Source organism: Callospermophilus lateralis, chromosome 18 (assembly GCF_048772815.1).
Source record: "Callospermophilus lateralis isolate mCalLat2 chromosome 18, mCalLat2.hap1, whole genome shotgun sequence".
Taxonomy (NCBI): Eukaryota; Metazoa; Chordata; class Mammalia; order Rodentia; family Sciuridae; genus Callospermophilus; species Callospermophilus lateralis.
The window spans coordinates 16,787,716-16,913,913 of record NC_135322.1 but is presented as its reverse complement, the minus strand read 5'-3'; the positions used below and the strand labels follow the sequence as shown (position 1 = coordinate 16,913,913).

Below are 126,198 nucleotides of genomic sequence, written 5' to 3'. Positions count from 1 at the left end.
GCCCTTTTTCTCTGCTTTCCCTATATGTGTATTCCACATTTTAAGGTGTTCTCTCTTTTTACAGATTTAAGAAAGAAGCTATTTTATTAGAAACTTGTTTCTGGAATTTGGTAGCTAACCACTGATAATGGCATAGAGAATGATTTAGTCATGCAAAGCAATGATGATATGATGTCCTGTTTGGCACAAGAGTCTTTCCTGCCCAGGATTTTTTTTTTTTGGGGGGGGTACCAGGGATTAAATTCAGAAGTACTTGACCACTGAGCCACATCCCCAACCCTATTTGGTATCAGAGACAGGGTCTCACTGAGTTGCTTAGCACCTCGCTGAGGCTGGCTTTGAACTTGCAATTGTCCTATTTCAGCCTCTGGAGCCACTGGGATTATAGGGATGAGCCACCAGGACCCGCTTCTCCCCATGTTATTTTTGTTTAATGGTTCCTTAAACAGTCATCTAGTGGGCTTGTAGCTGTGCACTACTTAGAGTTTCTGATTCAGTTAATTTGGTGATGGGAACTAACAAATCCCCAAGGGATTCTAATGCTGTTGTATTAGGGACCACACTTTGAAAGGATCCAATGTAGTCATTTTATCTTTAGTACAGATGTAGTACACATCCAATCATACCCATTTTATATCTAGAAAAAAATTAACTGGGTGTAGTGGTACATGCGTTTAATCCCCATGTTTATCCAGTTCTGCTTGACTGGCTAAGGACAGTATGTGCTTGGTCACATATGGTTGGAATTCAAATGCATCCAAAATTGTGAGCCTGGCTGGGCGCATGGAATACTCCTGCATGGGTGGGGAAAGTCTGACCCTGAAGAGGAATGGAAGCCCGAGGTGGAGAATATCAAGGTCCAGGCCGCCAACAGCAATTTAGACCCGGTCTAAAAAAGGGCTCAGTGGTGTAGCTCAGTGGTAAAGCCCAGGGTTCCATCCTAGTATCCGCTCCCCCACCTAGTATTCGCTCCCCCACAAATTCACATTTACATAGTGCAATTGTTAACATTAAAGCAAGTCCTGTCTAGTTCAGTGTAATAGATAAGTGAGAAATCTTATTTTTTATTTTTTTTTAATGTGATGCTGAGGATCAAACCCAGTGCCTCACACATGGTATGCAAACACTCACTGACCCACAACCCCAGCCCCAAGAAATTATCTTGCTGGCAAATACTTGCCTGATCATTTCATACAAAATGTACATAATATCAAAACACAGTCCTGGTGGCCAGCTTCAGAGACCCTGTTTCCCCCAAAGAGGGGACGGGGTTGGAGATGTGGCTCAGTGGTTAAGCAACCCTGTATTAATATAAAAATAAAAAGGACTGGATGTAGTTCAAAGGCAGAGCACTGCTGAGCTTAATTCTCAGAACCTGGTGTGAGGGGGCAAGGCAGACATTAAGGAAAAGATGGGGAGGTAGCTATTGTAATAGGAAGAAGGTGATTGGGGTTGTCGCTTAGTGGTAAAGTGCTGGCCTAGCACGTGCTGGGCCCTTGGTTTGATCTTTAGCACCACATAGAAATGAATGAATGGATATTGTATCCAACTACAACAAAAAAATAAATATTAAATAAAATAGCCAGAAAAAAGCCACACGTCAAAAAATGCAAAATTGAATAATAGAAAAAAATTAGATTGGGGGCTGGGCTTGTGGCTCAGTGGTAGAGCGCTTGTCTAGCACGTGCGAGGCCCTGGGTTTGATCTTCAGCACCACACAAAAAATAAGTAAAATAAAGGTATGTGTCCAACTACAACTAAAAAATATTTTAAAAATTAGATTTTACTAATTTAGATGTAAATGGGCTCAACTTAAAATAGACTGTAAGGCAAATGTTTAAAATTAGAGGCTAAATTAATTTAGAGACGTAAAATTTCAGTTCACCAGTGAGGGAGATACAGAAGGGCTTGTGCAGCCAGGGCAAGATGGCAAGTAAGGAGGTCGGGGGCACGTCCAGAACAAAGGAACTTGGAGAGGATCTTCTGATGAGGTCAACTTCCTGTTTGATGAAAGTGCTCCTGGACACAAGCGGCAAACCAGACACACACTTCTGTACTTGCGCTACTAAGCAGGGGCTCTATTTTGGAAAAAAAAAACCAGACTCCTATACACGGGGCACCAATCAATAAAGAGTAGTATGTGGACTGAGGAGGAGCCAAATTCCAGAGACCATAGAAAGAAGAAGTCAAAACACCGAGTTCCCGGGCTGGGGATGTGGCTCAAGCGATAGCGCGCTCGCCTGGCATGCCTGGGGCCCAGGTTCGATCCTCAGCACCACATACAAAGATGTTGTGTCCACCAAAAAAATAAATATTAAAAAATTCTCTCTCTGCCTCTCTCCCTCTTAAAAAAAAAAAAAACCGAGTTCCCAGCTCTGGGGCCCCTTTTCTTCCAAGAAGTCTCTCATTTTTGCAACACACCTACTTCTTCCTTACTATCTCTATATCCTGTTCTTCAATTCTTTGCTGAACTTAGGCAACTAACCCAGCGTCCCTAGACAGTAACACCAGGAGCATATCATGATTTCAATGTTATCTGTTCCTGAATAATATATAGCCTGAGGATATTCATTAAGCAAAAAACTGTGAGAATCACAAGGAGAAGTTGACAAATTCAAACATATACGCCCTACCAGGAACAAAGTCAATTTAAGACTGACTTAGGGTCATTTCTTCTACTTTAGAATCTTCACTGCCTAAAAAAATGGGGATGGAATTCCTTAGGAAGGATAAAAGCTGGCCCACAGATTGTGTTATGACCTTGATCTGCCTCTTCTTACTCCGGAATCTGTTTTTTCACCCATCAGTTACGGATAACCATCCAGGGCTGGCCAACAGTTCCAGGGGAAGGGGTCTGGGTCATGCATTCTACAGTCAAGCTTGGCCACTCTTCTGCGTGGGTGGCCCGTCTTGAACTACATTTCCCAGAATCCTTCTTGTCTCAATGCTACTAAACGCCGGAAGTCCATGCTTCGGGTATCCCTGGTGTCGGTGACCTCAGGGTCCCTTAGGTACACCAGATGAGACTACCTCGGGTTGCTTGGTCTGGATCTACGACCCACCATGCCTCTGTCCGGGATTCCTCTGTCCCCAAGGCTGTTCTCAGCCCCAGTACCTTCGCCCCCGAGAACCTGGGCAGGCTGCGACCTCGCGGCTTCTGAAATACCCCATCCACGGTGGTAGTTCCCCACGTGTAGTTTGGGTCTGGAGGGGTCCGCTGAGACAGAACCCAACTGAACAGACCGGGAGAGGCAAGAAGGAACTGAGTACCGGACTGAGGCGGTAATCTCTCGGGCTTCAGGTGACAGAGCCAGCGCAGGGCGACAACTGTGTGCATGCTCGCCACTAGTTGTCTATGTTGCGTTGCGTGTGATTTTGCCTGGAGGATTACGTTTGGCCGTTTGCAACTATGTGCACGGGTTTATGTGACTGTGTCTCTTGCCTATGCTATTCACTCTGTATATGTGGAGAAGGTCGTCTGTATTGTCCAGGTTGTGAGTGTGATGATCCGACTGTGGGAATGTGATTGTGATTGCCTGTGCTGTCCATTTGCGTTGGTGGAAAGGGGGAGTGGAGATATAGCGATCTTCGTTTTTGTGCATCGGGAATTTACATTGACTATTATAGTGTGATAGTAGTGCTTTTGTGAAACTTTGAGACTCTTTTGAGTGTTGTGTGGATTGGGTAGGAATTTAGCTGTTAACCAGTTGTCGTGGAAAGGAGGGTGTTTTCATTTCAGTGTCCCTGGAATATAAAGTGGTGAATTTGTGGCTGTGTAGTGCTACTGTTGGGTGACCACGAGTGGTATTTACCAATTGTCCATCAATGGAGGACTTTTAACTGTGAAATGGGTGGGTGTTAGAGGATCCTGTGTGATGGTGTTTTCATGGATCTTGGAGTAAGACTGTGAGAACTTATGTGCATGTGATCATTGTCAATGTTGACTGTAGCAGTGTAACTGGTGAGGAATGGGTACAGATTGTGTGTTTCTGGAAATGATGTGTCCTCCAGTTTCCCCTTCTATAGGTCTGTTTTCACAATATTGCTTCCACACCCTCAGGGGAGGAGGTCCTCTACAGTTCTCTTGGAGTCTTCTCCAATACCCTGTTAGGAACTGACATGAATTGGGCATCATGGGAGTGATATGTACCTTGAAGCAAATTTGAATACTAGGGTTTCTAAGGAGTTTGTTATCCTCTGGTCTCTGTTGATCTCAGTACTGTCTCTTTATCATGCCAAAGAAATGATACTCATAGAAATGAGTATCAGTCAGGGATTTGAGTTGCAAGTAAACATTTCAGGTAGAGTCACCAAGCCTTATACCAGGTCTTAGTATGAAAATTACAAAGTTGGAAGTTGCCCCCAGTTTCCCTCCTGTAGTAGGAGGAGACCCCTTGCATTTTCTGAATTGCCCCATTTTGGGCCCTACTATAGGGCTCAAGATGGGGCAATTTGCTTCATTTTCCCTCTGCCTGTAACAAGTAGTCACAGGAGGAAAGAGACTAACTTTTTTTTTTTTTATTAGTTTGGGCCACAAGAAAGGACCCAGGTTTTGTGATTTTTAAAAATTATTTATTTTTAAGTTTTATTTTACATTTATGTGGTGCTGAGGATCGAACCCAGTGCCTCCTGCATGCTAGGCGAGCACTCTACCACTGAGCCACAACCCCAGCCCAGGTTTTGTGATTTCTTTCTTCTGTCCCTCTCAAAGGTGCCTGAGGATGTGTGGAAAGAAACTGTAATTTATAAACTGAGACGTGAGTGGCTGTTTGCTTTCTTTCCTGAATGCGCCTTCTTATTTTCAGAGCATGAGTGTCTTTGGTTTTCCTTTTCCTAAGCATTCTCAACAAACTCAAGAGATAGCCAGGCACAGTGGTGCATGCCTATAATCCAGCAATTCAGGAGGTGAGGCAGGAGGACCATAAGTTCAAATCTAGCCTTAGCAATTTAGCAAGGCCTTAAGCAACTTAGTGAGACCTGGTTTCAAAATTAAAAAAAAAAAATCCAAGAAATAGAGTTGCATGGCTGAGGTTGTGGCTCAGTGGTAGAGCGCTAGCCTAGCACTTGTGAGGTACTGGGTTCAATTCTCAGCACAGCATAAAAATAAATACAATAAAGGTATTGTGACCAACTACAACTAAAAAATCATTAAAAACAGAAATAGAGTTGCATTATATTCCATTTCCCAAATTAAATATTTGTAAGACCTCTTATCTGACATTTCATATAGATTCTGTCCAAAATAGAGATTTTGCAAAATATTTTTAAAGATTCAATCCATAGAAAGAACAATTAAAATAATGAATCAGTAGAGAGTGGAACTTACATTTATTGAGTGCTGTTTTATGTATACAGTATTAGTGATTCTATAAATTATACTTCCTGATATTTGTGTGTTCATAGAACAATCTTGATATGAAATGCTTCTAAATCCAAGGAGGATTTGTCTCCAGTCCATGAGTTATTCAAGAATAGGAAGGCATTTCCTGCTTCAGGCACACTGACTTTCTGGCTGGTCACCTCCTTGGTTTATAGCATGATCCTATTTTCTCTTTGTATCTCCTAAGAGTAAAGATGTTGTTCTGCATAATCACAGTACTGCAGTCACCCCTAAAATGATTACTAGTAATATCCTTATACTAGTAATATCAGTGACCAGATTTTCCTGATTGTACCAAAATATCTTATAGCTTTTTTTAAAAAAACAAAACAAAACAAAAACAGGATTCACGGGCTGGGGCTGAACGGTAGAGCGCTTGCCTAGCGGGTACAAGGCCCTGGGTTTGATCCTCAGCACCACTATAAATAAATTTAAATAAATAAATAAATAAAGCAAAGGTATTAAAAAGAAACAGGATTCACATAATCTTCCTATTTTGTATTTAGTGATTATATCTGAATCCCTTTGAATCTAGAAGTATCCCATCACCTTTTATTTCTTTCATGACATTGGGGTCTTGAAAAGTCTAAGTCAGCTTTCATATAGGATGTTCTACGTCCTAGATTTGTATAATTCTTTCCTCATGGTATCATTGAACTTATCCCTCTTTATCCTTGTATTCCCTGTAAATTGAAATTAGGTGTAGATACTGAATTATATTCACACTGAACATTTTTGACAAAAATGCTTTAGAAATAATTTTGTGTGTTATTTTGCATTATATCAGGAGACAGTGTTAGGTTATTCCACTCTTTTTTTGTGGGGGTGAATGGGTACCGGGGATTGAACTCAGGGGTACTCGACCACTAAGCCACATTCCCCGGTCCTATTTTGTATTTTACTTAGAGACAGAGTCTAACTGACTTACTTAGTGCCTTGCCTTTGCTGAGGATGGTTTTGAACTTGCGATCCTCCTGTCTCAGCCTCCCTAGCTGCTAGGATTACAGGCCTGTGCCACTGAGCCTCGAATTATTCCACTCTTAGTGATGCTAAGTTTGATCAATTCAAAGATGCATTAATGAGATGTCAGTTACACTGAAAACTGTAAATTGCAAGAAGAGGCATTGTAAAATCCTTAGAAACTGACTGTACCAGAAATTTTATTTTTTATTTTTTCTAGTATTGGGGATTGAACTCAGGGCCAATCAACCACAGAGCTACATCCTCAGTCCTTTTTATTTTTTAGACAGGGTCTCTTGCTAAATTGCCGCAAGCTAGCCTGGAACTTAAGGTCCTCCTGCCTCAGCCTCTTTAGTTGCTGGGATTATGATATACACCATTATGCCTCACAGATGATCTATTTTTGAGAAGAAATAGGTGCCACTGAAAATTTTGCTTTCAAAATTTTGGTACTATCTCCATGGTTGCAAGACATAAAACATTATAGGACTTGTGCTATGTTGTAATGCACTGCATTGGACATCGACATTAGTTCAGTTCTTTTTTTTTTTTTTTTTGGTACCAGGAGCACTTAATCACTGAACCACATCCCCACCCCTTTTTATTTTGAGACAGAGTCTCACTAAGTTGCTTAAGGCTTAAGTTACTGAGGCTGGCCTTGAACTTGCGATCCTTCTGCCTCAGCCTCCTGAGCTTTTGGAATTACAAGTGTGTGCCACCATGCCTGGCTTGGTTCAGTTCTTTAGCACTCTCTTAGTAATTAAAACCACTAACAAGATAATGTCACATAGCAAATATAATCACCTTTACAGAAAATTTCCTATTGATAATATTCATGAGAATTGAAATCTCAGCAAACACAACCATAGCATATACTACATAATTTGGGGGTTTTGAGGAATTTTAATAGTGGAAAAAGAGTTGCAAATGCATGCTAAAATCTACCACTTAAAACTGGAGATATTTAAAAGCACTGTAATGAGAAAATTTCATGGCATGTGAAAGTCAATAAATTACTGAGAATGATTTTTAAAAATATTTTATTAGTTGTTTTGTGGATACCATACCTTTATTTTGTTTTTTTTTTATGTGATGCTAAGGTTCAACCCAGTGTCTCACACGTGTTAGGCTAGCGTTCTACCACTGAGCCACATGCTAGCCCCACTGAGAATGATTTATTTTGAGGGGAGAGTAACAAGGATTGAACTCAGGGCACTCAACCACTGAGCCACACCCCCAGCCCTACTTTGTATTTTATTTAGAGACGGGGTCTCACTAAGTTGCTTAGTGCCTTACTTTTTGCTGAGGCTGGCTTTGAACTCTTGATCCTTCTCTCTCAGCCTCCCGAGCCACGGGATTACATACCACTGCACCTGGCTGAGAATGATTAAAAATATAATAATATATATATATATATATATATATATATATATATGTAAAAGCTAGAAAACTTAAAATATATAAAATATATTTTTGTTGGACCTTTATTTTATTATTTATATGTGGTACTGAGACTCAAACCCAGTGCCTCACACATGTTGGACAAGCACTCTTCTACTGACCTACAACCCCAGCCCACTGAATGATTTATTCAGATCATTTGTGTTCATTTAAAAGGTGAAATGAAAAACCAGAGTTTCAGATTTTCTTTTTGTTTGAAGTGAAGACATGGGTGTTTGAGCCAATTAAATGCAAAGCTGAGTCTGCTAGTGAATTTAAGTGTAAGGAAGATTGTAAATATTAGTCTGAAAATGTGGAATGGCTGATCTCTGGGGATCAAAACCAACTATAACCCAAAATGTGGTCTGAAATGGCAAAACATTTGTTTTTCCAACATCTTATCTCTAGCTCTTAGATTTAGATCTAAAATCATACAAAACTAATAGTCTCCTTCACATTTCTATTTTTTGTCAGAATCACAAACTTAACATGTCCAAAACAATTTTTTATATTTATTTTTTAGTTGTAGTTGGACACAATACTTTTATTTATTTATATGTGGTGCTGAGGATCGAACCCAGGGCCTCACATGTGCTAGGCGAGCACTCTTCCGTTGAGCTACAACCCCAGCACCCAAAACAATTCTTGATTTCACACCTCTTCCCAAATACTTCTGAATGACAAAACCACCTGGTAAGTAGCTCAAACCAAAACCCTGGGTGTGTGTGTGTGTGTGTGTGATCATTGATAGCTACTTTTTTTCTATCATCCTCTACATTAGCAAGTCTTCTTTTTACCCCCAAATGTATCTCAAACCTGTCCATTTGGCTTATCCTGTATCTCTGTTATGTTTCCAGTGTAAAGAACTGTCATTCCTATCTTTGATTACTACATAGCCCACCTATTTATTTGATTTCACTCATGCTCCACCCAATCTACTTTTCACAAATTGAAGTTTGTGGTTTAAGTCCCATCAGTATATTTCTATTATGCAGAAAAATAGATCCCCAATTTTTTGCCTCCGTGGCCTACGAACCTTATATGATTAGGGAAATGCCTAATCTGCATCCTAAATCCGAGCCAATTTCTCCCTCACCAATTAAGCTCTAGTCACACTAGGCTTCTGTTCATGACACAGTCCAAGATTTATCTTATTTCAAGTTCTTCAGTGTTACAATCCTTCTGCTTGGAATAGTCTTCCACCTTGCTGGTTTCTTACCCTCCAAACTTTAATGTTATTCTCATTCCCTTTCCCAACAATTATACCTCAAGTATCCCCACTGCCCAGTTGCTATTTATCATCTCTTTCTTTCATATTATTTATCACAATATGAAATCACTTCATTTTTTCCTCTTTAATTTTTTAACCCTTTGTCTCTGACTAGAATATAAACCTAGGCAACAGCCTATCAATTTACTGTTCATAAGCACCTTTATAGAGGAGCAAAGACAGCTGGGGGGCAGTGGCGCATGCCTGTAATCCTAGTGCCTCAGGAGGCTGAGGCAGGAGGATCCTGAGTTCAAAGCCAGCTTCAGCAAGGCATTAAGCAACTCAGTGAGACCCTGTCTCTAAATAAAATACAAAATAGGGGTAGGGATGTGGCTCAGTGGTTGAGTGCCCCTGAATTCAATCTCCAGTATCCCCCCTACCGCCCCCCCTCCCCCACACAAAAGGATCAAAGACAGGCAGTAAACTGTAAACTTCAGCTTCCAACTATTAGTATCAGCGTCTCTGTGCTTCAGGAGTTTTCCATAGCTGTGAAAGAACTGCCCTGCCTATGAAGGAGCAGCAGTGAAAAGGAATTAATATTCCCTGTGGGCTGGTATATAAATAACCTATGAGAAATGTAGGAATAATTCTGAGACACCCTTAGTCCAGAAAATCTAATCAGAATTATGGGGGGAAAACCTGCAAGGTAAGATTGAAGCTAAGATAAATGGGTTGGCATGTTACTCAGTGGTTTAATAGAAGACCTAGAAAGCAGTTTATTTATTTAAAACATTGCAGTAAAAACCTAAATTTTGGGCTGGAGTTGTGGCTCAGTAGTAGAGTGCTTGCCTAGGTTCGATTCTCAGACCACGTATAAATGAATAAATACAGGTCCAATGACAACTAAAAAAAGTTTAAAATAAAAGCCCCCTGGGGCTGGGATTGTGGCTCAGGGGTGGTGTGTTCACCTAGCATGTGCGAGGCCCTGGGTTTGATCCTCAGGACCATATAAAAATAAATAAAATAAAGGTATTGTGTCCAACTACAACTAAAAAATAAATATTAAAAAAAAAATAGGGCTGGGGATGTGGCTCAAGTGGTAGCGCACTCGCCTGGCATGCGTGCGGCCTGGGTTCGATCCTAGCACCACGTACAAACAAAGATGCTGTGTTCGCCAAGTACTAAAAAATAAATATTAAAAAAATTATCTCTCTCTCCCTTCACTCTTTCTTTAAAAAAAAAAAATAATAAAAGCCCCTAAATTTCTAAAGCCTTTACTATTGAAATTAAAATGAAGAAATCAAGAAAGTAATACCTCGAAGTTGGTCTCTCAGCCAGTGTGGTGGCATGTGCCTATAATCCTTGCAGTTTGGGAGGCTGAGGCAAGAGGATTGCAAGTTCAATGCCAGCCTCAGCAATTTAGTGAAGCCCTAAGCAACTCAGTGAAACCATGACTCCAAATAATTTTTTTTTTTTTTTTTTTTTTTTTAGAGAGAGAGAAATTTTTTTTAAATATTTATTTTTTAGTTTTTGGCGGATACAACATCTTTGTATGTGGTGCTGAGGATCGAACCCAGACTGCACGCATGCCAGGTGAGGGCGCTACCGCTTGAGCCACATCCCCAGCCCTAAATAAAATTTTTAAACAAAGGACTGGGGATGTGGCTCAGTAGTTAAGGGCCACTGGGTTCAATGCCTGGTACCCAAAAAAAAAAAAAAAAAAAAAGACAGAAAAGTAGGTCTCTTCTAATTGAATTCTCTCCATAAAGACCCTGCTTGTATCATTATAATGACAGGATAATTATGAATGTGTGAGTTCAACCAATCGGTTGGAAAACAATGCTGGAAATCATGAGAAAATAGATGATACATACTACAGCAGGACACACTAAAACAGCAAGTTAAAACTATTTTTATTATATTGCCATTTCATGTTTAAATAATTTTATAGTAAACAGAAGTTTTCAGATGTATTTTCTAATTAGGAAAAATAAAAACCTTAGTATCTGCTTGGAAACGGAGAGCACTGTTAGGTTATTTTAAAATATAATATAAATCCACTTTTTTTTTAAAGCTGTAACAAACTTTACAAACACTAAAAAATAGCAAGATAAGCACATGTATTACAACTTTTGGGAAGTACCTAATATTTTATGTTTCTTTGTAGTTTTGAAATAACATGTGGATATTTAGTTGTGGAGCCAAAAATCTCTTTCAATCATTATCTATTTTATTCCATTCTTCTTCCTCATCCACAAATGCAAGCACCCACCATGAATCTGTCAAATTTTTATATTTTTTAATACATATACATGTACTTCTAACCTAGTATACAATATTAATGTTGTTTTCATTCAAATTAAATACATCATTATATTATGTGCATCATCTGCCCCTTGATTTATTTTCATTCAACATCATGTTTTTGAGATCTTCCTCTATTAATATAGATATAATTTGTTGTAGCAAATTGTTCTAGCGTGTAAGAAGTTTCCTTTAGCATTTCCTTAATGATAGGCATTTCTGGCTTCAAGAAATCATACTGCAAAGAACATCTTGTTATATTTCTAGCTGTATATCAGAATTTTTCTAAGGCATGATGATAAAAAAGGAAACTATGTTGGATTTATTTTAAGGTAACTTCTTTATCCAAGACTTTTAAGTCATTTTCCTGAGGTTTTAGATTTTGCTTTCCAAATAAAAGTGTTTAATGTTTTGTTTGATCTTCTTTTTTGCTTTTTTGGTGATATGGGAATTGAACCCAAGGCCTTGCACATGCTAGGACAGCACTCTACCATTAAAGTACATCCCTGGCCCTCCCTTTTAAAAAAAATTCTATTTTTGAGACAGAGTTTCACTTGATCCTCCTGCCTCAGCTTCTTGAGTAGATGAGATTATAGGTACGCACCACTGTGCTCAGTCCATCTTTGATTTTTTTCAAATGTAGGTTATACTGCAAGAATTTCTATTTCTCTGTAGGGAGCATCAATTACTATATAAAACACTTGTTTAGTTTGGTCATAATTCTTTTTTTTTTAGAGAGAGAGAATTTTAATATTTATTTTTAGTTTTTGGCGGACACAACATCTTTGTATGTGGTGCTGAGGATCAAACCAGGGCAGCACGCATGCCAGGCGAGCGTGCTACCTCTTGAGCCACATCTCTAGCCCTGGTCATAATTCTTCATGATTAGATATCTAGTTTTTATATTCCATTCCACTAATCTAATGCCAATTAATGCATAATAGAGGTATTTTTTTAGTTGTCAATGGACTTTATTTATTTATATGTGGTTCTGAAAATTGAACCCAGTGCCTCACACATACTAGGCAAGCACTCTACCACTGCGCCAACCCCAGCCTACATAATAGAAGTTAAATAATCCTAGTTGTATATTCAGATATTTTTGAGACAGGAGTCTATATTGCCTAGTCTAGCATTAAAAAATCTTACATTTGTAGGATTTCTGTCCAGAATGAGCAATATGATGTACTGCTTCTGGTTGAAGCAGTACATATTAAATTTCTCCTGTCTTAACCTCCTCAGCTGCTGAGATTATAGATATGTATGACTGCACTTAGCCAGCTCTATATCCAATAATAATATTATCTGCTCAGCAATAAAAGAGAATAAAATCATGGTATTTGCAGGTAAATGGATGGTGTTGGAGAAGATAATGCTAAGTGAAGTTAGCCAATTCTCAGAAAACAAATGCCGAATGTTTTCTCTATGGAGGCTGACTCATAGTGGAGTAGGGAGGGGGAGCATGGGAGGAATAGATGAATTCTAGGTAGGGAAGAGGGTGGGAGGGAAAGGGAGGAGGCAGGGGATTAGCAAGGATGGTGGAATGTAATGGACATCATTATCCAAAGTACATGTATGAAGACACGAATTGGGGGTCAACCTACTTTATATACAAAGATATGAAAAATTGTGGTATATGTGTGTAATAAGAACTGTAATGCAAAAAACACCCAAAGTACATGTATGAAGACATGAATTGGTGTGAACATACTTTATATACAAAGATATGAAAAACTGTGCTCTATATGTGTAATAAGAATTGTAATGCATTCTGCTGTAGTGTAGTTAAAAAAATCAATAAAAATAATGTTATCTGAAAATATTTATTGTTTTCCAATCCATTTATCTCTTCATTTATGGCATTGGCTTTTCTTCTCATCTATGGCATAATCCTAATTCTCTAGGATTATGCTACTGTGTAATGGTGCATTTCTGATTTCAAGATTCTACACCATGATGTTTACTGAAAAATCCTGCTGAACACAGGTTTTTCATTATATTAATTTTCTCATAAGAATGTTCTGTTGTCTGGGGCTGGGGATGTGGCTCAAGCGGTAGCGCGCTCGCCTGGCATGCGTGCGGCCTGGGTTCGATCCTCAGCACCACATACAAACAAAGATGTTGTGTCCGCCGAAAACTAAGAAAAATAAACATTAAAATTCTCTCTCCCTCTCTCTCTCTTTAAAAAAAAAAAAAAAAAAGAATGTTCTGTTGTCTTAAGACTTCTGCTTAAAGGCTTTTGTACCTTCCTAATGTTTTGCCCAAGAATGAACTATCTAATGTTCAGGAGTTCTAAATTCCTTTTTTTTTTTTTTTAAATGTGTTTTCTGGTGTTTAAAGAAGCTTGACTTCTGAATAAATGTTTTCTCACAGTCATTACATTCAAATAGTTTCTAGTATGAATTTCATGATGGGTAAGAAGGTTTTCCTTTTGGCTGAATTATTTTCCACATTCCTTAACATTTTTAGGATCTCTGTCCAGAATGAGTAATAATGATGTACTGCTGCTGACTGAAGCAGAGCATATTTCAGCTGTACTCAAGGAATTTATATTACCTTGAATAAATATGAACTTTCTGATAACTAATATGGTATGACTCTTGGCTGAATGCTTTCCCACATTCTCTACACTAATAAGGCTTCTCACCTTTATGTGTTCTGTCATGTGAAGCGAGAGTTCAGAACTGAGAGAAAGTCCCACACTGATTACATCCATAGGGTTTCTCACCTGTATGGCTTCTCATATGCACAATAAGAGACGAACTTTGAGAGAAGGCTTTTCAACATTCCTTATATTCATAAGGCTTATCACTTGTATGGATTCTCACATGTACAATAAGTGAGGTGATTTGAGAGAAGAATTTTCCATATTTGTTACATTTAAAGGGCTTCTCTCCAGTATGAAAGGTATGATGTTCTATGAGGTACTGCTTCTGGGTAAAGGCTGTTCCACATTCATTACATTTAAAGGGCTTCTCTTCAATGTGAATTTTCTCATGTTTTGTGAGATTTGATTTGTTGATGAAGGTTTTCCCACATCATTTACATTTATGGCATTTTTCTCCCATATGTGTTTTCTGGCGTTTAAAGAAGCTTGACTTCTGAATAAATGTTTTCTCACAGTCATTACATTCAAATAGTTTCTTTCTAGTATGAATTTCATGAATGGTAAGAAGGTTTTCCTTTTGGCTGAATTATTTTCCACATTCCTTACATTTGTAGGATCTCTGTCCAGAATGAGTAATAATGATGTACTGCTGCTGGCTGAAGCAGAGCATATTTCAGCTTCTGGTTGAAAGCTTTTCCACATTTATTACACTCAAAGGGTTTTTGCCTTACATCGATTTTTTTTCATGGTTAATGCTATTTGATTTGTGACTAAAGGCTTTCCCACATTTCTTACATGCACAATATATCTTTCCAATATCAATTTTCTGGGAAGTTTGACACCTGAATGAAAGCTTTTTCACAATCAAAAGGTTTAAATTTATTCAAGTTCCATGAAGTTTTGCTTTTGGTAAAAGAATTTTCCAAATCTGTTACATTCATTGGATTTCTCCACAGGTAGAATTTGCTTATGCTCAATTAGTTTGAATAACTGGATGAAGGTTTTTTCAATATTCTTTAGATGTACAGGGTTCCTCTGCTGTAAAACAGGTATGCGACAACTGACAAAGTTCATAGGCTTTCTCTCCACTGTGCATTCTCAGGTATTTGATGAGATTTAATTCTGAATTCCTTTTTATATGAATTTCATTTAACAGGGCTATTATAAATAGGATGAGCTGTAAATCTACTTATATTCATAGCACAGATTCCTTCATAATACATTAATTCTGTAATATTTCTCTTTCCAAGTAAGTCACATTGATACAAGACTTGTCTTATAAAAACAGTATGTGAATTTTAGAGTACATCTTTCCAATTTACTCATATTCACTACCTTTTTCTTTGGTCAGTATTTTCTTGGAGATAGATCCATCTTGACCTATAAGTCTTTCAGTTGCCTCTCTCTCTGCTTTTTAACTTCCAAAATTTCTTCTAAAACAGGGTACAAAGAATAATCATTAAAAAGTTAATATGTGAAATTTGTTTAATCAGTTTAGCATATAGTAAATATGTGAAAAATTATTACTATAATCATCATCTATTACATTTTTCCACTATTATATTATTAATAAAGTTTCATTGGCAGGGTAGAATCTTTAGCTTCAGTTCAAACAAATCTACCAAAATGAAAGAAGTCCCAAGTGCTAACACTACTCTCTCCTAATTTTGAGAAGGAAATTTACAGAGGAACTTTGCACAGAATAATAACATTTGACTAGTATGTATACCTTTGAGTGCTATAAAAAAAGATTTAATTTATTCTAATTACTTTATTCTTTCATGGTATTGGGGATTAAACCAAGGGCCTCACACATGGTAGGTAGCAGTCTACCACTGAGCTGCATTCCCATTTTTTTACTATTTATTTTTCAGTTTTCGGTGGACACAACATCTTTATTTTATTTTATGTGGTGCTGAGGATCGAACCCAGCAACCTGCGCATGCCAGGCGATAGTGTTACTGCCACATCCCCAGCCCCCCATCCCATTTTTTAAAAAAAATTTATTTTGAGTCCGGCTGATAAGCTGGCTCACATGGTTCACTATAAAAGCCCTATCTATATATGTATCTCAACATAATATCTACATGTCATATGTTTTTATATAGAGAGAGCTATCATATATATAGATAGATTATAATCACATTTTTAGTACATAACTAATAAACATACTGCTACTAATCAACAGATATTTAGGGGAAACTATAATGTGAAAGGCAGATGAAAACCTCTAAAGAAATGGAAATAATGTTAGGAACACACATTAAACCAAAACAAAACACTCAACAATAGCACATAAGTATTATAGCAAGGAAGCAGCAGATATGATAAGAACTGCTACTGGAAATGAAAAATAAGATACATATTTAAGAAAAAGATTTTTTGGAGACAGGGTCTAGCTATGTTGTCCAGGTTGGTTTTGAATTCCTGGGCTCAAGCCATCCTCCTACCTCAGCCTCCTAAATAGCGGGGACTACAGGGACATGCTTGTAACTGGCTTACTTTAAAGTTAAGGCCTGTCTTGGTGTGCATGCCTATAATACAAGCTTCTTGGGAGGCTAAGGCAGGTGGATCACAAATTAGAGAACAGCCAGGGCAATTTAGTAAAACCCTAGCTTAAAAAAAAAAAAAAAAAGATAAAAAATGAGGAAACTAGCAGAGAAAATGAGGAATGTTAACATCCAGCTGAAAGGAGTTCCAGAAAAAAAGGGGAGAAAAGTGAATGGGAGAAAAATTCAGTGAACAATATGAGATTTCAAGAGAAATACAATTCATGGTTCTTCAAAATAAAGGGATCCAATGAGCACCCTGTACAAAAAGGATTAAAAAGACCCACACCAAAACATACCTCTATTAAATTTTAGAAAAATAGATCTGAAGTGATGATCCTACATGCTTCCAGGGAGAAAGAACAACAAAATATCCATCAAATTGTCATGGCAAGCTTGAAGACAATAATACAGAATTCTCTGAAAATTCTATTGGAAAACTCTATCTAACCTAAAATTCCAAAACTAGATAAACAATCATCCAAAGAGTTAGAATAGACATTTCAGACTTGTAAAGGTTCCCAAATTTTACCTCAAATTAACCTATCTTTTGCGATTGTTTTTTGTGATGTTAGGGGTTGAACCCAGGGCCTGATGCAAGTTAGGCAAGTGCTCTACCATTGAGTCAATTTCCCACTCCCTAAATTAACATATCTTAAGGTGCTACAGGAGGATCCCCCCCACTCCCCCCAAAAAACTAAACAAAGGGGGGAAAAAGCTACAGAAACCAATGATCCAAGATAAGAAATAGTTAAAGGAAATTCCCAAGATGATCAGGTGCCAGTTATGTATTTATCATCTTTCAGTCCCTCTAGAACTTTATGTTAGAATTCTGTAATGCTAGGACTGGGAGTCTACAAACATCATTTCTCAGGCTCTTTATTTATTTACTGATGAACTTAACATACTCATTTATTAACTCCATAGTGGAGAAGACTCACAGAAGCCTTACTTTAAGAAATATTAACATCACTAGTAATGGAACACATTGATATGTGTCTCCTGAGAGGAAAAAGAACATCACTTATGTGATGTTTCTCATTAAATGTATAAACCCAAGTTGAAGAATGTTATACAAAATGAATATACTTTGGACATTCCAGAATCATGAACAGGTGAAGCCCCGAGTGGTGGCTCAGGCCTGTAATCCCTGCTACTAGGGAAGCTGAGGCAGGAGGATGGCAAATTCAAGACCAGCCTCAGCAACTTGGTCAGACCCTAAGCAACTTAGCAAGACTCTATCAAAATAAAAGCTCTAAAGGACTGGAGATGTAGTTCAGTGGTAAAGAAAAGACTAAGGTGGTATATTTAAACCTACATAATTTAAGTAATTCAGTGACTATACAGAGAAGACTATGTGCCTGTACTTGGGGTCTTTAACAAGACAAAACCAAGCATCTCATGACATTCTGAAATCTTGCTTTAAAAGGTAGGTTGCTTTTGCATTCTAATCCATAATAAATTTGCCTGTTTTAACATAAAAGTCAGTTTATGTAGTTTATCAGATAACAGTTATTTTTTTTCCTTTTTATTATCAATGTACAAATGCCTAACTTGAGGTAGATTTTTATCTGAGGTAAAGATACAATCCCGGTGTCAGAAACAGACGACTCACATTCACACCCAATCACCGTCTTCGGACTCCTCAACCCTGCCTTGCTTCTCACCTGAGCGCGTGCGCTTGTACGTACCTACGTACACACACACACACACACACACACACAGACACACACCACACCCAAAACACACACACACACCACACACCCAAAACACACACACCACACACCCAAAACACACACACACACACACACACACCCCACACACCCAAAACACACACACACACCACACACCCAAAACACACACACACACACACACCACACACCCAAAACACACACACACACACACACCACACACCCAAAACACACACACACACCACACACCCAAAACACACACACCACACACCCAAAACACACACACACACACACACACCACACACCCAAAACACACACACACACCACACACCCAAAACACACACACCACACACCCAAAACACACACACACACACACACACCACACACCCAAAACACACACACACACACACACCACACACCCAAAACACACACACACACCACACACCCAAAACACACACACCACACACCCAAAACACACACACACACACACACACCACACACCCAAAACACACACACACACACACACACACACACACCCAAAACCTTGAATCCTGCCCAGTCGCTTCCTCAACCCTATCAGGACGGGACTGCCGGGTCTCAGTTCACCCTGACCCTCAGCGCTGGGCAAACCGAGGCCTGGACTCACGGACGGACGAAGAGAAACCCGTCAGGCCGGCTTTCGACCCCTTCTGCATTCTGCGGGCGAGCCAGCACCTCCGGACGTCTCTTCGGGCGCTGCCACTGAGGTTACTTTGGCCGAGAATAGGCTCCGGGCGCAGAGGGATCACGCGACTCTCCTTCCCGCGGCGCTGGCTGTGTCTGCGGCCGGGGACTACAGTCCCAGAGGCCCTGAGGCTCGGAGCTGCGTCCGCCGCGAGCCGGCGTTGGTCGTCCTGCGGTCGTTGGATGGTCACCGCGCAACACGACGAGGAGCTCCCGTGCGCGCGGGTGGGCGGGCGCGCTCCAATTCTGATCCGCTTGGCGCCGGAGCCCCGTGGTTTTGTTTGGTGCGGAGACGCGGTAAATGAGAGCAAGCCCAGCTTCCGTCCTGAGAGGACTAGGGAGGCCTGCGGTAGGGCTCTGGACTACATTTCCCAGAGGCCCCCAGGTCGACAACAGGTACTGCTGGGCTTCAGGCACCTCTTCGAGGCTTGGCGGGAGCGTTGTCTCTGCTGTCTGCTGTTGAACGGCATTTGGAATCCAGTGAACTTGGCCAGTTTGTACGCGACCGGAACTAGGGAAAGCCTAGGGTGAGGAGTCTGGCTCGGGTCCCTTCGTGTTTGGAGCGAGCTGAAGAGAGGAGAAAGAGAGGAGAGATTATGATTGTTACTGTGTCTTTGTGGTGTGTGATTGGGACTTGTGTGGTGAAGATTCTGGGTTCCCAGAATGGGTATGTGATTGTGACTGCCTGACTGAGTTGCATTGTGCATGGGAATGTGCTGAGCTGGTGACTCTGTGGTTGGAACTGTGTAATTTTATGACTGTTTTCAACACCATGTGTGCAGGTGTTGGAAGGTCTGAGACTTTGGTGGGGTCCAAGTGGATGGGGTCAGTAGGTGGAGTCAAGATGCTATCCTTTAACAAGTTGGTTACCAGAAGGTGATTGTATAAAGCTTATAATCTGGATCTCTAATATTCACGAACTGGAAGGAAGTGGAGAACTAGTCAAGGTGACTTAGCCCTTCTTTTGGGTAATAGAAAGTTACATCTATGTTTAAAATGAATGGCGATGGAACAAAAAATGATAATAATTCACTAAACAAACTTAAAAAGTATTGTCTATCATGGATTAAAAATGTAGAGAATGCAAGATTGGAACTTCATCCAAAGAAGGAGCCAGAAACAAATATCTAGCAATGTGAATGTCCAAAGTACTTTTAAAAATAGGAGTGTTTTGTTTTCATGTTAAATTGCAGAGATGTGGTATTAGACTCTCGATTACTCTCCTAGACCTTGAGATGAATTATACTAATACAAAATCGTAGGAAATAGTCTTCAGTAAATACAGGAAAAATAAAATTAAAAGCCTGTGGTAACCTGGACTTACTGCCTTTCCAGACTCTATCTGTATTTTTTTTTCTCACAGACATCATATATTATTGCATCTAATTAATTGTCATTTGAAGTTTAGTATGTTGAATCCTGCCTAACAATTCTGGTATTTGCTGTCCACCTGCTCTATTTGATCACCTTATCTTTCCTCCCTGTAACTACCTATGGTTTATTTTCTTGTTTGCAGGATTTTGATGAACTATTCTAAAATTTCTTACTAAGCGCAAGGGTGGGGGGAAGCTCCAGAGAGTGAGGAGAAAAGTGATGTGCCTGTGCATAAGTGAATAAGGGAAAGTTGGAAAGGGGAACTTGGAGGTGGGAAGCCTTGTGTGTAAAAGCTCAGTTACTCCATGTCCAGGCCACGGTCATCTCTCACATGTTGTTCCAATAGCCCCCTTACTCATCCGCTTGTTCCTTCAATGCACCACTAAAGTTTCTTCTTAGGGGTTGGGAGTGTGACTCAGTGGTAGAACACTTACCTGGCATGTGTGATGTTCTGGGTTCTGTCCCCAGCATTGCAGGGGCTGGGTGGGGGAGTTTCTTAATACAGCAGCCAGCCTAATCCTTCTAAAATAAGTTAGTTTATGTCACTCCTTAAAACTTTCTGTGGCTTCCCTTCACACTCAGAATGAAAACCAATCTCCACAGTGGTCTGTCTCTGTTACTGCTCTGATTGCGTTTAGCATTTTTTCTTAATTTTGCCTCTCTGCATTTGAGATAGCTGATTCCCTTGCATGGAATTTTCTCACTCCTGATATCTACATGACTTAATCTTTTGCTTCCTTCAAGGCTTTCCTCACATGTTACTAAACTGGAAAATCCTTCCCTGTGAACATCTCAACAAGTGCACAGTTCCTATCCCCCTTGCTCTATTTTATTTTTCTTCAAAGTTCTTATCCTCAATTTACCTATTTATATCTGTTTCCTCCAATCTACATCAAAATTGAAATTTTATTTCAATGGTAATCCACTATGGTCCTTGATGGATAGGAAATTTGGCTATGTTCATTTTACCAGTGGTGTGACAGGCTAGGCCTTGCTATGTTAACAATGAGCAAATATCAATATTTTAAGACAGAAAGTTTTTCATTCACATTATCCACCATGCGACCAGCTCACTGGTTTCATTAAAGAGGTTCTTGGCATAAAAGTTAGCTAGTGAGATCAAAATAAAACACACAGACTCAATTACCTTTTTCTATGACCAGGTCCGAGACGGCTCTCACCTCTCTGGCTCACACCTCGAACCATCCGGTAGGGCAGCAAGGATTACTCAGGGCTAGCAGGAGAGAGAGAGGCAGAGCACGCCAGGAAGTGGCTTTTTATTGGGGAACAAGAAATTCAGGGGAGAATTCCATCCAATGAAGGTTGTGGGGGGCAGCACTCCAAGGTCAGGGTCAGTGATTGGCCGCAGGGTCAGTGGTCAGTCACACCCCCACACGGACAGGCTCTCGCACCAGGAGAGGGTGGGGATAGCTCTGACACAGTTTAGCCAGAGCGCCTCACACCCAATCCAGGAGTTGCCCAATCACGTGTGAGAATGGCTTCCCACAACATTACATATCTGTCACGGAGCTTTGTATTTATCTTCCTCTCTATTTGTGTAGCTAGATATTCAAAGCCTTGGAGTCTTTGGTATGGATTAGGTGATCCCTTTTTAATTTAATTGTTTGAAATAAGAGACTGGAAAAGTCAAGAGATTTCATGTCTTGAACTTGGTGCATGCATCTGGATGCCTGTATGTAGATTCTAGATGTGTACAGGCATTCTAGCTTGAGGTCTTTGTTTTTAATTTAGGTTGTAGCTGGAGAAATGCTGCTTTAGGAAACTCTTTTTTTTTTTTTTTTTTTTTTTTTTAAGAGAGAGAGATGAGAGAGGGAGAGAGAGAATTTTTTAATATTTATTTATTTTAGTTTTCGGCGGACACAACATCTTTGTTTGTATGTGGTGCTGAGGATCGAACCTGGGCAGCACGCATGCCAGGCCAGCGCGCTACTGCTTGAGCCACATCCCCAGCCCCTGCTTTAGGAAACTCTTGGCATACTTGCAAAGGGAGAACTATATGGGGTCATGTTATTGTACCCACCTGCAGTCCAGATTAACATTTTGAGATTAGGGTAACAACCTGCCTGAATTCCTCCTGCAAAGGTTTCTGGGCCCCTCTCAGCATTGGAGCTAATCTACTCAGAATCCATTCCATCTTGCTCTTCTTAAGTTCCCACATACTTAGGGAAGCCTGGGATTTTTTTCCCATCTGTGTGTGTGTGTGTGTGTGTGTGTGTGTGTGTGTGTGTGTGTTGGAGGAAGGAAAAGTAAGGGTAGACGGCATAGTAAGGATATTGGAAGGAGAGTGTAGAATTATTTGGGTATTTCTGGGAGCTTTTAAATTTTTCCTCTTTCCCCCACAGTTGCTTTTTGAGGATGCTGTACTTTTCCAGGAGTGGAATCTAGGGAAACATAATTTAGGTTCTGAGGTATGTGTTAAAAGCTATACTCCAGGTGAACTGATATATCTTCCTTGAAATATAGTGGGATCCTCCCCCTTATTTGAATGAACATTTGTTTTCTTTATCTAGAAATTTCCTTGCTCAAGTTGCCTATGAAACCATCCCAGATATTCTCATTCTGTCAGGGAATGAATGATTGTGCCCAGCAGTACGGTCTTGCCCCCTATTTTCCCACTCTTTGACAGTGTTTCAGTGTGTGCAGTGTTTCATGATGGAGCCTAAATGCATTCCCTTCAGGAAAACAGTTGAGCCTCCCAGTTTAGCCTTGGAGTTTAATTAATTAGTAATGATTTAATGATTGTTGATTGGGGTAAGTACTCTCCACAAACATGTTTATTTTTCTTAATTTTTGACTTCCCTTTATAAGAAAACATATGGAGGGTTTTTTTTTGTTGTGTTGTTGTTTTTTTTTTTTTGGTTATTGTTGTTTTGTTTTCTTGTACCAGAGATTGACCTCAGGGTTACTCAACCACTAAGCCACATCCCCAGCCTATTTTGTTTTTTATTTAGAGACAGGGTCTCACTGAGTTGCTTAGGGCCTAACTTACTGAGGCTGGCTTTGAACTTGAGATTCTCCTGTCTCAACTTCCCAAGCCTCAGGGATTACAGGCATGCTTGTACTTGGTATGAAGTGTTTGATACTATAAAAGAATAATGGAATGTTTATGTATGTAGCACTGAAATAATAAGCATTGGAAAAGTTTCTTTTGTGCCCTGCTATCCCCCTAAAAGAATATCCTCTACTCAGTGGCTCAGGAGGCTGAACCAGGATTGAGAGTTCAAAGCCAGCCTTAGCAATTTAGCAAGGCATTAAGGAACTCGGTGAGACCCTGTGTCTAAATAAAATACAAAAAAGGGCTGGGGATGTGGCTCAGTGGTTGAGTGCCCCTGAGTTCAATCCCTGGTACCAAAAATAAATAAATAAATAACCTCTAAAGACAGTTTTATACTCATCATTTTGTTGCTTTTGTCTTTATATCTTTAAGAGGATATTATCAGGTTTCTGTATTTTGACCTTTCAAGAAGATTATCCAGATAAGTTTTTTAGCACTGTAGACTCTTAAAGTTGTAAAGGAACTCAGAACTCTTGTTCAATCTAAGTATCCAAAATAATGGAATAGTTATGATTTGCATTCCTAAGATGAAATACAGTTTTCAAGAACTTGCTTTGTAAAGAAAACTGCCTATGATTTTGTCTAATAATGAAGATCCTTAGTATTTAGTATATATTTTAATTATGCCAATCTCCTCTTATGTGCTATAGAAGTGTTGTTTTTATTTTTGTAGATTTTTTTTCAAAGATTATGTCTTTCTTTAATGGAAAAAAAGGGAAGAAAAGAACACATAAATATTAAATGTTTGATAAATAATGGTTTGTATATTGGATATATCCATTGTAAAATTCTTTCAGCTTTGCTGTATGTTTGAAATTTTTATAATAAAAGTGGAAAGTGGGCTGAGGATGTGGCTCAAGTGGTAGCGCGCTCACCTGGCATGCACAGGGCGCTAGGTTCGATCCTCAGCACCATATAAAAATAAAAAAAATAAAAAAGATGTTGTGTTCACTGAAAACTAAAAAAAGAAATAAAAAAATTCTCTCTCTAAAAAAAAAAAGTGGAAAGTTATGGATGATTGTTAAAAGAAAAGAAAAGTAATTTGCCATACTAGAACTTGCTGTGTATCTTTCTACCCTTTTAATTTATTGGGGAAATAACAAATAAATATGTTTTATTCATGCCTAGTCCTAGCCATGGGATAGGAGAATGTCCCATTGTGTGAAGGTGAATCGTCTTTAGCTACAAGATAATTCATGAGCATGGAGGTACTTTGTTCTAGTCATGTTCATTTTACTTTCTCTATCTCTGCCATCTACTCTGCTCTATCTCATTTGTTCAATATATCTTCTCCATCCCTCAGTGTCCTTCTCCATCTTTTTCATATTAAAAACATTTGTTTGAATCTCACCAGTACTATATGGGTTTGTCAATTCAGGAATTGGTAATGTTCAGGGACCTGAGACTGTAGACTTCTCTCAGGAAAAGTAGGAATGCCTCGCCCCTGGTTAGAGGGATTTATGTAGAGATGCACTGATAGACAACTCCACCAACCTAGTCTTACTTGATAAGGATATCAATTCCCAAATAAGTTATGGATTTTGGGTGTGTCTTTCAATTGTCTGGGTGGGTGTATGCCTTCCTAGGGAATTGTTTTCTGCTTTGGAGATAAGGAAACAGGCAGGCTGCCCATTGAGATCCCTTTATCTTCTCCATACTTCAGACCTTCATACTTTCTTCTTGTCTTTTCTGTAGTTGCTGTTTCCTTGAGGATCAAGGCCTAGGTTTGAATTCAGAAACAAGCAGGAATATATCTTTTTTCTTGTAAACAGGACTCTGTACTCCTAAGCCTGATGTGATTTCCCTGTTGGAGCAAGGGAAAGAATCATGATGGTCTTAAGGGGCATTATGGGAGGATGGCACCCAGATAAGTAAGGATTCTGAACAGGTAGGCAGGCAGTGCATTTAAGAATCAGCTGAAAAAAAGAATAGGCTGGTCAGGGAGGCAGAACCTCAATGGTGTTTACTGAGGCATCTTCCTCAGGGGCCCATTCAAGGGTGTGTGGAAGCATGCTGTTCATTTTGTTATTCTTCATATCATATATATATATGTGTGTATGTGTGTGTGTGTGTGTGTGTGTGTGTGTGTGTGTATGTGTATGTATACATATATATGTGCACAAAAACCACTCTTGTTTGAAATATTTTGTAATAAGAAATACTTTCTTGCCCAGTTTATGTGAGGCAACTTCCAGCACCATAAAAACAAAACGAAACAACTTTCAGACCATTAGTGAAACTAATATAGAAATGGGTTGGCCAGTTAGGATGTTGTGTTAATAATTTAGACATAATGATAGTTTAGACCTGGGTCAGAAAACTGTATATGGCCTGTGGGCCAGTCATCTGTTTTTGTAAATGAAGTTTTTAGGAACATAGCTAAACTCTTGCTTAAATATTGCCTGTGGCATCAGAGACAAATCCTCTGAAAGAGAAACTAGGAAAACTACCCCATTTACAATAGCCTCAAAAATAATAAAATACTTGGGAAAGAGGTAAAAGAAACTCTACAATGAAAACTACAGAATGCTAAAGAAAGAAATTAAACAAGATCTTAGATGATAGAAAGATCCCCCTTATTGTTGGAAAGGCAGAATTAGTATTGTCAAAATGACCATACTACCAAAAGTATTATACACATTTAATGTGATTCCAATAATAATCCCAATGACATTCCTCATAGAAATCAAAAAGGAAATAATGAAATCATCTGGAAAAATAAGAAACCCAGAATAGCTAAAGTAATTCTTAGCAAGAAGAGTGAAGCAGGTGGCATCATGATATATATGTGTGTGTATACATATATATGTGCACAAAACACTCTTGTTTGAAATATTTTGTAATAAAAATTACAGGAGTGTTTTTTTGTGCACATATATATGTATACACACACATATATATCCAGTATAGTTCCAGACCTTAAACTATACTGTAGAGCAATAGTAACAAAAACGCATGGTATTGGCACCAAAACAGACTTGTAGACCAATGGTAAAGAATAGAGGATACAGAGACAAACCCACATAAATACAGTTATCTCATTAGACAAAGGTGCCAAAAACATATATTGAAGAAAGGATAGCCTCTTCAACAAATGGTGCTGGGAAAACTGGAAATCCATATGCAACAAAATGAAATTAAGCCCGTATCTCTCACCATGCACAAAACTCAACTCAAATTGGAATAGGACCTAGGAATTAAACCAGAGACCCTGCGCCTACTAGAAGAAAAAGTAGGCCCAAATCTTCATCGTGTTGGATTAGGCCCCGACTTCCTTAAGACTCCTATAGTGCAAGAAATAAAATCAAGAATCAATAAATGGGATGGATTTAAACTAAAAAGCATCTTTTCAGCAAAAGAAACAATCAGTGAGGTGAATAGAGAGCCTACAGAATGGGAGCAAATTTTTCCATGTGCACATCAGATAGAGCACTATTTTCTAGGATATATAAAGAACTAAAAAAAATCAACACCAAATTAAAAAAAACATCAATAATTGGGCCAAGGAACTGAATAAGACACTTCACAGAAGAGGATATACAATTAATCAACAAATATATGAAAAAATGTTTAACATCTCTAGCAATTAGAGAAATGCAAATCAAAACTAAGAATTCATCTCACTCCAATCAGAATGGCAGTTATTAAGAATACAAACAATAAGTGTTGACAAGGATGTTGGGAGAAAGGCACACTCATACATTGCTGGGGGGACTGCAGATTGGTTCAATCAGTATGGAAAGCAGTATGGAGATTCCTTGGAAAACTTGAAATGGAACCACCATTTCTCCCAGCTATCCTACTCCTTGGTTTATAGCCAAAGGACTTTTGCATACTATAGTAACACAGCCACATCAATGGTTATAGCAGCACATTTCACAATAACTAAATTGTGGAACCAACCTAGATGCCCTTCAGTAGATGAATGGATAAAGAAACTGTGGAATTTATATCATATATATATGAAATATTACTCAGCAGTAAAAGAGAATAAAATCATGGCATTTGCAGGTAAATGGATGGAGTTGGAGATTATTATGATAAGTGAAGTAAGCCAATCCCAATAAAACAAATGTCGAATGTTTTCTCTGATATGAGGATGTTGATCCTTAATGGGGATGACAGGGGGAGCATGGGAGTAATGGAGGAACTTTAGATAGGGCAAAGGGGAGGGAAGGGAAAGAAGAGGCAAGGGGGTAGAAAAGACAGTGGAACGAGATGGACATCATTACTTCAAGTACCCATATGAAGACACAAATGGTGTGATTCTACTTTGTGTACAACTAGAGACATGAAAAATTGTGCTCTATATGTGTACTATGAATTGAAATGCATTCTGCTTTGTCATATGTAACAAATTAGAATAATAAATAAATTTTAAAAATATTGTCTGTGGGTGCTTTTGGGCAACAGTGGCCAAATTGTGTAGTTGCAATGGAGCCTATATAGTTTACAAACCTAAAATATTTCCTATTTACTATTGGCCCTTTAACAAAAATTTACCAGGCTGGGTATGTAGCTCATTGGTAGAATGCTTGCCTAGTACATATAAGGCCATAGGTTTGATCCCCAGCACCATTTTAAAAAAGAGAAAAGTTTGCCAATACCTATTTATTAACAGAAGAAATATTGGAAAATGATTAGATTCAGGATATTTTAGATTAGATTGGAAAATGATTAGATACAGGATATTTTAAAAATGTTGAGGGCTGGGGTTGTGGCTCAGAGGTAGAACACTTGCCTACCACGTGTGAGGCCCTGGGTTTGATCCTCAGCACCATTAAAATAAATAAATAAAATAAAGGTATTGTGCCCAAGTATAACTAAAAAAATAAATATTTTTAAAAAATATTGAGCCAGTAGGATCAATGGCAGTTCAATATGTGAGCCTCCAGTATGGTGGAGAGGTTGGAGCTGGGATTCATTGGCATATAGTTTAAAAAGCAGTAGGACTGATGAGTAATTTGGTAAGTAAATGAAATACTGAGAGGAGAAAGAAGGCCAAGGACTATGCTGTGAAGCTGACTTCCAGTTAGAGGTCAGAAAAGGAGGGTGGTACATTGGGTTGACCAACAACCTTATTTGCCCAAGAGTGGAGTTTTTTGGACACAAGACTTTTCCGTGCTAACCAGAATAGACTGAGGCAAACGAAGGTATTTTTGGTCACCGTAATTTTTTTTCTTTTTAAGTTCCTATGGGCACTTAATACTGAGCTACATATCTAGCCCCTTTTAAAATATTTTTTATTTTGAGACAGGGTTTCAAAAGTTGCTTAGGTTCTTGCTTAGGCTGGCTTTGAATTTGCAGTCCTCATCCTCCTGTGTCACTGGGATTGTAGTGATGCACCACCTTGCCCAGCCCCAGATGGTATTTAAAAGGTAACTGAGAAAGACTGGTAAGGTTGGCAAGTCAACTGTCAAATATTGTTAGCAGAATGGTAACTGACCACTAGATTTAATAAAAGAGGGTTGGGTCATATTAGAATGAATGATTTTTTTCCAGTGGAGTTATAAAAGCAAAGTGGAAAAATTCTGAGAAATTTTACTTTTTGGGAATCTTCCTGTTCCCCCATCAAACAAAGCAAACCACCCAAATAGGAGAGCAACTAAGAGAACAAAATATAAATCCACAGATAACATCTATATCAAAACTGGGGCTGGGGTTGGTGTTGTGGCTCAGTGGTGGAGTGCTTGCCTAGCATGTGTGGGGCACTGAGTTCTATCCTCAGCACCACATAAAAAAGTAAAATAAAGGTATTATATCCATCTATAACTAAGAAAAAATATACATATATAAAAACTAACGGGTTGGGGATGTAGCTCAGTTGGTAGAGTGCTTACTTCGCACGCACAAGGCCCTGGGTTCAATTCCCAGCACCACCAAAAAACAAAAACAAAAAACTGAGTGGCAAATTATCCCTCAATACCCTGTACGAAGGTTATGTACTAATAACAGTGTCAAGATACATGAAACAAAAATAACAGAAATGAAGGTAGAAACAGATTAACCCAATGTTAGTTGAAGACTTCAACATCCTTTTCTCAGTAATTGATAAAACTAATGGATGAAAAAATCAGCAAGTAAATGGAAGAACTAACTAACACCATCATGTGACTGGATATAACTGACTTTTACAGTACAATCTGCCTAACAATATTAGAATCCTAACTTTTTTCAAGTGTATATGGAACATTCTTCAAGATAGATCATATCTTGGATCATAAAGCAAATCTTAAAAATGTAAAGAATTATAATAATACATTATATGTTCTTTGACCATAATGGGATTAAATTAGAAATCAGTAACAGAAGGATAAGATTAAAGCCTCCAAACATACAGAAGTTAAACAATACACTTCTGAAAAATGCATGAGTCAAGGAAAAAGATTTGACAGCAAAAGACTTGGACACTTCATCAGAGGATGGAAAATAAACATCAGTAGCTATTGGGGAAACGTAAATTAAAATCATGATAAAATACCATTAAAAAGCCTATAGAAAGTACCTATAGAATGGCTAAAATAAAATTCTGCCAGTACCAAGTAATGGCAAGGATATTGAACTACTGGAACTCACACATTGCAAAACAGTACAGCCACTTTAGTAGAGTTTTAAAATTTCTTTTGAATTTAAATACTCCGGGAAAAAAAATCTCAGAACAGCCTGTACATGGACACCTGTAGCAGCTCTGTTCAGGATTGTCCCAAACTGAAAACAACCCAGATGTTCTTGTGCAAGTGAATGGTACATCCATTCAATGGGATGTTATTCAGCAATAACAATAACAATTTTATTGCTGTTATTCAGCAATAAAAAGGAATAAGTTATCAACACCTGAAGTGCCTTGCACACAAGCAAGTCATGTCTACAAATGGATCTGAAGAGCATTATGCTGAGGGAAATCAAATCTTTAAAGATTACATATTATATAATGCCATTTATATTACAGTCTAAAAATGAAAAAAATTGAAATGATGGAGAAAATATTGTGTTTACCAGGGATTAGGAATAAGGAAAGGGAGTGACTATAAAGGGATAGCATGAAGGAGTTTTTGGGTGATGGAACTACTCTAAATAATTGTGGTTGTATGAATCTCTACATGGATCAAAATTCATACCATGGCATTGGAAAGCTTCATGTGTTATAGGAGGGATACTTAGGATTGAACCCAGGGGCATTCTACCAGTGAGCTACATCCCCAGACTCTAAAAAAATTTTTTTTTTTAAATTTTGAGACAAGGTGTCAGTAAATTCTCAGAGTGATCTTGACCTTGTGTTTTCTGCTTCAGCCTTTCATATGGCTATGATTACAGGAATGCCCCAATGATATTAGGCAGATTCCTGATAATTTTAAGTTAAACCAATAGAAAAAAAGATTATCATTGGATTTTATACAGGTTAAAGAGAATGAGGAATAAAATGACATTCCTATAACTAATGAACAGCACACAAGCAAGTCATAACTACAAATCAGGTCATAATGTTTCAGAATAACTAAAGGCCAGGCAAAGTGGCAGTATATTATAGCAAAATAGGAAGAAAAAGAGCAAGAGGACAACAGGTATTGTCAAATATGTTAGGATAAAGATAATGATTAGAGAAAAAATTCTGAATTTGACTAAATGTAAAAAGATACATTCCAAAATAGAGAATTGATAAGATACATAAGAAGATTGTGTGTGTGTATATATATGTATGTATGTATATATGTATGTATATATATATATATATATATGTATGCATGCACATTCAACTGTTTATATATTGTAAATAAGAATGAGAGAACTGAGGCCAAACACTGATTATTACCAAAATATACTGCTATGTATCTATAACAGAAATGTTGTATCTTTTTTTTTAAAGAGAGAGAGAGAGAGAATTTTTAATATTTATTTTTTAGTTTTCGGCGGACACAATATCTTTATTTGTATGTGGCACTGAGGATCGAATCCGGGCCACATGCATGCCAGGTGAGCGTGCTACCGCTTGAGCCACATCCCCAGCCCATGTTGTATCTTTTTTAAGCCTTAAAAATTAAACTATGGGTGATGGAAAGAAAGAGGCTGTCCTCCTTTGGCTATATTTTATAGATTCACGATGAGCTATAAAAATATCTTATGTAATTACAAGACAAAATTAAATTTAGGAATATCCCTAAAACCAAAAGAGAAATGCAGTGATTCAATCCAAATGTATATCCAGTGGTTTATGTATCCTTAAATTTATAAGAAATAACAGAAAACCCCCTAACTATTTTATCATATTAGTGGCAGCAGTGCTATATTCTTATTCTGAGAATGTTGTGCATTAGTGTGGGATAAAAGAAATGAGCAACTTAGTTGGGTTCTTTTGGTATCTGAGACTTAGCTGTATTTTATCTTTCATTATATATTTTACAGATTAAAAGAGATTTAAAGATATCATTTAGTCTCATATATAGGACTCATCTGGATCTAAATTTAAATAAATGGAAAAATACATATTTATAATTATGCAATGGGGGAAACAGAAGGCTAACTGGTATTTGATTTTAAGTAATTACTGTTAATATTTATATGTGATTTTTAAAATATCTTCATTTTATTTATTTATTTTCATTTGGTGCTGAGGCTCGAACCCAGTGCCTCATATGTATGAGACAAGTGCTCTGCCACTGAGCCACAATCCCAGCCCCTTTAGATGTGATTATTATTATACTTCTGCAAAAATTTCTTCATGCTGAAATATTTACAGATGAAATAATATGCTGCCTGGAATTTGCTTCAGAATAATCTGTGGAGTTGGCTACTGTGAGTGGATGTTTACTAGGGATTAGGAATAATAAGATTTTCCTTAAATTGATAAATTGTTGAAGCTAACTGAGTGTTACAGTGAGGTTTTTCCTACTTTCTTGAGGTTTTCTATGATAAACTATTTTAAGGTTAAAAAAATTACGAAGTTAGACAATGTATAAATGGCAAGGTAAGATAACTGTTTTTAACATTACATAACCCTTATATTATGCTTCTAACCTATTATAATGCTTGGTGAAGAATGGGCATTTAATTTTCTAGGAAGTACACACCTGCCACGTGACCAGCACTCGAGCTTCATGAAAGAGGTTCAAAGCATAAAAATTAACTAGTGAGTTTTAAAATTAAAGAGATATATTCTCATTACCTTTAATGCCCATCTCTGGAGACAGCTTCTCCTAGGTCCCGCCTCCAGCCACCTAATGCGGTGGCAAGGTTAACACAAAAGGATAGAGAAAGAGAGAGAGAGAACACACCAGGGAGTGAGCTTTTATTGGGGAACAAAAAATTCAAGGGAAAATTCCATCCAATGAAGGTCGAGGGGAGTAGCATTCCAAGATCAGGGTCAGTGATTGGTCTTGGGGTCAGTGGCCAGGCACACCTCCACATGGACAAGCCCTCAAACCTGGGACAGGGTGGGGAAGGCTCTGACACGGTTGTCTAAGTGCCTCTCACCCAGCCAGGGAGGTAACTCAAATCACGTGCGAGAATGGCTTCCCACATACACATATAGTGATCTTAGAGTGGGCATGAGAAACAAAATAGATTGTATATCAAAAGGAAGGTTGAATATTATTACAAATTCTCGAAAAGGCACCTCACTACAGTGGGGGGAAAGATAATTATGACTTTATATAAATGGCAGTAAGCATTGATAGAGGTATACGGATGGATGGTTAGGTATCTCTAAATTTTTTTCATGTGCTTTATTTAGTAATTTAGCTTTAGTTCAATCTATCTTTAGTTTTGAATTTTTTTCTTTTATTTTTTTTCATCTCTAAGCGGTGAAGTAAAGAGCACACATTATCTTGTTAGTGATGTGGGAAAAATGTATCCAGCAACACATGGTCAGAACTATTATGTAATGTGAACACAAGTGATTACAATAAATCTTTTTACTATTTTACTTATTTTATTTTATGGTTTTGGGTTGAACCCAGGTTCACTTAACCACTGAACCACACCCCCCCTTTTTATTTTTCATTTTGAGACAGTACCTCACTAAGTTGCTTAGGTCCTTGATTAATTGCTAAGGCTGGCTTTGAAATTGTGATCCTCCTTGTTAAGCAAGATGTTAATTACTCTGTGTTCAGTGAAAAAACCATTTTTCTTTTTTTGTGTGTGGTGCTGGAAATTAAACCCAGGGCCTCATGCATGCTACGCAAATGCTGATCTAAATCATTGTTCTTGCCCTTTAAGAGCTTTAACAGTTAAGAAAATAAAAGGTTGCATATGAATAAATAAATGATTGCATGATTTTCATTTTACATATGTATAATTTTTTTTTGGTACTAGGAATTGAACTCAGAGGTGATTCACCATTGAGTTACATTCTCAGTCCTTTTTATTTTTTATTTTAAGACAAAAGTTTTGCTTAATTGCTGAGGGTCTTGGTGAGTTGCTGAGGCTGGCCTTGAACTTGTGATCCTTGTGCCTTAGCCTCTCTGTTGTGGGGATTGCAGTTGTATGCAAATATTCCTGGAGATTGTGTGATTATTTTTGGGGGGGTGGAGTGGGGTAGGGGGTTGAACTCAGGGGCACTTGACCACTGAGCCACATCCCAAGCCCTATATTGTATTTTATTTAGAGACAGGGTTTCTCTGAGTTGCCTAGCACCTCATTTTTGCTGAGGCTGGCTTTGAAGTCAAGAGCCTCCTGCACAGCTTCCCAAGCCACTGGAATTACAGGCATGCACCACTGAACCTGGCTTGATTGTGTGATATTTAAATCCAGAAAATTGCAATGAAAGAGAGAAAATACTTAGAGAATGAAGGGGTGAACTTAGATAGGGTTTGTCTAGCCCAGGCTTTCTGAGGAAATAACTTTTCACCTGAACTTATGAGATAAAACCAGCCATGCAAAAAACCTGGTGTAGAGAATTTCTAGCAAATTGAACAGTTGATAGAAAACTTTGAAAAAGGTAAAAGACTTGGCTTATTTCAGATGCTTGAAGAATATTTGGTCTATAATGAACAGTAGAGAAAGCAAGGCAAGAAAATGTTGGATAAATCTTTTTTTTTTTTAAAGAGAGAGAATTTTTTTATTATTTATTTTTTAGTTTTTGGTGGACATAACATCTTTATTTTATTTTTATTTTATTTGAGGATTGAACCCAGTGCCCCACGCATTCCAGGTGAGCACGCTACCGTTTGAGCCACATCCCCAGCCCCTGGATAAGACTTTGACTGAGATATGCTAAAAGAAAGGTTATGGACAATCTCATAAATTATGGTAATGCATTTGGATTTTATTCTAAGTGCATAGAGTAACTAAATAGTCTGGTATTGCACATGACTCCTGCTAGAACACCATATTGGTGATTTCTTTAGGAGACTCATTAGATACTGACATAGGACAAATTATTTGCTATTGTACTTATTTCTGCATTAGTCTTTGACAATCTTGTAGAACATTTATCGTTGTTGAGTCTACCCTCAGGTGGCTTCCCATCACTCCTTACAGCAGTAGGCAGGGCGAACTATTTATCCATTGTCCCCTCACTCCTTCTTCCTTATTGATATCGCCCCAATTTTAATTGGGATGTTGATGTTCCCTACTAGAGGACATTTCCTCACCTCTCTGGAGCTTCTCAAGTATATCTACATGACAGTATGGCCAGTGAGAGGGAAACTGTCATGCTATGTGTGACTTCCAGGAAGATTCCTCAAAGTGAACTCTTTGCCCTGGTCACCACCTGATCCGCTCCTGAAAGAAGGACATGAAAGCCAGAACTCCTTAGGCCATGAGGTAACCTCTGGAATAGAAGCTTCATAATAAGTGTGGTAGAATAGAAGGAGTGGGGTCTCTGATGCTCAGAGAGACAACAGCCCACTTTCAGGATTCTCACGTGCAGGAAGAACATGCCCTTGTATTTTAAGCTGTGCATGTCAGGAGAGTTTCTGTTGTCTGTAGCCATTTCTAACCTCTTGCATGCCCTGACCCTGTGCCTGGCCCTCTAGCAAACTCTGTATGGGGATCACTTTATATTCCTTGAGCATATTTCATGGAGTCTGGACTCTTATTAGCAAGTTTTATATATGAGACCTCAACATGGGAAGTCTTCTGCCCAAGGTCATTCAACCAGATAGGGCAATGTTCTGACCTCTAAGTCAGTGATTCTCAGTTCTGGCTGCACATCAGAATTTCCCAGAGCTTTAGATAAATGTCCAGGCCATGCTAAAATTAGTTACTTGGAAGTGTGAAGAATAGGAAAATATATGCCTAGTCTCCGAGAAGATCCCCTAAGATACTTACAAAGGGGGAAAAAAGAGGCTTTGCAGTGAAGTTGGGCAGACACCCCCTTAACCTAGAGCTCTGACCTGACACATGACTAAACCAGTCAGGATCACTCTGGGTGAACTGGGCTGGCACGAAATAATCACACAGAGAAATACCTTTGGGTTCTGTGATGGCTCCTCTGACCGAGCTCCCGCAAAGGAGGCAAGACAGGCAAGAAAAATGAAGAGCATGCCTTGAACCTGGTTTTATTGGGAAGAAGCCATTCAAATGAGGCAAGGGGTAGGATTACAAAGGAACAGGTGAGTGTAACTCAACCCCACTGGGTGACATCTACTCCTGGAGCCACACCTCATTGTCTGAGTGGAGGTAAAGCCCAAGCTATTGCAGGACACAATAATTGTTCAGTACCTCTTGATCAGGACTTAAGGGCATGTATTTCTAGAGCGGCTCCTGACAGAGCTCCATATGACCACCAGTCCTGGGTGACAGGATGCTCTAAGAACACAGCTCTCTTGTACAATTGTTCCTGTCAAATATGTAGGACCTGAGTCTACCTATGAGGAAACATTGGAAAAACAGATGAAAGTCATAGAACAGTCTTGAAATGCATCCTCATATGTGTATGGAAAGAGATATTTCACACAGATGAAGAAAATATTGTCTTTTCAACACAATTTTTCAAGACAAACCACGGAGGTCACAAAGAAGTGGCACAATTTTTAAGTACTGAAAGGGAAAACTTTCAATCCCAAATCCTATATCCAGCAAGAATATTCTTCCAGAATGAAGGAGACCAACACTATTTATTAGGGAAATGCAAATCAAAATCACAATTACCACTTTACTCCTATAAAAATGGCCTTAATCAAAATCTGCCATATGTGGTGGTGTATATCTGTAATCCCAGTGACTCAGGATACCAAGGCAAGAGGATTGCAAGTTCAAGGCCATTCTTAGCAACACAGTGAGACCCTATGTCATAAACAAACAAAACCAGAAAATAAGCGATGGCAAGGATGTGGAAATTTGAAACTTTGTGCATTGTGACTAAGGATCTAAGAAGCTGCTGTGGGAAATAGTATGGAGATTACTAAATAAATCAAATGTGATCACCATATGATGCAGCTCCAGATAATATTATAAGACATCATTTCACAAATCTTCAAATCATTTAACAGAGGACATCTTAAAACTTAAAACTAGCTGGGCACTGTGCCACATGCCTGTTATCCAAGCAACTTGGGAGGCTGAGGCAGGCAGGAGGATCTCAAGTTCAAAGCCAGCCTCAGCAACCTAGTAAAACCCTGTCTCAAAACAGAAAATTTTAAAAACAGTCTGGGAATCTAACTCAGTGGTTAAGGGCCCCTGGATTTAATCCCTGGTACGAAAACAACAAAAAGCAAAAAACGACAAAATAAAACCAAACAAAAAGACCATAAAAACTTAAAACTATGGACATATGAGCTGGGATCATAGCTCAGTGGTAGGGCACGTGCCTAGCATGTGTGAGGCACTGGGTTTTATTCTTTGCACTGCATATAAATAAATAAATGTCTATCAACAATTAAAAATATTTTAAAAAACTATGCATAAAATGGAGGCATGTTCAATGATTGCTATAGAAATGTTTTTACAACTTGTTTATATAACCTATCCTGGGTGTTCTCTTAGAGAAGAAAACATCCTTGGTCATCTCTGAGCTCACAGTCCATTAGTACACCACACTTTCTAGTTCTTCACATTAAAGATCTATAAAATATGAATATATGTGTACTATGTATAAAAATAAAATGGAGGGGCTGGGGCTTTAGCTCAGTAGTGGAGTACTTGCCTAGCACATGTGAGGCACTGGGTTTGATCCTCAGCACTGTAATATGAAATAAAGCCATTCTTGTCCATCTACAACTACAAAAAAAATAATTAAAATAAAATGGACAAGGGTAAGGATAGAAAGGTAGATGGACATGATCAATGTACCATGTATACATGTATGGAAACATAACTGTAAACCCCATTAATTACAGTTAATGTTATAATAAAAATAAAATGGACATATGATACAATGTTCTACTGTAAAGAGAACATGGTTATTTCATGATATAATCAGTGAGTGCGGAGGCAGGGTGGTACATACAAGGATGCCATGAATACTTTTATATTTCTGTGGCAGCTTGAAATGTTTGGGAAAGCAGAAACAAGGGTGAGCAGACTATCCAAGAGAATGAAACTCAATATTCCCAAGACCCTTGGTGGACTGAGGGTAGAATATTCAGTTAGACCATCCTCTCCATTTGCTACTCACTAGGAAACCAAGGCGGGCTTGCATCACTGCTTGAGAGGACAATTCTTTGGTTAGTTACCATTGTTAGCATATAACAGTATTTATTAACCTACAAACAGACTTACTTCAGATGAGATAATCCCTAGGTCCTCATGGGTCAGAACAGAAGTTCTATAACCTTACCTACCTGTTCCAGTTATTTCACTCTGTTTATCCTGAATGTATTCTAAACCAACCAAACAAAAAGCAAAGAAACTAAGCATAAATATTATTATTCAAGGTTAAATTTCATGAAGTTCGGTTCAGACAAGGCATGGTATATTTTACTATTATGCCCCTTTCAAGTTTAATTTTTTTTTATAATATCCTTTCATTCATCACTCAATTCTTTTTTTGCTCTGAAAGTATCTGCAAGTTCAGGACAGACAAGTATGATTACATATCAACTGGCAATTGCCGTCCCTTTCTACAGTCCAGAGGGCTACTTAATGTTTTCAGCATCAGATGCTTGAACCATGAACTGTTTTCCTGGTTACTCAATATGTTCACAATGAGCAAAAAGGCTTTTAAAATTTTCTGAATTTTATTAGACTTCATATAATAAATGCTAGATATAAAAAATTCATCCCAATAAGGATCTAACATGGTTCAAATTGCTGTTAAGCTTAACATGCTCATGGATAAGATGGTATAAATATTAACTGTCTTAGCATATTTCTGATACTCAAATATAAACACCTTTCCAGGATCTGGGGTTGTTGCTCAGTGGTACAGAGCTTGCCTAGCATGCGCAAGACCCTGGGTTCGATCCTCAACACTCCATAAAAATTCAACACCCCATAAAAATAAACAAACAAAATAAAGGTATTGTGTCTAACCAAAAAATAAATATTAAAAAAATAAAGATTATTTTATATGAAAAATATTTTTCCTAATTCTCTCTACTGTAATTACTAAACTCTCAAATTTTACTCATGTGTTTCTCTTCTCAACATCCCTTTCTCTTGTGTGAATTCTTAAGCTAGGGCTAAAGTGTTCCTAAAATCATGACACATACAGTATTCACCTGTAACTTGAATTGTTTTGTTTTGTGTAAGGGTTGAACAACAGATAAAGGCCTTTCTACAATTACTGCATTCACACAGATAAAACACCCTCTCACAAGTATTAAATCATAAGGTTTCCCTTTAGCAAGAATTCCCCAGTTTGAATAACTGCTAAAGACCTTTCTACATTGACTGTTGAGAATGGTCTGAAATGTTTAGCAATATCTCCCTTAACTGAAAAGACTTAAGATATTCTCCTGGACAGAAAAATTCCAGTCTCAGGTACAAAATCAACAGAAATACATGAATATACACCAAAGACATAAACAAGAATATTTATGGCAATATTTTATTATAACAGAAAATTATAAAAATACAAATATCCATCAACAGGATAAATAACAGTATATTATTAAAATGATATAGTATACAAAATAAAAAAGAACATACTACTACCACATGGAATATTATACAGATCTTTAAAATGTTCAGGGAAACAAAGAAGGACATGAATTCATGATGTCTAAGTAAAACATATATAAATAAAGTTTGAAAGCATGCATAAACTAGTTTAATGAGGTTATAAGCCAGGGAACTGGTAATCATTTTTTTTTTTTGTAGAAGTGGTAATATTTGGGGAAGTAAAAACTACTTTTTATTACATAGACTGCAAAAATAATTAGAATTCATATTTTTAAAAAATTATGGTGATCAGTTCTGATACCATTTTGTAATTTGCATCTACATGTACTATATTTTTAAATAACATGTACTATATTTTTAAATAACTAATAACAATGATCATACCCATTTCATATGCTAGTAAACAGTAGTTTTGTGGTGTGGAACTTTAAAAACTTTGTGATTAAAATTACATCAACATGTTTAAGCATGCTTTTGTTTTTAAAACTAAAGGTTTACATTAACTTGGAAAGACTTCACAAAAAAACCTCTTTATTTATTGCATTTCCATGTTTTCTCCCTTATGTGTTCTCTGATGGACAATGAGGCTCCTCCTATAACTGAAGGACTTACCACACTCATTACAAACATAGGGTTTCTCGCCTGTGTGAGTTCTTTGATGTACAATAAGATTCGTCTTCTGGCGGAAGTACTTTCCACATTCATTACATTTATATGGTTTTTCTCCCGTGTGAGTTCTTTGATGATGAATGAGATAAGACTTCCTGCTAAAGGCTTTCCCGCACTGAGGACATTCATAGGATTTCTGCCCTGTGTGTATTTTTTGATGTACAGTCAGAGTTGCTTTCTGGCGAAAGGATTTCCCACATTCATTACAAATATAGGGTTTCTCTCCTGTATGAATTCTCTGGTGTAGATTGAGATTTGTCTTCTGACTGAATGATTTCCCACATTCATTACATTCATATGGTTTTTCTCCTGTGTGAGTTCTATGATGATCAATGAGGTATGATTTCATTCTAAAGGCTTTCCCACAGTGAGGACATTCATAAGATTTCTCCCCTGTATGTGTTCTTTGATGTGCTACTAGGGTTGTCTTCTGGCGGAAAGACTTTCCACATTCATTACAAATATAGGGTTTCTCCTCATTGTGAGTTTTCTCATGAAGAGCAAGGGTTGTCTTCTGAGAGAAGGATTTCCCACATTCATTACAAATATAGGGTTTCTCTCCTGTGTGAGTTCTCTGATGTACAGTAAGGTTTGCCTTCTGGTGAAAAGACTTTCCACATTCTTTACAAATATAAGGTTTCTCCCCCGTATGAATTCTCTGATGTAGAGAGAGTGTTACCTTCTGGCGGAAGGACTTTCCACAGTCATTACACTTATATGGTTTCTCTCCTGTGTGAGTTCTCTGATGACGAATGAGGTGTGACTTCAATCTGAAGGCGTTTCTACATTGTGGACATTCATATGACTTCTCCCCTGTATGTGTTCTCTGATGATCAGTGAGTGCTGTCTTTAGGCGGAAGGACTTACCACACTCATTACAAACAAAGGGTTTCTCTCCTGTGTGAGTTCTCTGATGATCAATAAGATAGGACTTCCTTCTGAATGCATTCCCACACTGATGGCATTGATAGGGTTTTTCCTCTGTGTGAATACCCTGATGCAGAATCAATACTGACTTCCTGCAGAAGGATTTCCCACATTGAGTACATGTATGTTTTTTTTCAATATTGTTTGCTCTTCTCTTTTTATTATATACATGTAGGGTTTCCCCTCTGTATACTCTATTATGTGTGATCAAGCCTCCCTTTTTAAGGAATGATTTCTCACACTCATTGTATCCAAATGACTGTGCTGGAGTTACCATCTTCTGATACTGCATAAGCACATCATTATGACGGAAGGTCCTGTCACTTTCATTATGGGATTTTACTTCATGAGGAGCTGTTTCTTGCTTATTATTAAGGAGTGATCTCCCAAATCCATTGTACTCATTAATTCTCTTTCTTGCAGGACTTAGGTTACTGATGATTAATCCTGAAACATTTTCCAAAATCTTCCCATGAGTGTCATAGTCAGGAGGTAGAATTTTTGAATCAACAGGTTTTTTGATTAGATTAAATGTCTTTTCATATATACTGTTCTCCTTGACAAGTCTTTTGTGGTTAATGCACACAACTGATCTAGAATACTTATCTTGGTGTTCCTTGAATTTGATTAAAATGTCTTCAGCTTTCCAGTTTTCTTCTAAAAAAAAATTAATAACAACTTGTGAATCTTAACACAGTTGCTAGGGAAAGAGTCTACTGGGGTCTAATGTATTAGGAAATGAGATAGTAGAAAAAACCCAGGACAAATTATTCTCTGCCTGGGGATGGGAAGAAAAGAGAAGAAACATAGAATCTAAATAACTTCAGTGTGGGAAATAATGGAAAAAAAAATGAGCAATGAACACTATTATTACCTTTTACATCCTACAGAACTTCATAGACAAAGTAAAACAGAATGGTGGAAAGAGGGATTGAAAGAAAAATAGATTCACAGACAATTAAGTAAATCTACAAAAGGCATTATACTTTAAGCAAGATGGATAAAGTATTGGTAGAAATGTTTGTTCAGGGAAAATATTAAGAGAAGGATTATTTTTGCAGGACACAGATCACCTATACTTTAATACAGGCAATTAATGAAATAACTCTTGAACACCTAACATGTAATATAATCCAGTAAAGAAGATTACAAAAGAAAATCATTTATTTGGGAGAAAAGAATTTTTAAGTGTAAACCATATACAATCAGACTTTAAATTATATAATATTCATGAATTGTGTATGTGTATTTTTTTTATTTTTGGTACCGGTAATTGAACTCAGGGACACTCAACTGCTGAGCCACATCCCCAGTCCTATTTTGTATTTTATTTACAAATAGGGTCTCACTGAGTTGCTTAGTGTCTCGCTGAGTTGCTGAGGCTGGCTTTGAACTTGCAATCCTCCTGTCTCAGCCTTTCCAGATGCTGGGATTACAGGCGTGCGCCACTGTGCCTGGCTGTGCATGTGTACTTTAGTAAGTAGGTAGCAGAGGAATTCAGATAAGAGGAAGGCAGGTATGATGTGAAGTAATGAAGGAATAGTCAGTCTATGGAAAAAGAACATAACATTTGGAAGGGAGAATATACAACACAATAAAAAGTACCTATGTGATGACAAATCCTTCATTTATGGAAAAACCTCAGAGCCCAGATTAAATGGAAACTGATTTTGTGTGTGTGTGTTGCTAGGGTTTGAACTCGGGGCACTCAATCCCTGAGCTACAATCCCCAGCTCTTTTTATTTTTGTTTTGAAACAAGGTCTCACTAAGTTGCTAAGGGCCTTACTAAGTTTGCTGAGGCTGGCTTTGAATTTGCAATCATCCTGCCTCAGCCTCCTGAGCTCCTGGGATTATAGGCTGGAAACTGATTTTTAATCTTGGGCTTTATAAAGATTAGCAAGAATTCTGCAAGAAAGAAAAGCTGAAAAGTCTATATGAAGGCTTACTGAGGTAGTTTAAATAGATGGGAATTTTCTATTTTAACAAGTAATGGTATATCTTGTTAAGAGAGTAACAATATAAATTGAATGAATGAGACAAATGTTATAACAAAGGCAACATATTTAATAATACTGAAGAGATGAAACATGGGTTTTCATTTTGCACATCAGTGAGAAATAAGAGTATAAGAGAATGTATGTCACAGGCTGATAAATAATTGTGAACAGATCCAGAAGAAATGATGACAGAGACAGAAGACTTGGGCTGATATCATGGCAGGAATAAAGTAACTAAGAAATGATGGGAAAGAATTTAAGAGCTGAGATGTTTAATTTATAACATGTTGTAACAAAACAGGTGAGAAGACACTATAATACTTTGGAAGGAGAAACATGCTGAGTAGCAGATGTCAGTGCCAGGTACAGAAAATGAACAGCTGAAGTTCTGAGAAAGGAAGGGGTTGTCATGATTTAAAGACAGATCCCTTAAAGATAAATTTGAGAATGAAGACTAAGAATACAGTATTCTTTTAAACGTGTGTGACTCTTACATGTCAGGCACTGTTAGGGAGGACAGACATACTGGTGAAGAAAAGAGACCAAGTTATAAAATAATCACTCAAGAAATTAGGATAAGAATGAGTTAGTGTTGTTTACCCAAACCAAGGGTTGACTTTAGGAATGATGATCAGTCATATAAAATGAACCACAAAGGTTTAATGGAGAACAACTGTAACTAAGGAAAGCCGGAGCTGAGGCAAGTGAGTTTTAAAATTAACAGATCTGTAATGAGAATGGGAACTAAGGCTTAGTGCAGGAAAGAAACCTGAGGTATTATGAAGCGGGGGCGGGGGGAATGGTAAAGTAACTAAGACAACTTGAAAGAATTTTCTTAACGGATAGATTTATTTATTTATTTATGTACTGGGATTTGAACCCAAGAATGCTAAATCAGTGAGCCACATCCATAGCCCTTTTTATTTTGAGGCAGGGTCTTGCTAAGTTGCTCAGGGCCTCGCTATGTTACTAAGGCTGGCCTTGAACTTGCAATTCTCTTGCTCAGGGCCTCACTATGTTACTAAGGCTGGCCTTGAACTTGAAATCCTCTTGCCTCAGCTTCCCAAACTCAGTGGGATTACAGTTATGCACCACCACACCCATCTCAAAGAACAGATTTAAGATTGCCTGAAAGAAATCTATCAAAATGGCAAGGACTGAAAATACTAGAAAGACAGACTTTTAAGAACAAGAAGAAAAAAAGTTTTCAGTACACTTTAAGTAGTGGCAAATATCTTTGGTAATACCAAGCAAATCAGGAAAAACCTATTTCGAAAGAGTCTGTTTTTTTTGTTTTTGGTGGTTGTTGTTGGTTGTGTTTTTGAGATGAGTCTCACTATGTTGCCTGGGCTAAGCCTCAAACTCCTGGGTTCAAGTGATTCTTCTGCCTCAGGTTCCCATGCAGCTGGGACCACAGGAATGCAGTGCTAAGCTCAGCTCAGAAATCAGTTTTAAGTTTTGTAGGCATAAAGGTCATTTTGAAAGTTAGGAGTATCTTTTTAAAACTTCCTAAGACATTCCAAAAGTACTCCCAACACCTTATTCCTTTAAAATTTACTTTCCACTTTTCATCTGCTTACCTAAGCAGGCATGACCTGCAAATGATATCCAGGGCTCTTCTCCTCGTTCTAATTTGAGGATCACATCAGGTTTGGTGATGTCACATCCTAATAAAGGAAAAGAAAACTTACGTTGGTTAAGCTTCAATAATTTTGAAAAATAAAGGTATATGTTCAGAATTTCAAATTAAGATTCTCATTTGTGTAACAGTAAACTGAGAACCTTGTAACAGGCAAGGGAAGACACAATCATCCTTTCAGTGAACCAAAAGGAATTTATTACCTCTTTTCCTTGAAATTCAAGATTACACGCTTTATGTATTTTGAGATGAAATGTATGCTACAAACAGCTTCAAACAGAGTTTTTCTTACCCACAGAGATGAGATGGCAATAGTTTTCCAACATCACATCCATGTATAGAGTCTTCTGAGCAGAATCTAGGTGTTGCCACTCCTCCTGACTGAAATCCACAGTCACATCTTTGAATGACACTGATTCCTATAATGGTTTGAAATTGTGATCACAACAGATTACTGAAGCCTCCTTGGTCATTGTTTTTGTGGTATTCATATGAAAACTTGTAAAGAAAGACTATCATTTTTCTTGTTTTGTGATTTACATTGTAAGGAAACAGAACCCACTGAACTTATAAATGCATTGTAAAAACAATTACTGTTAAGCCAGTTTATATCCAAAACCTGTACTGGTTTATTGGGAGACCAAAACAAACAAACCATTGTTGCTACTCAAGAGAAATTATAGCATCAAACAAAGAAAATTTTGTGACTAGGGACTGAAACAGAGTGAACTATAAATGCACATATTTATATGTATTTATAAATATGTTGAAATGAACCCTACTAATAACAAAAGTATTTTTTTTTTAAAAAGAATGTATGTGTGAACATGAACCTGCAAGGTGTTACAGATACAGCATAGAAGTATATGTAATATACAACGTATCACAAAAGTAGAACTACTTTTCAGGTTTTACCAAGGAAAAATTTTCCCCCTTAAGGATGAATGTTTTATGCAGGAAGAACATGGTTCTAAGATACATATGGAACTTTCATTATTCAACAATAAAAAAGAGTAAACTGCTCAGGAAAACACTCTCAGATAGCAGTTATACAATCTGGACACAAATGTAATAAGCAACTAAAGGTCATAAGCAACTAAAGCAAAGCACAGGAAAACCACAAAAGCAGGCAGAAATTGGACAGCATATCCTTGAAGGATAGCAACAACAATGATAGGAGCTGTTAATTTTTTGACCTTTTCCTTGAGAATGCCCAAGACCCTGTAGCTCTCCAGGCAGAAAAGCACCGCTTAGTTCCTCCATGATGACAGGACAGAATACAGGGCTGGCCAATGAGCTGGAAATTTAATTCTGCAAGTGGGAGAGCTCTAGAAAGGATGAGACTCAATAACTGAGTATAAACTCTTCTAAATCCCTTGGCTAATAGTTAAATTCTGTATATGTTGGAGATATCAGAGTGCTTAGCAAAAATCAAAGAGAAAAAAACAGAAACGAATCTTGAAAATCAGAAGTGTACCTAGTATATTTTAAGACTTCTGCTTTTTTGACTTGCAGTATTCCACAACTTGAATAGATGACAGATCAAGCAGAAGAAAACTGGAGTTTTATTGGATTGAGGTATCAGAGCTTAGGATTAACAAAGCAAAAAGGATAGGGATGAAACCCGAGAAGCCAGAGCACTGCAGAAAGTTAGTCCCATAATGTAAGTATACCTCCCTAACTCCTTGAATGAGAGCTAAAGCATACGAACCCAAAAGAGATCCTCAAAACCAGGGTAAAAAGCAGAAGTAGAAGCTTAAAAACCAGGAGGACTGGCTGGGGTTGTGGCTCAGTGGTAGAACGCTTGCCTTGCATGCGTAAGGCACTGGGTTCAATCCTCAGCACCACATTAAAAAATAAATAAAACAAAAGATTGTGTCCATCTACAACTAAAAAACAACAACAATAACAACAACAACAACAACAACAAAAAAAAAAAACAGGAGGATATATCAGTCATTTCACATTGAGGGGAGGATATAGTTTGACTCCAAGCAAGTTAATTGCCTACCAGAAAACAAAGAAACAAACCAATAGTCCTCAGAAGAACTAATAGATATAATAGGATTCAGATTACTGTATTATTCTGATGTTCAATTTTCTAGCAACAATTACTAGACATGCAAATAAAAAAAAAAAAAGAGTTGGAAAACATGGCCTATATTGAGCAAAATGATAATCATAGAAACAATTTCCTGAACTTCAAAACGGCTGTTATAAATGTGTTCAATGAGAAAATGAGAGGAATCCAAAATACAAACTATAAACAGAGCAACAAATGAAAAGTCTAGAGCTGTTGAAAATAGCTTTGTAAATAAATCAACAGAAATAAGCAATCCAAATAAAAAGAAAAAAAGATATGGAATAACAGAATTGCAAAGATCTGGAGGTCAATTTCAAAGTAATCCAACACAGATGGAATTGGAGTCTCAGGGGAGAGAAAAAGAAAAAGCATTCAAAAATTATTGGGGAAATACAAGACATACAAATATAGTAAAAATCTTTAACTTATATATTTAAAATGCTTAATGAAACAAAAGAATAAACAGCGGTGAAAATCATACTTCCAGATCCTATCAAATTTTAGCAATGAAAATCATACTTCCAGATCCTATCAAATTACTAAAAGCAAAGCTAAAATTAATCCATAATTCAATGTTCAGCAAATCTATTAAAAATGAAGGCAATATAAAGATATTTTCAGAGAAAACCTGAGAGAATTCATCACTTGCAGGTCTGCAACATCAAAATTACTAATAAAAGAATTTCTTTAGTGTGGGAGACCAACCTTGCACGTAACTGGGTCACACTCCCCATCTGGGTGCTGAGGCGCTCAATCACAGAAATGTGGCAGAGCTTTCCCCACCCTTCTTGGGTTCGAGGGTCAGTGTCTTGTGCATGGATGTGTCTTGTTACAGCCTCATGGTGAAGCTATGCTCACCTGTTCCTTTGTAATATAACCCCTTGCCCTGTTTAGGATAGAATCTTCCATGGAAGTGCCTTGTGTGTGTGTCCCCTTCTCTTACTGTGCCCTTGGGTGTGGCCTACCCAGATGTCAGTCAACCTGCGGACAGTGGACATCATGAAGACAGACTCAGCCCCCTGAAACCTGACCCCTTGCCTCATTTGAATAGCTTCTTCTCAATAAAAGGGGTCAGCACTGTGCTCTCTCTCTCTCTTCCTGCGGACCCTTAAGGTCAGAGGAGCCGCGAGGAGCCGTCACAGTGACCCCAAAGTAAAAGGTATTTGTGTCTCTTGTGTGGTTATTTTGCGCAGCCCAGTCAGCCCAGTTCAACTGGAGTAAACCCTGAGCCTTTTAGTCATGAGAACAGAAATCCGGCACTTTAGGTTGAAGGTAAGAGCACTGGTTAATTATGATGAGAAATGTTGTATATAAAAGACTACCCTTTTCCATTATTTTAGCATGCAAACAGCCACAGACAATATTGTTTCCTTTCTGTCCCCTCCCCTTCCCTCCCTTCCTTTTCTTCCTTCCTATTTTTACTTTGAGACTGGGTTTTGCTAAGTTGCTGAGGCTGGCCTTGAACTTGTAATCATCCTGCTTCAGTCTTCAGAGTAGTTTACAGGCAATTGCCACCACACTCAACTTTGATAATGTTATATTTCCATCAAACTTACTTATAGATGCTGAAATTTGAATTTTATGGTATTTTTGAATGTTGGAAATATTTTTCTTTTGAATTTTTCCAAACATAAAAACTATTCTTAAGGTTTGGGCATGCAGCTCAGTGGTAGAATATTTGTCAATCATGTGTAAGGCCTTGGTTTAATACCCAGTACAGCCAAAAACAAAAAAACAAGCAAAAAGCAAACAAACAAAAAAGAAGAAATAAAAAAAAAAAATCTCAGGCAGCTGTTTCATTTGTGGGATGTAGACCCTTTTAAACTAAACATTTGATTATCATGTATTACAAACATAAATATCACATACATGGCATATAAACCAAAAATGTGAGTCAGTAAATAAAACTGAAATGTTGCAAGATTGATGTATTTTATCTTAAATAACTTAATATTAACTTAAGTAAACCTTAATAAGTTAAAGATTGCATATTGCAATGTTAAAGTAACCATAAAAAATGCAGCTATAACTAAAGTGCCAATAAATGACTTAAAATTAATTACAACAATGGATTTGATACAAAATACAACAGGATGTAGGAATAGATCACCAAAAGCCGATTAGAAGGAACTACATGCATATTACTAAGTGAAAGAAGCCAATTCGAAAAGGTTACCTAACATATGATTCCAATGCTAAGACTTTCCAGAAAAGGCAAATTTTTGGAGTGGTTGCCAGGGGACAGAAAGGAGAAAGGATAAATATTTCTTTATTTTTTAATTTTTTCTGCAGTACTGGGGATTGAACCCAGAGCTCCTACATACCAGGTACACCCCAACCCAAGATGAATATTTTATTTTAGAAAATTAACATATATATGAATTAAATATTACAGTGAACTTCCTAAATCCTCAAAAGGCATTTTATAATATTGTATACTAACTCTACAATACAACAGTAAAAATGAAAACAAATAGGAATCAATGTATAATTCCTTAATGATTGATATAAAATGATTCTACACAGAGTCAATCTTCTTCCAAAGGTAAGTTAAGGAAATTTAAGCCTAAATTTTTTATCTTTCCACATTTTTTTTTTTTAGTGGTGCACTATATATAGTTGTACATGATGATGGGATTTGTTGCTGTATATTCATACATGCACACAATATAACAATGTGATTTGGCCAATATCACTACCCAGCTCTCCCCCTCCCCAACTGCCATCTCTTTCTAGTGATCTCCCTTTGATTTTCATGGGATTTTCCCCCACCTACCTTTCTTTTCCTTTTTCCTCTCTAGCTTCCACATATGAGAGAAAACATACAACCCTTGACCTTCTATTTAGCTTATTTCACTTAACATAATAGTCTTTAGTTCCATCCATTTTCCTTATGGCTAAATAAAACTCCATTTGTGTATATATACCACATTTTCTTTATGGAAACCTAGACTTGTTCCATAGTTTGGCTATTGTGAACTGTGCTGGTATAAACATGAGTGTTCATGTAGCACTACAGTATGTGACTTTAATTCTTTAGGATAAATACTGAGGAGTGATATAGCTGGGTCCTATGATGATTCCATGTCTAGTCTTTTAAAGATCCTTCATATTGTTTTCCAACAGTGTAAAAGTATTCCTTGAATAAAAGTATTCAATGAATAGCCAGGCATGGTGGCACATACTTATAATCCCAGCTACTTGGGAAGCTGAGGCAGGAGGTTCACAAGCTTGAGCCCAGTCTCAGCAATTTAGTGAGACTCTGCCTAAAAAGAAAAAATATAAAGGGCTGGGGATATAGCTCAATGGGGATGTGGTTCAGCAGTAGTGTGTCCCTAGGTTCATTGCCTAGTACCACCAAAAAAAAAAATCATTGAATGTTATAGAAATATTAGAAAAAAAAAAAAAAAAAACAGATGTAGGAAACTTGGACAAAATTCAGCACCATTCATGATTAATAAGGGAGAAGCTCATACAGCACTTGCCTATCATGCAGAAGGCCCCGGGATTCAATTCCCAGCAGTACAAAAAGAAACAAACACAAAAATAAAAATAAATGTGTATGCATGTGCCTCCCCCACACCAATTGAAAAAAAAAAAAAACCCTATAGAATTACTATCACTACTTAAAGTAGTGCCTGAATAAAGACTGAATACTTTTCACCTATGTCAGACACAAGGCAAAAATGTCTGTTCTTGGGCTGGGGTTGTAGCCCAGTGGTACAGTGCTTGCCTAGTACTTGTGAGGTACTTGGTTTGATCCTCAGCACTACATAAAAAAAATAAAATGAATAAAACAAAGGCATTGTGTTCATCTATGACTAAAAATATTTTTTAAAAAGTTTGTTCTTCCAACTTCTATTCAACATTGTACTGAAAGTTCTAGACAACATAATAAGGCAAGAAAGAAATTTAAAAATTACTAGAATAAGTGGATTTAGAATGGTTGCAGGTCAATATATCCACCCCACAAATTAATAGCATTTCATATACTAGCAATAATAAAATAGAAAGTTGAAATAAAAATGAATATCATTGATACTAACATTTATTTATTTTTTTTAAAGAGAAAGAGAGAGAGAGAATTTTTTAATATTTATATTTTTTAGTTCTCGGCGGACACAACATCTTTGTTTGTATGTGGTGCTGAGGATCGAACCCTGGCTGCACGCATGCCAGGCGAGCACGCTACCGCTTGAGCCACATCCCCAGCACAATATTAACATTTAAAAAAGAAATATCTAAGGAGTAATATAAAAAATTTGCAAGACTGATACACTGAAAACAACAAATAATTACTGAGATAATTTTTTCCCCGTTCTCTCCTTCCTTGCTTTTTTGTGCCAGGGATGGAATCCAGGGCCTTTTGCATTCATGTTAGGCAACTGTTCTACCACTGAGCCATATTCCCTGCTACTCAAGAGAATTTAAATATGATCTAAATAGAAGAGATGTAGATCATATAAATGAATTAGAAAACTGTATTATCATTAATGATTATTTGTTCTTGAATTTAAACTATTGAACATTTTAATATTTTCCTCTCTCTAAATGTGTTAAGCATAAAATGGGAAGTTATTGGTACGAGTTTGCCTATTTATTGCCTGTTCTGGAAATAGTGGTGACAGTTATACAACAGTGCTAATATAATGAAAGGGACCAAATTACCTACTTAAAAATAATTAAAATGTAAATGTTTTATATATTTTACAACACTAAGAAGTTAAATGAAAAAGCACAATAAATAAAAAGATGTGCAAGCAAGCACTGTGAGGGGCACTTGGGGAACTGAAAAAGCAACAAAGATGTTAAATGGGAAATGAGAGAGACACCCAAATAAAAATGGCATCATTGGGGAAAGAGGGAACTATGGTATAAGAACAGGATTTGCCATGAATAGGAGACATTTGCAATAGGAGACATTTAAATCATATCAGCTATATTAGCAGGTGGGTAGAGGCTGGGGCCATAAGCAGTTTGGAAAAACATAAATGACAGGATGGGCAGGGATGATAATAAGATAACTCAAACACGTGCATGAAGTATCTGTGGAACATGCAGGTGTTGTGTAGTTGGATGACGGATATAAAGTTTGGATTCTCAGGATAGAAGTGTAAAACTTATTTAAGCTTCATTAAAATAATATGGTTCATTATGAATTGGGAACAATAAACAAAAGAGAAATAAATTAACATATAATCTGGAGAATATCAGTATTTAAGAAAGGTCAAGACATAAAGGCAAATTCTCTGAATGAAACAGGAAAGGTTAGTGTCTTTGAAACCAAAAGCAGAATAGTTTAAGAGTTATACACCTAGTTCAGTTGATGGTCTATGCATTTACACTTATTTCTTTCTATATTTTCAAATACAAAATTAGAAGAAATTTTAAAATAGGAATAAATCTATAACATCAGTATTCTAGAAATGGTGTTATTAGAAGGCCATATGTTTTTCCTTCTGTATTAAAGGATTTACAAGATAAACAAGATTCTCAGTTCTTTGTACAAGTTGCCAATCATCTCTATCCTCAAAGCCTCAGGACATGACTTCTTGCCACTTACTGATACCACTCTATTAATTTTAAATCCATCTTTACTCAGATCTGTGAATGTGACAAAGGTTTTATCTACTTTTTAAAGTCTATATAAGGGGATGGGGCTTTAGCTCAGTGGTAGAGCGCTTTCTTTGCACAAGTAAGGCACTGGGTTCGATCCTCATCACCACATAAAAATAATACATAAAGATATTGTGTTCATCTACAACTAAAAAAATTAAAATCTATATTCTCATTAATTCAAGGAAATGCATTTCTGTCTCTGTATATTTTCTGGGAGAAGATTGAGAAAGGAGGAAATGGGGGCCATGTTTTCTAAGAGAGAAGCCTGGTGGGTCAATTTAAGACAAGAAATATCTTTTGAAATAACAATAACAAAAGTTTCAGAAAGGAACCATCACCTCACCTGAGCCATGATTTTGAGATCTGCAAGAGAAGACCAGTCTTTCCTTTGCACTCCTCTTTAGAAAACGGACAATTTCTAAAACAGCAAAGCTAAGTCAGGGGGAAAAAAAAAGCCACATGAGACTACACATGCCTAACAGTTCTCTATACTTACAAATCAATTAAAACTGTTTCCATTTTTGGGCCCTTGACCACTCTGCACATCCAACATAAATATAAGGAAGAGAATGGTAACTTAGAAATCTTTCTGCCTCAGTCTCAGAGATTATTCCAAAGATGGTGAGTGAAACAAAATTCTGAGTCCTTCATTCTAAAATAGGATTTTCTAAAGCTGCTGATGGTAAGGTTTGATACCATTATTAACTTGTACCTCAAGAGTCTGGAGAAGCTGGGAGGTATGTGTCTTTAAGAGATTAAATTATGGGCTGGGGATATGGCTCAAGTAGTATCGCGCTCGCCTGGCATGCGTGAGGCACTGGGTTCGATCCTCAGCACCACTTAAAAATAAAATAAAGATATTGTGTCCACCTAAAGCTAAAAAATAAATATTAAAAAAGAGATTAAATTATTTTTAGAATACTTTTCTAGGGGAAAAAAAGTGGGTGTTCCCCTTCATAACAAACAAGGGTCTCCCACATTCTGATGCCATTAGAAACCAAAGTGGTGAGAGAATTCTTGGCAAAATGTGCATGTTTCCAGGTTTTGTAAGGGCAAATAACTGAGATGGATAATTCAGAATTTAGCATTAGATAAGGACTATACGGATGGAGGCTGCCTGGGTTGTCCTGGATCCTATGCAAGAGGATTAACTAGATAAACAGGATCTACCAGAGCAGGTGGGCCACTGCATGTCCAAAGGAAGCACCAAGGGAGCAGCTGGAGAAGAGGCTGTGCCGATGACAGACAACTGTATCTGGAGGTTTTCAGAAGCAGGATCTCTCAAAAGGTAAAAGATGACTTACGCTAAATTATAGTAGTATCAGTCATGTTGGCTTCATCTTGTCTCTGATTTTTTTCTTTCCCAGGTCCCAGTCCATTGGAGCTGGAGTCTATTCACCTACAGGGAATAAAGCAGAGACAAAATAGAGGTTCGGGAATTAGAGAATAAAACCTGATCTTGAACCCTTTCACACTGCACACCACTTCCATCAAGTGGAAGAAAGTTTTTGCTTTTGAAACAAGTTTGAAGTTTGATTTTTAGTTCATTTAGCTAAGTGACTATTGTGAGATTGATCTTGTGTGTAGATGTTTGACAGATTTTATTTTTTATTAAGAATATCTAAAGTAATTCTTGAACCTTCCAGGAATTCATAGGAAAGGAAAACAAAATTCAGCCAAATAGAATTTTTGAGAGTGACAGTTATGGGAAAAAAGTTTTTTGTTCTGTTTTGTTTTTTTAAAGAGTGTGTTTCCAATGATAGAACACCATTTGTCACCTGTCAATAGGGGGTTTCCTAATATACTATCCTATCTGAAACTTATTTTATCTCCTCTCCATTTTTAAAAACCTCTACTTATTTTACTTGTCTAATTGCCAGTGTTTAAAAAAATAAGCAAAACAGCCAATATTCGGAGAATCTAAACAATGCATAACTAGTCAGTACCCGGTTTCTCAAGCACTCCATCTTAGTCACACAATAAGCCACATTCATAGTCACCGTGGGTTCTGTACACAAAATACTTCAGAAATCAGACATATTACCCACTGCACACTCATCATCTCCTAGGCCTCCCCCTGTCATGTGCGGTCTCAGAGCCATAACATACTTCTATACAAAGTAACAAAATTTCGCTCACAATCTCTTCACTGTCTCCTCTGCAAAGTAACAATTTGAAACACAATCGACTCGCACCTAATTTAAAACTTAGACACGCAGAGACCCTATCACTTTCATAAATAATCGGTTGCATATCACGCATTGTAACACACCCTCCTCGTCCCTTGCCCACAAGAATAGGCACCAAAAAAAAAAAAAAAAAAAAAAAAAAAAAAAAACACAAACTGAATGCCAGTTGTGTGCCAAGCTGCATTCCAGGCGTTGGGACTTCCTAGTGGAGAAGGGAGGAATTAAAAAAAAAAAAAAAAAAAAGGCAGACAGAAATCTGCCCCCGCAGAGCTCACACCAGCCTCGGGCTACCGGTTCCCCTCCTGTCTTCTCTGGGGCCTGGACTCTCGCTTTCCTCCTCGGTCTCCTCAGTCCAGGTCCCTCTTCCCTCCTTCCTCTCCCCACCCGAGCTCCCACCTCCCTTCTCGGCCCGCCAAACGGTCCCCATCATCACCCGCCCCCTCGGCACCCACAGAACCCAAGAGCCTCACCTTCGGCCACTGGCCAAGAGTCTGCGCCTGCGTATTGCTGGGCGCTGTTTCCCAGCGGTCTCGCAGCGCGTTCCTCTGGGCCTCAGACTAAGCGCGCCTTCTCGACATCCGGGCTTTTTCAGCCTTGAACTACATTTCCCACAGACCTTCGGGGCCGCTTTCAAACTTTAATCGCAGGCTCCTCTTCGGAGTCTAATAGTTGCCTGGCATAGAGTGGTGACCTGGTCTAGGTGAAGGAGACTCTCGGGTTGAGAAGCCCGGAGCTCCCTGGGTGCGAAGAGATATGCCCCTGGAGTTCATGCCTGTGTACCAGGTTGTGTATGCGTTTCCGAAAGGAGGGTAGTGGAATGAGGGGTTGACGGGTGCGTGATTGTGCTCCTGTCTATCTGCTCAGACGAGGACCTTTTGGGTGACTGTTTTTAGCTATAATGTGGGGTGTGTGACACTGGGATTTAAGACCATCCATCATATGACAGAGCTGCTGTGACCTACTGTGATAGTGACTGACAACTTCTTTTCTGCAGTTCTAGGTTTAATTTTTGGACAAAGGAATTTGTTGAAGGAAGATGTCTGAGTTGATGTTTGTGCCAGTGAAAAATAGGAGTCATATATTTGAGTGGTAGAATACAGGTTGCAAACACAAATCTCTTTTTGGAATGAAACTTTTAAGGTTGGAAGTGTATCTTAGGCAGAGTTTTATCAAGACATGATGAAGAGAGCCTAGGAATAGGATTCCTTCTGAGGATCTCCCTTGTTCTACTGAGGACAAGTTTCATGTTTTAGAACTACACCATTCCAGGAGCTCTCTCCCCAGGAAACTGGTGTAAATTTAGAGAGCGTTTCCAGTTCAGGATACCAGTGGCATTGGCCTTTCCTTTGGATACTAAGAGGTGTTTGCAGTACTCCAACATCTCTCTTTCATCTGCATGTGTGTAGAAGACAATGGGAGTTTGTGTAATGGTGAAGAATCTCTTCAAATATAGCTAGTCTGGGCGTTCCTTACCTTTCCTTTTGCTTTCCCCTCTTCCCTTGAAGTTCTCTAAGAGCTCCGAAGAAAGAGAAACATTACCAAAGATATCTGGTAGAAGTGACACTATGAGACTTCAGAAACAATGCCTCAGGAGGTCTTGCAGCTTTTGCCCTTGTCTTCTTCCTGCCCTGAATCCCACTACTGTGAGGCCAAGAACAGCTTGAAAATAAGTGATCATTTGCAAAGTGAGGTCCATTTGACAGCAACAACTGCCCAATATCCCAGGGAGGCCATCTTGGACCATCCAGCCTCCTCCAAGCCAACGACTGCTATCACATGAGTAAGATCAGCAGAACCACTAAGGCATGCCACACCCATACTGCCAACCCCCAGAATAATGAGGTCATTGTTTTAAACCACAATCTTCAGATGTGGTTACATAGCAATAGATAATGGAAACAGGTGCTTAACTTTCCAGACTTTTTTCTCTTACTTACATTGATAGAATTGTATTATTCAACATGTTTTGTAAAGTGATTTCTCTACTGATGTTATATCTTGAAAATATTCCATATCCTTAACTTTTTTCCAGAATTTCACATTTTAGTATTTTACGACATGGAGATCTGGTAATTTATTTAACCAATAGCTTTCCTGAGAAACTTCTTGCTGACTCTCAAATCTTGTCCATCTTTACATTCCCTTCCAGGTCCTTATGGGCCATGAGCACCTGGGTCATTTCAGGAGGATGCAGACTCAGGAATGTGGTATAGACTTCTCTTAGGTGAAATATGAGTCACTTCATTCGTAGGAATTTGTTCAAGGTATGATTACAGGACCTATATATTTCACTTTAGCTGGGTCTCCTTGATTGCAGTGTCTCTTTTCCCCTTTCTAATTCAAATTCTGTATTACTTTCTTCACTGTGACTCGTTAAGGAAACTTAAGAGTGAGTGCATAGCTAATTTTCTGATGGATTAATTTAAGATTCCTAGAACTGGAATTTCTAAAGTGTTATTTCTAAGGTGTCATCATTGCCATCTATTAGAATATTTTCTCAACTTCCTTTCTGCCTGGTGATTAAGGGAATGGTATCAGTTTTTGCATAGCCATATCAGGCCTAAATTCCATTTGTTCTCCTTATTAGTACTAACAATAAGGTTTCTCTAAGGCTTATTATTACTTCATTAATTATCTATTTTCAAGCCATCTATTTTCCTTGTTGGGGCAAGACTGGTGGAGAGGTTGGTTAATAGGATAAATGAAAGCAACTCATAAAAGGAATCCACTGTGTATAAAATGTTAGGTTTCTAGATTTAGGATCATTAAGATAGTATTTGATTTGTTACTCCAAAATGTCTCTGAAGAAAGTTTGGGCCTTTGAAGCAGAATTCAAACTGCTTCAATACTATACTCCATGTTTCATGTACATATCTCCTTTTATTGCTTTTTCTGCTTTCAAGGAGCAGCAACATTTCTTATTGTAAAATGAGAAAATTTAGAGAGTGCAGAAAAGCTTAAAATAAGGTTCACCTGGAAACAGTGTCTTTGAAGATTTTTGTGTGTGTGTGTGAAATTACTTACCTGTTTCTCTGTGATGAGCACCTGGAGGTAGGCATATAGGATTTTTTTTTTGTCACAACAGTGTACTTTAAGCATTTGCAACTTTCCCGTTTTCTGTTTGTTTTTGTGTTGCTGGGGATTGAATCCATGGTCTTATGCATGCCAGGCAAACACTTACCAACTAAGCTATAGCCCCAGACCAACTTTCCCATTTTTAATAAGAGTTTTATATAACAGAGAGCACAAATCTTAAAATCATAGCTTGATGATTTTTTAAAGAATTTGACCTTTATTTTATTTATTATTTATTTTTTATGTGATGCTGAGAATCAAACCAGTGCCTCACAGGTGCCAGGCAAGTGCTCTACCACTGAGTTACAACCCCAACCGCTGCTTGATGTTTTTTTTTTTTTTTAAATAAATCTATTCAATCAATATTAGATAAAGACATAGAAATAAAGGGTCCTTCCTGACTCTTAACAATCAATACACCTCAAAGTTAACTATTTCTTTGAACTCCATCAAAATAGTTTAGTTTTGTCTGGTTTTGAACTCCATATGAATAGGGCACTTAGGTTGTTTCCACTTTGGGGCTTTTATGAGTAAAATCATAGTCATTCTAGTGGATATGAAGTGCTACCCTATAGATTTATTTTGCCTTTCCTTTATAACTAATGAGGCCCTAAACATCAATTTGAATGGATTGGAAAAATTGCAGTTTGAGTCCAAAGGCAGTCTGTTGACACAATTTTTCCTGCCCAGGAGAGGTTAGTCTTTGTTTCATTAAGGACTTCAATTGACTGAATGAGGCCTACCTACAATATGGAAGGTAATCTGCATTATACCATGTCCATCAATTTAAATGTTAATCTCATCCAAAAAAATGCCACTACAGAAACATCTAGAATGATGTTTGACTAATATCTGAGCAACGTGGCCCAGCCAAGTCGATATACAACATTAACCACCACAAATCCTTTTTTATGAACTTGCCACCCATAATTATCTTCCAAAACCATACTTAATCCCTGAATACAGAAAGTAATGAAGTCATAAGCAAGGTCACATTTCTGCTTAATGTAATAAAATTATCCTGTATACAACCAAAAATTTACTAACCACTTTCCCAGAAGAGAATGTAAAGTCTGGGTGATATTTACCTTTCATTTTGATATCCAGGAACTTAAAAATGTAAAGTTAATATTTAAATATTATGATACAAAGTCAATAATACATCTTATGTTACATGGTAAAGTGATGAGAAGAAAAATAAAGCTTTGTTGTACACACACATATTCATAACAAAATAAGAAAGAAATAATCATGACAATTACAGTTCCTGTTTCCATAACTGGTTACCCGGTTGCAGCAGGCCTTTATAACTACCATCATTGCCCATTATTTCCTTTCCCCTCAGCTAGTTATGATTCTTTTTTTTTTTAAGAGAGTGGGAGAGGGAGAGGGAGAGAGAGAGAGAGAGAGAGAGAGAGAGAGAGAGAGAATTTTTTAATATTTATTTTTTAGTTCTTGGTGGACACAACATCTTTGTTTGTATGTGGTGCTGAGGATCGAACCCAGGCAGCACCCACACCAGGCGAGCGCGCTATCGCTTGAGCCACATCTCCAGCCCCTAGTTATGATTCTTTATGTGGCACAGTGACCTCAACCTTCATTCTTGGTATATATGGTAGCTCTGGTAGCTTTTCAATGTAAAGAACTCAAATCCATATTCATAATGTCTATTTCAGTAAGAAAATGATGCTGCTTCTCTATAATGAGAGTAGTCCATGTATTTGTATTTGTCACTAGGGAATGGTGCCATCTTAAGGATTCAATTTTTATCTCTGCTGCTTCATACTAAGCACTCAAAAGCAGTGGCTGTAGCCAGGTGGGCCTTGCTGATACTGATTAGCCTAGCATAACTTTTATCATTGCCATCATGGTCAATTTGTTCATGAGAAAAGTGGATGGTGGAAGGGGGTGGCTGGGGAAGAGGCTGGCTGGTATCTACACTATAGGTCATCCTCTTGATTATTAAATCCTTTTCTGCTGAGGTCACAATTTGTGTTCATTCTCATAAGACACAAATATCTTTGTATTTTTCACCCACTCAGAGATCTATACCTCTCCCTCAGACTACCTTGTCACATTTTCCAATCATGTTCCTTCCAAGTCCCTGACCACCTAGCCAAAGCACTGGGCACAGTGCCTGAATCTGGATGTAATCTTATATCTGGCCATTTCTTCTTCAAAGAAAAACCACCATCCAGGTACACTGCTTGAAGAACTGGCCACAGGAAGGATTTTCCTTTACCACTATTCTTCAGGGATGTCCCAGAAAGGGATTATAATGTTGTAACTCTCTACTTTGAGAAGGTACCTGCCTATAGAGTAAAAACAGCCAAAAATGGGCCAAAGTCTTCTCTTCCCCTGTTAACTGATTATAAAAAATCATGAGGCCATGGGTATAAGCTAGGAAAGAGAAAGTAATGTTGCAGGAGTGGGGACCATGGGTATTCTGGCAAATTCTTCATGTAACTTCCTTCTGTCTTCAATTCCTACTCAGATCTGATCACATATATACCACTTCTGTTTATTGGTAGAATGCTGCTAACTATAGGGGTGAGTCAGAAAACACTCAGTTCATAATGAGCAATGCAGTTTGCATAATAACTTGGTCCATGGTTAATTAATGTTTAGCAGTAGGCCAAAGCTATTTCTCAAAAGGAAAGTAGTTTCCTAGAGGATGAAAGGGCTTTGCTCCAAAATCCTAAGGATCTGTGCTATGATTGCTCCGAGTACCTATTAAAGACTCCAAATAGCATTCCTATCTGCCACTGATGGATCACACAGCCCGGGTGGCAGAGCAGCTTGCACAGCAGATTGGATCTGTTGCAAAGCTTTCATTTGTTCTGGGCCCTATTCGAAACTTACAGCTTTTCTGTTATATGCACTTGTATGAATGCTTTGCTTGTCATAACTTTGAATAGATAACAGTGTATCTATTCCAAAGGAGGTACTTATATACCCAATACACAAATACAGAAACAGGAATAGAAAGGTTATAAAACTGCCTAAGTTCCTAAAACCAGAGAATTGACAGGTTGTTTGATGTGATCTCTTTCATACCAATCCTCGATATTGGCAGTTTTGTATGGTTATGGATCGTGTACTTAAAAATGTCAAATATTTCAACTGTAGAACTAAAATGTTTCATATTTCAACTAAATTTATAACTTTCTAAAAAAATCAGCTTATGATGGATGTAGGAGACCAACCTTGCACGTGACTGGGTTACACTCCCCATCTGGGTGCTGAGGCGCTCAATCACAGAAATGTGGCAGAGCTTTCCCCACCCTTCTTGGGTTCGAGGGTCGGCATCTCGTGCATGGGTGTGTCTTGCTACAGCCCCATGGGTGAAGCTATGCTCTCCTGTTCCTTTGTAATATAACCCCTTGCCCTGTTTAGGATAGAATCTTCCATGGAAGTGCCTTGTGTGTGTCCCCTTCTCTTACTGTGCCCTTGGGTGTGGCCTACCCAGGTGTCAGTCAACCTGCTGACAGTGGACATCATGAAGATAGACTCAGCCCCTGAAACCTGACCCCTTGCCTCAGTTGAATAGCTTCTCCTCAATAAAAGGGATCAGCACGTGCACTCGCTGGATCTCTTCCTGCAGACCCTTAAGGTCAGAGGAGCCATCACTGCAACCCCAAAGAAAAAGGTATTTGTGTCTCGTCGTGGTTATTTTGTGCAGCCCAGGTAGCCCAATTCAACTGGAGTGACCCCTGAGACTTTTATTCTTGAGAACAGAAACCCAGAAGATGGGACTTCATTTTTTTTAAAACTAATTATTGTATTTAACTCACTGCACCACCCTTTGACAGTATGTCTTCTACATTTCAATATTCTAATTTTTACCATATAAGGAAATGGGCAATGTAAAGAATGTTTGATTTTAATACTGGAAACACATGAACAGTACATAAATGCATAAAATCCACGTCCCAAAAAGACAGTTTAGTCTCTTAAGAAATAAAATAAAAGAATGTATTGATGTACTAATTAAATCCAAAGAAGCCTACTTGGCATTATGCCTCATTTTTGGTTGTAGAAGGGCCAGATGCAATAACATATCTTCTCCTTAGAACTGATATCTCAACATGCCCCATACTACAGGACCCCTAGAAATATCATTAAAACAGAAATCCCCTGAATTCTTGTCAGATTTATTTGTCAGTGCATATCACTTGCACTGTTTTGCAAGTGTCTTACCAATAAAGTCTATAGTAGTTGCTACTTCTTGTTCACCAGGTCCAATGAGCATAATGTCATCAATATAATGGATGTACACAGCAAGCACCAGAGGATACGTTAATGTCCTCTAGCTCTACAACAGCTGCAATTAGAGTTACTGATTATGCTTATGATAAACTACTGTTACTCTGAATGATCCATCTGCTTTCCAAACAAGCCAAATAAGCAAGTTGAATTAGGGGATATGATGGAAGTCACTACCCTTACATCTTGAAATGATGATGCTAATTTCTGCAATCCCTCCAGGATTGAGAGGATGATATTGCTTTTACTTTACTATTCTGCTGGGTTTCTGTTCTCGCGACTAAAAGGCTCAGGGGTCACTCTAGTTAAACTGGGCTAACTGGGCTGCATGAAATAACCACACAAGAGACACAAATACCTTTTTCTTTGGGGTTGCTGTGACGGCTCCTCTGACCTTAAGGGTCCGCAGAAAGAGAGAGAGCGAGAGCACGCGCTGACCCCTTTTATTGAGGAGAAGTTATTCAAATGAGGCAAGGGGTCAGGTTTCAGGGGCTGAGTCTATCTTCATGATGTCCACTGTCAGCAGGTTGACTGACACCTGGGTAGGCTACACCCAAGGGCACAGTAAGAGGAGGGGACACACACAAGGCACTTCCATGGAAGATTCTATCCTAAACAGGGCAAGGGGTTATATTACAAAGGAACAGGTGAGCATAGCTTCACCCATGGGGCTGTAGCAAGACACACCCATTTCTGTTGACTGAGTGCCTCAGCACCCAGCTGGGGAGTGTAACTCAGTCACCCATAAGGTTGGCCTCCCACACTATTCTTCTAGGTAAAGGTAGTTTCACATATCTTTCACTTGGCCTTTGCCCTATACTCCTGAGAATCAATGTAGGGATTCTGCCAGTTACCAAGTGTATCTATTCTAATTATGTATTCTGGCACTGGGGAAATAACCACAAAATGGGTTTGGAGGCCCACAGAGCTCAATGAGACAGACCATATCCTTTTTTTTTTTTTAAGAGAGAGAGAGAGAGAGAGGGAGAATTTTAATATTTATTCTACCATGCGGCCAGCGCAATGGTTTCATTAATGAGGTTCTTGGCATAAAAGTTAGCTAGTGAGATCGAAATAAACACACAGACTCAGTTACCTTTTTCTATGACCAGGTCCGAGACGGCTCCCCTCTCTGGTTCCCTCCTCTAACCGCCAGGCAGGGCAGCAAGGATTACTCAGGGCTAGCAGGAGAGAGAGAGCGAGCACGCCAGGGAGTAGCCTTTTATTGGGGAGCAAGAAACTCAGGGGAGAATTCCATCCAATGAAGGGTGAAGGGGGGCCGCACTCCAAGGTCAGGGTCAGTGATTGGGCCTCCGGGGTCAGTGGTCAGTTACACCCCCACACGGATAGGTTCTCTCAACAGGAGAGGGCCGGGAAAGCTCTGACACAGCCAGAGCACCTCAGACCCTAACCGGGAGTCACCCAGTCACGCGTGAGAATGGCTCCCGACATATTCCCCCTTTCTTTTCGCAAAAATGAGGCGGCGGTTCACTCTCCGGAGTTTTTGCATTTTTGTTCTGAAGACTCGCCATCCTACAATTACAACGCAATAGAGAATTAGCAGCAAAGAGAGTAATCCAATAATGTACCAGGCCGAGTGTTTAAGAATATTTCCAGGGTTGAATCCATTTAACTCCTTTAATATTTGGTTAGCCAAAGAAGAAGGATCTGAAAAATCAGCTCTATTATTTTGAATGTCTTGGATATGGTGATGAAGTTCCAGAATATCCAAGCTATTATTACTATTTTGCCAAATACCTAACAAATGGTTTTTAACCTTCTCCCAATCCCAGAGAGAAGCATTGTACTTGGCAGCTGTAACACACATACTTATAATTAGCATGGCATTTAAGCCTTTCTTTAAATTTTAAGGCTGAAAGTTCATTATTTATGTCAATAACAGTTGCCTCTAAGGCGTTTAATTTAGTTTCAATCTTTTCATCAATATTTACTTGATTACGCAGAGCCTTGGAAGTATTTTGAGCTAAATTATTAAGAAATTTTGCATGCTGAATATTCTGAGACAATGTCAGAGACGCAGAGACAGTTGATGCAATAAAAGAGACTAGCGCCAAAACACCAACAATTATAACTCCAATAGCACGTTTAGGTCTTGCCAGCTGGGCATGAATTTGCTGTAAGACTTGTAAACCAGATCAGCATACCATGGCTCTGAAATATTAGCAGGTAATAAAACGAAAGAGGGCTGATGAAGTATCAGCACTCCTTTTCCTCCATTATACCTAGTAATACAATTGGTTAGGTTACATTTTTTTACAAGTAACAATATATCTGTCATCTATCCATTTAACTTTTACATTTCCAATAATTAAAACATAAGGAGATTGGACACAAGCTCATAAGCCATAGCAAGATCCCTCTTTACAGTTCTTGCCAATAAATCTTGGTAAGGGTTTGTCTGTAAAATGTAAGAATTCTGAGGCAGCAATTAAACGCCAAATATCTTTTTGAACACCACCTTTACTATAAGTCAAAATATTACTAACAAATCCTGCAGGTGTCATAGCAGAATTTCTTCGTAATTGACTCTTATCAATTTTTGGAGACCAGTCTAAAATATACCCACTATCTTTAGACACCTTATGTTGTACAGGAAAGGGATTTATACAATCCATCCATTTAGGAAAGGTGCCAATCTCAATTGTAGAACTATTTGGACAGTGGTGTATCTGTGGAGGCTTTGCAGAAATGACTGGCTTATTATGGGAAAGTCCCATCTTAATTACTGATCTAGTATTAGGTTTTAAATCTCCATAAATAGAATTATTTGTCAGTCTAGGTCTACCAATCGCTGTCTTTTCTTCGAATGATACTTTCAGACAGCCAGCATGTTTATCGTGGGACCAACACAAGGGTAATTGGGCACTATAGCCAGAATAATTAAATCTAGTCACATGATTGGGAGTAATATGAGTATCTGTAAATCCTCCCATCATGAATGAGTCATTAGTAAATACTGGAATAGATTCTCCAGTCCACACAGCTGGGTGTACCAGGGGTGGATCTGGGAAATATGTCCAGTAAGTATCTACTTGATCCCCCTTTACCTGACAGCCCAGTAGGGCAATTACTGTTGTTACCATCATCACTGGGGTCCTGTTTTCTCCTAGGTCTCGAAGTATTTAGGAAGCCTGGGTTGTTAGCTTCTTTACGTCTTTCCATGAAATCAGCTTTTCGGCTGGGTCAATCTGGTCTTTCTTCATCCTTTTCCGATATCTCCTCCTTCTGGATGGGGGCTCCTCTGGGTCGATCCTCAGTCGCTTGAATCTGGGTTCTATCTCTTCCATGTCTGATAGCACATTTAGGCACCCAAATAGGACGAGAAGAATTTTCTGGGAAAATACAAGCATGCCCTCTGCCCCATATAAGCACCGGGTCTGGGCCCTTCCACTGAGCGGTCTGTAAATCTTTCCACAAAACTCTGCCTAAAGGGCCTGTTACTGAGGGAGACATTTGTCTCTCAGCAGCAGTGTGACCTTCTGCGTCACAGTTTAAAAAATTTAAAACAAACAAGGCATGATTAAGGCTATTTTGGGGAGTCATAAGCCTATCCCCCCTTTTTAATTTTTGTAATTGAAGTTTAATAGATAAATGAGCTCGTTCTACAATGGCTTGACCTTGGGGGTTAGAAGGAATTCCTGTTTTATGATTAATTTTAAACTCTTGACGAAATTGTTGAAAAGAAGAGCTCACATAAGCTGGAGCATTATCTGTTTTAATCTGCATAGGACATCCTAAAACAGAAAAAGCTGCTAGGCAATGAGAAATTACATTTTGAGAATTTTTCTTAGTACGTGCTGTGGCAAAAATAAATCTAGAATAAGTGTCCACTATGACATGCACATAACACTGCTTACCAAATTGAGGAATATGAGTTACGTCCATTTGTCAGATTTGATTTGGTTTTAATCCACGGGGATTTACCCCTGGTGGCAGAAATGGAGTGTGAATAACACACTTAGGGCATTGGCTTACAATCTGACCAGCTTGTTCTCTAGTAATATGAAATTTTTTACGTAAGCTAGAAGCATTTTGATGATGTAAGGAATGGGAAGCTAGTGCACAGTCATATGAAGACATTTGTTGACAAAAAGCTACGAATCTGTCAATTTTGTTATTACCTGAGGCTAAAGGTCCTGGAAGATTAGTATGAGCTCGTATATGTCCTATGAAACATGGATATTTCCACATTAGCACTGCCTTTTGTAAATTATGAAATAATTCAAATAACTCTTGTGATGAAGTATACCCAATAACTGAAGTTTCAATATTTTTAGTAACTTCGACTGCATATAAGCTGTCAGAATAAATATTAATAGGCTCATTTGCAAAGTAAGTTAAGGCACAAATCAGAGCTTGAAGCTCTGCTCTTTGGGCAGAAGTATAAGAAGTTTGTATTACCTCTGTGTGAACACGACTATAAAAATCCTGCTTTACCTGAACTTGATCCATCAGTGAACACTGATAAGGCTTCATCTATAGGATGGGCACATACAATCTTTGGAAAAATAAGTGACGTTAATGATGCAAATTGTATAATCTTATCATGAGGATAGTGACTATCTATCTGGCCAGGAAAATCAGCAAAAGCGATTTGCCATGGGCTAGAAGTTTGAAAAAGCCAATTAATCTGTTGAACAAAAAATGGAATAATTATGATATCAGGTTCAGATCCAATTAATTGTAAAATCCTAGTTCTACCCTTAATTACTAATTGAGCTATAGAATCATGAAAAGGAATTAATGTTTTTTGAGGGGAGTGGGATAAATAAATCCACTCAATAACTCCTAATTTTTGCCATATGGCTCCTGTTGGTGAATGTTTAGTTGGAAATATTAATAAATACACCATTTCCTTAGGATCAACTCTAGTAAGCTGTGCATTTTTAATTGCATTTTCAACTTTCCTTAAAGCTGTTTTAGCCTCTAAAGTTAGCTGACGTGGAGAGGTTGGAGAAGGATTTCCTTGTAATATCTGAAATAAAGGACTTAACTCAGAAGTAGTTGGTTTTAAGGATGGCCTCAGCCAATTAATATCTCCTAATAGCTTTTGAAAATCATTAAGGGTATGTAACTCCTTAATTTTTATCTGAAGATTTTGAGGACGGATTGTACGTCCTTGAATTATCTGACCTAGATATTGAAAAGGAGACACTTTTTGAATTTTTTGAGGAGCTATGCATAAACCCATTGCTGTAAGCAAAGTCTCTAACTGAGTAAAGATTTCTGAAAGTACCTTGGGATTAGCATGAGCCAATAATATATCATCCATTAAATGAATAATATATGCATCAGGAAAGCTACTTCTTATGGGATCTATCGCCTGGTCTACGTATTTTTGGCACAGAGTAGGACTATTACGCATTCCCTGTGGAGTACTTTCCAGCAATATCTTTTAACAGGTTCCTTAAAATTAATTGTTGGGACAGTGAAAGCAAATCTCTCACAATCTCCAGGATGTAACCTTATAGAGAAAAAGCAGTCTTTTAAATCTATTACCATCAAGCTATAATCTAAAGGGATGGCTGTGGGAGAGGGAAGTCCTGGCTGTAAGGATCCCATAGGCTGAATTGCATGATTTATTGCCCTTAAATCCTGCAGCAATCTCCAATTTCCTGACTTTTTCTTAATAACAAAAATAGGTGTGTTCCAAGGACTAAGCGTTGGTTCTATATGACCAGCCTGAAGTTGTTCCTCAACTAGCCTATGAATTATTTTAAGCTTTTCCCCTGAGATGGGCCACTGAGAAATCCATATAGGCTCCTCTGTGAGCCAGGTGATTTTTTCAGCTGTCTTAGGGATCGGGGAAGTACTCAGGGCCCCTAATAAAAATTTTGGCTTGGAGCATTTACTAATCTTTGTCGTGGAGACTGGTTTGTAAACAGATACTCTTCCTGAAGGGTCTCCTTATCATCTCCAGGAAAATACCTCTGACTAACTTCCTCAACTGATCTCATAGAGTTAGGAGTAACTAATAATAATCCCATTTTGGTTAAAATATCTCTCCCCCATAGATTAGCTGGTAAAGGTTCTGTGCTGTCGCCATTTTGAAATTGGGCTTTTAAGTCACGTGGCTGAGAAGAACTCTGAGCCCCTCTAGGAACCTCTTCCAGATTTTCCTCTCCAGGAAGATTGTCTACCTCCCTTGGAGGGCTCTCTAGGACCTCGGCGGTATCTCCTCTCTGATGTTGCTCTCTATAATCTCCCTGCGGAGTAGCCTGATTTTGCAAGTTTAAATTTACATTTTTAACTTTGGGCCTGGCCCCTAGCGCCTTCGTTTTTTAAACGACTTAAGGGAAAGGAAATGAACTTAGCCTCAGGCGGATTTTCCATTTGAATAGACTTGATAGCCCGTGGAATGCCTTTTAGCAGGTCTTCAGGGGGCCACAAATTCTGGCCCATATATTCAAAAAGACAAACTTCCAAAGCCGTCCAGGTTCTCTGAATATTATCTATGCCTCTAGGTAATTCATTAGAAAGACAGACCTTTTGTAACTTTCTTCCTAATTTCTCCCACGTAAGTAAATTTGGAGATTCTTGTTCACAAAACCAAGGACAATATTTACCTACAATCTCTAAGAATTGTAATAACTGAGCTTTTTTTTTTATCTGTTTTCCTTTCTGATTAATTATACTGTCTAAAATAGTTACATTTCCTTATAGGTAGAAGTTGAATTTTTTATTTTAATTAATTTAACGTCTCTTTCCTTCAATATCTTAAGGTACTTTTGTGACCCAAATTGTCACCACTTCCTTTATCTTTTATTTTTTTCTTTATCTTTATAGCGCGCGCACTCCCACTCAATCTAGCTAATCTAGAATGCCCCCCTCTTGGGCGCCAATTCTACCATGCGGCCAGCGCAATGGTTTCATTAATGAGGTTCTTGGCATAAAAGTTAGCTAGTGAGATCGAAATAAACACACAGACTCAGTTATCTTTTTCTATGACCAGGTCCGAGACGGCTCCCCTCTCTGGTTCCCTCCTCTAACCGCCAGGCAGGGCAGCAAGGATTACTCAGGGCTAGCAGGAGAGAGAGAGCGAGCACGCCAGGGAGTAGCCTTTTATTGGGGAGCAAGAAACTCAGGGGAGAATTCCATCCAATGAAGGGTGAAGGGGGGGCCGCACTCCAAGGTCAGGGTCAGTGATTGGGCCTCCGGGGTCAGTGGTCAGTTACACCCCCACACGGATAGGTTCTCTCAACAGGAGAGGGCTGGGAAAGCTCTGACACAGCCAGAGCACCTCAGACCCTGACCGGGAGTCACCCAGTCACGTGTGAGAATGGCTCCCGACAATTTATTTTTTAGTTTTTGGTGGACACAACATCTTTGTTTGTATGTGGTGCTGACGATGGAATCCCGGCTGCACGCATGCCAGTTTAGTGCGCTACCGCTTGAACCACATCCCCAGCCCCTCTTTTTTTTTAATATTTATTTTTTAGTTTTAGTTGGACACAATACTTTTATTTATTTTTATGTGGTGCTGAGGATCAAACCCAGGTCCTCATACGTTCTAGGCAAGCACTCTACCGCTGAGCCACAACCCCAGCCCAACAGACTAGATCTTAAACTTTATTTATCACCTAACCTCCATGAGCCCCTAGTCTGGCTGGTAGACCACAGTAATGTTTTGGGTCTCCTGGAATTAGTGCCAATTCAGAGCCAGTGTTCAGTAATCCCTAAAAGATCTTATCATTAAAGGAGACTGACTTTCTGGTATGTGTGTGTGGTTCTGGAGATGAACTAGGACTTATCACTTACCAGTTAGCTACATTCCTTGCCCTTACTTTGTTTTATAATTCAAATTAGGATTTTGTTCACTTGATCCAGAATTTTTGCACCTACAAATGGTGTAAGACTTTAGTAGATGTTCCATATACTTAATTTCCGCCAAAGAGTAACAACCATACTCCCAGTTACTCTGTAACTGAGATTTAACTTGAAATCTTTCATGGTCTGTTTGCATTCTTCACCACAATAAATTATTGTTCCATATTTTTAAAATGTTTTAAATTTAAATTATATTTCAAATTTCCCTCCAAAATCCAATGCTTCAGGAAGCTTTACTCCCCCCCCCCTCGTTATGGGGATTGAAAACAGGACCTTATACATGTTAGGCAAGTGCTCTGCCACTGAGTTACATCCCTAGCACCCTATTATCTTTTAGCAGTAAAGAAAGTGAGGCCCATAGTACGTACCAACCTATCCTCAATCTCAAAACACTCATTGCAATCTCTTAAAAGCTGTTACATCCAGATAGTCTCACTGTCATTCATCCAGACTTTAACTCATAGAAGAAACATTCAAACACATCCAGTAACATCAACATTCACATGATGGCCCACTCAATCATAATCATTTAAAACACATTAATATGAAGGCCATATTAATGTTATATGTTATACAATTCATCTAAATAATTGGGTACATTCACAAACCACTTCACATACCTCCTATTTCACTCAAGTGTTGTCTTTCCCAAGGATTTGCCTTTCCTGCCTTTCTCAGTTCCTAACATACAGAACTCTCAAATCTAAAGCTCAGGACAAGACCTCCCTGCCTCAGAGATGGGTGATTTATCCATCTCAGTTCCTCTGGTCCCAGTCTGTTCCCTCTTTCCCCAGGGTCCGAATTCCTCTTACACAAGCAGCAGCCAAATCCATCCATTAGTTATACATGGACAAAGTCACTATGTTAGTGGCACATTCCCCACAGAAATGATTTAAATGGCCTTTCACATTCAAGCCGCGTCGCAGAGGAACATAACCACGGTACCAGTGGCGAGCTCGCCGCATGGACCCACGCAGGCAGACAGCACGACCACTCTCAAATCATCTCGAAACCGGTCCACATTACAAATCCCGGGCACAACACCCCGAGTCAGGGTCACGCCCACCCTCTGCGTCTCACCTCCCGGCACGCGCACGAGCGGACCCACAACAAAACACACCCCCCCTCCGTAACCTCACAAAAGGGGCCGTGTCCCTCCTCACCAGCTAACAATTCTTTTAAGCCACTGCACAAGTCCATTTTGAGTGGGTATAGTTAGCCACCATGCCAGTTCCTAAACCCGTCCTCAGAGGACTCGGAAAGTCCGGAATCTAGACACCAACCGCCAGTGTTGGCAACATGCCAGCCCTGAGTGAAACTGCGCATGCGCAGCCCCAAGTCTGAGCGCCCCGGATCTCTGCCTCGAACTCAGTTTCCCAGAAGACTCCACTGCCCAAACGTACTTCCGGTAGGAGCTTGGTGGAGTCGCCCGGATTCGGTGGGCTAGTGAGGACCTTTGGGGACTGGTCCGGGAGTCAGGTGTGGGCGTGAGGCCTTTCCTAGAATCTGAATCCCAACTTGGGCGGGAGCGCACCCTGAGGATGCCGGAGGTGAGGAATTCTGGCTTCTGGGCACCCTGGAAAAGAAGTGTCTGTAGGTTTAGGACCCTGAGTGCAGGAACAGCCCTAGCAGGGGTGGGTTGTGTTGAGAGCACTTAGGCAGTCTAGGGTTTGTCGTTGGCCTCTGTGTGTGGCTATTTTCTCTGACAACATTGAGGGCATGATTGTACTTTTGTGACAGTATGATTGTGTGTGACCATTTGTGTAAGTGGAGTTTGTATGACTGTGACCATGATTGTGGGTGCTGTTTGTGTCCCTTTACTTACATGTAATAAAAGTACGTTTATATAAACTGTTAGACATGGTCTCAGGGATACATTCAAGTAGTCAACGCACACAGCACAAAGCCTAAATCACGTTGTCCACCCCACATTTATTTATCATATAGCTTCAGAAAAAGTAATTATGTGCTTTTTGAAATTATTATTCAAAGATTATGCCACATCCCCATTGTTTTGAAATTCTTTATTACAAAATACTTGGAGGGGACTGGAGGGTGTAGCTCAGTGGTAGAGTGCTTGCCTAGCAAATCTTTTTGTATCAAAAGACATACTTAAGATTTTCCAGGGTGCTTCCCAGTGTGTTTTTTCTTTCATTCTTATAGTGCATCAAACTAAAGACTCAAGGATTATTTTGCTCTGGAAATTTTTGTTCTGTTTATTTTTTGTTTTCCATCTGTGTTTTAGTCTCTTTTAAAAATGCTTGTTATTTGGTCTTTTGGGTCTATTTCCTTGATCTTTTCTCTTTTTAAAAATGTCTTGCCTTTTATTTTTTCCTCTTAATACAGTGTGAATGTGCTAGTTCAGTGCTCAATTTTGAGCAGCTGGGTGAAGACCATTTCATTTTAGTGTTAGGAAACTAGTTTGGCCTAACTAAATTCCTCTGCTAAAGAGACCAGGTTGTTTTTCTTGAGTCCAGTCTACTGTGGTTGTGTCCCCCTCATGATTTTTAGTGAAGATGGGATTTGTCCAAATTTCTTCTAATCATTTTATTGATGTGTTTATGGTGTAAGGATACTTGAAGGGGGAATAAAATTATCATTTTGGGTGCTCAAAGGCTTAATCTCCTGTCTTTTCTATCCTGTCATCCAGAAACACATTCTTTGGACTGAATTTCTTCTACAGTGGAACCAAGAAGAGGATTAATTAATACATTCAATTCTAAAATAAGCCATGGCCGATGTAAGATTATGATTTCAAGTTTCTAATTGAAGTAATTTTTTTCTTATAAGACACATGAATATTTGCATTCTTTTTCCTAATATTATTACTGTACTCAGAATTATACAGTAACTTACTAGTGAATAAGTTATGGTACCAGAAGTTCATGCCCTTCCTTTTTTGCTCCTTTCCTCTCCAACCAGTTTTCAAATACTCATTGAATAAATCATTCCTTGTTTCTCATATGTTCAGTCTTCTATCAGGAATAAGGTGAGAATAGAAAATAGTATTCTTTTGAGGAAATTGTTGAGAATTGAGTGATTAATTGAGCATGGAATTGTAAACTTAGTAAGAAGTAGAAGAAGAAATATGAGCTGGGTATGTGAAGTGGGAAGATGATCAGAGAGAAGATCACTTGATATTTTGGAGATATTGTGGTTATTGATAACAATAGGGTCTAGAGTAGTAATGACGAGTGATTGAAGTAGAGTAGGAGGCAAGATCATGGAAGTAGAAGAATTTAGGGGCTGAGGAGGCCATCATGTTAGAAAGATTCTGTATGTGGATATTTGAAATTACTGAAAATTAAGGTTAGTAGTATTGGTAGTAATGACAGTAAGCCAAAAGCTAAAATTCCTGAGTGGGGGGGGTGCCAGGTATGGTGGCACAAGCCTGTAGTCCTGCTGCTTGGAAGACTGAGATGAGAGAATTGTTTGAGCCCATCAGTTTAAGACCATCCTGGGCATCATAACAAAATCATGTCTCAAAAGTGTCGGGGACAGTTCCTGTGGCCAAGGGCTGTCCCCTGCCCAAGGAAATATGGGGCTTGGTTTTGGGCCAAATCAGCCGCCTTTGGCGTAAACAAGTTTGTGCCTGTACCAGGAAGTCCACCCCATTGGCCGGTAGAAACCACAAGAGCTCGGGCCCAGTAAATGCTTCCTGTCTTCCCTATTATGTGTCCACAAGGTTGAGATGTGACCTTCTCTGTGATTGGCTCCTATGTCCTATATATACTACGCACTTTCTTGGTACCGGGTTCCTCTTGTTGCGCCTTCAATAAAACCTGTCACAGTTCCGCCGGGTCCTTGTCTTTCTTTTGTTCGATTCTGCTGGTCGGAGTCGGCAAGTGGTGCCGAAACCCGGGAACCTCTCGCACAAGAGTGAAACGAAAAAAGTCCACGGAAGGCGGCAATTCAAGTTCGCATCTCAGCGGCGATCAGAGAAAGTTCACGGCGAATCGACAATCAAAAGCTCGCGGAAGTGCGACGAATCGAAAGTACGCGGTAAGCGTTGGAGCATATCTATGTGTCCGTGTTCAAGTCTAATTTGTGGTTGTGTATTGCGTGTATTTTGTTTCTGTTTCTTGTTTATTTGTGTTTTGTGGGTTATCAAGTATATTTAGCTAGTAACCATGGGATCAGAAATATCGAGGCAGAGAATGGAAACTCCTCTGAGAGTATTGCTGAAGGCTAATGGTACACCATTAAAAGCCGGTACCGCTCGCAAATTCCTTAAGACAGTAGAACAATGCACCCCCTGGTTTTTAGATGAAGGAATCTTCAATATTCCCCAGTGGCAACATCTTGGGGAAAGTTTAAAAAAGGCAGACACACAAAAGGCATTGCCTGCCGGCACCCTGGCGATATGGAGTCTTGTACAAACTTGCTTAAATTCAGAAACTTTACAAAATCATACAGCTATTAAGGAAGGGGACAAAATCTTAGAAGAAACTAAGGAAAAACGGTCTCAAGCCTCCTTAGGAGGTAATAAAGAGAGTGATAGTGAAATATCCGGAGACGAACTAGAAGAAGTGGTCCGGCAAATGGAGGATTGTAATGTTAATAAGGCTCAGCCCTCTGCCCCACCTCTGACACCGCCTCCTTGCGGAGGACGGGAAGTTCCTGAATGCTGTCTCGAGAGTAGTAAAAGATGAACTGATTTTCATAATCTAGCGGCAACATTCCCCGTTCTCCAAGACCAAAATAATGCAAGATACCATCAACAGCTGGATTTCAAATTAGTTAAGCAACTTAAAGAGGCCACTAGTCAATATGGGCCTCAAGCTCCATTTACCTTGGCCATGGTTGAATCCATGGGAAGTCAGTATTATGCACCAGATGATTGGGTCTCTATAACTAGGGCAGTCCTATCTGGAGGACAATATTTATTATGGAAAGCAGCATGGCATGAAATCTGTACAGACATTGCAAGACGTAATGCCAGGGCAGGGAACCCTCATTGGAATGTAGATATGATGACTGGTCAGGGTCAATATGCAGGAGTTGCTAATCAAGTGGGCTATGATCCTGCCGTTTATTTACAGATTGGTTCTGCCTCAGTTAAAGCCTGGAAGGCAGTACCTGGACCGGGTGATGTTCAGGGACATTTATCTAAAATAATGCAGGGGCCTAATGAGCCATATTCAGATTTTGTGGACCACCTCATTAAAACGGCTAGTAGAGTTTTTGGAGACATTGAGGCAGCCATGCCCCTTGTGACACAATTGGCATATGAACAAGCAAACAAATACTGTCAAGAAGCTATTCGACCCTGGAAAAACAAGAGAGATTTATCTACTTATATAAAATTATGTAGAGATGTTAATGATGTGGCAATACAAGGACAGGTATTAGCCAATGCCATTGTACAAGGATTACAAAAGAGTAGAACAAACACTGGTGCTCCAGGCACCTGTTTTCATTGTAAGCAACCTGGACACATAAAAAGAAACTGCCCTATGTTACAAAATCAACCTCAAACATTACTGAGACCAAAACCTAGCCTCTGTCCTCGATGCAAAAAAGGAAATCATTGGGCTAATGAGTGTAGATCTGTAGTTGATGTCTATGGACAACCCATTCTACCCAGACAACAACAGTCAAAAAACAGGCAGAGGGGCCCATCACCTCGGGGCCCTCAAATGTACGGGGTGATTCAACAGGTCCCACGCACTTATTGGCCCCCTACGAGCCAAGGGACAATTCCTGTGAGCAACGAGACATCAGAGCCACAGCTCGACTCGTTTTGACTCCAGAAATGGGAACACAGCCAGTAGAGACAGACTTTATAGGGCCTCTATCAAAGGATAGTCAAGGATTAATATGGACATCCTAATATGGCACACAAGGGCATCATAGTCTATCCTCTGCTAGTTGAAGCAAGTGCAGGTCCCCTAAAGGTTCTTTTATCTTCTCCACGTGGAGTTGTCATCATATCCCCAGGAGATGTTATAGCTTCCCTTGCCTTAATTCCTAAAATTAATAAGTTTAAAAACAAGCTGTGGGCCTTTTTCAATATTGACATGCAACAACGGCCCATGTATCCTATTATGATTAATGGACAAAAATTTTTTGGGTTACTTTATACAGGCGCAGATAGATCCATTATCAGACAAGTAGACTGGCCAAAATCCTGGCCTCTTCAAAAGGCTTCTCAGATTCTAAGAGGATTGGGAACAACTGAAAATCCTGATTGTAGCGCCGCTACCCTTTCATGGTCCGATGAAGAGGGACATTCGGGAGTTATTCAGCCATATGTCCTCCCTATTCCAGTTAATCTTTGGGGACGGGACATCTTGACTCAAATGGATGTAACCTTAACTACCTAAAGATATTATTCACCCCAAGCAAGACAGATTATGAGTCAACAAGATTATACATCAGGAGGATTAGGAAATAAAGGACAAGGACGACAACAGCCGGTTCCTTTTCCTATAGTAGGCCACAATGGCATGGGAGGACCAGGCCTGGGTTTTTCCTAGGGGCCACTGATGTTCCAAATTACTCTCCTATTAAAATTACTTGGAATAAAAATATACCAATGTGGGTCTCTCAGTGGCCCCTATCTCAGGAAAAATTAAAAGCAGCCCACAAATTGGTTCAAGAACAGTTAGATGCAGGTCATATTAAACCCTCTACTTCTCCCTGGAATACGCCTATATTTGTGATCAAAAAGAAGTCAGGTAAATGGAGGTTACTTCATGATCTTAGAAAAGTCAATGATTGTATGGAACCCATGGGCCCAGTTCAAATGGGCTTGCCAGTCGTATCAGCACTACCAAAAAATTGGGAAACTATTATCATAGATATTAAAGATTGTTTCTTTTCTATTCCTCTACATCCTACAGATACAAAGTACTTTGCATTTTCCGTTCCCTCTCAGAACAATTCACGACCCTCCTTACGATATGAATGGACTGTTTTACCTCAGGGAATGGCTAACAGCCCCACGTTATGCCAACTTTTTGTTCATGCAGCATTGGAGCCTTTTAAAAATAAATTTCCAGATATTCTGATTTACCATTATATGGATGATATCCTGCTGTGCCACCAAGATAAATTATTACTGACTGCATCGTTGGCTAAACTTCAAAGCATCTTAAAAAACTGGGGTCTATATATAGCCCCAGAAAAGATTCAGGTTGACTCTGTACAGACGTATTTAGGCACTAAATTGTCTTCCCAGGTTGTACGTCCTTTAAAGATTACCCTAAGAATTGACCATTTGACAACTCTTAATGATTTTCAAAAACTGTTGGGAGACATAAATTGGATTCGGCCTTACTGCAAAATACCTGACATAACAATTAAACCTCTTTATGACATTCTTAAAGGAGATCCAGCTCTTGATTCTCCTAGATCATTGTCACCAGAGGCTAGAGAAGCTCTGTTAAAGGTTACTGAGGCCTTACAGATGGCTCAAGTGGACAAAATAGACTATAGTAAGCCCCTTTTATTCTGTGTTCTACCTGATAAAGCCATCCCTTCTGGAGTATTTTGGCAAACTGGTCCCATTGCCTGGATTTACTTAGCACATTCTCCAGGTAAAGTTATACCTTACTACCCTACCTTAGTAGCCGATGTCATACTAAAAGCTTTAAAATTTTCCTTGTCTGCTTTTGGAAAACAACCTGATATTATCGTTACCCCGTATACTACTGAACAAATAGAAATATTGATTAATACCATTGATAGTTGGGCCATTCTTAGAGTTGCTACCAATGCTTTGTTAGACAATCACTATCCTAAAAATCCATTATATCTTTCTTCCAAAACCATCCTGTCATTTTCCCCCATGTCACCCATTCTGTACCTCTTTCTGGGGCTCTAACCGTATGCACAGATGGTTCGCATGGAGGCATTGGCACTATTGCAACCATGACAAACACAAAAGCTTTTGTTTTCCCTCCAGGTTCTGCTCAACATATAGAATTATATGCAGTTTTACAAACTTTTAAAATTTATGAAAATGACCCATTCAGCCTTCTATCTGACAGTTATTATGTAGTCAATGCCGTCCAAAGGCTTGAATGCGCTGGCATTATATCCTCCAAATCCACTATCACCAATATTCTTCAAACTCTCCAAACTGTCATTTGGGCTCGCACCCAACCTTTCTTTATTGGACATATTAGAGCGCATACTAATCTGCCAGGTCCTCTCAATTTTCTCAATCGTAGAGCTGATCTCGCTACTAAAGATGTCATTATTCTGTCTGCTGTTGAACAGGCGCAACATTTTCATTCCAAGTTTCATGTTAACTCCCACACTCTAAAGACAAAATTTCATATTACTAAAGATCAAGCCAGAAATATTGTTGTCAATTGTAAAAATTGTGTTACTTTCCTACCACAACGCAACCTAGGTGTTAATCCCCGTGGTGTGCTCCCTAATTGCATCTGGCAAATGGATGTCACTCATTACCCCCCATTTGGTCGAATGGCATACATCCACGTGTCCATTGATACTTACTCTAATGTGATTTTTGCCTCCTGCCATACTGGATAAAAGGCTAATGATGTTATATCCCATTGTTTACAAGCGTTTGCTGCATGGGGCCCCCCTAAAACCTTTAAAACTGATAATGGCCCCGCCTACACCTCTAATAGTTTCAAGCAGTTCCTTGCCTGTTTTAATATCACTCACGTCACTGGCATTCCATATAATCCTCAAGGTCAAGGAATTATTGAAAGAGCCCATCAAACCTTAAAGACCATTTTACAAAAACAAATAGGGGGAATAGGGGAGTCCTTCTGCTCCCCTAAAGACCTTCTCTCTATTGCTTTATTTACCCTAAATTTTTTAAATTTAGACAAACATGGACACTCGGCTGCCGAACAGCATGCCTCCCCTGATCTTACAAAGCGCCCTCAAGTGATGTGGAAAGATGTTCTAACTGGCAAATGATTCGGCCCGGATCCAGTTTTAGTGTGGAACCGAGGCGCTGTTTGTGTTTTTCCCCAGGACCAACAATCACCGATCTGGATACCAGAAAGACTGACTCGCAAATTTCACCATGATACCTCCCAAGAAGTTAACGCTCCCGATGTTCCTGATGCTCGCAAAGATGACTCTGCTTTGGACTCACCCTCTTCCGATAAGTCCTAATTTAGCTCAACCAAAAAACAAATCTCCTTCAAGAACAAGTGGACATATTGGCTGATGTCTTAGTCTTCAGCTACATTCACTCCTACCCAGGGTCTTGTGTCACTAGCTCCAAATTTGTAAACCTTTCCCAAACTGCCAGTCTTTCCAAAGAATAATCCACATACCTTTGTAAAACTTGGTCTACACAGTTAAAAGATCTTACCCAACAACTTCGGTTAAAAATTGTTAACGTTAATAATACTCGAGTCCAAGTGCTTTCTGCTGCTTAAATGTGGGATTTTTTCATTTGGCCAATCCTGGTTTAGCTTTATCGCCATGGGAAGATTTATATGCTTAGGATTTCTAGGCATTCTTCGCTGCTTGCCACTTACATCAACAAAACCAGCGTCATCGCCAGGCCATGGTGCAGGCCTTTCTTGAGGCTGGCACTTCCCCACAGGCTTGGCTACTGATGCTGGATGGGTAGCCAGAGACGGGTAAGACTGGTGGGCTCGCTTGTCAACCTAAGACAAGGCAACAGACCAACGCACCATGCTGCCTGTTGTACCAACGACGGGTAAAGCTTGTGAGCGCCACTGGCAACCTAAGACAGGCACCATCCCGTAGCTCCTGTTTTTTCTTTTAAAAGAAAGAAGGGGGAGCTGTCGGGGACAGTTCCTGTGGCCAAGGACTGTCCCCTGCCCAAGGAAATATGGGGCTTGGTTTTGGGCCAAATCAGCCGCCTTTGGCGTAAACAAGTTTGTGCCTGTACCAGGAAGTCCACCCCATTGGCTGGTAGAAACCACAAGAGCTCGGGCCCAGTAAATGCTTCCTGTCTTCCCTATTATGTGTCCACAAGGTTGAGATGTGACCTTCTCTGTGATTGGCTCCTATGTCCTATATATACTACGCACTTTCTTGGTACCGGGTTCCTCTTGTTGCGCCTTCAATAAAACCTGTCACAGTTCCGCCGGGTCCTTGTCTTTCTTTTGTTCGACTCTGCTGGTCAGAGTCGGCAAAAAGCAAGAAAAAAATTAATTAAAAATAAAATTCCTGAGGAGCAAAAGCCTGAATGTCAAGAAATCACTGTAACAGAATAAGATAATATAATCTGAAGAATTGATTACATTAGTTTTTAGAAGAGGAGTGATGGTTGTCTGACACCAGCAATGAATAACAAGGAAGATAATGGTATAAAGTTTGTGGGAGGAGGGAAAAAAAAGTCACAACTTGAGATGTCCTCAGGGGAAGTAGAATCCACAGGGAAAGAACAGATAATAGGTCACTCTACTGGGAAATCTATGCTTTTTCAAATTTGGGGTCTCCCAGTTAGATATTGTGGGAACTTGTTTTCTGTGACCTCACTGGATGGAAAGACTTTTTGTTTTGTGAGGTTTTAGGATTAGATGGAGACATGATTGACGTTTGCATAGAAAGAATAAAGATCTTGCCAAAAGAAAGGTGAATACTTAATTACAAACTCCAGTTTTAGATGAACAGGATATATTAGACTCATCCATGAATCTGGAACATTCTATATCAATATTCTCTAACTTAGAGACAGAATATAGAGGACAGGGAGAGGTGGTAGTTGATGACAGTTAAGAGGTGATAGTTGATGACAGTTACTACTACACCATGGTAACTGGTATAGTTACAAATGAATATGTATAGCTGCTGTGGTGGTGCACTACTGTAATTCCAGCATCTCAAAAGCTGAGCCAGGAGGATTACAAATTCAAGGCCAGCCAGGAGAATTTAGTGAGCTGTCTCAAAATAAAAAGGGTGGGGATGTATCTCAAGGGTAAAGCAGTCCTGGGTCCTATCCCCAGGAAAAATTAAAAACAAAAATCTTGTATATGTGCCTTAAGAAAGACTTTATAGAGTTGAACATGATATGGTAATCCCATTGACTCACATGGTAATCCCCGTGACTCAGGAGGCTGAGGCAAGAGTATCACAACAATTTAGCAAGCCCTAGCAATTTAGGGAGACTCTGTCTCAAAATAAAAATAAAAAGGGATTGGGATGTGGCTCAGTGGATAAGAATCTCTGGGCTGAAGCCCCAATACTGAAAAGAAAAAGCTTTAAAAACTTTGCCCATTCAGAGTTTCAAGTTTAAGAGAATGATGAAATCTCTTAATTAGAAGATCAAATGTTTTATCATCAGTTTTTAAAAAGTCAGTTACTATTGCTGCATTAACAAAGCAGCCTGATGGGAGCAAATCTTTACCCTCAAACATCAGATAGAGGACTAATCTCTAGGGTATATAAAGAACTCAAAAAGCTAAGCACCAAAATAAACAACCCAATCAATAAATGACCAGGGACCTGAACACACATTCTTCAGAAGATGATAAACAATCAATTAACGTATATATGAAAAAATATTCAACATCTCTAGCAATTAGAGAAATACAAACCAAAACTACTCTAAGATTTCATCTCACTCCAGTCAGAATGGCAGCTATTATGAAGACAAACAACAATAAGTGTTGGCAAGGATGTGGGGGAAAAAGCACACTCATACACTGCTGTGGGACTGCAAATGGTGCAGCCAATATGGAAAGTAGTATGGAAATTTCTTGGAAAATTGGGAATGGAACCACTATTTGACCCAGCTATCCCTCTCCTCGGTCTACACCCAAAGGACTTAGAAACAGCATACTACCGGGACACAGCCACATCAATGTTTATAGCAGCACAATTCACAATAGCTAAACTGTGGAACCAACCCAGATGCCCTTCAGTAGATAAATGGATAAAAAAATGTGGCATATATACACAATGGAATATTACTCAGCAATAAAAGAGAATAAAATCATGGCGTTTGCAGGTAAATGGATGGAGTTAGAGAAGATAATGCTAAGTGAAGTTAGCCAATCCTAAAGAAACAATGCCGAATGTTTTCTCTGACATAAAGAGGCTGATTCATAGTGGGGTAGGTAGGGGGTGCATGGGAGGAATAGATGATAGGGCAGAGGGGTGGGAGGGGAAGGGAGGGGGCAGGGGGTTAGAAATGATGGTGGAATGTGATGGACATTATTATCCAAAGTACATGTATGAAGAAACGAATTGGTGTGATATACTTTGTATACAATCAGAAATATGAAAAATTGTGTTCTATATGTGTAATAAGAATTGTAATGCATTCCACTGTCATATATAAATAAAAAATTAATTTAAAAAACAAAGCAGTCCCAAATTTAATATATGAAAACCACAAGTTATAGTTTGGCTAGACATCTACAGTCTGGGCAGGGCTTGGTAGGGATTGCTTCTCTCTGTTCTTGTGGTATCAGCTGAGGTAGCTTGATTGGGAGCTGAACTGACCCACTTTCAAGATGACTCCTTTACATGGCTTGCAAGCTGTTTCTGGCTGTTGCTTTGATGGCTTTAGTTCCTTTCTCTATGAGTTATTCCATGGGCTGCTTACGCTTCCTAGAAACCTAGTAGCTGGATTTCAAGAACAAGCATTCCAAGAAAGTAAGGCAGAAATATGAGCCATTTTTGAGATCTAGCCTCAGAAGTCATGTAGTTCTTTTGCCATACTTTATAGTTAAATTACAAATGTCCTCTCAGCCTAAGAGAAGGGAGCAATGATCTCCACACCATTTGGGAGGAAACAAATTCAGGTTGCATTGAAGAAGAGCATAATGGTAAGAGATACTATCGTGTCCATCTTTGGGAAGTATAGCCTGCATCAGATGTTTACTAAAGCAATTGTGTGAAAAATAAAAATGTCTATGACATAATAGTCATAATGATGAAGGAATATCTTCAAACTTATTTTTTTCCCCTAAGATGGAAATTTTTGTAAAACATTCTAAGAAAAATAAAAAAATTTTCTTTTCTTTTTCTTTTTCTTTTTTTTTTTTTGTGCTGGAGATTGAAACAGGGGCACTTTACCCAATCCTAACCACTCCCCCCACCTTTTTTTTTTTATTTTGAGAGAGGGTCTCACCAACTTGCTGAGATAGTCTCAAACTTAAGATCCTCCCATCTCAACCCCCCAGATTGCTGGGATTAGAGATATGCACCACTGTACCTCGAAGTTTTCAGCTATTTAATTGGGAACCTCTATGTATTCTTAATTTCTAGATGATTAACAAGAGTTTCCCACAGCATGCAAGAAAATGTATCTGCAGAAACTGAATTGTTTAAGAACATATAGGGGGCTGGGGTTGTAGCTCAGTGGTAGAGAACTTGCCTAGCCTATGTAAGGCCCTGGATTCAATCCTCAGCACCACATAAAAATAAATGACGCCGGGGATATGGCTCAGTGGTAGAACGCTTGCCTTGCATATGTGAGGCACTGAATTTGACCCTCAGCATCACATATAAATACATAAAGTTACTGTGTTCATATACAACTAAAATTTTTTTAAACAAACAAATAAATAAAGGTATTGTATTCATCTGCTACAACAACAATAACAACAAAGAAATATAAGCATTCTGCTTTAGTCACACTAAATTCCTTTTTGATCAATTTCAAAGACTTAATTTATACACTGTTTTTCCTTTCCTCCAGTGCCTTCTTTTAGTATCTATCTTTGCTTTTTAAAAATGTTTCTTATAATATCATAAAATAGTGCTTTGATGTATTACTTTAGGGGTTGGTGTTGTTCAGAGATGTGAGACGTCTCTCAAGAAGAATGGGAATGCCTGAACCCTGAACAGAGGAATTTGTACAAAGATGTGATGCTGGAGAACTACAACAACTTGGTTTCACTTGGTAAAGTTACGTAACAGATAAGAATGTCTCTGTCAACTCATTGAGAATAATTTCTTAGAATGTCTGCTCTCTCCCCTGTGAATTTTAGGGATAGTTTTCAGTTAACTAGATAAAAATTTCCTTTGGGTAGAAATGAACACAATTAGATTCCCTGTTAGCACAATCAATTTCTCTATCCTCACTTGTTCTGGTCCTTTCTTATAGTAATTTTTTCCCTTGATGACTAATGGATAGAATTAAAATGCTGCATTGTTAAAGCATAACATTGTTAAAGAAGCCAGGCTTTGTCTTTTATTTTCACTGTGCTATACCTGCCAGTGCACAGCATAGAACACTAACCACATGGATACCAAATGTGAAGCTGTTTGGCTTTTCCAATTAATGTAGTGGTAGGCTGGGTCAGTAAAAGTCATTTACTATTTATAGCTCAAATGGACACTATCTTATTTTCTACACTATCTTATTTTCAAATGCACTTTCTTTTACATAATTTGCCTTTGGAAGTTACATTCTAAGAACTTCACATTTAATGTTAAAAAAATCTGAAAAAAATATATCAGGAAACTTTTTTCTCATAGCAAAATAAGAAGACAAAAAGGTTATATAAATTTTAGTATTTCTTTGTTTTGTTTCTTATAATCTTGAACTTAACTGAATGTGACATAATTTATCCTTTAATTTTTCTTCTACAGACCTGTGATTTATTTTTATGTAAATCAACTCTGAGTCACTGTGTTTAGGTATTATCATTTCCATCTCATTTCAATTTCTTTTCTTATAACTAGGACTTTCTGTTTCTAAGCCAGCTGTGATTGCCTCATTAGAGTAAGGGAAGGAACCCTGGATGGTTGTGAGGGAAGTGACAGGAAGGAAATATTCAGGTGAGTAAGCCACTATCAGGAAGCTGTTGCAGAATGTTGGAAACTGGTCAGAATATTGAGTTTGCAAGGTTATTAACAAAAATAAGTAAGCTGGGCTGGGAATGTGGCTCAAGCGGTAGCGCGCTAGCCTGGCATGCGTGCGGTCAGGGTTTGATCCTCAGCACCACATACAAACAAAGATGTTGTGTCCGCCGAAAACTTTAAAAAAAAAATATTAAAATTCTCTCTCTTTCTCTCTCTCAAAAAAAAAAAAAAAAAAAGAAAAAAGAAAAAGAAGTAAGCAAATAATTACGGAAAACCTGTTTCAAAAACCTGTTACAAAGCCACAGAAATGAAACAGGATGCTACTGGAGTGAAGAGAGACATATAGACCATTGGAATAAAGCACCCAGCCCAGAAATAAACCCTTGTATATATAGTAAAATGGTTTAGTCATGGGTGTCAAGACTGTTCAATGGGGAAAGACACACTTTAACAAACAATGTTGGGAAAACTGGAAATCCACAATGTTGGGAAAACTGGGAATAAAATTCGAACGATATAAAAATTAACTCAAAATGCATCAAAGAAATAAATGTGTGAGCTAAAATGATGAAAACTCTTAGAGGAAAATATTATGGAAAAGATTCATGACATTGGATTTGGTAGTGATTAATTGGCTATGATACCAAAACATAGGCAACAAAACCAAAAAGAGACAAATGGGAATCCGTCAAATCAAACATTTCTTTTCATCAAATGACACAATCAGGAGTAGAGCTGTAGCTCAGTGGTAGAGCCCTTGCCTAGCAGGTGTGAGGCATTAGGTTTCATCCTCAGTACCACATAAAATAATCAATAAATAAAATAAAGGCATTGTGTAAAAAATTCTTTAAAAATAACACACAATCAACAGGATTTTATTATTATTTTTTGTATGTGGGTATTTTACTGGAGTTGAACCCAGGGTCTCTTGCATGCTAGGCAAGTGCTTTATCACTAAGGTAAAGCCCTTTCTCTCTTTCTTTTTTATGTTTTTAAATACTGGGGATTGAACCAGTAAGCTTCATGCACAGCTATTTTTATTTTAATTTTGAGATAGGGTCACACAAAGTTTCCTAAGCTGACCTTGAACTTGCAGTCCTCCTGCCTTGACCTCCCTTGTAGCTGACCCAATCTCCTACCCACCTTTTTAAATTTTATTTTGAGACAGGGTTATATTGCCTGGGCTATCCTCAGACTTGCAGTTTTCCTGCCTAATGTTTATTATTATTTTTTAAAAGATTCATATAAATTGCTTTGGTAGGTGATGGAATAACATTTTTAATGTGTCATGAAGACATTTTCAATCTAGTAGGGGATCAAGAATATACGAAAAAGTTTCAGTAGAATACTTAGGAAAGAATTAGGATTGTTTAGAAGTTGGGAGAGTTAATAAAATATGACTACTTTGAGGAGGTAGAGATGGCAGAGTTGATTGGGATGGAAAGTGGTCAGCAAGGAATTTTTGGGTTTCTGTGTGCCAACATGGAATATTTATGGTTCTGGAGGCCAAGAGCACATCATTATACAGGTCAAAGATCTTTAATGATGTCTACAACTCATTACATTGCTTAGAAACTGTGAAAGAATACATTTATGTTGTTATAAGCCATCCAATTTGAAGTATTTTGTTGTAGAAGCCATGAAATACTAATAGAAGGAAATCATAGAAAAAAGGATACATATTTTTCTATGTGTTTTAATTTAAAGATGTCATTCCTTTATCAAGGAAATCTTGTTGCCTGACTAGACTTTCCCTTTGGCTTGGGTATAAAGATTGATTGATTGATTGATTTTATTTTTATCTTTTTTTTGCAGTGCTGAGTTTAAGCCCAGGGCCTTGGTAAGTACTCTACCGCTAAGCTGTTATCTCCAGCCCTGGTATAGTGATTTTTCAAAAAAAAAAATTTTTTTTTTAAATGGAGGCTCATAGGAGGTTACAAAGAAATGTACAGAAAGTCCTACAATCTCCCCTAGTATAAATACCTTACACAACTGTAGTACAATATCATACCAAAAATTTGACATTGCTACAATCCATAGAAATTATTCAGATTTCTTGAGTTATACACGCCCTTGTTTATGTGTGTGTATAAATAACCATATGTAGTTTTATCACATATAGCCTTGCATCTCCACCACAATAGTCAACATATTCAACAGACCAGTCACCACAAGACTCCCTGTGTTATCTCTTTATAGCTGCACATATTTCTTTTTCCTTTTCTCTAACCCTTGGTAGCCACTATGCTCTTATTCATCTTTATAATTACATTGTTTCATGAATTCAAATTAAAACAAAAAATGAGATATCATTACTCACCTATAAGAATGGTTAAAATGTAAAATGAAAAATATAATATCAAATGGTGGCTAGGATTCAGAGAAAATGGATAGCTCGTGCATGATGATGTAAAAATGAATGTAAAATGGTATGTATGACCATTGTGGAAAATAGTTGGGCATTTATTTTCAAAACTGAAAATAGATTTACCATACCACCCACAATTTAATTCTTGAACATTTATTGTAGACAAATTAAGACTTATTGTCATGTACTAATATATACATGAATGTAAGAAATATAAACATATGTGTGTGTACATGTGTGTGTACATGTGCGTACGCACATGTGTATGTATATGAAATAGGAAAAAAAGCCATTTGAATTTCCTTAATGGTAAATGGTATTGAATGTCTTTTCATGTATTTGTTGTCTGTACATCCTATTAAGTAAATCGTCTCTTGCTCATTTTTTAATTTGATTGTTTTTTACTGTTAAGTTTCAATGTTCTTTGTGTATTCTTTTTTTTTTTGAGCCAGAGTCTCTCTAATTTGCCCAGTTGACCTTGAACTTTCTATCTTCTGCCTCAGCCTCCTGAGTAGCTAGGATTAGAGACCTTTGCCACTGTGCATTCTTTGTGTATTCTAGAAGGCCTTTGTTGGACTTGTTCCCCCAAGTCTATAATTTTTCTTTTCATCCTTCCTTGCCCCACTCCCTATACTGGAGTCTTTTATAATTATGATATAAACTATAGTTTTTTTGTTTTTGTTTTTAATGCTCTTTATGAGATGAAGGAAATTTCCCTCCTCTCCTATTGCCCCAAGAGTTTTTATCATGAATGGGTTTTGATGTAATCAAGTTATTTTTCTTCTTTGTCATATTGATTTGATGTATTACATCAATTGATATAATCATACTATATTACATAGTATAATATATGTAGTATATTATATGATAAAACAGTATTTTTTTTATTGTTGTTGGGTTGGAGTCATAAAATTAATTGAGGATTTTTTATTTATGTTCATGAAATATATTGGCCTGTAGTTTCTTTTTTTTGTTCTGACTTAGCCCAGTTTTGGTATCAGAGTAATTACTGACCTTGTTAGGTGAGTTGGGAAGTATTCCCTTTTCTTTTATTTTCTAGAAGAAATTGTTTAAAACATGTGAATAGCAAAATAAATGTTTCATTGAAATCATCTGGACCTGGAGATTTCTTTGGGGGACTTTGTGTGTGTGCATGTGTGTATATGTGGGTATTTTACTGGGAATGTAACCCAGGGGCACTCTACCACTGAGCTGTACCCCTAGCCCTTTTTTATGTTGAGTCAGGCTCTGACTGAGTTGCCTGGCTGTCCTCAAACTTGTGATCCTCCTGACTCAGGCTCCCAAGTTATTGGGATTACAGGTGTGTGCTCCAGTGCCAAGCTATTTCAGGGACATTTTTTTTTTAGTTGTAGTTGGACACAATACCTTTATTTTTATGTGGTCCTGAGGATCAAACCCAGGGCTTTGCACATGCTAGGCAAGCATTCTTCCGCTGAGCCACAACCCCAGCACCGTTCAGGGGTATTTTGAATTACAAATTCAATTTCTTTAATAGTTGTTAAGACTATTCAGATGATCTTTTTCATCTTGGCTGTTAATTGTTTCAAGGAATTAGTTCATTTCTTCTAAGTCATTGAAGTTATAAGTGTAAAGTTGTGTGTGTGTGGGGTGTATATATATATATATATATATATATATATATATATATATATATATATATAATATATATATATATATCCTGCCACATGCCACTTACTGAGGGGAATACAATGAGAAATGATACTTAGGCAACTTCATTGTTGTATGAAATTCATAGAACTCATGTTTACAGAAACTAAGATAGCTTCACCATCACTGGGCGATATAATTTTATGGAACCACCATCATATAGGCACTCTATCATTGACTGAAGCATATTTAGGTCATGTGTGGCTTTAAATAAAGGATGTCCTTATGCTCCTTTAAATTTCTTTGCTATTTCCTCTTTGACCTGTAGATCATTTTTCAATTAATTAACTTTTAAATTGACAAATAAAAATTGTACACATTTATGATGTATAACATATTTTCATATATGAATACATTAGGAAATGATTAAATCAAACTAATGGATGATGAGGGCCTTAAGTGATACCACAACATGGCAGAGAAGCAGAAGAGCAAGTAGGTGTGTGCCAAAGAAAGATGACTTCCTCCCATGAGATCTCTCCCAAGAACAACATTAATCCCTTCCTAGGGGCAGAGCCCCCATGACACAAACCCATCTCTTAAAAGTTCCACCCCTCTCAGCTCTTACCCTGTGGAGGGGCAGATTTCAATGTGCATTTTGGAAGGGACAAATCATAGCAATGTGGTTTACAGGAAGCAAAGAGATTGACCACTTATATCTCACGTGGAAGAGTCATGTGGAATGAAGACTGGCACTTGAGCACTGATTTTGGGATGGTGATTTTCATGGAGACCTAGGCTAAAAATATTTCAGTAGAGTTGAAATATTTATTGAAGTGAGTTATAAATGACTGACATATAGGCAGGGAAAGGAAGTTCTATTCCATAAGTGGTACTGAATCAGTGGGTATCTGTCTAGAAAAATAGTAATATTGATTCCTACCTCAAACCATCAAAAATCAAATCTGCATGTATTGTAGATGCAAATATGAAAGGTAAAAGAGTAAAACTTCTAGAAGAGAGTATGGATATATTTTCGTGACCTTTGGATTGAATTAGTTTAAAATGAAAAATTTCGACTCATTAAAACATAACGAATAAAAACAGAGTGAAAGTACTAGCTTAGAATGGGAGAAGATATTTGCAAAATATATGTCGGTCATATTCAGAACATATAAAGAATTCTTACAAATCAGTAATAAAAAACAGAAACCACCCACAGGGCCATTAATTGATGAATTGATAAATGTGGCATATCCACCCAAGGTAATATTATTCAGCTATAAAAAGGAATGAATGCTACAACATAATTGAACCTTTAAAACATGAACAGTGAAACAGCAAGATCTAAAAGGTCATATATTATTTGATTTCATTTATATGAAATGTCCAGAATAGGAAAATCCATAGAGACTTAAAAATTTTTGTGGTTACGGAAAAGGGAATGGGATGTGACTGGTATATAAGATTTCTTTTTGGAGTGATAAAAATATTCTTGTATTTAGATAGTAATGATGTTGTGCAACACTGAGATTTGACTAAGTTATTGAATTGTGTGTGTGTGTGTGTGTGTGTGTGTGTGTGTGTATATATATTGTCTGTGTGTGAATGGAACTGGGGATTGAACCCAGGGGTGCTCTACCTCAGAGCTACTTCCCTAGACCAATTTTGTTTGTTTTCTGAGACAGGGTCTTAGTAAATTTCTGAGGCAGGCCTTGAACTTGAAATCTTCTTGCCTCAGCCTCCCAAGTCACTGGAATTATAAGTGTGTACCACCACCATACCTTATTGAAAGGCTAAAATGGTAAATTTTATGTTTTATGAATTTTACATAGAATATAAATAATAATGAACAAATTTTATTTAAGAAAATACCCATGCAGCCAATAAGCATATGAAAAAGTGCCTCATTTGCAGTTGTGGAAGTTGTAAATTAATTACAATTTAATATCATAAAATAATTGCCATGACAGCCAATGATAAAAAGATTGACAAAAACAAATGTTATTGAAGATGGATAGAACTGGACCTCTCTTAGCATCTGAAGGAATCTTTAATTAAAAAACAGTTGGATAGTATCAACTAAAGGCTAAAAAAATGTATATACTATGAAGCAGCAATTTCACTTTTGTGTGTATACCTACTAGAAGGAAATCCTAACTTCTATCCAAAGAAATGTATAAGAATATTCATGCACCACTAGTCATAATAACCAACTGGAAACAACCTGAATGTCCATGATTAGGAATAAGAAAAAATAAATTGTGTTAGATATACAGTCATCAGTGTTTATTTTGAAGATACCTGTAATACTCCCCCAAATTATTGAGGACTCTAGGAGCTCTTGTGTATATATATCATATCTTTCAGTATTTACTATCTTAGAAATAAAATCTAGGAAAAAATTTACTTAGTTAAAAAATGGTATACAGGATATTAACATAAATATTTTATGACAATTATTTTTCCCTAAACAAAGATATTTACTGAGAAAGTGACAGTATTTTGTTTTTATTTTTGCATATTCCCTTAATGCCTAGACTAAAAAAAGATAGCTGGACTGTCATCTCTGTCTGCATATATTGTTAAAATCCATTTTTTAAAATTTGTTTTGTTTTTTGGGGAAGGGGACCTTTAATTAACCCAGGGGTGCTTTACTACTAAGTTGCATCCCCAGAAGTTTTGGGTATCACTAAGTTGCTGAGGCTGACCTTGAACTTATGATCCTCCTGCCTCAGCCTCCCCAGTTGCTAGGATTATAGACGTGTGCCACTGATCTTGGCCTATCTTAGTTTTGAATGGATCTCTTACCTGTGTTACCCATTTTATAATACTGTGCTTTGGTCACTTGGAAAATATTGCTTCAATTAATTATTCAGATATTCCTACACTGTCAGAACCCGCTAACAATCTGTAGTTCCTGTTACAGCAAACATGCTAAAGAAAGACACACACACACACACACACACACACACATCCAGTAGAAATGAGCCCCTCTTTATTTTTTCCCTACTTCTTTTATACAGCAAAAAAGAATCACATCCTCTCGGCAGCTTAATCTTTTAAAGCATGGAAAAACATTCTCAGAATAACTTTGTTCATGGTCACAGTGCTCCATACTTCTTATTATCTGACTTGTAGTTAGATATATATATATATATATATATATATATATATATATATATATATATATATAAAACTTGGCAAAACATTCTTTTATCTTCTTAAGACAGCAACAAGGACACAGTTCAAAGAGTTCATAGTTTCTCACAGAACTCCTTTGTTTTGCTAAGCACAGCAAAACTTAACACTTTGTGTGCATGAGCATAGACTACACTAACACATTTTCTCTCAAATAACCAAAAATATGTTACTTTATAATAACCAGTAATGTTTGTTAATATGATCGGTGATCTCATCAGAAGAGTCTTTTTTAAGTATTGGGAAAATGTTAGACTCATAATAGCTGAAACAAACTTTCCAAAAGTCTAGTTTTTTTTGTTTTTTGTTTTTTTGGTATTGGGAATTGAACTCGGGCCACTCAGCCACTGATCCACATCCCCAGCCCTATTTTGTATTTTATTTAGGGACAATCTCACTGAGTTGCTAAGCACTTCATAACTACTGAGGCTGGCTTTGAACTCTTGATCCTCCTGACTCAGCCTCCCGAGCTTCTGGAATTACAGGCATGGGCCACCACACCTGGTTTCTTGTTGTTGTTGTTGTTGTTTTTGTAGATGGACACAATGACTATTTTTATTTACTTATTTTATGTGGTGCTGAGGATCAAACCCAGTGGCTCACACATGCTAAGCAAGCGCTCTACCACTGAGCTACAACCCCAGTCCCCCGCCAAAGTCTAGTTTTTAACTTGAAAGGTAGAATTGTATCATTGACAAAAAGTTTTTCTTGAAGTGACAGATTTTTTTTTAGTTTTCTAAAATGATTATAGTGTCTAAATTACCATAGCCTATTTGTTGTTCTCTCAAATAAAAATTGAATTCCATGAGAAATAAAGTAACTAGTTCAATTTGCAACTGAAATAATTTAGTTCATGCTTTTTCCTCAAAACCGTCAATCTACTTTTGTATACAGCAGCACCATGTTTCATCATATAAAATATACCAAACATGTACTGAAGGCCTGAGATATAACAAAACTAATCATATTTTCTGATCATTATGAGCATTCTTAAACGAATCTGTCGTTTCCCCCAACAGATAATGGCAATGAAAAAGAGTGATAATGTACACTTTGGTGCCACTGCTTTGATTCAAGCTAAAGCAAGAGCAGTTCTACTCATTATTACTTTTTGTATAGATATTAATATGAATTTCCAGGATAAATCATGAGATTTAAAAAAAAAAGTCATTTAAATCCCCAGTATTCAGGAGGCTGAGGCAGGATTTTTTTTTTTTTAAAGAAAGAGTGAGAGAGGAGAGAGAGAGAGAGAATTTTTTTGATATTTATTTTTTAGTTATCAGCGGACACAACATCTTTGTTTGTACGTGGTGCTGAGATTCGAACCCGGGCCGCATGCATGCCAGGCGAGCGTGCTACCACTTGAGCCACATCCCCAGCCCGAGGCAGGATTTTTTGAACCCAGGAGTTAAAGGCCAGTCTGGGCAACATAATGAGAATCCCATCTAAAAAAAGGTTTTTGCTTTGAATATTTTAGTACTACAAAGATGTTTGTTATCAACCATTTATATAAAGAATCTTCTTTTAATGATTAATTTGTACTCACGCTAGTCAGATACAAACAAAACACTAAGTCCAGCTACGTGGATGAATTTATTTGTAAGACAAAAGTACAATTCAGTCTTCCTGTTTGCAATCTAGTATTTCTGTTTACAGGTTAGTCTATAATTTGAGTTTATTAATTTGAAATTTGTACTTTTGTGATTTGTTTTACTGACATCTCATCCAGCAGGTATCACATATACAAATGTCAAAAGACAAAATTACTGCAAATTGGTTATAGATCTAATTGGTTTATTTTAAAGTATTTTTTAGTTGTAGATGGACACAACACCTTTATTTATGTATGTATGTATGTATGTATGTATCTATCTATCTATCTATCTATCTATCTATTTATTATGTTGTGCTGAGGATTGAACCCAGTGCCTCACACATGCTAGGCAAGTGCTCTACCACTGAGCCATAACTCCAACCCTTCTATAAAATAGAATAAAAGCTCCGTCGGGCAGCAGCAGAATTGTAAATTTTGTAACATGGGAACAAGGAAACAGAACAGTAGAAAAGAAAAAAACCTGAGAAAAGAAAAAAGTAACATTAAGTTACTTTTTTTGTAAGGTTAACCCTTAAAAATTTAACATCAGGTATTTCCTTATCTTATAAGCTAAAACTGGCTTGTTTAGGAATTTGATTATTCTCTTTCTCCTGACTTCTCAGGTCAGATTTAAAAAATGCATTTTGACTTGGTGACATGAACTTTCATCTTGAGTAACTCCATTTTGGTTGGTCTGTTGAACTTATTGCAGGAACTCAGTCCCAACTAACAGCAGCCTACAAATTTTCTTTAAACACAAGTCTCTGAAAACTATTGTGTGCAATTTCTACTGTCTTTCTATAAGATGATTTCAGTGGAGTTTTTATTTCTAGTTTCAATAGTTATAGCAAAACAACTGTCTTTTAAAGAGCTCACTGTGGCTATTTTTAAAATATTAAATATTAAAAATATTAAATTTCTTTTTCTTTACACTGATTGGTCCCTTATTCTTCCTGTTTTTATTTCCATGTGGCTACATGGAAACTGGGATTTCAAAATAATTTCTTTGACAGTAATAAAGCTACAGAGATAAAAGCATGTCTGAATAAATATGGTTTTTAAGAGCACAGAAGTGCTGAAAACAAAATGAATTAGTCTTTGAAAGTGTACGTTTAGACAGCATGGCACTGGTTGGCCACTGCAGGATGGTAGCGCAGTGGCTGGACAAGTAGGTATTAAGCAAGCTGGAGTCCCCATAGCTGCAGTCCCCATTGTGGGCCCACAGGAGCTGCAGCTGGACGATGTGAAGTGGATCAACTTGGAGGAGCTATACTGTGGCAGCAAGGCAGACATGCCTGATGAGGTCAATATCAATGAGTTGTTAGAATTGGAGAATGAACAGGAAAGAAGCCAGAATATCCAGGGACTCCTGAAGCAAAAAATGCAGGAATCCTATACAGGACTTTGTTCAAGAGCTGCTGGCCAAGCTGTGGGGCCTCCACAAGCAGCTTGGCCTCTGCCATCCCAGACCCTCAGATGAGCCCCTCAGGACAGGTTTAGACTATACCCCATGACCCTTTCTCACCTCTGACTCCTATGCTCTCTCCAATATTGCCCAGTTTGCCCAACTTATATTTAATGGTTCTGTAACAATAACCCCATGTTCCTGTTTTTCCTCTCTGTGGTTACCTGGGCTTCTCTGTGGCCCTTACCCACAACCTCCCTCTCTCCTGTTGGGGTCTTGTGTCCCAGTACAGCTCCTGGCAACAGATGGAGGATTGCTCCTGTCCAGAGAACCTGAGAACAGCAATGGTAACAGAGGGGTACCTCAGGACTCATCCTGTGCTCACCAACCCCCTCGCCTGGGCCCAGTCCCAGCCAGCAGGGTCCCTGTAGGTTGGAGGCGCCCAGGGATGCTGGGGGCAATGACAGCCTAGATTTCCGGGCCAGGGGAGATACACATGACCCACTGTGGCCCATATCACCTCAACACAGGTGGTCAAAGAGCAAACGAGTCATTCATCCATGTCAAAAAAAGGGACATATTTATTGGCTAAATTTACTACTTTAGAAACAAATAGAATATACAAATACATAATTATTCCATTAGATTTCCAAATATGACAATATCCTGCTGGGGTCCAGCCCTAGCAGGTCCAGAGAATCTTGAAGGATGAGTGGCGTCGGCAAAAAGATGAACAGGAGTCGTTTCATTGGAGCAATCTCCAGAGAGACAGTTCTAATGCAGCTTTCTCTGGATCATCTTTTATTACAATTTTTCTCATCATTATAGATTCAGAATTCATCATTGATTATACAGTTTCAAAACTTTGCCAAGACATAATGTTTCCTTAACCATAATTAGGGGTATAAAAAATGTAACATCAATTTACATTTTTCCAGGATGTGGACTTTTTAGTTATCAATCATTAATAAAATGCATCATTAATTCACATTTTTTCAGATTTTTCCAAGATGTACTATTTTCTTATCAACTAATGCTATGTAACCAGACTCTAAGTCTCCTAACCTATCATTAACATTTAAGTTTTAAAGTATACCTGCACTTTTATTTCTAATCTAAAATTCCCATCTAAAAAAGTCCCTTTAAATCTTATACTTAAAATATCCTAAAGTTTACAAACCATTCTTAAAACATATCAGAAACCCATACAGCTAAAAACTCAAGAATTCTAAACCAAGAATCTAAATAGGATAATACTTCTAACATTATTCTAAAAATATGTCTTATAAAGCTACTTTAATTAATTCCTAAATTTATTCTCATAAAACCGGTTGAGCTGCTTTCTCAAAGAGTATCTTTGTTTCTCAGTCAAGGTACACTAGTTCTTATATCTTTATAATCTTTCTCAATAAAAAGTAAATTCTAAACATCAGTTCACTTTCTGCCGATATTAAATATGCTCATCATAAATCCCTATATGAAGTAAAAGAGGGTTTATAGAAATGAAAAGAATGTATCCTTATATGTCTTAACTTTCCTAAATGTATAACATAACTTTCCTTAATCAAGCATGAAACTACATATGGTGGGTTTTGTACAATGTGCATAATGATTAGGTTTTCTAAAAGGCCGGAAATATGGGCTTGGGTTCTAGTTGATATAATCAATGTGGTGCCTAAAATTTTCATGACCTTTCAGAAAATGATTGTCTATTATCAGTTTTGTCCTCAATGTGCTGATATGGAAGAGCAGCTTTCTACTTTGTCCTTGATATGCTGAGGGGTAGTAGAACAGCTTTTAAGGCATGAACTACCTGTTATGTTCTAGCCATCTGAAATTTAATTTGGTTTGGCATTTAACATACTCATGCCTCCTGTGAGGAACATGAGCATGAAAATGAAAAGTCCCAATTACATAAAAAAGGGTCTCATGGTTTCGGTTTCCCACCAACCAGCATGGCTTTGCCAGCATTCATCCTCACTGTGACCCTCACAGTGGGAGAGTAGCTTTGCCAGTGAGAGGGGGAACGCCTTCACCAATATCCCATATCCAGAAGTCTCAGAAACTTTCCAGTACTAGTCAAAGAATGAAAGAAATAGGCAACTAAAAGCTGGGCATTGTGGCATGCATCTGTTGTCCCAGCTACTTGAAGGCTGAGGCAGGAGGTTCTCTTGTATCTAGGAGTTTGAAGCCAGCCTGGACAACTTAGAAAGATTGTCTCTTAAAAAGAGAGAGAGAGAGAGAGAGAGAGAGAGAGAGAGAGAAGGAAGGAAAGAAAGGCAAAAAATGTTATGTTATTAGTATGATGATAGTTTTGACTCTAAGACCCTAAGAGTCTCAGATTCACTCATGGGTTGCTAGAGCATGCTTTACTGTTGCTATACAGTAATGAAAATTAATAAGTCACTGTTGTGTGTAACATTATGGATGAACCCTACAAACACAGTATTTGATAAAAGAAGATGAGGGAAAAATTACAAACTGTATGATTATTTTTACTGGAAATTCAGAAACAGACAAAAATCAGTGTTAGTATAAGAATACAGGAAATTGTTTACCTTGAGTGAATAACAAGCCAACTTTGAGAGGCCCTAAGCAACTCAGTGAGACCCTGTCTCTTATAAAATATAAAAAGGGGCTAGGGATGTGCCTTGGTGATTAAGCACCCCTGGGTTCAATCCCTGGTACCAAAAAAAAAAAAAAGTATTGAAATTCTGTAACAAGGGGCTGGGGCTGGGGCTTAGTGGCAGAGTGCCGCGTCGCACATGTGAGGCACTGGGTTCGATCCTCAACACCACATATAAATAAACAAAATAAAGATATAAGAAAAAAAATACCAACGTTAAAACAAAAAAAGGGAAGAAAAAGAAAAAGAAGTTATGTAACAAGGGCTGGGCTGTACCTCAGTGGTAGCCTAGCCATGTTAGGCAATGGTTCTGATCCTCTGCACAACGTAAAAACAAATAAATAAAATAAATGTATTGTATCCATTTACAACTAAAATTATATTAAATAAATAAATAAATGCATCTTTTTAAAAATTCTGTGACATTCTTAACTATCCTTTGAAAATGGGACATCCCAAAATTACTTGTGTCTAACAAATAGAATGCAGCTGAAGTGATACTTTGTGACTTCAAAGGCTAAGTCATAAAGGTAGTCAGCTCGTGCCTGGCATATGTTCACACTCTCCCTCCTGTGTCTCTCCACATGTTTTTGGAGGCTTGAGCTGCCATGTAAGAGGGTCTCAACAGACTTAGCTCTTCTAATCCCCAGCTTCTCATACTTTTCAAGCTAAGAACCAGACATGTGAGTGAGGAAGCTGTTGAAATGATTTGGCCTGACCACTATCTGACTACCACTGAAGAAACTCCAAGTAAGGAATGGCTGACTGAGCTCAAATCTGAAAGATAAGTTATTGGTACTGGTTTAATCCACTAAATTATAGTGGATTGTGTGTGTGTGTATAAAATAAAATTGTGTGTATGTGTATAAAATATCTGTTATTAAATACTCCTGTGTGTGTGTGTGTGTGTGTGTGTGTGTGTGTCTGTATATAAAATATCTACCAAATACTCCAGTAGATGTAGGGGTGAGGAAAATTATGGGATGTGTTAAGGAGTTATTGCAAATTTAAGGGTTTTAAATTATTACAGTTCTCAACAGTTTATTATCTTTGACTTGTTTTGCATTTCCCCCTCTCAATCCTACTTCTTTAAATATATACTCAGCACGGGCTGGGGTTGTGGCTCAATGGTAGAGCACTTGCCTAGCACACATGAGGCACTGGATTTGATCCCTGTCATCACATTAAAAAAAATAAAGTCATTGCGTCCATCTGCACCATATATATATATATATATATATATATATATATATATATATATATACACACACACACACACACACACACACACACACTCAGCAGTTGGCTATTGAATACTTATTAGTTATATCTTGATTTTATATCCTTAAACAAGTGCATGAAGAGGGAACCTACAGAACGAAAGAAAAATTTTGCCACCTGCACCTCACATAGAGCATTAATCTCCAGAATCTATAAAGAACACAAAAACTTAATCCCCCAAAAATAAAAATAAGACAAATAATCCAATCAAAAAATTGGCAAAGCAGCTGAACAGGTACTTCAAGAAGAATTACAAATGGTCAACAAATATATGAAAAATTTTTCATCTCTAGCAATTAGAGAAATGCAAATTAACGAGATTCCATCTCACTCCAGTCAGAATGGCAATTATCAAGAATGTAAGTAACAATGTTGGCAAGGATGTGGAGAAAAAGGTATGCTCATACATTGCTAGTGGGACTATAAATTACTGTGAACACTCTGGAAAGCAGTGTGAAGATTCCTCAGAAAACTTGGAATGGAACCACTGTTTAACCCAGTTATCCTACTCCTCAGTATATAATCAAGGACTTAAAATCAGCATACCACAGTAATGCAGCCACATCAATGTTTATAGCACCTCAATCCAAAATAGCTAAGCTATAGAATCAACCTGTGTGCCCTTCAACAGATGAATGGGTAAAGAAAATGTGATATATATACACAATGGAGTATTATTCATTCATTAAAAAAAGAATGCTATATGACTTTCATCAATATATGGATGGAACTAGAGATTATCATACTAAGTGAAATAAGGTAATCCCCAAATACCAAAGATCGAATGATCTCTCTGAGATGCAGATGCTAACACACAACAATGGGGCAGGGCACAGGGAGAATAGTTCAATGGACTAGACAAAGGAGAATGAAGGGAAGGGAGGAGAGATTGGAATAGGAAAGACAATAGAATGAATCAGACATAACTTTCCTATGTTCACATTTGAATACATCATGTACAACCACAAGAATAAGATCCTAATAGGAATAAGTTATACTCCATGTATGTATAAAATGTCAAAATACTTTCTACTGTCATGTATATTTAAAAAGAACAAATTTAAAAATTGAAGAGGGAGAATTAGCAATTAGGGCTTGGGTCATCTGGATCTGAGGAGAAGTTCTCAGAAGTTACTATATAATACATCTGGATTTCTTTAGGGAGAACCCAGTTACATGGCACACCAGGCTCAAAAGAGTTTAAGAAATGCAGGTTTATAATGAGGAGATTTGTTCTCAACTATGTAAACATGAGTTCATTGATATTTTCAAAAAGGGAAGAACAGAAATTAAGGAACAACTTGCAGTTGCCACATAGTCTTCAGGTTGGTGGGGAATATTAAGCATACTCTTGTGGATTCTTATTCAGTTAATCTCATACTATGATCAACATTCTTAGATTTTGATTTGGTTGGTCTAGAATGTTTCCTAAATATAACATAATTACATTCAGTGATTGATTCCAAAGCAGATCAAAATTTTAGGACTATTGCTGGGTACAATGATGCATGCCATAATCCCAGTGACTCTGCAGGCAGGAGGATTGGGAGTTTAAAGCCAGCCTCAGCAACTTAGGCCCTAAGAATTTAGCAAGACTCTGTCTCAAAAAATAAAAAGGGCTGGGATTATAGTTCAGTGGTTGAGCACCCCTGATTCAATCCCTAGTACCAAAAAGCATTTTTTTCAGCACTATTGAATTTATTACTCCCTTAACTAACTTAGTATATTTCTCTTGTATACAAAACTAGGAATTAAAATATATTTCTTTTGTTTCAGACTTGGCATCGAAAGCTGACCCCAAGAAGTTATCTCCAAAAAGGGACATTTATGAAATAGAATCATCCCCATTGGCTATTGTGGAAAATTTTATTCCTGAGAGATCCATTTTCAGAGATATTTGGGAATGCAAATGTCATTTTGAGCAAAAGGAGTGTTATTTCAGGCAATTTATGATGAACCATGAAAACGTGCCCATTTTTATTCAACATACTTTACTTACTCAAAATGGAAAGAAAATCTCTGAATGTGAAAAATGTAGAAAAAACTTCTATTATCATTTATTCTTTTGTCAACACAAAAATCATTCTAAAGAACTTTCTGAATGTAAGGAGTACACAGAAATTATTAATACCCCGTTCTTTATTAAACAACAGATAATTCAATATGGTAACCAATGCAATGGATGTAAGGAATGCTGGAAGACCTTTATTCATTGTTCACAACTTAAAAAACATTTGAGAATTAATAATGGTGAAAAACGCTATGAATGTAGAGAACGTGGAAAGGCTTTTAATTATGGCTCAGAACTAATGTTACATCAGATAATTCACATTGGTGAGGAAACCCTATGAATGTTAGGAATGTAGGAAGGCCTTTAGACAGAGATCACAACTGACTCAACATCAGAGACTTCATACTGGTGAGAAACCCTATGAATGTGAGCAATGTGAGAAAGCTTTTATTCGTGGCTTTCAACTTACTGAACATCTGCGATTCCATACTGGTGAGAATCCTTATGATATAAAGAGTGTGGAAAGACTTTTAGGCATTGCTCACACCTTACCATACATCAGAGAATTCTTATGGGTGAGAAATCCTATGAATGCAGGGAATGTGGGAAAGTCTCTAGCTATTACTCAAGCTACTCTCACCACCAGAAAATTAATTCTGGTCAGAAGCCTTATGAATGTAGTGAATGTGGAAAGGCCTTTCATAATTGGCTTAAAACTTAACCTACATCAGAGAATTCATACTGGTGAGAAACCCTATGAGTGTAAGAAATGTGGGAAGACTTTTAAACAGTGTTCACACCTCAAAAGACATCAACAAATTCATACTCATGAGAAACCCCATGAATGTATGATATGTGGTAAAACCTTTAGACTTCATTCACACCTTATTCAGCATCAGAGAATTCACACTGGTGAAAAACCCTATGAATGTAAGGAATGTGGAAAGACCTTTAGCTATCACTCCAGCTTCTCACATCATCAGAGAATGCATTCTGGAAAGAAACCTTATGAATGTGTCAAGGTCTTTAATCATGGCTTACAACTCAATCTACAACAGACACTTCATACTGATGAAATACCAGTAAAGTTTCCTCTCCTCCCTCCACATCCAAGTTTCACTTCATAAAATTATTTTTGGAGAAAATACACCTTTTCCTCTCTAATTTCCATATAAGAGAAAATGTACGACCCTTGACCATCTGAAATTGGCATATTCCCTAAACTAATGTTCTTAAGTTCCATCCATTTTCCTGCAAATGATGTAATTAAAGTTTTCTTCATGGCTGAACATAACTCCCTTATGATATATACCATATTTTCTTCATCCAGTAAGCCATTGAAGGATTCCTAAGCTGGATCCATAGTTTGGCTATTGTACATTATGCTGCTATAAATATGGGTATGCATGTATCCTATAGTATGATAACTTTAATTCTTTAGGATAAATACAAGAAGTTCTATTCCTAGTATTTTGAGGAGCTTCCACATTGATTTCCATAGTGGTTGTATTATCATCCCACAAGAGCTTCCTTTTTCTCCTTATATCCTCTCCAGCATTTTTTTTTTTTTTTTTTTTTGGTACTGGGGACCAAACCCAGAGGTGTTTTACCAGTGAGCCACATGCCCAAGCTTTTTTATTTTTTATTTGGAGGCATGGTCTTGCTAAGTTGCTTAGGACAGCCTGGAATTTGTGATCCTCCTGCCTCAACTTCCTGAATTGATGGGATTACAAATGTGTGTGACTGCACCTGGCCATTGTTTGTATTCTTGTTGGTTGCCATTCTGACTGGAGTGAGGTGAAATCACAGCGTAGTTTTGATTTTCATTTCCCTGATTGCTAACAGTGTTGAATCATTTTTCATATATTTGTTGGCCATTTTTATTTCTCCTTTTGAGAAGTTCTGTTCATTTATTAATTGGATTATTTGTTGGTGTTAAGTATTTTTGTGTTCTTTATATATTCTGGATATCCTCTGTCAGAAAACTAACTAGCAAAGATTTTCTCCCATTTTGTAGGCTCTCTCTTCACGTTCTTTTTTAAAAAAAAAAATTGTTAGGGCTGGGGATGTGGCTCAAGCAGTAGCGCACTCACCTGGCATGCGTGTGGCCCGGGTTCAATCCTCAGCACCACATACAAACAAATATGTTGTGTCCGCTGAGAACTAAATATATATATATATATATAAATCTCTCTCTCTCTCTCTCAAAAAAAAATTTAGTTGTTAGTAGACCTTTTTGTTATTTCTATGTGGTGCTGAGAATCAAACCCAGTGCCTTATGCATACAAAGCAAGCAATCTACCATTGAGCTACATTCCCAGCCCATCTTCACACTCTTGTTTCCTTAGCTGGACAGAACCTCTTTAAATTGATGCCATTCCATTTATTAATTGGTATTTCCCAAGCTTCAGGGTCTTTATTGAGAAAGTCATTGTCTGTGCCTGTGTTGGAATGTTGCTCCTATATTTTCTTCCAGGAGTTGCATAGTTTCTGGTCTAATTCGTAGATCTTTGATCCATTTTGAGTTGATTTGTGCAAAATGCGATTTATTCCTCTACATATGGATAACCAGTTTTCTAAGCACTATTTGTATAAAAGGCTGTCTTTTCTCCAGTGTGTTATTGACACTTTTGCCAAGAATCAGATGATTGTATCTATGTGGGTTTGTCTCTGTATCTTCTATTTTGTACCACTGGTATATGTGCCTTTTTCAAATTTACATATTTTATATATATATATATATATATATATATAATCAGTAGAATATATATATTACACTAGAATGCATTTTGACACATCATACATAAATGGAGTATGACTTCGTATTCTTCTGGTATTATATGATATAGGGTTGCACCAGTCATGTAATCATATATGCACATGGTTTAATAATGTCCAATTCATTCTACTATCCTTCTTACCCCCATATCCCCTCCCCTCCCTCACTCCCCTCTGTCTAATTCAAAGTACTTTTATTCTCCCCTACCCCTTATTGTGAATTAGCATCTATGTGTCTGTTTTTTTTTAATTTTATTTTTTTTTATTGTTGGTTGTTCAAAACATTACATAGTTCTTGATATATCATATTTCACACTTTGATTCAAGTGGGTTATGAACTCCCATTTTTACCCCATATACAAATTGCAGAATCACATCAGTTACACTTCCATTGATTTATATATTGCCATACTAGGGTCTGTTGTATTCTGCTGCCTTTCCTATCCTTTACTATCCCCCTCCCCTCCCCTCCCCTCCCCTCTTCTCTCTCTACCCCCTCTACTGCAGTTCATATCTCCCCCTTGTATTATTTTTCCCTTTCCCCTCGCTACCTCTTGTATGTAATTTTGTATAACCCTGAGGGTCTCCTTCCATTTCCATGCAATTTCCCTTCTCCCTCCCTTTCCCTCCCACCTCTCATCCCTGTTTAATGTTAATCTTCTTCTCATGCTCTTCGTCCCTACTCTGTTCTTAGTTACTCTCCTTATATCAAAGAAGACATTTGGCATTTGTTTTTTAGGGATTGGCTGGCTTCACTTAGCATAATCTGCACTAATGCCATCCATTTCCCTCAAAATTCTATGATTTTGTCATTTCTTAATGCAGAGTAATACTCCATTGTGTATAAATGCCACATTTTTTTTATCCATTCGTCTATTGAAGGGCATCTAGGTTGGTTCCACAGTCTTGCTATTGTGAATTGTGCTGCTATGAACATCGATGTAGCAGTGTCCCTGTAGCATGCTCTATTTAGATCTTTAGGGAATAGACTGAGAAGGGGAATAGCTGGGTCAAATGGTGGTTCCATTCCCAGCTTTCCAAGAAATCTCCATACTGCTTTCCAGATTGGCTGCACCAATTTGCAGTCCCACCAACAATGAACAAGTGTACCCTTTTCCCCACACCCTCGCCAGCACTTGTTGTTGTTTGACTTCATAATGGCTGCCAATCTTACTGGAGTGAGATGGTATCTTAGGGTGGTTTTGATTTGCATTTCTCTGACTGCTAGGGATGGTGAGCATTTTTTCATGTACTTGTTGATTGATTGTATGTCCTCCTCCGAGAAGTGTCTGTTCATGTCTTTGGCCCATTTGTTGATTGGGTTATTTGTTATCTTGTTGTCTAATTTTTTGAGTTCTTTGTATACTCTGGATATTAGGGCTCTATCTGAAGTGTGAGGAGTAAAGATTTGTTCCCAGGATGTAGGCTCCCTATTTACCTCTCTTATTGTTTCTTTTGCTGAGAAAAAACTTTTTAGTTTGAGTAAGTCCCATTTGTTGATTCTAGTTATTAACTCTTGTGCTATGGGTGTCCTATTGAGGAATTTGGAGCCCGACCCCACAGTATGTAGATCGTAGCCGACTTTTTCTTCTATCAGACGCCGTGTCTCTGATTTGATATCAAGCTCCTTGATCCATTTTGAGTTAACTTTTGTGCATGGCGAGAGAAAGGGATTCAGTTTCATTTTGTTGCATATGGATTTCCAGTTTTCCCAGCACCATTTGTTGAAGATGCTATCCTTCCTCCATTGCATGCTTTTAGCCCCTTTATCAAATATAAGATAGTTGTAGTTTTGTGGATTGGTTTCTGTGTCCTCTATTCTGTACCATTGGTCCACCCGCCTGTTTTGGTACCAGTACCATGCTGTTTTTGTTACTATTGCTCTGTAGTATAGTTTGAAGTCTGGTATCGCTATACCGCCTGATTCACACTTCCTGCTTAGAATTGCTTTTGCTATTCTGGGTCTTTTATTTTTCCATATGAATTTCATGATTGCTTTCTCTATTTCTATAAGAAATGCCATTGGGATTTTGATTGGCATTGCATTAAACCTATAGAGAACTTTTGGTAATATCGTCATTTTGATGATGTTAGTTCTGCCTATCCATGAACAGGGTATATTTTTCCATCTTCTAAGATCTTCTTCTATTTCTCTCTTTAGGGTTCTGTAGTTTTCATTGTATAAGTCTTTCACCTCTTTTGTTAGGTTGATTCCTAAGTATTTTATTTTTTGGGGGGATATTGTTAATGTGTGGTTGTCCTCATTTCCATTTCAGAGGATTTGTCGCTGATGTACAGGAATGCCTTTGATTTATGCGTGTTGATTTTATATCCTGCCACTTTGCTGAATTCATTTATTAGCTCTAATAGTTTCTTTGTAGACCCTTTTGGGTCTGCTAGGTATAGAATCATGTCATCTGCAAATAGTGATAATTTAAGTTCTTCTTTTCCTATTTTTATGCCTTTAATTTCTTTCGTCTGTCTAATTGCTCTGGCCAGTGTTTCGAGAACTATGTTGAACAGAAGTGGTGAGAGAGGGCATCCCTGTCTTGTTCCAGATTTTAGAGGGAATGCCTTCAATTTTTCTCCATTCAGAATGATGCTAGCCTGAGGCTTAGCATAGATTGCTTTTATAATGTTGAGGTAAGTTCCTGTTATCCCTAGTTTTTCTAGCGTTTTGAACATAAAGGGATGCTGTACTTTGTCGAATGCTTTTTCTGCATCTATCGAGATGATCATATGGTTCTTATTTTTAAGTCTATTGATGTGGTGAATAACATTAATTGATTTCCGTATATTGAACCAGCCTTGCATCCCAGGGATGAATCCTACTTGATCATGGTGCACAATTTTTTTGATATGTTTTTGAATCCGATTTGCCAGAATTTTATTGAGGATTTTTGCATCTAGGTTCATTAGAGATATTGGTCTGTAGTTTTCTTTCTTTGAAGTGTCTTTGTCTGGTTTAGGAATCAGGGTGATGTTGACCTCGTAGAATGAATTTGGAAGTTCTCCCTCTTTTTCTATTTCCTGAAATAGCTTGAAAAGTATTGGTATTAGTTCCTCTTTAAAGGTTTTGTAAAACTCTGCTGTATACCCATCCGGTCCTGGGCTTTTCTTAGTTGGTAGTCTTTTGATGGTTTCTTCTATTTCCTCAATTGATATTGGTCTGTTTAGGTTGTCTATATCCTCCTGCCTTAATCTGGGCAGGTCATATGACTTAAGAAATTTATCGATGCCTTCACTATCTTCTATTTTATTGGAGTATAAGGATTCAAAATAGTTTCTGATTATCTTCTGTATTTCTGAAGTGTCTGTTGTGATATTGCCTTTTTCATCCCGTATGCTAGTAATTTGATTTCTCTCTCTTCTTCTCTTCGTTAGCATGGCTAAGGGTCTGTCGATTTTATTTATTTTTTCAAAGAACCAACTTTTAGTTTTGTCAATCTTTTCAATTGTTTCTTTTGTTTTGATTTCATTAATTTCAGCTCTGATTTTAATAATTTCTTGCCTTCTACTTCTTTTGCTGTTGTTTTGCTCTTCTTTTTCTAGGATTTTGAGATGGAGTATGAGATCATTTATTTGTTGGTTTTTTCTTTTTTTAAGGAATGAACTCCAAGCAATGAATTTTCCTCTTAGAACTGCTTTTAATGTGTCCCATAGATTCCGATATGTTGTGTCTGTGCTTTCATTTATCTCTAAGAATTTTTTAATTTCCTCCTTGATGTCTTCTATAACCCATTGATCATTTAGTAACCAATTGTTCATTCTCCAAGTGATGCATGTTTTTTCCTTCCTTCTTTTATCGTTGATTTTCAGTTTCATTCCATTATGATCAGATAAGATGCATGGTATTATCTCCACTCCTTTATATTGTCTAAGAGTTGCCCTGTGACATAATATATGATCTATTTTTGAGAAGGATCCATGTGCTGCTGAGAAAAAAGTGTAACTGCTTGATGTTGGGTGGTATATTCTATATATATCAATTAAGTCTGGGTTATTGATTGTGTTATTGAGTTCTATAGTTTCCTTATTCAACTTTTGTTTGGAAGATCTGTCTAGTGGTGAGAGAGGTGTGTTGAAGTCTCCCATGATTATTGTATGTTGGTCTATTAGACTCTTAAACTTGAGAAGAGTTTGTTTGATGAACATAACTGCACCATTGTTTGGGGCATATATATTTATGATAGTTATGTCTTGTTGGTTATGGTTCCCTTGAGCAGTATGTAGTGTCCCTCTTTATCCCTTTTGATTAACTTTGGCTTGAAATCTATTTTATTTGATATGAGTATGGACACTCCTGCTTGTTTCCGAAGTCCATATGAGTGATATGATTTTTCCCAACCTTTCACCTTCAGTCTATGTATGTCTTTTCCTATCAAATGCGTCTCCTGTAGGCAGCATATTGTTGGGTCTTGTTTTGTGATCCATTCTACTAGCCTGTGTCTCTTGATTGGTGAGTTTAAGCCATTAACATTTAGGGTTATTATTGAGATATGGGTTGTTCTTCCAGCCATATTTGTTTATTTATGTTACTAAACATGGTTTGTTTTCCTTTTTGATTATTTTTCCCCCCTTTACTGTCCTACCTCCCACTGTTGGTTTTCATTGTTATTTTCCATTTCCTCTTCCTGTAATGTTTTGCCGAGGATGTTTTGAAGACATGGTTTTCTAGCTGCAAATTCTTTTAACTTTTGTTTATCGTGGAAGGTTTTAATTTCATCTTCCATCCTGAAGCTTAATTTCGCTGGATACATGATTCTTGGTTGGAACCCATTTTCTTTCAGTTTTTGAAATATGTTATTCCAGGATCTTCTAGCTTTCAGAGTCTGTGTTGAAAGATCAGCTGTTATCCTGATTGGTTTACCCCTAAATGTAATCTGCTTCCTTTCTCTTGTAGCTTTTAAAATTCTCTCCTTATTCTGTATGTTGGGCATCTTCATTATAATGTGTCTAGGTGTGGATCTCTTATGATTTTGCACATTCGGCGTCCTGTATGCTTCTAGGATTTGGGATTCTGTCTCATTCTTCAAGTCTGGGAAGTTTTCTCGTATTATTTCATTGAATAGGTGGCTCATTCCTTTGGTTTGAACCTCTATACCTTCCTGTATCCCAATGACTCTTAAGTTTGGTCTCTTTATATTATCCCATATTTCTTGGATGTTCTGCTCATGGTTTCTTAACAGTTTTGCTGAGCTGTCTATGTTCTTTTCAAGTTGAAATACTTTGTCTTCATTGTCGGATGTTCTATCTTCTAAGTGTTCTACTCTGCTGGTAGTATTCTCAATTGAATTTTTAAGTTGGTTTATTGCTTCCTGCATTTCTAGGATTTCTGTTTGTTTGTTTTTTATTACCTCTATCTCCCTGTATAGTTGATCTTTTGCTTCTTGGATTTGTTTATGTAATACATTGTCGAAGTGGTCGAAGTGATCTTTCATTGTCTGATTTTGCTGTCTAATGTCTTCCTTGAGACTCCAGATCATCTGCAGCATGTATATCCTGAATTCTTTATCTGACATTCCATCTGCTGCAGCTATTACCTCTTCTAAAGTTGAGTTGACCTGCATTGCTTGTGGTCCTTTCTTTCCTTGTCTTTTCATATTGCTCATGTTTCTTTCTGCTTGGTGAAACTGTTGTGTTTTTGAAATTTTCCCCCTATATATTTATATTGCTCTTGTATAGTTGAAAAGTCTCCCTTGCAGGGGCGGCAGCAGCTCTGCTCCTCCTCTAATTGGGGTGATCTGTCTACCATGTTGGCGGGCCGCTGGGACTGTTCTGCCGGTCGGTCGCAGGTCTGCCTACCTTGGAGGCGCGGGCAGCGGCTCTGCTCTGCCCTTCCTCCAATTGGTGTGACGTGTCTACCACGTCCGTGAACCCCTGGGCCTGTTCTGCCAGTTAGTCGCGGATCTGACTACCTTGCAGGCGCGGGCGGTGGCTCTGTTCTGCCCCTACTCCAATTGGGGTGTCATGACTACCATGCCTGCGGGTCGCTGGGTCTGTTCCAGGCGCGGGAGGCAGCTCTGCTCTGCCCCTTCTCCAATTGGGGTGACGTGATACCACTCCGGCGGGTCGCCGGGCCTGTTCCGGGCGTGGGCGGCAGCTCTGCTCTACCCCTACTCCAATTGGGGTGACGTAACTACCATGCCGGCGGGCCTCTGGGCCTGTTCCAGGCGCAGGCAGCGGCTCTGCTCTGCCCCTACTTCAGTTAGGGTGACGTGTCTGCCACGTCCGCGAACCCCTGGGCCTGTTCTGCCGGTCAGTCGCAGATCTGACTACCTTGCAGGCGCGGGCGGCGGCTCTGTTCTGCCCCTTCTCCAATTGGGTTGTCGTGACTACCACGCCGGCAGGTCGCTGGGCCTGTTCTGGGCGCGGGCTGCGGCTCTGCTCTGCCCCTCCCCCAAGTGGTGTGACGTGTCTACCATGCCGGTAGGCCGCTGGGCCTGTTCCGCCAGTCTGTCACAGGCCTGCCTATCATGCGGGCTCAGGTGGAGGATCTGCTCTGCCCCTACTCCAATTGGGGTGTCGTGACTACTACGCCGGCAGGTCGCTGGACCTGTTCTGGGCGCGGGTGGTGGCTCTGCTCTGTCCCTGCTCCAATTGGGTTGACGTGACTACCACGCTGTCGGGCCGCTGGGCCTGCTCCGACCGCGGGTGAAGGCTCTGCTCTGCCCCTACTCCAATTGGGGTGACGGGTGGCGTGTCTACCACACCAGCAGGCCGCTGGGCCTGATCCGCCGGTAGGTCGCAGGTCTGCCTACCTTGCGGGCTCGGGAGGTGGCTCTGCTCTGCCCCTCCTCCAATTGGTGTGACGTGTCTACCACACCAGTAGACTGCTGGGCCTGTTCTGCCGGTCGGTCGCAAGTCTGTCTACCTTGCAGGCTCGGGCGGCGGCTCTGCTCTGCCCCTACTCCAAATGGGGTGATGTGGCTGCCACACCGGCGGGCCGCTGGGCCTGATGCGGGCTCGGGGAGCGGCTCTGCTCTGCTCTGCCCCTCCCCCAAGTGGTGTGACGTGTCTACCACGCCGGCAGGCCGCTGGGCCTGTTCCGCCAGTCTGTCACAGGCCTGCCTGCCTACCTTGCGGGCGCGGGTGGAGGATCTTCTTTGCCCCTACTCCAATTGGGGTGTCTTGACTACTACGCCGGCAGGTCGCTGGACCTGTTCTGGGCGCGGGTGGCGGCTCTGCTCTGTCCCTGCTCCAATTGGGTTGACGTGACTACCACGCTGTCGGGCTGCTGGGCCTGCTCCGACCACGGGCGAAGGCTCTGCTCTGCCCCTACTCCAATTGGGATGACGGGTGATGTGTCTACCACACCAGCAGGCCGCTGGGCCTGATCCGCCGGTCGGACGCGGGTCTGCCTACCTTGCGGACTCGGGAGGCAGCTCTGCTCTGCCCCTCCTCCAATTTGTGTGACGTGTCTACCACACCAGTAGACCGTTGGGCCTGTTCCGCCGGTCGGTCGCAAGTCTGTCTACCTTGCAGGCTCGGGCGGCGGCTCTGCTCTGCCCCTACTCCAAATGGAGTGATGTGACTGCCACACTGGCGGGCCGCTGGGCCTGATCCGGGCTCGGGGAGCGGCTCTGCTCTGCCCCTCCCCCAAGTGGTGTGACGTGTCTACCATGCCGGCAGGCCGCTGGGCCTGTTCTGCCAGTCTGTCACAGGCCTGCCTACCTTGCGGACGCGGGTGGAGGATCTGCTTTCCCCCTACTCCAATTGGGGTTTCTTGACTACCACGCCGGCAGGTCGCTGGACCTGTTCCGGGCGCGGGCGGCGGCTCTGTTCGGCCCCTGCTCTAGCCGGGGTGACGCGACACCACGCCGGCGGGTCGCTAGGCCTGTTCTGGGCTCCGGCGGCGGCTCTGCTCCGCCCCTCTGGCCTCCACAGTATTCAGCAGGACCTGGACCGAGAAACAGTTTCCGCGGGTTCTTTATCCCTGGGCCAGAGCAGTTCCGGGAGCCAGAATTCGGCCTCTCCGGACTTGGTGCATGCTCCGACAGGAGCAGGCTCCAAGAAGCAGTTTCCGCGGGTTCTATAGCCCTGGGCCAGAGCAGCTCCGGGAGCCGGAGCTCCGCCGCTCCGGGCTCGGTGCGTGTTCTGATAGGAGCAGGCTCCAAGAAGCAGTTTCCGCGTGTTATTTAGCACTAAGTCTGAGCAATTTGTCTGCGAGACGCAGACAATTGTCAGCCTGAAATTACCTGTTCTATAGCTGAAAGAGCTGCAATCAGTCGAAAACAAGGATGGTGACGTCAGCTCTCCAAGATGGTGGCCGCTGGCTTCCTCCGTGGTCTGACCGGTGTGGAGAACCGAACTGGACCGTTTCCTTCCCCCGTCTCCAACCCAGAATTCAGCTCCAAGCTCAGCAAATGCCTAGTTGGCAGGAGCCCACAGAATCAGCATCGCTGTATCTCTGCGCCGCCAGCCCGTCGTTTCCCAGTGCGCGCCGCAGACTCCAGCCGCGGGGCGATCTGCCGAACAAGCAGCGCTCTGTACGGACAGATCGCTCGCGTTTGAGCCCCTGAAGCTGATCCTCGTGCGATGAAAATCCTTCCACTAGGTTTTGGAGCACCCCAATTTTGCTGGAAATTCCTAACAAGATAGCTTTTAGCCGTTCTAACTCGTCATTTTCCCTCACAGTGACGCAGTACACGGAGTTACTGCACTCCCTTCACGGCCATCTTCAAGGTCTATGTGTCTGTTTTTATGCCAGTATCATGCACTTTTTGTTACTATAGCTTTGTAGTATAATTGGAGTCAGGTATTGTGATGCCCCCAGCATTGCTTATTTGGCTTAGAGTTACTTTGGCTATTCTGGGTCTTTCACTTTTCCAAATAAATTTTAGGACTGTTTTTTCTTAGTTCTAATGAAGAATGTCATTTGGTATTTTGATGGGGTTTGCTTTTGATCTGTATATTGCTTTTGGTGGTGTGGCCATTTTAATGACATTAATCCTGCCTCCATGAAAATGGGAGGTCTTTCCATCTTGTGTCTTCAATGTTCTTACTTTTTCTTCAATGTTCTGTTTTTTTCTTCAATGTTCTGTACTTTTCATTATAGAGGTCTTTAAATTCCTTGGTTATATTTATTCCTAGATTTTTTGAAGCTTCTGTGAATGGGGTTGTTATTCTGTTATCTTTCTCAGAAAATTTATTATTGGTATTTGGAAAGCTATTGATTTTTGTATGCTTATGTTGTAGCCTTTTAGTTTGTTAAATTTGTTCATTAGCTGTAGCAGTCTTTTATAAAAAATATTTTTTCTAGTTGTAGAGGGATGCACAATCTTTATTATTTTTTTTATGTGTGCTGAGGATCGAACAAGTGTCTCACACATGCTAGGCAAGTGCTTTGCCACTGAGCTACAGCCCCAGCCCCTCTAGCATTTTTTTTGCTGAACCTTTGGAGTATAGGATCATATCTTGTATCATGTCATTTCAAAGTGATAATTTGACTTCTTCCTTTCCCATTTTTATCCCATTTATTATTATATTATTAGACAACCTTCTCTTGCCTAATTTCTCAGGCTGGAATTCTTAATACTGTGTTAAATAGGACTGGCAACAGACATCATTGACTTGTTCTAGATTTTAAAGGAAATGCTTTCAATATTCCACATTCAATATGATGTTTGTTCTGGGTTTTTCATATATACCCCTTATGATGTTGAGGTGGGTTCCTTCTATCCCTAGTTTCTTCACTGTTTTTATCATGAATGGGTTTTAAAGTTTGTTGAAGGCATTCTCTACAACCATTAAGATGATTAAGTCATTTTTACCTTAATTCTGTTTAAATTATGAATTGCATTTATTGATTTTCAGGTGTTAAACCAGCCTTGCATCCTATAACCAACTTGGACATGATGTAAAATTTTCTTAAAATGTTGTTTAATACAATTTACTAACATTTTTTGAAGGATTTTTGCATTTAAGTTCATCAGTATTACTAGTCTGTATTTTCTTTCCTTCATATGTCCTTATCTGGTTTTGGAATGAATGTGATATTGGCTTCATAGTAATCAATTTGGAAGTTTTCATCTTCTATTTCATGGAATAATTTGAGGAGCATTGGTATTAGTTATTATTTAATGATCTGATAGAATTCAGCTGAGAATCCATTCAGTCCTATACTTTTCTTTCTTGGAATTTTTTTATTACTGCTTATCTGCTTTATATATAATTGCTAATTGTTTGTATGTTCTCTTGATTAAATTTTGGCAGGTTATATGTATGTATAAATATATCCATTTCTTCTAGGTTTTCCAATTTATTGAAGTATAAGAGTATAGTTTTCAAAATAGTCCCTAATGATCCTTTGGATTTCAATGATGTCTGTTGTGATTTCTCCTTTTTCATCTCTGATTTTATTAATTTGGGTCTTCTCTCTTTTTCTTTGGTTATTTTGGCTTAGGGTTTGTCAATTTTATTTGCTTTATCTTCATAAAGAACCAACCCCTTTTTTTATTAATTCTTTTTTTTTTTATCAGTTTCGGTGATTTCAACTCTGGTCTTAATCTTCCACTGATTTGGATTGGTTTGTCTTTTTTTAATATTTATTTTTTAGGTGTAGATGGATACAACACAATGCTTTTATTTTTATGTGGTGCTGGGTCCCACCCGTGCTAGGCGAGCACTCTACTGCTGAGCCACAATCCCAGCCCCTGGTTTGTCTTTTTCAAAGACCTTGAGATGCATCATAAAGCTGCTTATTTATGATCTTTCTTATTTCCTTTCATAGGCACTCATAGCTATGAACTTTCCTCTTACTTGCCTTTGTGGTGTCCCAGAGGCTCTGGTATGCTGTATCACTATTCTCATTTGATTCTAAGACGTTTTAATTTCTCTCCTGTTTTATTCTGTTGCCCATCATCATTCAAAATGGTATTGTTTGCGGCTGGGATTGTGGCTCAGAAGTACTCGCCTAGCATGCATGAGGCATTGGGTTTGATCCTCAGCACCACATAAAAATAAATAAAAATAAAGGCATTATGACCACCTACAAAAAGGGGGGAGGATTGTTCAATATCCATGCATTTAGTTTCTGTTGTGTTATTTTCCAATTTCATTCCATTATGAGCTGATAATATGAAATCAACCTTTTGTATTTGCTAAGTGAAAGAACGAACAAGGCTCCTCATCAGAGAAAATGCCCATTTATTGAGGAACAGCTCTGCATATTTATAGAGCCGGGGGTGGTTTGACAGTTGGCATGGGGTGCTTTCTGATTGGTGGATCATGTGAGTCAGCAGGGCTAGTCTGATTGGTGGGTAAGGATCATGTGAGCCAGCAGGGCTACTCTGATTGGTGGGTAAGGATCATGTGAGCCAGCAGGGCTCACCGTTGGTCAGCTCTTTTCAGGGGATGGGGAAGTTAGTCTTTTGTGGGTGGGGACTCACAACACTAAGAGTTGCTTTATGGCCTAAAACATGGTCTGTTTTGGAGAAGTTTCCATGAATCACTGAGAAGCAAGCTTATTCAGTTGTTGTTGGATGAAATATTCTAAAAATGTCTGGTAAGCCCATTTGATTTGCAATATTTTTCAGGTCAAAAGAATCTTTACTGAGTATGTATTTATTGGTGGGAGAGGTGTTAATGTAGTATTAATGTAGCATGGCATATCTGAGGTTTTAATTGAAGTAATTTCTCTTTTATCTAATTAGATGCATCAACATTTAGGGCATAAATATTTACTGTCATTCTATCTTCTTGTTGGATTGTTCCTTTTAGCAGTAGAAGTGACTTTCCTTGTCTCTTCTGATTTTAATTGAAGTCTGCTTTGTTGGATATGAGAGTAGCTACACCTCCTTGTTTTGGGAGTCCTTTCACATGATATACCAATTTCCATCCTTTGACCTTTAGCTTGTAGCTGTCTTTGCCTATAATGTGAGTCTCTTGCAAACAGCATATAGTCTTTTTCTTTGTTTTTTAATCCATTCTGCTAGCCAATGTCTTTTAATTAGAGAGTTGAGACTAATAACATTCAGAGTTATTATAGAGATGTTTATTAATTCCTGCCATTGTTATTTATTTCTAATATTTAATTTGATTCTGTATCCCACTTGCTTAGCTATACTGCAAATGAGATTTTTTCATTTGTGAGCTCTGGAGTTTATATTTTTTTCTGTGTGGAGTATTTTCTATAGTACCAACTTAAGTCATGAAAATTCCACGCTTGTTCTTTATGTTAGGCATTTTAATTATAATGTGTCATGGAGAGGTTCTTTTTTGATATTGTCTGTTTGGGGTTATGAATGCCTCTTATATTTAATATCCATCTCATTCTCAAGGTTTGGAAATTATTATTTCCATTAAGAGGTTATTGATTCCAACAGTTTGTATTTTGCAATCCTCTTCAATTCCGGTGATTTTTAAATTTTGTCTTTTAATGTGTTCCCAGAGTTCTTGTAAACTCTGGTCATGGTTACTTATTTTCTTTAATATTGTCTGAATGTTCAAGGCTTGTCACTCTGTTTTCCAGCTCAGATTCTGTATTCAGCATGGTTTACTCTATTGGATTGTCACCTGATCGTTTTATTTATTGTGTCATTCATTTCCAATATTTCTTTGGTTCTATTTGAATATCTCTATTTCCTTATAGAATTTATCTTTCATATTCTGTACTGACTTTCTTAATTCATTCAGTTGTTTTTCTGTATTCTCTTAGATTCATTGATCATTTTAATAATATTTTTTTGATTTATTTATCTTTTATCCATTTCAATATCTTTGTAGTCAGTTGCTGACTGAATTATCAACTTCAGGAGGTATCATGTTGCTTTTTAAAAAATTATTTTTGTTCTCCTGCGTTGGATTTTATGCATCTGTTTGGATGAATTTCTCTTTTATTATCATGTGTGGGTCTTTTTAACACAAAACTTTTTCTTGACAAATTGCCCTAGAGTGATCTAGATTGAAACCCCCTCTTAGATATGGTATCCAGTCTCTGTGTTAATTCTATTTTTGCTGTAGGAGTGGATATCAATGAATGAGACCTAAAGGCCCATACCTAGCTATTTCTATTTGGGGCCTGGTCTTTAGTTCGGGTTTTTGTCTATTCTATTTTTTGTTTTAAAGTATAGTGGAAGTTTGAGGTTTGAATGTACTGAATTTGTGGAGTAAAGAGTGCTGTCCTTTGGCTGGGTTCAGTAGCAGAATCTACCTTGTGAACTTGTCATGTCCCTAAATATTCCCAACACTTCACAGAAAAGAGGAAAGCAAATACTAGCAACAACTGATATAATATATAGCACTAAAATAAATACCCAGTTCCTAGTTCCTATGACATCTACAACACTAACTACCACAGAAATAGGAATGGTTGGGTCATCAGTTGCCAACAGCAAAATAGTAATTAACTACAAGCTAGATCTGGCATTAAAGCAAAGAGTAGATGTCTACTGTATCATTCATAGCAGTTATAATTTCAACAACAAGAATGGTGAGGACCAGAGTTACATAAACCAAATAGTCCTAAAAATGGTAAAAATAACAGTTCATTAAGAGAAAAGAAAATGTAATGTGATAGGAAGGTAGGAGAGCTTAAAATGTTCATAATGTGAACAGAGAGAATGCAGAAGAGATATAATAAGTGATGGCTATAAAGGAGGAGGAGAAAGAATATGAAACACTAAATGGAGAGAGAAAGAGAAGACAAGAGAATTTAGCTGTTATCAGAAAAAGAAAGGAGAGAAAGAGAAACAAAACAAAACCCTAATCCTGGGGGCTGGGATTGTGGCTCAGTGGTAGAGCGCTTGCCTAGCACAGGCGGGACCCGGGTTCAATCCTCAATACCACATAAAATAAATAAAAGCATTGTGTTGTGTCCATCTACACCTAAAAAAATAAATATTAAAAAAACCTAATCCTCAAACTACAAGGCAAGTACCAATAATTATCATAAGAGATGCTAAAAATGAGAAAAAAACCAAACATGTATATATATCCATGAACAATCAGCACAGCAAGAACACCAAAAAAGAAAAAGGGAAAAATGAAAGAATCATTTCTATTGAGGGGTCAAACTGCTCAATGAGACTACATAGTGATTATTTTAAGTCTAAGTATCCTCCTTTCTGTTTCTTCTTGGGTTATTCACTAAGAGAGAGGAAGGATAGCTCTTGTTAACCTATACTTCCGTGTTGCTCACTGGGCTACCATTTGGAAGGACCTAAAACTGAAGATGGTTGCAATAGCTTTCATGTTCCCTTCTCATTGGTGTAAGGTAGGATGGAATGGGAAGTACTGTCAATTGGAGGTTTTTCTGCATAAATCAGGTTTATCCACTCCAAGGGTGGGATCGCTGCAGAATTCTATGTGAGGGGTCCCTGTGACTGAGTCTTAGGTATAATCAGGCCTTAGGTGATATATGCACTGAAGAGATTATATCAGCCTACCCCTAGATTTGGCAAATGCTGATTTCTGCTAAGAATCTGGATCTCAGGAGCCTCCCAAGAATTCTACTCATGGAGCAGGGGAACCAACCCTCCGTATATTTTGCTGCCCGTGAGGACAGCCTTCACATCCTTAGTACCTGAATGTATTCACAACTGCCTGTTTAGTTTACTGGCCTTCTTGAGATGGTCACATTAACCACCAGACTCAGAGGGAAAGGAGTTGGACTCTCCTTCATTTTCTGACTTGAATCCCCCAGGGTGCAATCTTCTCTGTGCCTGTTTTACTCACATTCTCCTAGGCACACACTAGGCCACACATTAGGCATTTGCCAGAGTAGTATGGCAATATTTGCTATTGACTCAGCTCCCTGGCTGGCAAGCCACACAGCCAGCCTACTGATTCCTGCCAAGAAGTGGCAACAGAATGGTGGAGCCATGGAATGGCAACCCAAGTGGATTGGAGTGTGGGCAGCAAGTGCAGCCTGTAGTCACATAGAGCCCACCATGGAGGCCTAGCAGGCCTGAGGTACACAGAGCCAAGGTGTGCCAACCTGTCACTCTTTGTCAGTCAGGTCTGGGCACAGAATGGTTGCTTGGAGCAGAAGCCTGCTCCGTGCAGTACTACAGCCCCATAACCTGTGAGTATAGACCATCCAATGACCAGAAAATAGAAGTGGGGTAGATCTGAATAGAAGTTGGGCCTCAAGAGTTGACTAATAGCATTAGTATTTTTCCAAACCATAATTAGCATATGTTTGGACCAATAGCTTTGGTACTTTTTTCAAACACCAATTAGCAACAAGATGGGACCAATAGCAACACCAAGTGCTATATAAACAAGCACACTTAAATGGAGAAAATCTGCTATTAGGTCCCCTTATGCCGCAGTCTCTCTGGGCACAAAATAACTGAGCCGCCACACAGCCTTGTAGGTTCAAAACAGGAACTCTTTTATTCTCCGCACTCCCGCGAATGCCACGCACGTGGCCTTCTCAGAAACCCCCCACACCGGAAATTCCTCCTCCGGCACTTCCCCAACCAATGGGAACTCTCCGGGAATCCCCGCGAGAACTCCAAAGTAGCGGGAGAACTCCAAAGTAGCTGGCGCCGAGGCAGCAAGAGCCGCCCTATTGCCTGACAGTAAAGGTTAAATATACAATACAATCAATCCAGCATCACAGCAATTATATATAGCTTAACTCAAATCATCATCTCAATGGTTCGCTGGAGTCACCTTTCAAACATTCCCTCTGGCAAATGCCAGGCATCATTCTGACCAGCCGTGGCTCTCAACATCTCCCCCCATCTGTTTAATTAAACAAGAAGCAATGTGGCTTAGGGACCGTGCCTGTTAGGTTGTCCAATACTACATATGGTCCTTACCTGTCATCAGATGAGCTGACCTCAAGGCGTCAGCCTTCTGTCTTAGGTTGGTACCACTGCAATTGGATCTTACCTGTCACTGGCTACCGGTCCAGCATACAGTCATACTTGTGGATAGGCCTATGCACCAGTGTGTGTGGGGGGGTGAGGTTCTTTGCCTCACCTCTGTTGGCCCCCAATTTTAGACCATCACTAGCAGAAAGGAGGAGGATACAGAAATGCCACGACACCAAGCCAATTGATGGCTCCTTTGGAAAAATTGTATCACCGGTGACACCATTAACAAAGATACTCCAGCACTACCACAATTCGCTGCACCAACAGATAGTTCACAATGTATACAAGTAATACATAGTCCAGGCAGTTTTGCAAGCAGTTCAAAGCAGAGGAATCTATCAATATGTCCATTTCCTCCCAAAGTAAATCGACTCCTTGATTGAGCATTACTTGTTGAGTTATTATTCATTGATGCATCAGTTTATACAGTTTACTGTGATAGCTATCGAAGAAGCTATAGTTTGGTTTTATCTTTGTCTTCATCAGTACTGGGATGAAGATAGGAATTCTGGCAATGATGGCTAAAAAAAAATTATGTAACATTCCAACAGGTACTAAGAAAACAATTTTCTGAACAATTTACATTATCCTGAACAGAATTATTAAATATAATGAAAAGGAAAGGTGAAAGTAAACAAACAGATCTGTTAACCTCCTTATTTGTTCACATATTAAAACAATCCTCAACAGCTGTTTACCCAATTTAAATTAAACCATTTAAATCACGTGAATAATAAAAATATTTGGATTCATTTTTTCATGAGCATTCCTCATATATATGGACATATGCACATACAGACATACAACACAAAACACAAGTGTGCACACATAACATACAACACATAAGACAATAGTAAAGGCCTTGTAGCTTTACACAGGTGAAATCTCCATTGCAATGTTTAAAAACTCCACAGTCAAAAAATAAAACTGATCAGAAAAACATTAGCCTAGGTCTGTATGAGCTCAAAAAATAAAATAGAATTTTATGATGTGGGAAAGGGCAATAATAAAATAGATATTGAAAAAAGACATCCTGGTTACCACCTGGGTTTGACTCTTTTTTTGGATATCCCATCCTTTTTCCTGTAACTTGTATAATGGGTCTGAAGGTATTCCCACAAGCAAGCCCCAAAGTTTTTACATTTGAAATAGGCTTTAATGGTGTTCATTATTCATTAGCCTCCAGGTGTGGGAGAACCACTGTTGCAGATGTAAGAATAGCCAAGCTGGAGCTCTGGATATCAGCTGTTATGGATTTGAGTCAAATCATCTTCTTTTTGGTTCGCTGGCGTCACCTTTCAAACATTCCCTCTGGCAAATGCCAGGCGTCATTCTGACCGGAGGTGGCTCTCAACACCCTTATACTGTAAGAGTTCTGTCCCTGTTTCAATTTTTCAATTCATCCTACTCTTACACTCACTCACCCTGGTCTGTTGATTTCATTCTTCAAATTCACAAAACAAGAACCTGGAAAGAAGAAGAAATTGATGGTGAACTGCCTCACACTTACAGTCCTCCTTCATCAGCCTCCCTGAGTCACTGGGATCACAGATGTGTGCCACTGTTCTTGGCTGAAAACTAATTCTTGGTTTTAGAGTAGCAAACCCAAATAAAGAATATGGTGCAAAAAAGCTAATTAGATATGGTAGTTATATTTTTGTTTTATGTGGGGGCAGATAGAAAAATTCACTTTATAAAGGCTCTCTCAACATGCACCATGCTACTGACCCCACAGAAATTTTTGCCAGACTTCCCACCCTCTAACATACAAATGTCTTACCAAGGTGGGCACAGTGGTACACACCTATAATCCCAGCCACTTGGGAGGCTGAGACAGTAGGATCACAAGTTTGAGGCCAGCCTCAGCACCTTAGTGAGATCCTGTATCAAAAAAAAAAAAAGATTGCAGAAGCAGTTCAGTGGTAAATGCCCCTGGGTTTAATCTCTAGTACTATCAAAAAAAAAAAAAAAAAAAGCCTTACCAATATGTCCAGAGTACTTGTTGCTTCACGTTTACCCTGTTTACCTGGTCCAGTAAGCATGATATCATCAATATAATGGACCATTCTGGTGTCTTCCAGAAGGGAAATCTGATCAAGTTCCATGTAGATTAGATAGCAGCATAGGACTGGAGTGTGGGGAGCCATTCTCACACGTGATTGGGCAACTCCCGGATTGGGTGTGAGGCACTCTGGCTAAACTGTGTTGGAGCTTTCCCGACCCTCTCCTGGTGCAAGAGCCTGTCCGTGTGGGGGTGTGACTGACCACTGACCCTGGGGCCAATCACTGACCCTGACCTTGGAATGCTGCCCCCCTCAACCTTCATTGGATGGAATTCTCCCCTGAATTTCTTGTTCCCCAATAAAAGGCCACTCCCTGGCGTGCTCTCTCTCTCTCTCTCTCCTGCTAGCCCTGACTAATACTTGCTGCCCTACTGGGTGGTTCGAGGTGAGAACCAGAGGAAGAGCTGTCTCAGACCTGGTCATAGAAAAAGGTAATTGAGTCTGTGTGTTTATTTTGATCTCACTAGCTAACTTTTATGCCAAGAACCTCTTTAATGAAACCAGTGTGCTGGTCACAAGGTGGAACTGGAGAATTAATACATCCTTGTCATTGGTATACCTATATTTTGTCAAACATTATTCTAGTTACTTGCATATTTTTCTTATATAAAATTAACATTAAATCAGGCTTTGAGTAAGCAGATTATGCTCCATAACCTGAGTCAGAATCATCCAACAAGTTGAAGGCCTTAAAAGACCTACTTCTCTCAGAGGAGGAAATGCTGCCATCAAACTGCCTTGGGTTTCAATTATAACATTAACTCTTCCCTGAGTTTCCAGCCTGTTGGGCTACCCTGTAGGTTTTGGACTTGCCAGCTTCCATAATCATGTCAACCAATTCTTAGAAAATAAATCTCTCTGTGAGAGCATTAACTGATTATGGAATATAATCCATCTTCATAGCAATACCTTTATTTGTTTCTAAATAACGAGGGACTGTAGCCTAGTCTAGCCCATGCATAAAATTGACTACCACAATGATATATGGGGTGTAAAGGCAAATAGATGGACATATGAAACAGCGGGCATGATGTGTGAAGATCTTTGTATCACATTAATCTACTAAAGATAGTATCAAAAAGTCACTAAATATCCAAATGTGTAAAATGACTTAGGTTGTTATTACCCAGCCTTAATAACCTGTCCTCCAGTTTAGGCATTATAGCACATATATAAGTTGGTGGTAACTGCAAACAATGGAGAATATGGATGACATCTATATCATGGACTCCAGATACTGCTGCCTCTGACTGTCCAATCTTCTAATAAGAGACATCAAAGATAAACTTTCACTGGCAGTATTCTTTGAGAAAATAAGCAACCACAAACTATCCAGCTGGATTCACCAAATTGGCTCTCTTCTATCCTGCAAGAGCCTGCAATTTATTTTTGTGAACAACTATAATAGTTGTATGGGTCTGCTTTTTGTGCCTACAAGACTTCAGCCAACACCACCATATGAGTGCTTAAAGAATGCCTGACATGGGAAATGGGGTTGTGGCTCAGTGGCAGAGTGTTTGCCTTGCACACGTGAGGCACTGGGTTTGATCCTTAGCACCATATTAAAAAACAAAGAAACATAATAAAGGTATGCTGTTAAAAAATGCCTGACATGAACTGAGGTTATAGCTCCGTGGCAGAGTGCTTGCCTAGCATGTGTGAGGCACTGGTTTTGATCATTAGCACTGCATTAAAAAATAATAAATAAAAAGTAAATGCATTCTGTCCATCTACAACTACAAAAAAATTATAAAAATAGAATACCTGACACAAAGGCATGATATCTCACATACCATAGCATCTTATTAGGAAATGCACTTTTGCAGGGAAAAAAATCGCAGGGGCTGGCTCATACCAATGAAATGAACTACTGGTATCCCCTACTGCACCATCTATAAATACCCCTGATAAATCATTGGAATGGCCTTCTCTAAGTACAGCCAAAATGAAGGCACAAAGGACATATTCTGCTGGGATGTAGTGTCATCCTCTAGAATGTAGACCTTTATGTTGTGTTGTAAAAAAGAATATTGATGAGGGCTAGGGTTGTGATTCAGCGGTAGAGAGCGCACCTTGCCATGCACGAGGCCCTGGGTTCGATCCTCAGCACCACATGAAAATAAATCAGTGAAATAAAGATATTTTGAAAAAAAAGAATATTGATGAGAACCAAGGTATAGAAGCATATTGGCCACTCTTAATATCATTCTCAATTATTGCAAGTGCACTTCTGGGTATATATTGGCTGGTAGGCCATCTATTGTCATTTCTGATGGAGAATGCCCAATACAACACACCCCATTTTAGAGGTGAGCTCTCTAACTTTCCCAACCCAGACATGGAGTCTGCTACTCCCGCTGTGGGTTGATCATGTGGATGGAGGTTACAAACGAGTCAAATGTATTGTATTCCTTGTTTTGTAGTTGACAGAGAAACAAGAAATAAGGAGATCATGTGGCAAGGCCTGTGTGTGTATGTGAGAGAGTGTGTGTGTGCCCGCATTTGTGCATATGTATACATGCATACACATGTGCTTGCAGGCTATTGAACATCCAAAATCTTTTGTGGGGCAGATCACAAATCACAGATTCTGCTGATAATGGAGCTGGAGAACAGATCTATACTTTTAAATTTTATTTATAAAATTTACAAACAATACAATTCACTGTGTGCATGTATACTTCTACTTGTTTTTTAAGCATGCATAAATGTTTTCATCTATGACCACAAATAGGATACAAAACAATTCCAACACCTCAATTTCTTTGTGCATGTCCTTTGTAATGAGATCCTCCCCTATCCAAACACTTGGTAACCACTGATTAGTTTTCTGCTTTTTCCAGAATGTCATATAAAAGAATCACATGGCATATAACATTTTGGACTGGGGTCTTTGTTAGCATAATGAATGTGAAGTTCATCCATGTTGCTGCATATATCAGTAGTTATTTTTTTTAATTGGTGAATAGCATTCCATTCTGTGAATATATCCATTAATCCACTGAAGAACACTTTGAATTATTTCCAGTTTTTTATTTTAAGTGATACAATAAACATTCATATACAGGTTTGTATGTGAATATAAGTTTTAATTTCCTAAGGTAAATACTTAAAGTGAGATTGCTGGGTCATATGGGAAGTATATGTGTAACTTAAGAGACTGAAAAATTGGGTTGGTGATATAGCTTGGTAGTAAAGTGCATGCATGAGGATCTGGGTTCAGTCCCTAGTACCACTAGAGAGAGAGAGAGAGAGAGAGAGAGAGAGAGAGAGAGAGAGAGAGAGAGAGACTGAAAAATTGTTTTTGAGAGTAGCTTAGCCATTTTGTATTTATATTAGCAACATTTGAAAGTTACTCCATATTGTCACAGAACTTGGTTCTGTTTATACCTAGGGTTTTGAAAAAACCAAGATTATATAAATTTATGACTGTTTGAAATGGTTGAAATAGGTGTATTTTGTTTTATTTTGTTTTGCTGTTGTGAGTTGGGCATGGCAAGCCTGATTCTAGTGCTAGACTGGAAATTGAGTGGAGAAATATAAGGATTACCTGGCTAAAAGGCTCATGTTTAAGATGCACTGAACACTGACATTGGGGCCATAGGGAGTGAGATAGGCTTGATCACATACTCTAGGAGAAAATACACAAGAGTTGAAGAACTATATTTAGAGGATGGAGTTGATTTACAGTTGGATTCCAAGTTCTAGCATTACTTCCCTGATGCCTATATGTCTAATTTTGATTCCTGGTAGAGATGAGGGCAGTGAGATACGCAAGGTATATTTAAAACCTGATACTGCCCTGGAGATCCCCAGAGGCAATTTTTTTACTGATAATTTTCAATTTTCTAGTCAGATAGCCTGGCTAGACTATGTAATCAGTGAACAGAGAACACTTGCAGAGAACTTTTGAGTACTCTCAAAGGCAAGTTTCATATACATCTTAGTATTTAATCCCAGAGGCAGTGTGCAGTCTTTTATGAATAAGGACACTAGAGTTTAAACCTGGATTATTCACCCAACGCTTGCATGCCCTTTGCTTTTAAATAAAACCATTACATGGATATGCTCTGTGGAGTCCTTTGAGTGAATAATTATCTTTGTACATGTCTATGATTTTGCAGTTGGGTCTACGACATGAATCCGCAAAATTATACTTATATGTTTAAGTTTATATATAGATAGAATATTATAATATTTAATATATATTTATAGTATATATTTTATTTATTAAAGTGTTTTGAAATATTTTATAATGTATGAATTTATATAATATATAAATGTATAATTATATAACATATAAATGTATCATATATGTTATATATAATATATATAAATCCATGTCTTCTTTGCTCCTAAATAAATATATACATATTTAGAAGTAAGCAGACTCGGATGTTAAAATCACGTTTGCTCCTCACAGCTGCACACACATAATATAGTAATAGTTGAATTACATGAAAAATCCTCATGTTTATCAATTCATAAATAGAAAATTAATGTCAAAAAATCTCCAACTTCAACAGAAATCTTCAAGCAGGATTCTGGAATTTAGTCTAATGCTGCCTCATGACAAAATATAAACTAATTTACCCAAATTTTCTAAGAGCAGCTTAAATATAAATAGCTACTACAAAATAAAAATTCAATTAGGCTTTATTTGAAGCATTCAAAAGTACCTCCTAGGAGGATGTGAGTGTACTTATATTTGTTGTAATCCATAGTTTGTGGGACTTCATGAGAACTGACTCTGTATAGAACTGTTTGAAGACAGACATTTGGGGCCATTTTCATTTTTGCAAAATTGGGAAGTATGCATTTGAATAAGTAATTTAACTAGGTTCTCTTAACCAAATAATCAAATTTAATTTAAAAGTATCCATTCTTTACTTTTTTTTTTTTTTGGTATGAATTCTTTGACATTGTATTAGGAGTTATGGATAGTCATTCTTCATTTTTTTCTAAACTTATTCTTACAATCATTTCACTTGAATAACTCCTATCCAAATGAATTCCCCAACGTTTAAGATTTAAGTTTTCCATATTCAACATTTACAA

At 38.5% G+C, this 126,198-nt stretch overlaps 2 protein-coding genes, 1 long non-coding RNA gene, 1 other non-coding gene and 1 pseudogene across 5 annotated transcripts; 3 read left to right on the top strand and 2 right to left on the bottom strand.

Moving 5' to 3' along the window:
• Positions 1-13,480: 13,480 nt before the first annotated feature.
• Positions 13,481-16,946, bottom strand: LOC143383315 (uncharacterized; annotated as a pseudogene). The gene is made up of 2 exons (XR_013089123.2): positions 16,751-16,946; positions 13,481-15,335 (listed from the first exon to the last, which is right to left on the bottom strand). The product of XR_013089123.2 is annotated as an uncharacterized LOC143383315 (transcript).
• A 12,178-nt stretch (positions 16,947-29,124) lies between these two features.
• Positions 29,125-29,197, top strand: Trnaa-cgc (transfer RNA alanine (anticodon CGC)). Its single transcript has one exon. It is a non-coding gene; the product is annotated as a tRNA-Ala (tRNA).
• A 10,191-nt stretch (positions 29,198-39,388) lies between these two features.
• Znf567 (zinc finger protein 567) lies at positions 39,389-54,985 on the bottom strand. The gene is made up of 6 exons (XM_076837683.2): positions 54,912-54,985; positions 53,557-53,651; positions 52,596-52,684; positions 44,843-44,969; positions 44,492-44,578; positions 39,389-41,570 (listed from the first exon to the last, which is right to left on the bottom strand). Exons 3-6 carry the CDS (start codon positions 52,602-52,604, stop codon positions 39,853-39,855), a joined length of 1,941 nt encoding a protein of 646 aa, XP_076693798.2. The 5' UTR covers positions 52,605-52,684; positions 53,557-53,651; positions 54,912-54,985; the 3' UTR covers positions 39,389-39,852.
• Positions 54,986-72,408: 17,423 nt separating this feature from the next.
• Positions 72,409-79,682, top strand: LOC143638150 (uncharacterized). Its single transcript, XR_013154555.1, has 2 exons — positions 72,409-73,632; positions 78,592-79,682. It is a non-coding gene; the product is annotated as an uncharacterized LOC143638150 (long non-coding RNA).
• A 3,690-nt stretch (positions 79,683-83,372) lies between these two features.
• On the top strand, positions 83,373-101,599 carry Znf461 (zinc finger protein 461). The gene is given in 6 exon segments (XM_077105699.1): positions 83,373-83,415; positions 84,238-84,333; positions 100,238-100,800; positions 100,802-100,979; positions 100,982-101,178; positions 101,180-101,599. Coding segments are annotated over 6 exon segments (1,497 nt in total).
• Positions 101,600-126,198: the final 24,599 nt, after the last annotated feature.

Coding starts and splice junctions, on each gene's coding strand:
- Znf567 (XM_076837683.2), bottom strand. Junction 44,579..44,842: donor TTGCCATCTCATCTCTGTGG/GTAAGAAAAACT, acceptor TTCCTTTATTAG/GATGTGACATCACCAAACCT. Junction 41,571..44,491: donor TGCAGGTCATGCCTGCTTAG/GTAAGCAGATGA, acceptor ATTTTTTTTTAG/AAGAAAACTGGAAAGCTGAA.